The sequence below is a fragment of the Erpetoichthys calabaricus genome, chromosome 13, assembly GCF_900747795.2.
Source record: "Erpetoichthys calabaricus chromosome 13, fErpCal1.3, whole genome shotgun sequence".
In the NCBI taxonomy this organism is placed as follows: domain Eukaryota; kingdom Metazoa; phylum Chordata; class Cladistia; order Polypteriformes; family Polypteridae; genus Erpetoichthys; species Erpetoichthys calabaricus.
The window spans coordinates 144,780,992-144,914,196 of record NC_041406.2 but is presented as its reverse complement, the minus strand read 5'-3'; the positions used below and the strand labels follow the sequence as shown (position 1 = coordinate 144,914,196).

Below are 133,205 nucleotides of genomic sequence, written 5' to 3'. Positions count from 1 at the left end.
TCCCTCAGGTACCCCCTTTAAAAGTGACCGCAGTCATGTCAATTAACCATCAGAACTGAATCAACTATTCAAACTTTGTTGAATTCCATGCAGTCGCTAAACGGCCCAGCAGGCCACTGACGTCACATCCGTTTGTTGTCTCGTGTCTGATGCTACTGGGATTTGTGGGGGGGGTTGGTTTGTACAAAGCACTCTTGTTGTATTCCAGTGGCAGACTTATGCCATGTTAACAATTTCCCACTTTCAGGAGTCTGCCAGATGTGGGCACCTACTTTGTTACACCTCTAAATAAACTGGCGATGTTTGAGACGTATGCAGGTAAGGAAAGCTACCGACTAATAAAGTGCAGGATTCTTCTGAATTAATGGATGTGTAAACCTCTCATTCTGTTCACGTGTGCTTCTTAACTCTTTTTTTCCCTCTCAAATTCCTTGAATAAAATGAAAGCATTGCCATTTTTTTTACCTTTATCCAGTTTTATTTTCTGGCCTGGGTTACCGCAGCCCTAAATGGGACCATCTCATTCTCTATAATCTTGTCCTCCTAGTGGTCACCAGCATATCACCATCAGCCGGAAGCTCAGAAGGAGGCGCTATACTAACTATAAGCGGCCAGTACTTTGATCAGACGGACGCCCCCGCCAGAGTGTTAGTCGGAGGTGAGTGTCGGTGTTTCAATGGCGTCCGTTTATTGATTTCACTTGAAATGATATTTTGTACTGAAGGGCCGTTCTGGAATACACTGCTAGGGTGGACATTTGAAATTTTGGTTTGGGTCTATTGATTTTCTCAAGGAATGTTGACCTTGTGAAACTAATAAAATCAATCAAAGCCTAGGAGGTGACACGAAGTTATGAAGGATGTGACCAGTAGGGTGAGCGCCATAGCACCCCAAACTCAACCTCACAACCTTTTTATTAAGCAGAGAACCTTTCCAGACTTTGTCTTCATTCACACGGCACAGTACAGCACCAGAGGATTCTTCTTGAACCCCTGAGTCCTTCAAGGTGACGGTTGTCCAGTTCCTCTCCTGACTCCGACTCACCCGGATGAGGCAGAGCTGCTTCTTTTATCCAAGACCTGGAAGCACTTCTGGTGCCACAACACGGAAGCACTTCTGGGTCAGGCAGAAATCCCATGGAGTAGGGACCATTAATTCCTGCAGCCGATCCTGGCAGCACCCAACAGGGCTCCCTAGTGGGACTACAGTTCCCAACATGCCCTGCAGGTATCCATACATGTGCCAAAACCCAGGGAAGCTGCCCTCTTGAGTCGGGGAGTAAGTAAACCAGGTAGTTTGTCACCCCCCCATCCCTCCCGGCCAGTTAAGGATACTTGATGAAGTCCACTTCTGTGCGTGTCTCCTGGATGCCTGTTCACTGGGCTGACCTCCTGGGTAGGCGAGGATTCTTGAACCATCTCAACCGCAACGCCAGCCCATGCTTGCTGTCCATTGCAGGAAAAAAATACCCGAGATGAATGCTTCATTTTTAAATTTTGTATCTTATCAATGAGAATAAAACTCATGTCCAGTGACAAAAACAAAATCAGTTACAGAAAAAACAGAATTAGGTGAAAGGAAATTTGAACCATTTATAAAATCAGCCTCTTGAATCTTCCACACAATAATTCTTGGAATAATTTTCGAAACCAAACATTGTTAACGTGTCTCTGTTAAACTCTAATTCCAAATTACACAAGCATTCCCTTTGTAAATGCGGCCCTCCATTACTGTGGACTAGTGTTATCTGAAGTGTGCAATGGCCGCCACTTCCACAGGATTATTACATTTTATTAAATGGACGTGTTCTCCACAGGTCAGAATTGTCCCATCCTCAACGTATCTGACAGTCAGATCACCTGCCAAAGCCCCGCTCAGCCGGATGACAACAGGACCATCTTTGCAGGTGAGTCTCCTCGGAGTTGGAGCATTGACAGTCGCTCCCTGTCCACCATTGGCCTTTTATTGTCATTTTGAGTTGAATTTTTTCTTCATGTGTTGTTTTTGTCATTACACCTCATAAGCTCCTTGTGACCCTCATAATTAATGCGGCAGAACTCAACGTAAACGCTGCGTCCACCATCTTTATTTTCCTGTCCCTTTTGTTAATTATGTGTTTTTGCTAATCAAGCTTTGGACCCAGTGTTGTGAAATTTGAAAGTGTAGTCAGGGGACGTTAAGCTTGAACTGTTTAATGCGCTCGTGAGACCGCATCTGGAGTCCTGTGTGTGATTCTGATCACAGCGCTATGAGAAAGACACAGCAGCACATGAAGCTGTGCACAGAAGGGCAACCAGGAGCATCTTGGGACTTGAGGACACGTCCTACTGTGACAGACTCCGAGAATTAAAGTCTCTCACAGAGGAGACCACGTGGGGACCTCATCAGGGTCTTCAATGTTCTCCAAGGCATTGATAAAGGAGATCCAGCAGAATTCTTTCAACAAAATGGTGAATCGCATACTCGAGGACACCTAGTGGAGACTAAGGGAATATGCCTTTAGGAATGAAGCCAGGAAGCACTCCTTTACGCAAAGATTTGTGGGAATCAGGAACAAACTTCCGAGTCATGGAGTTGGAGTAGAAACCTGGACAACTTTTAAGAAGGATCTGGATGTGACATCGGGACAGATGAGCCATTAGCTAAATATATGAGCTTGATGGACTGAATGGTCTTTTCTCGTTTGTCTGCATTCTTATCTTCTTCTTTTGGAGTCCTCAAGTACAAAGGACCCCCATGTGAGATATTAAGAATGTGAATAAAATTAATGAGGAAAGACAGAGGAAAAGTGTGGCATGGGCAGAAGGAAACCCACTGATGAAAGCAAAATTCAAAGCAAGGAGCAACGGTCCTAAGACTGTGTCTTCTTGGAGTGTTGATCAGTGGTTCTTCTAATTTTATTTTTATGGGTTTCCCCGAATGAATACTGAGAAAGGACGGGTCTAATTGGGGGGTTTTGAAACCCAAAGATTTACTTTATCACAATCTGAAGACGTCTTTCTGTGAGGACGTGTGACGCCACCGTGGTGACCCTAAACATGAGCTGCCCTGTGCATTCCCAGATACAGTAACTAACTCCCTTTGCATTGTGAGATCACAAACTTTTCTTTATTGTCTACCTGCTTTAGAAAGTCGCTCTGATTGTTCATCTCCAAGTTTTGGTTGGTGATTCTGTTTTGACGCCTGATGAGCCTGATCCTCGGTTTTGACCTCAACTTGTTCCTGACTACATTTATAATAATGCTGATAATCCTTTTACATTTATATAAAAATGCTTTTCTCACTACTCAAAGTGCTTCAGTGAGTGGGGTGCCCACCCGGATGATGTGACGGCATCCTCTTTTGTGCCAGTACACTCACCATGCATTAGCTGATAGAGGGTGAAGTGATGAGCGAGACAGAGCCAATTAGAGACAGGGAATGATTAGGGGGCCAGAATGACCAGGCCGTACTGGGCAATTTAGCCAGGACACCGGGATACACCCCGCTCTTTACAAAGGATGCCCAGGGAGCTTTAATGGCCATAGAGAGTCAGGATCTCATCTAAATGTCGGTGCCATGTTACAGCACGGTCTCCTCGTCACTACACTGGGGTATTGGGATCCACATTCAGACCACTGGGTGACCACCCTCTGCTGACCTCACCAACACCTCTTTCAGCAGCAACCCAAGCCTTTCCCTTGATGGTCTCCCATCCAAGTTCTGGCCAGGCCTGAACCTGTTTGGCTTGAGGTGGGCAGCCTGTTCTGAAGTGCAGGTGGTATCTACGTTGATCTCCCAGTCCTGATCATCAAATCCATACTGTCGCTGTTAGAGTCAGTAAACATGGCAGCACCTTTCAAGCCAGAGGCCCTTACGTCATACATGACTGTTACCTTCAGGAGGCCGATCCTGGACTACAACTAGGACCAAAACTAGGATTCTAGAAGCTGTGTGCTGCCATCTTATATAGGAGCAGTGCGACTACCTTGATGTTTTAGGTATGACTTTCAACTAGGCTTGTGCTTTTACTAAGGTTACATCTATCTCTGATATATCTAAAAGTTTTTAATTGCATATTTCTTGGAATCATGAACCTTTTTCCTCCATCTCATTGCTTTTTGTTACAGGTGGAAGGGGCCTGAAATTAGAAGTCTGGAATAAAACCATTTCACAAAATCTGGAAGACATCATGGCATACAATGAGAGCACACCCGGCTATTACACCTTGTGGCTGGATTCGAGCTCTTACAGCTTTCCTTACAACTCGGACAATTTTGCTCTGCGCCTTAGTGGCTTCTACGTCCCCATGGTTACAGATGATTACAGGTTCTACCTGAACGGTGGTAATCTTGTGACCCTTTATCTCAGCCAAACTGGGCTTCCCAAAGATAAGGTAGGAATGATTTACATAAATGAAAGCAAATAAATGTAAATCTGTCACGTGTGGGTCACTATCAAACACATCTTGACCTTCTCCTTGAACATCTCTGATAGACCAATTTAATGCAAATGTTGTATTAAACATTAGAACATTAGACTTTTTAAATCAGCAAATCACTTGAGCTGTTTATGTGACAAAGATCAATGTAATAATAAGAAGAATTAGAGCAGCAACATCTGCTGAGCATCAAGTGAGGGATACAGAATACAAGAACGACAAAAACAGAGAATCAAACAGGTCATCAAAAAAGAGTTTGGAATTCATAATTAAGTGTAAGTTCGTACTTGTGGGAGTAAGAGTTACTTTAGTTGCGTTACTCACCCACCTTCCGAACTCAAATGGTTTTTACTTTCCCTACTAAAAATAACGTGCTTATAAAAAATGACATCCTATTTTTGAATTTATTCTATTTGTAACTTTTTAAAACATACATACAGGACTGCAAAGTGATCTGTGGTCATGCATTTACAGCAGAGTGACCCCCAAAAAAAAAAAACAAAGTCATAGCCACCATAATAGCTGAAAGACAGAGAAGAGCAGCAATGTCTGCTGAGCGTCAAGCAAATCACAGAAGGTGCATCAGCTGATGAAGAGCAAGAAACAATAATAAGAAGAAGAAGTTAAAGATAAAAAGGTCCCTATTCCTAATTCGGTTTTCATTGCTTCTTATTTTAGGACAGTGGGTCCGCGTGTCTCACTAGTCACTAATAGAGACTTATGGTGACTGGCACATTTGATGTGAACATACTCTGCTAAATTAAGTAGCAACAACACATAACATTGTTACACCTGCTTAATCCACTTCAGGTCCATGATGGGTCTGAAGTCTACCAGGAAGCATTGGGTGCAAGGCAGGAACCACACCTGGACTGGACAGTAGTCCACCATACTGCCCATTCATACAAGGGACATTTGGGAATCACCACAGACATGGGGACGTGTAAAACTCCATATGGACATCGTCTGGAACCAGGATGCTAGACCTGTGAGGCAGTGCCCTGCAGCTCTATAGTGCCACCCTCAAGTTTACAGGTTATGATTGAAATGAGTTAATGACGGCAGCTATAAAAGATGATAAAAGATGTAACAATAGCAACAGCAGGAAAAGCCCACTATAACTCCATCAGGGGCAGCATGCATTGGCAAGTGTCCCCCTGCCTGTGATCATTCTGAAAAAACAAAAATGAAAATTGCAACACTGTGCCAACAGCAAGCTAGAGTGGCATGTGCCACAGTCATCTGAGGCTTCAACCTAAATCAGGAAAAGCCACCAGCAGGAAAGAAATTGCTACCCATAAATCAGGCTGACGTCACTTTGCCTTTAGTACATTTTGTGCCTGTCCAGACTTGTTAACAGGGCCAACTGCTGTCATTTGACACAATTTCAACATGTCCTCAGGCACTAACAGGTGAAAGACATCTGACATTGAAAGGCCTGGCAGGCATAGAACAAGAGCGGGTGGCTTAAAAGAGGCTCTCATTTCAGTTTAACAAAAGGCAACCAAGTCAGACACCTTCGATGGGAGCACATGAGTCTTCCTGGGTGAGCCGAGGTCATTGCTAGACATCAAGGAAACAAACAAGCTGAAGGAAAACGCAAACATGATTTTTTAGAATTACGAATACGTCTTTGTTTGTAAGTAGTCGGCCACCTCATCCACCAGGCTCTCTACCTCTGGTCTCCTGGAGTCTTGATGTGTCCATCGTGAACACACGTCCTCTGAATGTCCATACATGGAGGTGAAACTCCGTAGGGAAAAACCAAGTTCTTTACAATTAGGACTCATCTGCCTATACATTATATAGTGCCTTTTCCATCACTCTGTCTGTTATATAGTAGCTTTCCAAGCTATCTATAGTGTCTTTTAAATCTATCTACAAGCCATAAAGTAGTTTTCAAATATATCCAGTTCTAATCTATCGTACCTTTCATTTCAATCTTTAATATAGTGCCTTTTGTATCATTCATATGGTGTCCTTCATATATATCTACAGTACTTATCATCTAGTGCTTTTCATATCAATCAATCTAACTATATACTGCCTTTCATGTCTACCTGCCTATTATATAGTGCCATTCATGTCAATTTCCTGCTAAGCACCTTTCACATCTATTCTATGGTGTGTTTCACATCTAATCTATCTATCTATCTATCTATCTATCTATCTATCTATCTATCTATCTATCTATCTATCTATCTATCTATCTATCTATCTATCTATCTATCTATCTATCTATCTATCTATCTATCTATCTATCTATCTATCTATCTATCTATCTGCCTGTCTGCTATAAAAGGCCTTTCATTTCTGTCTCTTATATAGCGCCTTTGATCTCTCTATTTTTATAGTGCCTGATCTTGCTTGTAGGTTGTTTCTGGTCAATGGTGGTCCTCGACCTTAAATGAGTCGCTCTGTGTGTCCTTTCCATGTTTTGTCTCGTGTGCCATCTTTGTGTTGTGGCAGACGGCTGGGGATGGCACCCAGCCGGGACGCCCAGGAAGACAGGAGGAGGGCTCATGCCTCCTCCAGAGCACGAGAGGGTGACCACCCTGGTTCCTTTAGGGACCACGGGTGCAGGGCTTGGAAGCCCAACCCTGTAGGGGCCCGCGGTCTCCGCCAGGGGGCGCCCCGATGCCTGAAGGACCCGGAACCCCAACACTTCCGCCACACCAGGAAGTGCTGCGGGAAAGAAGACTGGGAACACAGCCGGCACTTCCGCCACACAGGGGAGTGGCTAGGGAGTGTTGGGGATCACCTGGAGCCCATCCGGCACTTATAAAAGGGGCCGCCTCCCTGCAACGAAGGACTGGAGTCGGGTGAGGAGTGGACAAGGTTTTGGAGGCAGGAGAGGAGGTGGCCTGACGAGCAGGCAGAGACTGAGTGAGAGCCTGGACTTTGGGAGAGTTTGTTGCTGGAGGCACTGGGTTTGTGCACTTTATTGGACTTATTATTATGTACAATAAACGTGTGGTGGACTTAAACATGGTGTCCGTCTGTCTGTGTCCAGGCAGCTTATCACAGTGTGTTTTGTCTCCCTTTTTGTTTTTCCTAAGGGAGCCCCAAACAACCACCAGGCTCCATGAGCTGTCCAAGTCCAAAGTGACCAGCGAGGGTTTGTGTTCCAGTGTGCCTTACAATGTGCTGGCATAAAGTTTTTTATACCCAGCTCGTGATGAGTTGCTCTGCCCAGATCAGTGCCAGCGCCTTGGCACCCTGATTTAAAAAAAATGGAAAAGGGAGAACAAATGGGTGGAGGGCTAAATGATGAGGGTTACGGTTAGGGTTAGGATTAGGGAGTCCATAGCCAAGACAAGGGACAAACCATAAACCATTTAGAGACGTGTGTGTGCTCTGTGGATCAATAATCCTAAATATAATCTTCTGTGTCTCACATGCAGGTTCAGATTATCTCTTCTCCATACTGGTGGGTTTACACACAGACTTCAAGTGACATCCATCTTGAGGAAGACAAAGAGTGAGTATTGTCCTTCAGGAACCTCAGTGTGGTCTTAGTCTTGTCCTATGGTGGTCTGGGCCTTAAACAGAAGGCAGCTCCTGTCAGCTGTAATCACTTTCAACACCAGCCACCGTTTCAGCCCTGCATTCAGTTTTCTTTTATTTATCGTCATCTTACTTCCTCCAAGGCTGCCAGTTCATCATTTCTCAGGTTGTTCTGGTCTGTACGTTTTCATCAAGAGGTGATTGCTTAAATAAAATATTATAAAGTACCAGCCAAGAATAGTGGGGGGCCACACATTTGTTTCAGTCCAGAGCCACAGGCGACATGGGTGACCCTGCGTGATGGTGGACACTGCGGAACCAGCATTGTCTTACTGATCCATGGACCTGTTTGCGTCAGTGCCAGTTGTGCCTACCCTAACCGTGTCCATGTGGGTTTTCTGCAAGTTGCCCTATTTCATGTCACATCCAACAGGTGTGTGTGTGTGTGTGTGTTACCTTAACTGACATCTGTGAGTGGGCCGGGTGTGGGTGAGTGCGGGCGTGCCCTGGATGGACTGGCATCCAGTCTGGTCTTTGTTTCTGCCTTGCGCCTGAGGCTGCTGAGACCAAGTTTTCAGAAAAGTGTGCAAATGTATTAAAAATCAAACACTAAAATCTCTTCTTTGTAGAAGTTTGCAGATGCTTTGGTGTGCTCAGCTCCCTCCTTTTTGCTTGATTTGTCCTTGAGATGTTTCTAGAACTTGATGGTAGGCCACCTGTGGCAAACTGAATTGATTAGACGTGGACGTGGATTGATGTGGACCCCAGTGTATCAAAGACCCCTCAATTCACACCGCATGTCAGGACAAAAACCAAACCATGCAAGTCCAAGGAACTCTCTGTAGACCTCTGTGAGCAAATTGTGGTAGGCAAGTGGATCAAACCCTTTGTGAAGCTTTGAGTGGTCCCGTGAGCACAGTGGCCTCAAGAACTGTGAAAGGGAAGAAAGTTAAGAAACCCCAGGTCTCTTCCTAGAGTTGGCCATTTGGACAAACTGAATAACAGGACAAGAAAGGACCTTTTTGAGCAAGAATCCAACGGTCACGCTAACAGAGCTTTAAAAGGTCTCTGCTGATGTGGGAGAACCTGTTGGGAGGGCGACCCTCTCTGCAGCACTCCATCAATATGGCAGAAGCCACTCTTCAGTAAATGCTATTTAATGGACTCTGAGAGCGTGAGAAGAAAGATTTTCTGGTCCGGGGAGTCGGAAGTTGAACTCTTTGGGCAGAAGTCCAAACAGTGCTCATCAGCTGCCTAAGACCGGCCTAAGATGGCGGCAGCATTGTGCTGTGTGGACAGATCAGAGCTAAATACAGAGAGAGGTCCTTGAAGAAACCTGAGACTGTGGCTACAAAGCACACAAGCAAGATAAAGCTGGAGAATCCGAGTGTGGACTCTCCAAAGCCAGTCGAAAGTGACAAAGTCAGACGAGAACATGTCATTCGGCCTAACAAAGCTTGAAGTCCTATCCGCTTAACTGCTCTCAAATAACACCAAGTCGAGTTTCGAAGGTCCCTAAAGTCTTTAAAGCAAAACAACGTGGAGGGACCTGAAGGTGGCAGTTCACAGACGCTTCCCATCCCATCTAACGGAGCCTCAGAGAATCTGCGAGTAGTAAGAAGAAGATAAACGGTCCAAATCCAGGTGTGCAAAGCTTGCAGAGACTCGCCAAGAAGACTCAAAGCTACCAAAGGAGCTTCGGCAAGGCATCGAATGAAGAGTTGGAATACTTCTAGGAAAGAGAGATTTCAGTTTTTGACTTTTTAATAAATTTCTGCAAACATGTTGTCACTTTGTCATAATGGGGCATTGAGCACAGATAGATGGGCACTTAGAATGAAATCTACGACACAGCAAAACGTGCAGAAACTGAAGGGGTGTCAATACTTGTAAAGCCAGTGTATGTAGCATTCCTTGACTCTGTGTTTTCTACATTTCTATTTACTTGCTCAGCAGATGGTTTTATCCAAAGCCACTTGCTGTCTTCAAGTAAATGGCATTCAAACAACAAAAACAAAATGTCCCGTATTGCAGTGAACAATCTGATGTATTGTAGGAGCTGTTTACTTATTGGTCTTTTTATTTATTCATTTATTTTGACAGGTACTACTTTGAAATATTACTCCAAAGAATGTTTTACTACGGCTCAAACTCTTTGAAGTTACAAATCTATCAAACGAAAAGCTCCTTTACGCAACAGCAGACCAGAGAAGCCCAGAATGAAGTGCAAGTCATCGGCACCTCCTACAGTTTCTTCAGTGAAGTGCAGGTCAGTTTACAATCCACTCCACAGGAAGTCGAGGCCAAATTACACGAACACAGACTGCGAACATAAAGAGAGTCACAGGAAGGGAAAGTTTGAACTTCTGGACTTTGGCTGTTGTATTTGTAGAACTTAAAAAAAAAAAAAGTATGTGATTGTGAGTGGGAAAATTTTAGCATTAAACCAGCATACTGAGACCAAAACAGTCAGGATGGCAAAGCCAAAATATCGGAATCAAAGACCTGCACCTGGGTCATCGACACGACGGTAGATTGTGTTGCGTTATTCTCATTGTCTTTATTCCTGGATGCTTTGTCAAACATTAGCACTTACTCAGTGTGTGCTTTTTGGCTGAACGCTCTTCTTTTTGACTATTGATGTTTTGGTTCCCCCTTTGCTTTTGACGTCAGATCAAAACCAAAGAACCGGAGGTCCTCCTTGTGATGCGTGCTGATGAACGGGTGGGTGGGACGTGGGGTATCGGTGTGCTTACATGCAAGAATTCTATCAAAGATCATGGTGGTGTGGCAACAGCTCAGTAAATGAACAGCTTGTTTTTTAAAATATATATTTTTAAGAATATACTAAGTTGGGGGGGGGGAGGTCAGACCATCTTAATGGTTTTAGACAAAATTCCAAGGTCACAAATCCAAAAAAGAAAGCGCCAATTCCAGACAACGATCTTCCTCTTGTCTTTTATTATATAAGATATATATGCCTGCACGTCTGAGGTTCGCCTTCCAGGCTCCTTTGAGGTAAGCACTACCACTCCAGGACATGAGGGGGCGCTGTCATTGACGGTCTCGTCTTTTCTTTCTCCAACAGCCCTGAGAATTTGCCCAGTTCAGACAACTGACTCCGCCCCTTCCGGTCCCTCCACTATAAAGCTGTGACACTCCCGGCAGGGTGGTCTCATTCCGGAGAGTGCAGCCTGCTCGAGTATTGATGGCTCCACAGAGCCCTGATCCTCCCTGATTGTTTCTCTGATTTCTGTTGTTATTCCATCCAGTGCTTGTTTATTTTTTTTGGACTCTGCAGATATTTAAAGGGGAGACACAGTTGGTGCCCCCAGCATATCCTCTGTGACCCGTGTGTTCCCTCATCAACGACATTATATTAATATTTCTGTTTTATTCTGCCTTTCAGGATCTCTGCTTAAACAACTGGAACACACAAACCCCAATACAGGAAGTCCAGCAGATTGTTGTGGAGAGCCCCTGCGTCAGCTTGGGGGACTGTACGACCGTGCAGTTCAGCCTTCTCTATAACAACGAAGCAACAGGTACGGGGGCACCGAGGACGTTACAGTTTTTGAGCTCAGAACAAATGTCTCGGGTTTCTGCCATGACTAAGCCTGAGGATTTTGGCCAACGTTTTAAACCCCAAATTTCTTTTCAAATTTTTGTTCAGCAGACATTGTCGGATTGCAAATGTAAGACACTGAATGATTTCAACTAATAGATAAAGGATAACTTTATTGCTTTTTTGATTATATAAGTAGCTGAGTATACAGAGTTATCCGACACCAATCGGCACTGTGTGAAAAAGTAATTGCCCCCCAAGAATGTAATGTTCAGCTGCAACGACGGCAGCCAAACACTTCCTATAAATCAAGATCAGACCTTCACGTGGTGCTGAGGTTGCAATGGCTGAATGCCATTAGGGTCCAAGTATTCTTTCCTGTTTTAAAGTGATATTCATCTTCATTGTCATAGAAATAAATCTTTAGAGATTCATGTACTTAATGTAGAAAGCACAGTGTGCCAGTATGTTCAAATTGATGAAAGGATTTATAATGTGCTCTGTCTGTGAAAAACTGCAGAACCCATTGCTGTAGGCGCTTCGAGCGATGAGGTCGCGATGGCTTTAAACGCTCTGCCCTCCATCCAGAATGACACTGTTAGCGTGACGAAGACGGACAGCACCAATGGCTCCATTTACACAGTGACGTTTAATTCAGACCGAGGTAACAGAACGTCTCTCCTCATGTTTAGTTTCCATATTGTATCGTGTCTACTGATCACTACTCTCACTCTTCTTTCCCAGTTCCATTTTGTTCAAGTTTATTCCTCTCTTTCATTTTCTCTTTGCAGGAGAGTTTGATGTTCTACAGTATGACACAGCTGGAAATGACACTAACATCGAGATTTCTGAAATAACCAAAGGAAGACCCAAATTTGACACATTTACATTGATGTGGAATGGCGTCTCCTCCAGTCCGCTGTCAGTCAGTGTGACCCCTGATGAGGTTGTGTGCTCCATTTTGTCTTTTTATATACATGAGGTTGGCTAAGCGAGCAGAGTGGCTTATTTGTTTCAACTGTCAGGTAGCTTTTAGCTTTTGGTATCTTCTATTCCATGAGAGTTCTGTTAGGGCCATACCCGTACTTTCCTCTGTGTGTTGTGAAAAGATGAGAAAAAACAAGAAAAACGGTTTGGGTTTCCAGGGGATACCCCATTGAATGGTCAGGACAAAGAAAAATAAACAACACTGCTCCAGAATGTCCAGACAGCTTCTCAGGCTGTAGAAGTGTCAGGAAGGTCCTGTCTGCTCTGGGGTCTTATACCTGTGGAAGACTAAGGGATGGAGCTGGTGATGGCAGGAGTGGAAAGTAGGCTGCTAGTCTTCCAGGTTGTTCTACTCCATTTTAAAGGGAATGTAAGCCCCATTAGTGATGGTGTGTCACCTCCAACACATCCAACTTCCCAAACTTTCCTTATTTTTAGACGCGGACTCATCAGTATGACACTCACCTACGTTCGCGTGCGTGACAGTGTGCCAACTTGTTTCACTTTTATGTGAACTTATCTAGCTGATCGTGTCCTCCATGTCCTCTGGAGCAGGCACATTCAGGCAGCTTTCATGTCATACAAAAGTCAACCAAACAATGGGATGCTGCTGCTCAGTCGGTGTCGATTGGGAACAGATCATTGTGATGTCCTCTGTCATTGTCATAAACTGAAGAAACACAGCGTTAGAAGTTTAAACACTACGTAGTGTGAGAACTTTGCAAACTTCAGTGTCGCAGTAGATAATCTACCGGCTTTGAGCTGCCCAATTTGACTCTCAACTCTAGAGTTTCAAGGTTTTCAGATGAAAAAGGATTAGCCACCATAACAGAGACAGAACAGGCCGACGACACACACAGTGGAGCTAACTGCCACGTGGCAAGCCTCTGCATTTACTGAGAGACGATAATAATGTGTGCCGGTGCCAGGCAAAAGGGAAAAACCAGGTGTGACCACTTCATGCCCCCATCTCCATTTTGGGAGCGTTTGAACCTGACACCGTCGGTAATGTCACCGGATGAGCTGATCAGTGAAGATATCAACGAAGCAAGGGGATGGTACAAAAAAGTGCAAGAGTGCTTTTATTTAAAAACAGTTGTAGCAGTAGAGGTTCTGATCCACCTCTTGAACCCTCAGGTACCACTCCAAACACCAGGTAAAAGCACAAAGCACCCTCCACTCCACACTACTCATATCACTACAAAACCAATACTCAATCACAATCCTCCACTCCCAGACACTTCGCCACCCTACCTCCCAGGTCAGCTCAGTGTCTGGGCTTTCCCAGAGTCCTTTTATACACCCTGACCCGGAGATGTTCCTTCCCAACAGTCCACAAGTCCTTCTGGGTCAGGGTAAACAGTCCTTATCTTCACCCCGGAAGCACGTCGTCTCTTTCTGTCCCGGGATTATGACTCACTTCCGGGCATTATAGGGCATATATGAATCCACGGGCCTCCCGACAGCGACTCCCAGTGGTCCCCAAGGTATCCAGCAGGGCTGAGCATAAAAACTACATAGTCCATGAGGCCCTGCTGGAATTCAGGATCCGTCCATGCTGTCGGGCGAAGTCCTCCTGGCGGCCTGGGGGTGAGGGCTGGAATAGGAAGTCGGCCATCCATCACAGTCAAAACAAAGTGTTCAAATAAATAGTAGAGTGTTGCAGTCATTAAATAAATACTCCATTAAAACAGGTAAAAATCCAAGACGATTAGAACAAGGCTAACACGAGATTAAAATCCTACTGACAACATTGGGGTCCCACCAGCCAAGCTCTGCTCCTTCCCAGTCTCTCCAGCTCACCCATGGTATATTCAGCAGGAGAGACTTCAGCCACTGCGGTCTTCATTCTACCAACCCCCATCATAGCTCCCTCCGCTCGGGGTCGGTTGTCCTCCTGTCTTCCTTCTCGCACTCGGTCGTCCCTCAGATTCCTTTTCCCCGATCGTACCCACTCTATTAAAAGCCTCAGTTGGAGCGATCCTGTCCCATGAGAGCCCATCACTTGCTCAATCCGGGACCCCTGACCGCGCTGACCTCTCTCTTTCACAGAGGGCTGGCTTGTCCACTCTCTTTCCCCAATGCTGCTCTCTCAATCTCCACCTCTTCCTTTTCTTTACCGTTCCCCTTTCGCCTCGCACTTCTCCTATTTATTACGGGGACATGGCTCAGGTGTGGCGATTAGCAGCTCCCGGCTTCAATTACGGATGCGGACGACTTCTCACCTGTGTACATAACCGACGAAACGCCCGCTTCACGCAGCGTCTGGGAACCGCTCCGGCCACACAACCACAGGGGCCCCCTCTTTACGCTGCAAGTGCGGTGATTATTTATTTAAAAACTGGCCTTTGTTAATCTGAGCTGTGGACCCGCTATACCACACCGGGAGATGAAAAAATCCACCCACTCCACCAAACGAGTCACCGGGGCAAACACAAAACCAAAGACAAAGGCTAAGAAATGATCAAAAGCGAAACGCACCTTGCACGTGGACTACTTAGAATCAGAAAGACGTAATCGTAGGATAATCTCGACTCACTTCTGGGGTTAGATTTGTACCAGAACTTCCAATTACAATCATGGTCACATGATCCTTAATTCGCATCACATAAATTAAAATGGGACAAATAAAATGAATTCAAATCATCATTAAACGAATTCCAAGCAATAAAAACTTCAACAAGTAATTTGTACCAACAATGTGAATAAAAACGATTTTTTACAAATAATAACAATTTTCTTTCAAAGGAAAGCATCAGACTGATGATTTCTTTTCCATATTGTGGCAGGGGCACACGTAGGCTTCCCTGGTGGCATTTCCAAATTTACCACGAGTCTCATCAGTGGGGTGTGAAAATCAAGAGCCATCGTAATTTCTTATGAATAGCGTATTCCTGTTATTGATCTCCTTCTAATTTTTCTTTTTTAATGATTACTACGGCTACCATTAAGGCAGCAAATGGGTCTGAACTTCCATCCCTCTTCTGTTGAGTGTGCTTTGTGGCTTTAACTGGAAGCACAAACGTTGTGAAGAAGTACTCGAGGTTAACCATTTTTACATTGAATTACTGACTCAAGTGATGCTCTGGGTTAACATCAAGGAGGTTAAGGGATGTTACATTAAAATGTTCACACCCTGTTTATCAAATTCATTGTCTTAACGGTTGGAGATCCACCAGCTATAGGCTAAAGTTATAATACTATGGGAGGTCAAGCAAATAATTTGGGTCATTTGTGTCTTTTTAAAGGTGAGAAATGAAATTTATGACATGGCTGGCACCAAGTGTCCAAAAAGCATAAATGGGTACACAGAAGGAGGATCCGTAAAGTTCTTTCAAGATTTTGAAACAGATTATTATTGGGTAAGTGATCAAATCTGACTGATTTTTAATTTTAAGCATCACATTCATCCATCCATCCATTATCCAACTTGCTATATCCAAACTACAGGGTCACGGGGGTCTGCTGGAGCCAATCCCAGCCAACACAGGGCGCAAGGCAGGAAACAAACCCTGGGCAGGGTGCCAGCCCACCGCAGGGCATGACATTCATGAACTATAAAATTCATTTTTTTACATTGTGGTTCAATGTCATGCAATAGGTCTGATCCAAATGTGTAGGCCTCACCACTCCAAAGCAGCCTAGTCCCAAAATCAAGATGCAGGCTTATGGCCTGCACAGGCTCAAAAACATTCACAAAGGGGAGAGAGAAGGAACACTGTGTTGTTCTAGAAGGCCAGTAATGTTCCCAAAGTTTCTTTAATATGTTAATATTTATCAATAGTTCCAGAAAATACATAAAAGAGAGCAGAGGCAGGAGAAAAAGAAAAGAAAACAAAAAAAAATGTTTTTCACAAAAGGCAAACCCAATAGTGAAAAAAAATTCAATAGCCATCCCGTTAATCGAAAGCCAGAAGTCAATACACAATCACAAATGCAAACCTGAATGCCAAAGACGAGGAGATAAATGCAATGGCAAAGCTGCCACCTCAATGTCAGGTGGCCCTGTCCCCCCTGGTTCAACTTAAAGGCCTACTAAACATACCAATAGCAAAATATTATAATAATTAATAGGTAAGCAAAACAATATTCATGTGATTCATGGCAAAATGTATAAAAAATAAAATTCAAAAACATTCGACCCAGAAACAAAGCCCTTGTCCAAACCGTAACATTAACGTCAAAATTGTGGGGATGCCACATCTTTCTATATATACAATCCAGCATCTGTCTGTCCGCTTTTCACGAGAGAACTACTTTAACGGATTTAGATCGGGTTTTTTTCTCTGTAATTTGTGTGAACATTCCAGTTGATTTTGCGACTTCTCTCATTGCGCTAAGTATCAAAGTTTGCTTACAGGAGTGATACATTCGTTGTTAATCTGAGAGACACGCAGCGGGCCGAGGTTAGAGGGTAGAGTGACATCAGGAGTGGGGAGCCGGGCAGGGCCCTCCTCACTCACGTGTCAGTCTCAGGGCGTATCTTACATCCGCTTAGTCAGCGAATGAGAGAACTACTTAACGGATTTAGATCGGGTTTTTTTTCTAGAATTTACTTGAACATTCCGGTTGATTTTGCGACTTCTCTCATCGCACCAAGTATTAGAGTTCGCTTGCAGGAGCGATATATTCACGCTAATCCAAGACAGAGACTGCGGGTCGAGGGAAGAGGGTAGCGTGATTTTAGGAGTGGGGAGCCGGGCAGGGCCCTCCTTGCTGTCCTGTTTCACTACTATGCGGGCGGAGCCACGGAGGACAGCTACTTACTTAATAAAGTAGAATACTCCTGTCCTAAATGGTCAACCTTCACTCAGCCTGTGTGGTTTGTAGTGATTGGCAATTTTTTTTTTAATGCTTTCATGGGAAACCAAATTCCTGATACAATGAGCCTGAATGGAGACCCAACTTGAACAAGACATCCATGGATGAAAAAAATCTCAAGATTGCGTAATCCGCATGACAGACAGCCAGGCGTATGCTCACAATGTTCCAAATATGTATTCTTGATAAAACATTGCTTAATAAACTATTTCTGGAAAATCCTCTCAGACACAACAGAGATGTGCCCTCAAACTAGATTGAGCCTTTGAGATGACGACTTAAGAGAATTCATTAGAAAGGGCCAAGAGGGCCTGTATGCTTATCGTTTCTCCTTCGGTTTCGGTAACTTTGAGTTCTCCCATTTTTCTTCCCTTCTTCAATTCAATGTTGATTTATTAAAGCACCATTTTGTGTAACCCACTTTAGCCCTCACTGAATTTATTCTGCATTCTGGAACATCTTAAGAGTGGCCCCTGCAGCCTTCATAGTCTAATATTAACATCTTCCTTGGACAGGTGAAGATAAACCCGATGTGTTGGTTTATTCTGGGACTGCATCTGCACTCCCAATCCATCACCGTGTGTTTTTTTTAGAATTCATGTCACAGTAAATCCTGCCTGATAAGAAAGGCCACAAAGATGTAATCAACAATTGCATTTCACTTTAATCTCCTCTGAAGGCCACAATGCTCTCCAGAGCAAACCAAAAAGGCTCACCTGTTAATTAGCAGTAGCAATCCCAGGTTAGAGACGGCATGATCCAAAAGATTACACAAGAACATGGATATGTTACAATGACTGTAGTCGGTCATTCAGGTGAGGAATGACACAAATTAGCCATACAAAGTCCAAAAGAAGTTTTGTATATCGTGTTTGCTATTTACTTGTGTGACACTGTGTGACGTGACTGTGTCACGTGGGATTGTGTTATCAGTTATTGTTAGAAGACCATTATAATACATTACGTATCTTTTCAGCCTTGGTACTATTCTCGCGTTTCTGACAGAGAGGCCTTCTGCGGCCATTTCAGTGCTTTGAGCCCCGGCACCTTATTTGATCAGAATCAACCGACCAGCACTGGGCAACAATACGGGCAAATCTCGCTAAATACTCATAATATGGTAAGTCTTTGGATTACCTGAGAAGCATAATAATTACTAGGTTTACTGTTTAATAACTGTACCCTATAAGGGGGTTTGCCAGCTTGGACATTATTATTATTAATATGCATTACTGTTAATATCTATTATTAACAATCATATTAACAGTAATCTAGAACTGTAATTGTGTCTGACATTTTCTTTAACTTTCTCTGTTATAATTGACAACGGACCCCCCAAGGTTTAGTTTTGCCAGGAATGTAGCTGATTGACTTTTTAATGTTCCTAATTGTCAACAATAAATTAATGGATGAATGATTGCTAGGCTTGGTTTATGTCAATCAGTTTCAAACTACGTTGTTTTCTTGCCTTTAAACTTTCACATCTATCTATCTATCTATCTATCTATCTATCTATCTATCTATCTATCTATCTATCTATCTATCTATCTATCTATCTATCTATCTATCTATCTATTATATAGCACCTTTCACATCTATCTATCTATCTATCTATCTATCTATCTATCTATCTATCTATCTATCTATCTATCTATCTATCTATCTATCTATCTATCTATCTATTATATAGCACCTTTCACATCTATCTATCTATCTATCTATCTATCTATCTATCTATCTATCTATCTATCTATCTATCTATCTATCTATCTATCTATCTATCTATCTATCTATCTATTATATAGCGCCTTTCACATATCTATCTATCTATCTATCTATCTATCTATCTATCTATCTATCTATCTATCTATCTATCTATCTATCTATCTATCTATCTATCTATTATATAGTGCCTTTCACATCTATCTATCTATCTATCTATCTATCTATCTATCTATCTATCTATCTATCTATCTATCTATCTATCTATCTATCTATCTATCTATCTATCTATTATATAGCACCTTTCACATCTATCTATCTATCTATCTATCTATCTATCTATCTATCTATCTATCTATCTATCTATCTATCTATCTATCTATCTATCTATCTATCTATCTATCTATCTATCTATCTATTATATAGTGCCTTTCACATCTATCTATCTATCTATCTATCTATCTATCTATCTATCTATCTATCTATCTATCTATCTATCTATCTATCTATCTATCTATTATATAGCGCCTTTCACATATCTATCTATCTATCTATCTATCTATCTATCTATCTATCTATCTATCTATCTATCTATCTATCTATCTATTATATAGTGCCTTTCACATCTATCTATCTATCTATCTATCTATCTATCTATCTATCTATCTATCTATCTATCTATCTATCTATCTATCTATTATATAGCGCCTTTCACATATCTATCTATCTATCTATCTATCTATCTATCTATCTATCTATCTATCTATCTATCTATCTATCTGTCTGTCTGTCTGTCTGTCTGTCTGTCTGTCTGTCTGTCTGTCTGTCTGTCTGTCTGTCTGTGTTTTGCGCTCCCAGTTTTGACCTTTGTGTGTCGTGTTTTTTATTTTTTTTTGACTACTTCCATCTCCTGATCTTTTTTTTTTAATCTTTGTAGCAGGAAAGTGTTTTATTTGATGATTATTTACAATCTTTTTTTGGTTCCTCATTATGAGCCCGCCTGATGTGACAAGTTGTGGTCTCCTCGCTCCTCTGAATAATTCCTGTATAGACACTGTCTAACAGTTTTATTCCAAATGAATGATATGGATATACAGCTATTGAATCACCCATGTGCTGGTTTTCTTAACCCATCTATCTAAGGTCAAAGGGGAGTCAAATCCTGTCCATGTTACACTGGGTGAGAGGCAGGCATCTACTCTGGGTGGGACTCCACCACCTCCACAGGGCTTACTGGCTTACTGAACTCATTGATTGGAATTCACTTGTAAAAGTTAACGCAATATTAATGTTAATGTAATCATATGGTTGAGTTGTGGTCGTCCACTGAAGAATTGTGTTTAAATCGTTGATCCCATAGCGGCTCGGCCCTAATTGTCCTTTTCTGTGATGTTTTAGCTGTGCTTTGCATACAAAGGATTTCTAAGCAGCTCCATTGGCCTGAGCTTCTCAGTCGTTACGAATCAGCAGACAAACAGCTATCAGAACCAGTTTGACGTTGGAATCTTTCAAGCAGACGAGTAAGTATTTGATTCACTATTTACACGTGTTGCTTTAAATTGTTAGAGAAGACTAGAACGCTTTTGTTATTTCTTTAGCAGATTCCACATTTATTGAAATTATTAGATACTGTAGAGTGAAGGACGAGGACAAAACCTCTTAGTCCTGAACTGAACAGGCTGCTCAAGCTCTCAAAGGCACTGATAAACGTGATCCTGTACTTGGCATAATCACCTCATTCAGGGTGGCAGAACTGGGCGAAAGGCAGGAAGCATCCCTGGATTAGGAGCCAGCCCACACACACACACTAAGTTAGAGTCAGCAGTACAACTACATTTGGGAAAAGGGAGTGACTAGGTCCGGGCCTGGAGTGATGTCCAGGTTCTCATCTCTCTCTAGAGATATGAAGGCAATGGTGACCTTAGGACCCTTAAGGTCCACCCTGCAGTTCTAGATCTCTGGTCCTTGCACGTGGTGTTGGTTACCCGCTGCTGGCCATTGTCTCACAGACTGGTATTTAACATCTCTAACCCTGCTTAGCTAAAGTGACACGGCACCCAACACAGTTAATCTCATACTTGAGGGTACCTGGTGGATACTAATGGTATGTGCATTAAAGACAGAAGCCCTTTGTTACGCACATGTCACACACACATCAAGTCATGTGATTCAACTCAGGCCAGTTCAATTCAACCTATTATTCCTTGGGTGGCCATCTGAATCCATCATTTTTGGCTCAAAACCCATGCCTGGGTGTCCTCTAAAATTGCAGAATTCCTAAAATTCTATTCTGGCTTTGTCATTCTGGTGTATTCAGTGTTCCTTGATTAGGGAAAAATAATTTCAATGATGCTAACTGTGGCAGCAAGTCACAAGGTAACTGTGAGCCGATCAATGAAGAACTTTACCCCATGGCAGTCATGATAACAACTCTACTTGATTGATTGATTGATTGATTGATTGATTGATTGACTGATTGGACACCAAGCTTTTTAATAACCTGATGAATTTTTCTAAAAATCAAGAAAAAAAAACAGACTTCCCTTAATTAATCAGGGCGATCACGAGATGTTGCTTCAGTCATAGTCTGGTGAGAATGCAGACCCAGTTATTGGGACATTCTGGCACGGCACTGACCTAAATGGTGTTGCAATTGCTGAAATAAGAGTTTATTAAATTTATACGATCCCATAACACTTTGCTTTCCTTAATGTAACTTCATTTTTGACACAACTTTAGCTTTCCAATACCAGCTGTAAGGTTGTGTGACCTACAAGTCTTGCAGTTACCGAGAAGCATTGCTGTTCCTCCTCCACATAGCATAACAAGATGTGAAGAACATGAAGGGTCTGCAGGTGCTATTTCTACCACATAGATATCAATTTGCTCCTGTTTTGCTTTGTGCCCCCAAAAGCTATCATATCTTTGGTGGAGGGGAGAAAGTTTTAGTTTCGTCAAAAATTTCAATCTCCGGGTTTTGACGGATTTTAGAGTCCCCTGACACCCAAAACATCAATATCTCGATGATGGGTGTGTGTCTCTGTCTGTCTGGGTGTCACAGTTTCTCCAGGACAGTCTAAACCTAAAACAACTGGATGGGAAAATGCTAAACTCGAAACTTCAGCCCGTGATGAGATGACGATGTGCCAAATCATACAAGAAAAAGAGGCCCTCTAGAGGAAACCTCAAATATCGGAATTCTTCTCATCAATTGCCATCGTAATGACATCGTAATGACCTACAGTATTTTACGATCAGAAAGATCAGCATCCGAGTGATAAATAATTACTGAAATGTTAGAGAAGAGCTTGGGTAACTTGGATCCTAGGGGTGCAAAGCCTGTTGATATTCATGTCCAAATTTTTTTGGTCTCCTTTTACAGATGGCAGTACACTTGCATTGATATGCAGCAACTTTTAATGGCTTCTTACTCTGGGACTGATTATAACGTTGGGCAAATTAGGCTCAGTCGGCTGAGTCCAAATCAGGATTATTTAATTGACACCGTCTACATCGGCAGCGACTACACAGTAACTAATATGCAAGGTAATATTTTTTCTTACAATATACATGTAGTTGTACATCTAATTGAATAAAAACTCCTAATACTTGAAGTATAAACACGAGTTTCACTTTGAAAATGATTCTTCATGATAGTCATATGGGGATGATATCGAGGGACTCTATGAACTTCTGTGTCGACACTGTGGGACCCTCAAAGGCAGTACGTTGTTCTCTGTAGAACTAGCACTGGATTACTACAGAGCTAGAAGGTCTCCTAAATGATAAGAAGAGAAGGTGACAAAGACATCATGAAGGACACCCAGCAAGTGCTGAAGAAAAACATGAGTGAAGTAATGGAAGCTTACAAAGTGATAACAGAAAACGCACACATTCTGAATAACATGAAGGATGCCTGGAATAGACTGGGCTACATTATTGGACTCAGGGGATGTGAATCAATTCTTTAACAGATTTGCCCACTCACTGGTACCTTCTCCCCACACCATCCCTACTGCTTCAATAACATCTAATGGGCCATTGATGAGTCCACCTTTGAGCATCAGAGACAACTGAAGAAGCTTCACACAGGAAAAGCAGAACCAGATGGAGTCAGTCCTCAAGTTCTTAAGGCCTGCGCTGGCCAACTTTGTGGTGTCCTCTGTCACCTGTTCAGTCTGTCATTACGGCTGCAAAAAATTGCCACTATTGTTCCAGTTCCAAAGAAGGTGGGCGTGTCTTCACCTCATGACTACAGACCAGTGGCACGCACGTCTCGCATCATGAAAACCTTTGAGAGGCTGGTCCTGGACTATAAGACTGGACTTGAGGATGCAATTATTTATCCCCTCCTCAAGGCGTATTCCTGCCAGAAGAAAGCTGGTAAAACTGTAAAGATTATCATTCATTTATTCATTCATTTTCTACCGCTTATCCAAGATCAGATCACGAGGGCGGTCTTGGATTCCGTTGACCAACACTTTGTCCTGGTGGGGATATTTGAGTGTGCATTGGCATCTGGCCACTCCTGCCTTGAAGGTTTGTGCCCATGTCTCCTGTAGCATCATGTTGAAGGTATTACACAAGGTATCGGTTTACCAGTCCTCTGCTTCATACTAGTCAGTTCTTATATCGATGAAGTGTTGGCTGTGGAGGTGCATTTGCCATTGAGCTCATTCAAGATGGGCATTGCACTCATCCCATCTTCTTGATTTTCAAGATCAGGATATAAAGGTGCAGCTGAGGGAAACCCAAGAGGGGCACCTCTGCTTCGTGTGGCTTTCCTGTTGCCACCCCACCCTTAAATGGTGCACAGCTGAGGGTGATGGGGTTGTAACAAGGAATCAGATCCTTCAAATATGAGATCAGGATCTGCACCCAGAAAAATGGCCGACTCCCTGCAGGTAAGGTGTGAGCAGCCACGCCAAGTTCATGGGCATGAATAACAAGGACCATGACAGTGACCAACATACGAGGGGGTACCCAAAAATAACCAGAATCTGTACCTGGCGCGCAATCTCAACTTAGTTGCGAATTTCGTTGCTAGGCATGGCACACTTACAGTATTCTGTGGCAGTCTGCCATGTGGCATTGCTCTGTCTTGTTTGTACGCCATTCCGTGTCGGTTTTTCTTGGTGCTTATTAAACGTGTTCTGCGATTTTTGCGATGGGTGATCGTAGAGAACAGCAAGTCTGCATTCAATTTTGTTTTCTCTTAGGGAAAAACAGCTGCTGAACGTGTAGTGACGCTTGAAACTGCTTTTACAGAGGAAGCTTTAAGTAAAACACAGGGCTATGAGTGCGTTTCGCGTTTCAAACGAGGGAAAACACCACTTGAAGACCAACCGAGATCTGGCCGACCTTCCACAATTAGGAATGAGGAAAATCTTGAAAATGTTCACAATGCAATTTAATGGAGATCGTGGTTGGATTATTAAGATTTTGAATTGACTTGTGTGTCTTGAAGTTCTTGCCACCCTAACCCTACTCGCCTGATCTTTGCTCCGTGTGACTTTTTCTTATGAAAAAAGAACTCAAAGGAAAGCATTTTTGTACCTTGAAGGAAGTCAAAAAAAAATCCCTGCAGGCCTTTGTATAACTTTCCTCTTCAGCAATTCCAAATATGTTTCCATCAGTGGGAAAACCATTGAGACAAGTGCATTCATTCACATGGAGAGGACTTTGAAAGGGACTGAAGTTTCAGTAAGTAAAAATTATTAAAACTACCGTATTTACTCGTGTACCACGCGCCCTCGTGTAAGACATGCACCCTAATTTTTACAAAGAAAATCAAAAAAAAACTTTCCTCGTGTACGACGCGTGTTATGATTGTATAGGAAGAGTTTAGGGCACGTTTTCCACGAAATGCCCTTCTGTTTTTGTTGCATGACGAAAGAGCGAGAGAGGGAGAGAGCATGCATGAGCGAACGAGCAAGAGAGACAGAGAGCGCGCACAAGCGAGCGAGAGAGAGAGTGTGCGTGAGCGAGCGCAAAAGAGAGAGCGTGCGCGAGCGCGAAAGAGAGAGAGAGCACACGCAAGCAAGCGAGAGAGAGAGAGAGAGGGTGCGCGAGCAAGAGAGGGAGAGAGCACGCGTGAGCAAACGAGCAAGAGAGACAGAGAGCGTGCGCAAGTAAGCGAGAGAGAGAGAGAGAGAGAAAGCGTGCGCAAGAGAGTGTGCACAAGCGAGCGAGAGAGAGAGAGAGAGAGAGCGTGCGCGAGAGAGTGTGCACAAGCGAGCGAGAGAGAGAGAGAGCGTGCGTGAGCGAGCAAGAGAGAGAGAAAGCGTGCGCGAGAGAGTGTACACAAGCGAGCGAGAGAGAGAGAGAGAGCGTGCACGAGCGAGCGTGAAAGATAGAGCGTGCGCGAGCAAGCACGAAAGAGAGAGAGAGCGCACGCAAGTGAGCAAGAGAGAGAGAGAGAGTGCGCGAGTGGGAGAGGGAGAGAGCACGCGTGAGCAAACGAGCAAGAGAGACAGAGAGCGTGCGCAAGTAAGCGAGAGAGAGAGAGAGCGCACGCAAGCGAGTGAGAGAGAGAGAGAGAGAGCGTGCGCGAGAGAGTGTGCACAAGTGAGCGAGAGAGAGAGAGAGTTGTGCGTGAGAGAGCAAAAGAGAGAGAGAGAGAGAGCGAGAGAGAGAGCGAGCGAGAGAACCCAAGCAGAAGAAGTAAACATTACAGAAAAAAATTTTCTCGTGTATGACGCACACCTGATTTTCTAATGCTAATTTTCAGGAAAAAATGTGCGCATGGTACACGGGTAAATACGGTATTAATTTTTTTTTAATTTCGGTTATTTTTGGGTACCCCCCTACTATTGGCGTAATCGTTGTACAAGTCCTCAGATGATGGTTTCAGTTACATTCCCAATTGTCAATGGTCAGGAACTTCAGGTGATGATCAAAAGAACAAAATTGTGAGTGAGCGCAGACAAAATGGGGCCCATGGCCTTTTTTTCCATGATAAATTGGAGTGCTTAGCAATGCAGGATGAGCTCTGATGTGAACGGCTACTGTATCTCTGAGCCAGTTGAGGCACCTTTGGCATGAAGATTGGGTGCCTGCTGGACACCTATAATGGGAGGTAGACCAGATATAAAACACTGGGAGAAGACCCAGAAGATGGTAAAGGGAGAACCTGAGCATTTTTTGGGAGGAACCCCTGAGAAAATCTGGCCTACTCTGTCCCACTCACTATGGCCAATGCCACCCTCGCCAGTTTTAGTGAGAGTGCAAGCTAATTGTGAGGTGCAATAAGTCTCATTGCTCCTAACATGTGAGGACGTCCAAAGCGGGTATCGGGCTTCATTTAATGAATATGAAGAGGAATGCCAGCGAAGTGAGTCGCCCTCCATATTCCACAGGTGTACATTGCTGAATACGTGTTGACTGTATGGTTTTTATCGATTCTCTTTCAGACCTAAAGCTGAGGCGCTCAGCTCTCGCCGGAAGAGGAATCTTTTTGCAGGATCTTTCCGTAACTCAGAAGCAAGGCACACAGACTTCAGAGAGCTGTTACGAAGTCACACTAATTCCCATGAACTGTGGATACGACTTCCCTTTGCTTGGAATTGGATTTGCCCAGGTGAGTTAAGGAAATTAAATTGTAGAAAATTGTGAATTGAAGTGACTAACAGATAGTGGATTCTCAACAGCACGGCCTCATGCCAGGATAGAAGAAACACAATGTATTATTTCTTAAACTATAGAGATATTCCATGTCCACCCATTTCGGTCAGAATCGGCATGTGTTCGAGCAGAAAGTATAGCGCCTTCACTGAGTAAAGACTCAGAGCACTGTAACAAGTTGACAGATCTTACAAATCCCATGAAAATACACCTCAGTTTAGACACACAATAAAACACAGCAATTTAAACTGATTTACATACCGTACATGTAATTTTGTTGCAGCAGCACAGTTACCAATTTCTTTCGCTACTTCAACGACATTTAATTTAAAACCAGCTTCATATGTTCTTCTGATCAAACGCTCCATCGTAGATAATGCAGGTCATGTGCTTCATTCAGGACTCCATGAGCAACCGCTCATTCGATACAAAGTCAAACCAACGGTACCCAAGGATTTTCTGGAGAGACACAGTACCAAAGGAGTCCAGTCTTCATCTCAGGTCACTGGATAGCGTCCATGTCTTGCAACCATAGTAAGACAGGAAGCACCAGGACTCTAAAGACTTGGACCTTCGTCCTCTTGCATAGATATCGGGAGCGCCACACACCCCTTTATAGAGACCTCATGACCCCCCAATGCTCTCCCAATCTACTGACTTCATAGGAAGAGTCACCAGAGACATGAATGTCACTGCCAAGGTAAATTAAACCTCTTGACGAGGTTGACACTCTCTCTGCAGACAGACACACTGCTGATGGCCGTGCCCAAGAGGTCATTAAAGGTCTGGCTCTTTGGTGTTTATCACGGACCCCTCACTCAGTCTCTTGAGTGCCCCGATCAGAGTCTCCATTGACTCCGAGAAGATCACAGCATCGTCAGCAAAGTCAAGATCCATGAATCTTTCTTCACCAACAGATGCCCCACAGCCACTGGACCCCACAACCTTGCCCAACACCCAGTCCATACAAGCATTGAAAGAGAATAGGAGCAGAACACACCACTGACGAACCCCAGAATCAACTGGGAGAAACGCAGAGGTCCTGCCGCCACTCTGCACAGCACTCACAGTACCAGTGTACAGGCTGGTCATGATATCCAGCAACCTCGAGGGGATCCTGCTGACAGTGGAGGAGAAGAAAATAAAAACTCCAGTCAGCAAGGGGCAAAATAAACCCCAGAGTAGACCACGGTCAGTGGTCAGTTCTGGAGACCTTGGCCAATTGCCTGCCCATCTCCTCCTGCTCAAAAATAAATGCAAATGCTGAAAACAAACTCAGACAGGTTACATCTAAAACCCACCTCCATGTATCTCGTACACCTCACTTCATTTTTCATTTCCATTTAGACCATAGGTTCCCAACCTTTTCTGGGTCAGAGCCCACTTTTTCAAAGAGTGATTCGATAGCGCTCCCTCTTGGGTGAACTATACTATACTATATATTGAAAAACAAGGACAGATTTTTAAAATTATTTTATTAGAAGATATTAACAATATTGGTGCATTGCTCAAAGTATGATTAAAAAATATATATTATTAAAAAAAATCAATATAATATTATTAGTGAGAGGGCTGATCTTGGTGTGATGACATTAATTTTTCGATTTTTGGTGCCATTTTTGTCATCAGCAATCTTAATTAGTTGCGTTCCACTATTGACAATCTGTTTCTTTTCTTTGCTGACAATACTAAATCCTCTTTCAGCTAAATATGATGATGGGAATGCAATGAAAAACATCTTTGCTGCAGCCCATAAGGCTGGATATAAGATTGGAATTTGCCTTTGAAGCCCAAATTTTTGATATCCATTTTTTTAATTTCAGTTTCAACTCTTCATTTGTTGACAATATTCTATCAACTCCTCCTGCAGTGACAATTCTGCTATTTGTAGGTTTGAGGAAGGTTCTAGGACCCAATCTGGAATGATCAGGTTGAGTAAATCCTGAAACCTATTTGTAAAATCTTCTTTAAGTGGTTCCAAATGCTGGCTATAAACCAGAATGTTGTCATCATTCGTTTCCACTGAAGAAAGATTTGGAAATTGATAAAATTGTCTTCAAACTAAATTTCGTTTGTACAAGGCAAGTTTTGACATGACAACAGAAATAGTTTGCTTTGATCAAATTCAAATCATCTCCTTGCAGCTGTAGATTCATTTCATTAAATTTGTTGTACAAATCTGTCAAATAAGCTATATCATTCTTAAATTTCAATAAATTCTCTTTTAACGAATCATCTTTGTTTACAAAAAACTTTATAATTAATTCAAAGAGTTTGTAAAATCGTTTTAGACAGGAACCCTTTGACAGCCAATGAACTTCTGAGTGCAATAGTAAACGACTGAAGACTTCGTCATTTTCATTACAAAGCTTTCCAAATAATCTATCATTGAGAGCATTGCTTCTGAACTTAACTGATGTAATTCCATACTGTAGCAAGCGATGAAGGCGATCACACCAAATGTTGTCGGTGAATCACACAATGCACGGCGACTACATTAGGTATCACCTTTTTCAAATATGAACTCAACCCGCCGTAGAGTCCAACCATTTCTGGAGCACCATCGGTAGCAGTAGACACGATATTATTCAGAGGAATACGTTTTTCTTTAAAATAGTGTTCCAATACGTCAAATATAGATTTTCCTCTAGTGTCCATTTCTAATGTTCATGTGAATTAATAGTTCTTGACAAAAATGTTTTCATCTTTTATGAAGCAAATGTAGAAGTAAAGACTCATTGCTTGGTAAAGTAGATTCATCGAGCTGTAAAGAAAAAATCAGTTAAAGAACTCTCCACATCCTTGGATATTTTGTCTATTCGTCTCTGCACTGTACTATTGCTCAATGGGATTTTTTTTCATAATATCAGATGGTGGCTTGTGCAGCACAGTATGCAGAACCTCACGCACAGCTGCCAGTATCAATTCTTCACCAATAGTGTGCGGTTTTTCCCGATTTAGCAATAAGCAAGGAAATGTTGTAAGAGGCACGTAATCCATCATTGTCTTGTTTTGATGGAGTTAGATGTCTCGAATGTTGATCTTTGAGCATTTGAAAGTAAGATAAATTGTTATCTTTTCTGTCAGGATGTATTTTGGTCAAATGTTCTTCTAATCGCAAAGGTTTCATGGCTTCATTTTAAAAACTTTGTGGCAAATTAGGCAAATTAGGCACATTGGTAATGTCTTGTTTGTGGGCGACTGAATAAAACCATATTTCAAATATTCAACATTATATTGTCTACATTTTTTCTTTGAATCCGACATGGTTTTATCTGTAAAAATAAAACAATGGTAATAATAAAATAATATTAAAAAAATAATAATAAAGAAATAATAGTTAAAAATACGTACTTACGTATGTGGCAACAATTATTGCGCCAATAATATATCTGTCTATTATATAAAAAACACCTGTGACGAGACGTGACGAGGGAGGTACTTTCAAGTCCCGCAAGAAAAGTTGAGTTTCTTCCTAATGGTGAGGCGTATCCACGAGAATTAAAAAGTTTGTTGTTTGGTGAAAGTGAAATCCACATACTGTATGTGAGGGGGGCTGGCGAGCGAAGCTAGCTAGTAGTTTTTAATAAGTAGGTCCATGTAAGTTATCCTTTGAATGGGATCTGTAGGTACCGCACTGTAATTTTAGGTTTACACTTGCTCTGAAGGAATTCCGAAACAATCTGGTATTAATAAAAAAAACGTCTCACATATTTATAGTAATGTTCAATGAACCTGTCAAAACATGCACTGGATTCGGTCCTCTGGACGTGTGATAATCTTGTAAGGATCTGAGAATGCATGACTTGTGCAAACTTGTAACCAATACCAGCTATTAAATACAAGACAGATGGATATTTAGAATTATTAGTTGAAACATGTGTTTGATGATTTTTTAGTACTAATCAAACTTTTCAGCACATTCTTGCAAGTATTGCCCTCCATGCCCCCTTAATATGTCTTGGACCAGAAATGCCCCCTTAGATTTCTTCAGCACCCACTGGTGGGCGGTACTGCCCCTGTTGGGAACCTTAGATTTAGACCATATAAACATGTGTTTATTATCAGTGGCCTGAAGGGGGAACTCTTGAGCAAACCCTAAGCCCAAATGAAGCCAGGGCACCATCCCATTACAGGCCACACTGGGCAATGCAGAGTCACCAGCTGGCCTGACTGCAGAACGTTTGGACCAGAAAATCAAGGTGGGGTTGGTTACCCAACAGTCTGTTTTTACACTCACACTTTTTATAAATGTTGAAGAGTTTTCTTAATAGTCGTCTGAGAGTGTTATGAAGGAAAGAGTTTTTAAGGTAATGTATAGTACTTGTCATAAATATATAAAGCTTTCTCTCGTTCCTCTTCTCTTAAAGATTATTTCAAGTGATGGTGAGAATGAAGCTGTCTATCAAGGGTCCACCTGGGACAATTCGACTACATTCACTGTGACAAGAGTCCAGGCAGCATCACCACCAATCATGGGCTCCTTTGGTGTGAGCATCTATGGGCAAGAAATCAACAGTAAGTTGAAAAATTCTGGCTTTAACTGCTCCAGTGGCACAGACAGGCATTTGTGAGCGATGATGTTTTTTTCTTTGTTGTGAACATTACATCATCGACTATATAATACAACGCTAAGGTCTCCGTGTGTGTGGATGTCTTGTCCCTGCAAAGAATCTGGTTGGTCAGTTTGGCTTCAGTGTGATTGGTCAGTTTGGCTTTGGTGATGCAATTGAAAGAAGAAATGCGAGAAGGGGAATTGACAGAGGAGGCACGCTGAGAGTCTCCTTCAAAAATGGGAAGTATTAAAGCAGACAGGAGGCGAACAAGGCGTCTTTAAATAACAGAGTCTGATGATTAAGCTTTATGGGAACGCGCTCAAGAGAAGAAGAGACACACGAGGATACAGAGGAAAGGTGCTGAAGGTACACCTAGGGCAAGACATATCAAATGTTTTTTAAAATTATACTATTACCTATTAACCTATTAACTTGGCTAGTCAAATATACAACAAAATGGAAACTCCCCAATGTATATGAGTGATAGATAGATAGATAGATAGATAGATAGATAGATAGATAGATAGATAGATAGATAGATAGATAGATAGATAGATAGATAGATAGATAGATAGATAGATAGATAGATAGATAGATAGATAGATAGATAAGAAGTGAATTATATAAGAGGTAGGCAGATATGAAATCAAAGGCACTATATAACAATTACAGATGAGAAAGGCACTATATAACATTTTTTGTGTTTCTCGTCTATTTCTTCCATAGATCTCCCGGTGAACATTTCAGCTACCGATCTGAAGTACGCCCTGGGGGCCATCCAGGGTATGGGACAATTAGATGTCTCAGGATGGGGAGACTGTCGAGGTTATGGAAGGAGTGTGACTTGGCTGAGTGTTCCTGGCAAACAACCTGTCCTCCAGGTATTCATTTAATTTATTTACAATTAGCCGTCCCACACGGCTCCACCTGCGTAGTAGTGAAACAGGACAGTGATGAGGGCCCTGCCCAGCTCCCTAATCCTTTGGCCCGCAGCCTCTGTCTCAGATTAGCGCAAATATATCACTCCTGCAAGCAAACTATGATTCTAATTGTGATGAGAGAAGTCGCAAAATCAACCAGAATGTTCAAGCAAATTCTAGAAAAAACCCCGATCTAAATCCATTAAGTAGTTCTCTCGTTCGCTAGCTAAGTGGATGTAAGAAATGTGTAAGGAGGGCCCCACCTCCCTCCCCTAGGCCACTGCGTCTCTCTTTGATTCACGCAAATAAATCGGTCCCACAAGCGAACTATGATTCTTAGCGCGATGAGAGAAGTCACAGAATCAACCGGAATGTTCATGCAAATAATTGAAAAAAACCCGATCTAAATCCGTTAAGTAGTTCTCTCGTGAAAAGTTGAGAGACAGTTGTTGGATTTTATATAGAGAGAGATATTGCACTGTAATTTATTCCATGCATTTATTTCATAGTTAGCCAAGCAGTTCACTCTGTTATGTTTTTTGGTTTTGCTGTTTCTTCATAGAATTTCAGCATCTCAGTCAAACACTACCTTCCCAGTTTGAACCCAATGGCGACTAACTGCTAAAACATATGACACCTATTTTTGGGAGATGCTCCATCTCTTCCTTACTAATTAGTTTCCCAGTGATGCATGTTAAGCTCATGTGCCAATAGTTCATTGAATCTGCCTGGTCACCATTTTCTTCTCCTCCTCCTTCTGACCATCATTTTTGCATAATGGGATAACATCTACTAGCTTCCAGGTTCTAGAAATTTCCACAGTGTGCCGAGATTTCTGAAAAATACATATTAGGTGGTTCTCTCTGTACTCACATAACTACCTCCTTAAGTACTCCACAGGGTGAAGCACCAGCACCACCGGACTTGCCCCCCATTTTGTGCCTTTGCTCTGTGGCCTTTCTCCACGATCAACCCCCTTCCAGCTGGCCCACTTGTCACTGTTTACACGTGTGTGTGGACAGCAGTGCCCTGCCTTACCGACCACCTGAGCCACCATTAGATTAGTTAGATCATCATGAGTGACAAAGCTTCTGATGCATTTTTGTTTCTTTTCAGATAAACAGCTCCTCAGTCATTGGGAAGAACGCCTATATGTTTGCTTTTACTGTAACGGAAGGAGGTTTATTAAAACAGAACGTTTTGGGAGATTTCTTCCGTGTGCCATATCAACAGCCTCAGGTATAATGTTTCATGGTAAAACTAGCTATCAAATATATATAGCAGAATACTAAATACTGTAGAATACCATATATTGTTCTGTGATGTATACGGCGTTTCTTAAACAGATGAGCCAGCAATCTCTTAACCATTTCTCCCTTTGCTCAATGCTCTAACTTTGCATTGAATGAACCATATCTGAGAATTGATGGCATTGTCTTTCTGAGTCGTCTTCTTACGCACCATTTACCGCTTTGTGAGGAGCAAACTCCCATGATATGTCTCCTCCATTTTTGCGAATGCTCTAAATCCTCCTCCTCTTCCTCATTTCCTTGCCCATCATTTCATTGTTGGTCTTTCCTTCAGTCAACTCCAGAAATTCAGTCCCCTCCTCCTCATCCACGTCCTTACCATCCCATCCCAGCTGCCTTTGTTTTCCTCCCTGACCTGTTTTTTTATTTATCTGAATGAAACTCTGAAAATGTGGCTTGACATTGCTGGAATGTCAAAGTGGCACCCAACTTACTTGATTCCATTTCTTCTTGTCAGGTTCAAGTTTATATCAATGACATCATCTCTATGTGTTCGGGTGACTGTTCTTATCAATGGGATCCACTGGAGACTCCGGTTATATCTGGAATAAGCCCCACACAAGGTACTTGTTTGATGGGTTGGCAGGGGGGTTGATGGTGCAGGCACTTGGCACCGAAGGAGAGCCACTGGCTGTCCATGCTGGACCATCCAGAAAAAATAACGCCACCCCTCATTTAGGGTCTAAGGCTTTAATCTGGGTGACCACTCCATAGTAGCCCCCTTTCAAGACAGATGGTTGCCCTTACTTACTGCTAAAATTCTATATTACAAATGTGAAGATTTATCAGCACTCAGTGCACCCTGACCCCTTTGTCCAAACCATATGATGTTCTCACCAGCACATGTGTGCCTTGCCTGAGTCTTACTGTTAAATGTGATGTATAGTGCCTTTCATCTATCTATCTATCTATCTATCTATCTATCTATCTATCTATCTATCTATCTATCTATCTATCTATCTATCTATCTATCTATCTATCTATCTATCTATCTATCTATCTATCTATCTATCTATCTATCTATCTACGTGCCCATCATCTCATATATTATATTTGTATGTTTTTTTTCAGGATTTTCAGTATCAGATACCATTCTGACGGTGACAGGTTCCAAGTTTATGAGTCAATCGGCCAATAACATGACTTCTGTTTCTGTTGGTGGCCGTGCCTGTGTCATCGTCACCATAAATGGTATGTAGGTACTTAAACATCCCATAATTTACCTGATGTAGCACTCTGCTTGACTCTCTTTCTGAAATGGAAATGGATGGATGAGTGGATGAAGACCTTGCAGGTTGACTGATTTAGTGAGACTAATACAGGAACTGGGCCAACAGTCGAGGTTAAAATAGCAACCTTGTTATTGTTCGCCATCTCATTAATAAATTATACTTTGTTTTAAACAGAGGCAGTAAACGCACATAGCACAGCATGGCATTTCTGAGAAGATTACAAATTACTGCTATATGTACTGGGTAAACCTAAAAAGAAGTACCCCATTTCAAACGTTTATTCTAAAAAACGCTACAAGATAAAATCAATTTAATTATGACACAAGAACAACTATACAAAATAGATTTTTTCATTGTGTTTTAAAAATGATGTCTTCAAGGTGGTGGCCATCATTAGCAATACACTCTTTGAGATGATTACTGAACACTCGCATGACTTGTTCGGCCATTTTAAGGGGAATAGCTGTGATTTTGTGGCGAATGGCGTCCTTGAGCACTTCAAGGTTTTGAGGTCGGTGTGTTTCCCTTCGAATTGATTGCTCCGCAAGAAGAATCAGGCAAACGTAAATGCCACCCGACATTGCCGCACAGGGAGATCAGCTTCCCCAGAAAACATCATCAGAAAAACATGCATGGATCTCTGCACCGGCTGTATGAGCTGTAGCTCCAGGCATCCACCACATCCATTTCTTCCAGTTCTCTAGCATTTCAATGTAATGTTCTGAAGTGACAGTGACCGTTGCTCCCCCTTCCTCAACAAAGTAAGGGTCTACAATGCCAAATTTTGCAACGGCGCACCAAACTGTAACACGTGTGCTCACTGTGCAGGAGTCTCTGATGAAGTTCACCAAGGTTGGTTTCACCCCAATAGCAAAAGTTTTGCTTATTTACACAACCATTCAAATGGAAATGTGCCTCGTTGCTGACATCACATGATGATGGCATCTCGATGAACGGTTTTCAGAATGTTGGTGCACAACTCTCTACGGCCCTCCCAGTGAGTTCCTGCATTACCATCATTTTGTATGGATGGAAATTAAGGTCCTCAAAAATCCTCCTCAAAGACGTGTTGGAAATGTTGAAGGCAGAAGCAGGCTGAACATCTAGGATACTGCAAAATGGATGCCCTTACAGCTTGGATGTTTTCATGCATTTGTAGAGCTCGAGGACGGCCGGGAGATTTCTGTTCAATGTTCTACCCATCTGTCTAAATTTAGCCACCCAATGAAGAATTGTTTTCCGATTTGGGACGTCACCGTTAGGAGGAATGCTGAAGTGCATTCGAAAGATGCGTTACTTAATGACGATGGATTTGCTGTTTTTGAAGAACACTTTGACAGAGAAATCACGAGTTGATGGTGGTGTTGGTGTCTCTGCCACTAAAAGGCTAAGAAGGAGAAGTTCTAGCCATTAGAGGTTTCTTCTTAAATCCAGTAAGAAAGTGCAGAGTAGCATCTCACAGACACCCACACACACAATATAGTCAGTGTAGGGAGAGGGTCAGCCATTTCAGGGACCAACTGTGTGTGTACGGACACCTCGGTGCCGGCAATTGAAGCTCCGTAACGAGCTGAAGAACTTCTCCACCCTAACCACATGAACAGAAGACCAGAATTCATAAGTTATGTGATTTTTTTTCTACAGGAGAGAAAAGGCTCAATTAAGCTTTTGGAATTTAATGTTTTGTATGTTTTTATTTGTCTTTCATCTACAGTATTTACATATAAATCTATATATGTGCTTGCATATATCCATTATCCTTATGTTATAAGTAACTAATAAGATTTTGCTTATTGCAACAAGCGTGTTTAGGTAATTTATTGAAAGTAAGTCTATCATCACATCAGGACCAGGACAGAGAAATGACAGTGTTGCTGTAGCTCCTTGCTCATAAATTGTACAGACCTCCTCGTCTTTCTGCCTTCCCCCTTGGCAGTGAGACTGAGACGCCTTCCTCCTGCAGAACTGAACTGAAGTTCTTGTGCCCTGAAGTCCAATTCCTTTATCGTTAGCCACACAGTTGACCTTGCCTCTCTTTCCAATTTGTGTTTTCTTCTTTTCTCAGACACTCAGATCACCTGCAGAATTGGAAATACAACGTCTGGCTCGGCTCCGGTCACAGTCTACGTGCCGGGTGTTGGCTTTGCTCAAAATACATTCAACTTCACCATCCTACCTGGAGGATCATTCACATTTGCACCTCCATCCGGCAGCACAGCAGGTAGGCCGAGGCTTGAATAACTAGAGCTGTTATTAAGGGTGGTTGTTGGGTCTTTTTCTGTTTTTTTTTTTTTTACACATTTTAAATATTTTACTTTCTTCTTATAATTTTATTCAGTACCTCTGAGTTCTTCTTGTAATGAATGGAGGCTGACAGTGAGAAAGGAAAACTGTAATTGGAACGGGAAATGAATCAAAATCATGGCCAAAAAGAGAAAGATTAGAAGAAGCAAATGACTCGGTCAAAGCTCAAAAAGGACACAAAGAGATTCAAAATGCTAGGCAAATGAAAATCAAGTAAAAGTGTAATTGTTTTAATTATTTTTTTAAAGAATTGAATTCAATCACGAATACCACAAGCAGCGTCCCACTGGTATTAACAGTGTGACGTATATGACGTCAGCCATCATGCTGCACAGAGCCGAGGCCTTGAAGCACACAATGGCAACATTGTAAATAAATGTTATAATAAATATAAATATAATAATAATAATAATAATAAACTTTTATCAACAGCCAAATTAAACCATGATAGATACAGTACTTAATAAGGACAAATATAGTTCCTGGCAAAAAAAATAAATACTATTAACCCCAATTTTAGAAACTGATATTTCACAACACTTCTGGGGGGTATTTTTCGTACGTGGATTACTCGTTTAGCCGGATGTAATCGTTGACGATTTGGCCTGATCCTGGATCTGTCGGTTTTTCGAAACTCTTGCTGGAAGTGTTGTCATAGCAACACATCCTAATCCTCAGACCGCTCAGACCAGGTTTGTTCGATGTAAACAAGGATTAGCTCACACACGTAATCAGTGACGGTGCGTGGAATTCATCCAGTCATGACTTCGCCGTTCACGAATGAGCAACCAATTGATATCGGTACGCAAATTATAAGAAGAGAATTTCATATAGAGAGGGGTTTGCACGATCGGCAAGATCCTTTATTGCTCCCGTAGGAAATTCTTTTCGAAAGATACCGCATTAGCTGAGGGGGAATATTGTACCTCAAAGATTTATTAGCACCTTATATTCGAAGTCAAACTCGGCGAAGTCGGGCTCTCACAACCACACAGACAGTAGGCATTGCTTTGAGGTTTTTTGCAAGTGGCACTTTTTTATATACTGTAGGCGATGCGGAAAATCGATCTAAAAATGCAGTTTGCCAGGCAATTCGTAAAGTCTGTTTGGCTCTGAAATATTTCCTTTGGGTTTTCATAGTGTTTCCTGGACACCTGCATGTGCAGACAATAAAAGAGGTGTTTCATGCCATTGCAGGTAGGTAACATACAGGCAAAAACACCCACAGTTCCATGAAGAATCTCAATCAGCCTAACATTATCATTACCAGGATTTCCAAATGTGATTGGGGCACATGGGACTGATCAGAGAGGAGTTTGATCAAACATTATTTGGAAAAAGTACCTCTCCTCCTGATGAATAATCAGACACAGTGTCTTCATCAAATATTTGACCTTCATCAATATCTCGTAGGTCAGACACAAGTTCTAGGGATATGACATTCCCTGCAACTGACCCAACAAAAAAGAGGGCTATATGGAACATACCTATGGCACACATCGATGACAAATATATGCAATGACCATCCTTTACCTGAAATGAAGTGACCACTGCATCCTGCCACTGGTTCTGAGGAGGAGCTTCCCCCAGAATGCCCTCAGAAACAGGGCGATGGGCATTTTGCTGGAGAGCCAACTCTTCTGCACGGGTTAGGTCTGGACCGCGTGGACCTCCAGCTGTTTTTTTGCTTGTCTGCCTTCTTATTAGCTTTAAAATTAATGTTGACATAAAGAATCATATATAATGTAAAGAACGATTCTTTAAATAGTTATATACCAATATTTACCAGTTTGATATATTCTTGTACTTCACTTTAATCTGTTCCCATGTTCTCCTTGTGCTCACGTTTGATCTGGAATTATGACATATTAAATAATAATTAATCTGACGCATAGGAAATGAAACGCTGCATTCAGTAAGTACAATGCACACGCGTTTAATTTGTCGGCCACTTTTTGCCAGCCGTCTTTTCTTGTTTTTGCTGCTTTTGCAGTGTTATCCCTTATGCATATTAAATTTTGAAATTCTTTATATCCTTCGAATAAAAGGTCCTTCTCCGCTTGTGTGAAAAAAAAAATGCGCTCATTCGTTCGTCATTTTGTTACAGCCTATCAAAGACTTGCTGATCATGTTTTCTAGACTCAATATATATGGGCTTTTCAATCAGCGCGGGCGCAGGCATTCATCTCGTATGATTAGATCCAGCTACGCTAATCTAATACACAGCTGCGTTTGAAAAACTCACTTATCCCAGATGAGTTTCACTGGCATTAACTCATTCAAGATGAGGCATCTGATCTCAGATGATTTAAGCGACGTACGGAAAATACCCCCTTGAACTTCATTTTGTATTTGTATTGTGTTTTTAGTTAATTGTCATCAGAGGGGCTCCATTTATAAAGGTTAAGGGGCAAGCCATCTGGACCCCGAGGGGGAGAATCTGCTGATATGGTGTGGGTGCTGTTACCTTCTGGGAGTCGTTTATGAAAGTCAAAGTTCTCTTTTTCTCAACAAATGTGCTCCAAGAATAAGTGCACTTTTCCATTATGGTTGGTTTATTGTTTGCCGCCATTTATATCTTAGAGACTGCTGCCATTTTGTTCACCCATCACTAAGGGGTGGCAACTGTTGCTAAGGACACACCCCCTTACATCATGTCACATGACATCCCCGAAGAGGTCTCAATCTGCCCAGCTCGCAGAACCCAAAAGGAGGCTTCACCTCCAAAATCTCACCTCAGGATTCAAATAAAAGAAAAGAACAAACAAATAAGCTTTACCACCAAAACTCAAGCAGCAGGCTCTGTGGCCTGCACAACCCCATTTAGAAGAAATGTTACAAATCTTCAACAAAAATGACCAGCAGCTCCAATACTGTGAAATGCCAGGCCCATAACAACCAACACAATGCTCCTTCTTTGTTTCAAAGTTTATTAAGAGAAATGGAATATTCAAAACAAGAGATGATTACAAGCAATAACTTCAAAAAACAAAAAACAACATGAGTGTAAATATCAAAAGTAAAGGCAAAAAATCAGAAACAAAATGAGGGTCACAAAAAGAAAAACCCAACAAGGACCCTCAATCAAGGCCAAAGACGGTTTTAACACCGCTGAAGCAGACATTGTGGTGTTTGTAGGTTTATTAAGGTGTGGGGTCCCAGCTGCAGCATTAGGGGTTCCCGCCCCCTTAGGCCTTAACATAGGCATTTGAGTACATATTGAAGATAATAAAATAGTGCCAAAAAAATTAAGAAGTTTTAAAATAAGAATAGAAAAGAAACCAAAGAAATAACAAAATAAAATTCAAAAAACAAAGCAAAGCATCCATTAAAAGAAAACCAGGGAGGATACCCTCACTACACCACAACAGGCACAATGACGCTAAAGATCGTGAACACTTCCTCGAAGGTTTTCCATGTGTGATTTTCAATGTTTAATTTTTATGATTCTGCATGTTGGTTAATTACTGTATGTTTGTTTAAGCCTTTGATTCATTTCTGTTAAAGGTTTTTTGAGTTTATTTTTATTTTGGTAATTGTTTACAGTTACTAGATAATAGTTTTCATCATCATTTTCTCTTTCCTCTGTGCTGCCATTTTGGGTTGCCATTGTTGAGACACAATGTCGGTGGCTATGGTAGGCACTCCTGGAGGTTGTGTGGTCGGATACAGCATTATCTGCAAAGAGAAACGACCCTAATAATATGGCTATTGAGACTTCCCTTACAGAAATCTCAAAGGGATGATTTATAAGACACAGTCACGATACAAATGTGACTTTGCATGTCTGAATCTGATGCCAGAATGAACTTTTTTTGGTATAAATAAACATGAATATTCAATTTGCTATTTTTTCAGGTGGGACTGTGCTCATGATATCAGGCTATGGATTCAGTGAAAACTCCGTCGTCAGCATCAATAATAAGCTTTGCCCCGTCTTGAGTGTAAACCTGAACAGCCTCCAGTGCACGACTCCTGCGGTAAGTCAACTGCTTGACGTGACGCGCTCAGTCAGGTCCCTCAACTTGGATGTTTTCCTCATTGAGTTGCAGCACTTCAGTAGGACAAGCCGCAGCCAATCAGGTGAGGGTTTAATCAAAGGCTGGTTCATTTGCATTTTATATTAAAAGTGTGGCATATTTGTTATCAACTCCAAAAGAAACAGGTTAGGATTTGAAACCATGGTGGGACATTCAGGAGCATTTGGTGACTTACGGTGCACCCAGAAAGTATTCACAGCGCTTCATCACTTTTTCCACATTTTGTTATGTTACAGCCTTATTCCAAAATGGATTAAATTCATTTTTTTCTTCAGAATTCTACACACAACACCCCATAATGACAATGTGAAAAAAGTTTACTTAAGGTTTTTGCAAATTTATTAAAAATACAAAAATTGAGAAAGCACATGTACGTAAGTATTCACAGTCTTTGCCATGAAGCTCAAAATTGAGCTCAGGTGTCATCCTGTTTCCCCTGATCATCCTTGAGATGTTTCTGCAGCTTCATTGGAGTCCACCTGTGGTAAATTCAATTGACTGCACATGATTTGGAAAGGCACACACCTACCTATAGAAGGTCCTACAGTTGACAGTTCATGTCAGAGCACAAACCAAGCATGAAGTCAAAAGAATTGTCTAGACCTCAGAGACAGGATTGTCTCAAGGCACAAATCTGGAGAAGGTTACAGAAAAATTTCTGCTGCTTTGAAGGTCCCAATGAGCACAGTGGCCTCCATCATCCGTAAGTGGAAGAAGTTTGAAACCACCAGGACTCTTCCTAGAGCTGGCCGGCCATCTAAACTGAGCGATCGGTGGAGAAGGGCCTTAGTCAGGGAGGTGACCAAGAACCCGATGGTCACTCTGTCAGAGCTCCAGAGGTCCTCTGTGGAGAGAGGAGAACCTTCCAGAAGGACAACCATCTCTGCAGCAATCCACCAATCAGGCCTGTATGGTAGAGAGGCCAGACGGAAGCCACTCCTTAGTAAAAGGCACATGGGAGCCCGCCTGGAGTTTGCCAAAAGGCACCTGAAGGACTCTCAGACCATGAGAAAGAAAATTCTCTGGTCTGATGAGACAAAGATTGAACTCTTTGGTGTGAATGCCAGGAGTCACGTTTGGAGGAAACCTGGCACCATCCCTACAGTGAAGCATGGTGGTGGCAGCATCATGCTGTGGGGATGTTTTTCAGTGGCAGGGACTGGGAGACTAGTCAGGATAAAGAGAAAGATGACTGCAGCAATGTACAGAGACATCCTGGATGAAAACCTGCTCCAGAGTGCTCTTGACCTCAGACTGGGGCGACGGTTCATCTTTCAGCAGGACAACGACCCTAAGCACACAGCCAAGATATCAAAGGAGTGGCTTCAGGACAACTCTGTGAATGTCCTTGAGTGGCCCAGCCAGAGCCCAGACTTGAATCCGATTGAACATCTCTGGAGAGATCTTAAAATGGCTGTGCACCGACGCTTCCCATCCAACCTGATGGAGCTTGAGAGGTGCTGAAAAGAAGAATGGGCGAAACTGGCCAAGGACAGGTGTGCCAAGCTTGTGGCATCATATTCAACAAGACTTGAGGCTGGAATTGCTGCCAAAGGGGCATCGACAAAGTATTGAGCAAAGGCTGTGAATACTTATGGACATGGGATTTCTCAGCTTTTTTATTTTTAATAAATTTGCAAAAACCACAAGTAAACTTTTTTCACGTTGTCATTATGGGGTGTTGTGTGTAGAATTCTGAGGAAAAAAATGAATTTAATCCATTTTGGAATAAGGCTGTGACATAACAAAATGTGGAAAAAGTGATGAAGCGCTGGGAATACTTTCTGGATGCACTGTAAGACCTATTTGGACAGGATTCATTTTATAACAGGACGTGGGGTAGAATAATTATTACTGGAGGACCTCTGTTGGTCCAGTCCTGTCTGAATCATCACACGTCAGTAAGTTTTTAATTACTATAAGAATTTTGACAAACAAGAGGAGACCATTCAGTCCATTGTGAGGCAGGACAAGCAGGACACACAGCACATGGTTTATTAACGCTGTTGCCTTCACAGCACACAAGGCACAGAGCACAACACAGTCTTCCTCCCGACTCGGGCTCCCGAATGGACTGAGGAGGCTCCTCTTATTCAGGTCCCGGGAGTGTCTCAGGTGCCTCATCAGTATTCCCTGGAATCACTCCTAGCTGTGCTGGAAGTCCACTATAGGGCTCTGCTGCTCCCCCTGGTGGCTCCCACGGAACCCAACAGGGCTGCACCAAACTCCAGCTTCCAGCATGCCCTGCGGGAGTCCGTGGTGCCACAGCCGCCAAAGAGGGCTGTCATCTAGCATCCCAGGGAAGATATTGCCTCACCGATGCTCTCTCCACTGGTCCTTCAATTTCATTGGCATTATTATTAATTTTATTAGTAAGCAGCTAATAATAAGTCAATAAAAATAACCCCTGGATAACTAGTCCTGTACAAATGTACATGTCAGTAAAATTCAATCATTTCTGGTGAAAATGGCATCACCTGTGGGATTTTCAAGTCAAGTCACGTCACGTGGCTTTATTGTCATGCCATCTATACAGCGTATGGCAGCGTACAGTGGCACGAAATAACCAGAAACGCAGTGCAACATAAACACAGGACAAGCTCAAGACAGGTAAAGACCAGTACAGTACTATACAGTACAGAATGATTGAAGAGATAAATAACTAATAGGTATGTGAATAGATAGTAATGAAGAAATAATAAAAAGAACTAACAAAAACAAAACAAAACACCAGTAGTAACTCATGTAACAAATGTACTAACTGCCAGGAGCAGATCTGAGGCAGGGGGGCAGCACAGAGTTCAGAGTCCGAATCACCAAGGGGGTACGATCTGTTGTAGAACCTGGCAGGACGCATTCAGATGTTACAATACCCTCTTGCCAAATGGAAGTGGGACAAAGAGACCCCCTGGAAGCGGCCCCTCACAAGGCTAAGCTGCTTTACAAAGCTGTCTTTAATGGTGGGCAGAGCGATCCCAGTAATCTTTTCTGCTATGGGCACTACCCGTTGTAGGACTTTATGGCCAGAGCAGGTCAGTCAATTAGGCAACATAGGTGGCTGCCGAGGGTCACTGTCATCAGAGGGGCTCCATTTATAAAAGTTAAGGGGCAAGCCATTTGGACTCCGAGGAGGAGAATCTCCTGACACGGTGTGGGTGCTGTTACCTTCTGGGAGCCATTTGTGAAAGTCAAAGTGCTCTTTATCCCAACAAATGTGCTCAAAGAATAAATGCACCAGATGTCCATGAAGTGAGTCCACTGGGAGGTGAATTGTTTCATGCGGGCGGGCAGGTGGACGGACAGACAGACAACATGTGAGCAGAACTCAGAATGTTTAGGTCTGAAACTCTAAGAAAGTTCTTGATCTTCGCTGTTAACCAGGAATTCCTCTCCCGTAGGACACTGCTGGCTCCTATAATGTGACTGTGACAGTGGAGGGAGTGGACATCACCCTCGGTCCTTTCTTCACATACGATACGGCAGTGACACCCGCCATCACACAAATACGTCCAGCCAGCACTTTTGCGACAGGTAAGTGATTCTGGACATCTTTGACGCTGCATTTTTTTAGTTTTTAGCAACAGCTCTCCTTCGTGAGTAGAAAACACTGGAGAGTTTACGTCTTATGACGTGAAAAGCATGACCTAGTAGATAGAGAGATGAGCAGTAAGAGCCCCATATAATGGACAGATTTGATTTTAGATGTAGGGGTATCTGAGTAGCTGTACTTCTGATTAGTTGAAAGGCTTCCACTTGCACCCCCTGGTGCCCCCCTGCAGCTCTGTGGTTAACATCAGCCTTGTCCTGGAGATTCTCCAGGGGTTAATGAGGACATCATGTAAAGCAGGGGTTCCCTAGTTCAGTCTTTTGGGGGGCGGACCCCCGTGTGGCTGCACGATTGCCCAGCCATTTTCCCCTTCAAATTAAATCTCATTTTTAACTTGCTGCACTTTTTTTTCTTACTCTCTTATTCTGTATTTTGAAGGATATTTGTGATTTTTTGCCAGCACGCTTAACCGTCTTTTCACTCCTTTTCTGCTCCCTTTATTGCATTCTGATAACGACGATTAATGACAAGTGGAGCAGACACGGGGACAAGCACCACTGAACACTGAAAGGCTGCAGCTCCTTCTGTGTTATCCCCACCAACTCACTTGCTCTTTAACAAATAATCAGGACATCTGATGATGATGATGATGATGATGATGATGATGATGATGATGATGATGATGAATACCTTAAAAATGAAGACATTTATCTTCTTTTATTCTTTATGTAACATACCGCATATTCCAATAAGATTTTGAGAGTATCAACAGCTTTGTAGTATCCACATAAGCACCAAAACATGGAAGGCAGAAGTCCAGTTAAGAGCAGGAGTTGGTTGGCATGAACACCTACAGCTGCTGGATGGCTTCACTGATGTAGAAGGTGTAAGGCGTTTAGCTTGAGGTCCAGCAGCTTTGCACCCAGTGGCCAGGATAGAGGTGGGGGTGCCTGATTAGCCCCAGCATCCCACTAGCTAAAGAGCACCCTTGTGTCCAGAGTGTGGTAGAACATCAGCATTTGTGTGCTATCAGCACGACTTACAGTCTATGTGTGTGTGTGCGTCTGCTTGTCTGTTGTTGGGATTTTGACACCTGAGGAATCCGTTGCTGGTGTTATTTTCATGATTTGTTTTTGAAATGAAATATCGGCTTTTCTTTGTGACCACGATTGTCTCGCTAGTGACATCATCACATGTAATAGTATAAATATTGTGGTGATTACACTTTGCCTTTATTCCTTGTTGGATGTATAAACTCTTCTTAACAATTGAATGACATTTTTCTGAATTTGACTTTCAATGTCATTTTGCCCGTTTTGGTTCCTGGTTTCTCATTTGGCTCTCCCGATGTTCTGATCCTCGCTTGCTTTGAACTTCCGTTTCTCGCTTCTTCATCGTCTCCCCGTGACTTTGTGCTCACAGTAACCCTCAGTTACTCTGCTTGTGCCCAACAATGTTAATGTAATGTTAAAATGCTGTAGTTCCTTTGCTATCGTAATCTATTTCTCAGACTCTCATTCCTTTCTCTTTTTAGAAAGTGCCAATCTCACAATTTCAGGAAGCAATTTCCAGACCTGGGACCCCCAAAGCTCGGTGTCAATCGACAATGCAGGGTGCAGCATTATGAAATGGACAGATTCTGAAATTATTTGCGTACTACCAGTCCTCCCACCAGGGCTGCATAATATCCAAGTAAAAGTCAAAAACTGGGGATTTGCCAGCGCCAGGTAAGCATTCTGTAGGTATTGGCATCATTGGTGTGAGCAGAAGGCCCTGAGCAAGCCAAGTGTGTAAGTCTGAGAAACTGGAGAATGGCTGCCAGATTTTCACCAACAGCTGACAATATATTGACAGAGTTAAGGAGGGGACACATAGGGTCTTATTGGGTCTCATTCTATTCCTGTTGTGGGCTATGACTTCCAAAGCTTGTAAATTCCAAAACATTGCTAAAGCACTCCAAATAATGCCCACTAGAGGGAGATATATTTCCAAGTCCCAGCTAAATAAAAAGGCAAGCACAAAATTGTTATAAAAATAAAAACATTTTAGTTTTCACAAAATGCTGTGTCACACGGTGAAGATCTCTGGAGCCCAAGAAGCAAAGTTTCAAGGCATAATCCAATGGCCGAGGTCAAAAACAGAGTAAAGGTTCAAAAATGCAGAAAAGCACAAGAAAATGCCCAGCAAAACACAAGAAGTCACCCAGTCGAGAGCGCAGGAACTGTGGGAGACCCTCTGGATTTATAGGGAGGAGGGCGGTTCCCAGCCGTGATTGGCAGGTGACCCCGCCTCTTCAGGTACCACCCACAAAACTCATGGGACATAACACAGGCAGCGTAAGATCAACATCAAAAACATAGAACAATGCAAAATCAACATAAATAAATGGCACAAAAAAATAAAGGACCAAAAAGAAACAAGACTTTGACCCCAACCAGGTGAGTAACTCTGACCAAAGCAGGACAGTTCCTCTGCGCCAGACCTGGTAGTCATAAGGTTATTAAGGGGGGTACAGAATGCAGGAGCGCCATTTACTGTAAATGAGAGCTGAAACTTAGCAGGTCTGCCTGTAGGGTCGGTAAAAAACAAACTGCTACAACATCATCTGTGCAGCACATCTGAGAACTGAGCTGTGCTGACAAATGTACAGGATGAGGCCACTGAGAGGACCCGCAGTGCTGCCCTCACTGTATCTGTTAGCCAGGCGGCTCAAGAGACGTTCTTCACCACTGGACACCCATAAGAACGAGGGACATAAGAAATGTTACAAACGAGAGGAGACCATTCGGCCCATCAGGCCCATTTGTTTAGATCAGTGCTGCCCGACCTCTGGGGTGGGACCACACACTTTATCACACGACGTTCCACGGGGAGCTGTGGTCATTATGGCGAGTTTCGCATCAGCTGTTGCCGAGGTAACCTTGCATAGTTACACATGACGTCATGGGCATGACCGAAAATAAAGTCATATTATGCATTTTGTTTCTGTATCTGTGCTTGAATAATTCTAAATGGCTTCACTTCTCTGTATTTTCGTTTTCAGTTTTCTGGCTTGTCTCACGTTTCTCGGTTTGACTATTTGGTTTTGACCCATTGTGGTTCTCCTTTCATCTTCTAATCCTGAAATACGTAGAAGTGATTCTCCTTTGGCAGAACAACTCTGAATGAACTAAAATGTGTGTTTTTACAGTGCTGATGTCACAACTACCATTGAGTACGTCCTACAAGTCACCAGCGTACAGCCCCTTATGGGCTCCCTCTATGGCGGCACCAAGCTGACTCTCACTGGGTCAGGGTTTGGCACAAATCCTGATGACATCCAAGTTTTATTAGGTAAGATTTGCTAGAGTGATCATTTAACACAAAATGAACTGGGATTCGTACTGTGACTTGATAAAAACTGAAGTGGCTGCTCTGTACCTCGGCACCGTGTGCTTTGTGTGGCTCAGTCTGCATCTGTGATGTCTTCTTCACGTACTGGACCTGTTTTCTCTCAGGTTGAGCAGTCACTCTAAAGTTGTCCTTTTCTGGAGGTTCCGACTGCTGCCAAGGTACTTTTTCTTTAATTTTTTTTCTCCGTGTAACATCACACCAGAGAAACGAGCTGCAGGAAATAAATGGCTCAAGAGCGGCAGCAGAGCGAAACCCTGGGTTCATAGTAAGGACTGATTTGTAGGTGACTCTTTATTATCTTGTATTCATAACAATGGCTTCTGAATGCTTTGAAATCCCTTCAGGTTAGTTTTGTCTGGCATCAAATATTTGAAATATAACATGTGCTTCGATTGTAATATTTAAATATTCTCACCGGTAAGAGGAATGCAATATTTTTCACCATCTGACAGAGGTCCATTGACAGCTAGTAAAGAATTACAAATGAAAAATAATATCTGTGACCACCGGGTGGGTAGGGTAAGGGTTTAACTGCATCTCAAACCCTGAAACACAACTACAGGGGGCTTCTTCTAAAACACCACTGGACGTCTCTCTTTCTGATACTTCATTTTCTGCTGGTTGATTTACCTTAACTGATGTTCCCCAGACCATTAGACCAACGCTATTATGGGACCCTGAATTGCATACCCACTATAGATTAATGTCTTTAGATTCCAAGGTTTTTATTTTTTATGACCCACCCAAACCCATCCCTTACCTTAACAATAGGATAAACCTAAGGATAAAAAAGACTCTGGTGGGGGTAGACATTATGCCTTTAATGTGTTTAAAAATGGATGGAGATTTAAAAGGGGTGATCCAACAAACCCAACCCAACCCTAAACTTAAACAATTGTCTTTTTCTAATTTTCTGGGATTGGGAGGATGATTGGCTAGGGATTATGGATATAATTAGATCAGCAAGCCAAAACCAACCCTAATCTTAAAGAAATCTCTTTGTGGGAACCTAGAGTTAAAAATCAGGGGGTATACACTGTTGATTTATTTAAGGTAGGGGTCTCCAACTCCAGTCCTGTAGAGCTACTGTGGCTGCAAGTTTTCATTCTAACTCTTTTCTTAATTAGTGACCAGTTTTTGCTGCGCATATATCATATCAAATATCAAAAATATGATCACATTTGTGACCAGCAACTCCACATGCCGATATTACTGCTCCCCACCCGGTCAAAGATTTTCTGAAGAGGAGTAACTTTGACCCCTTGTATCCCATTAGAAGGGGAACTTCTGGGGTCAAGTTGATGTGACCTTCTGATCCTTTTTGCTGAAGACACCTTTTGGTTTACTCTATCAAAAAGGGGTCATTTCCTGCACACAATATGATCCACAATGGCCTAAACATTAATTTCTTTTTGGGGTCCAGAGGGCCAAAAATTTCGGGGGAAACCCCAAAAAGCTGACATCTTATATTGCTAAACACCAAGACAAGTCCAACGGTATGTCGTATGTCAAGGTTTTTTCGTCAGAAGGCACTGAACCAAAAACACAGAAGTGATTTCAAAGTGTTCACACAGCGTTGAACACACTAACATAATAATATGAAAACATAATAACTCAAGATTAAAAGAAGCAACAATTAAGGATAAATAACCGATAAATTCAAAGTGAGACATAACTGAGAGTGTTTCAGGTGTTTCTTGGTGACTTTAAAACACTTCCATACGTTTGGCTCAGGTACTCACGCACTGTTCATTGTTTTAAAGGACAACAGGGATGCAACGTCACCGATGTGGCCCAGGATCGACTGGAGTGTGTGGTGCAGGCACCCGGAAAAGTGTACACCGTGACCAACCTGGGCACAGATATAGGTATGGACCTGCTGCAAAGTCCACATGCATCTCAAATGGTGCCCCCCAAACAGTCACATTTTTCTAATCCTACTCCCATGGCTGACTTATTTTCACATACTGTAGAGTATTTTGTAATAGTCCAGTTCATAAACAATTCCTGTGTCTCTTTCTTTGATAGACAGTGCAGAAATGTGCTCTCCAAAGATCTCAAATGTACTTTGAAATTCCAGGCAGCAGTACCGTAGAGAGTACTCCATTCTTAACAACTCCTTCCAAAGCTTTTCTAAACTAATGGATTGGTATCTTTCAGTCAGAGGCGTCGGCTACGCTTGGGCTCCATCGTCTTTGGAAGTCTTTGTTGGAGACACGGTTCAATGGCAGTGGCAGGCTCAGTCCCTCACTGGTGGAATTGGCTACAGAGTTTTCAGCGTCTCCAATCCTGGTGACACCACCTTTAGCGGCCAAGGATTTAACAGTGGGCCGAGCAGGACTCCATCAGGTAGGTCACACAATGAAATGCCGCTGCATGAGAATACCATTGAATTTGGGGCAGCTCATATGTACACTGGAGTCAATGAGCAATGTTGAAATGTGGAGCCTCATTTATTTAAAATGCAATATTTGAGCATCATTTTAGGGTTTTAGCTGCATTTTCCTTGTGAAATGTTTTGAGGATTAATTTTTCTTTTATTTAACTTTACAGGATTTTTCTCGTATGAGTTTACTGTCCCTGGCGTATATTACTACAGCAGTGGCTATATAGATAACGCTCAAACAATAGCCATGCAAGGAGTGGTCACCGTTAATCCCCTACCAGATGACCAGGAAAATATTTTCATCTCAGTCCTTGAAATAGAAGCAAACTACCAACCAAGTGAGTAGAAGTTCCTGTTTACCATACGTCAAAATGGCTTTGGTCTTTAAAATGACTCTTCAGCTTCAAAAGAATGAGATGAAGCAAATTAGTGTAGCAGAGCAGGGAAAATTATTTGGTGAAATAAATATTTGGTAATAACAATTTAGTTATATGATAAGCAGTGAAATGTTTTTAGAAGATGAAAACCCCCTCGTAAGAGTTGTGCAGGATATGTACGAGAGAAGTGTGACAGGGGTGAGGTCTGCGGTAGGAGTGACGGTGGTGGGATTACATCAGGGATCGGCTCTGAGCTTTTTCTTATTTGCAATGGTGATGGACAGGTTGACAGACGAGATTAGACAGGAGTCCCCATGGACTACAATGTTGGCTGATGACATTATGATCTGTAGCGATAGTAGGGAGCAGGTTGAGGAGACCCTGGAGAGGTGGAGATATGCTCTAGAGAGGAGAGGAATGAAGGTCAGTAGGAACAAGACAGAATACATGTGTGTAAATGAGAGGGAGGTCAGTGGAATGGTGAGGATGAGGGGAGTAGAGTTGGTGAAGGTGGATGAGTTTAAATACTTGAGATCAACAGTACAGAGTAATGGGGATTGAGGAAGAGTCATGAAAAAGAGACTGCAGGCAGGGTGGAGCGGGTGGAGAAGAGTGTCAGTAGTGATTTGTGACAGACAGGCATCAGCAAGAGTGAAAGGGAAGGTCTACAGGACAATAGTGAGACCAGCTATGTTATATGGGCTGGAGACGGTGGCACTGACCAGAAAGCAGGAGACAGAGCTGGAGGTGGCAGAGTTAAAGATGCTAAGATTTGCATTGGGTGTGACAAGGATGGACAGGATTAGAAATGAGGACATCAGAGGGTCAGGTCAAGTTAGATGATTGGGAGACAAAGTCATAGAGGCAAGATGGCGTTGGTTTGGACATGTGCAGAGGGGGGATGCTGAGTATATTGGGATAAGGATGTTAAGGATAGAGCTCTAGAGGCCTAAGAGAAGTTTTATGAATATGGTGAGAGAGGACATGCAGGTGATGGGTGTGACAGAGCAAGATAACGAGGACAGGCAGATATGCAAAAAGATGATCTGCTCTGGCAACCCTAACGGGAGCAGCTGAAAGAAGAAAAAGAAGATTTAATTCCTGTAGACATGTCTAAGAGGCGTAATTCTGGGAGGAGTTGGGGCGGGACAGAAGGCGCGTGCACGTGCTTTACTTTTCACACTGATCGGGATTTATGTAGCTGAAGAACATGGAAGTTTGCATACGTACAGATTCCTGCATCTGGATTTTTCTGTGCGTACGCACATTCCCACTTTGTGCTTACGCCATGTCATAGTGCGAGTTCTACGCACGGCATTATACATGAGGCCCCTGGTCCTTCCCTTCTGCCCTGGTGACCTGTCGTGTATTTCCATCTCGGTGGCACCCCAGAAATTTCTTCAGTTCATTCCCTCATTTCACACCCATCAATTCTGTTTGGGTTTTGCTTTACTTTCCGTCTTGGGTTGTGTTGCTGTAAATCTGAACAATGACAAACATTCCTTAAGTTACTGTTTTCGAAGACGTGTACTGATGTCCTGCTTTGTTAAACTCAGCTGATTTTTATTTCATCACCAGGTTCCTCTCCTTTTCCAATGGATGTCAATAATTGTACTGCTGAGCCCCTGAACTGCAGTCTGCCTTCCTTTTCCAATTCAAGTGCGGACGCCTTCATATTCCAGTTTTCCAGCTGTGAGTCTCCGACAGTAACTGCCATCAGGCCCTCCAACGGAACGATCCACGATGTGTTAAATATTAAGGGAACGGGATTCAGCAGCTCCGCCTGTGCCAATGAAGTAAGGGAATGTCTCAAAGAGCAGCGTTTGTTCAGGACTGATAGATTGTAACGTGAATGTCAGAACATTTACAGTTCTGCTCTCCATGGAGTTATGTAGGCCTTATGCCGATTTTGTTGTTAAAGGAAAAAGGTGAAAGATATTCCATGCTAAAAATATTTAAAACAAGGGTACCTAGCCTTCCTGAAAATGCAAAAAAAAAAAACTTGTTAAATATATAGGAGAGAGCAAAGTCAGGGAGATGAAAGGAGTGAAAGACAGGAGATGGTGTGAAGAGCAGCCATTCAAGATAAAGAAGGAAGACATTAAAAGGTTAGTCTGTCGATTAGTCCTGGACAGAGGAGTGACCCAAGTCTAAAAGACATCTTAGTTTCCTCCATTAATTCATTCTTAGCTTTTACAACTGCTTCAAGTCTCAGAAACTCTGAATGAGGCAATGCCTCCAAAGGTTGGGCCTCAAGGCTGATGTACCACCTAGAAATACAAATGAGGCTGGTTCAAACTCTAGAAGCAGGCTTCATGGCCCACGCAGACCAAAATGAGACTAAAGTTGAAAAAAAAATCATCAAAGAGAGAGGGGAACCATGAAAAAACTCTTGGCAAGTAGAAATCTGTCCAACTGACAAGTCTTTGCAAATTGTTCAAGTGTCTAATTTATTGTAAGGAAATATTTGGTGATGTATTTTATTATGACAGTAGAGAACTAAGGAGATCATTCAATCTGCTGTCACTCGTTTCTTTAGCTAAGAGCTAAGCTGTCTCAGTATCTCATTCAGCTTCTTCGAAAAGGCTGTTAGGCTTCTGCTTCAACTCCGTGGCTTGGGAGCTTGTTTCAGATTCCTACAATTCTTTACGTAAAGACGTGATTTCTGGCTTCAGTCCTAAATGCACTCCTCTTTAATTTCCACTGGTGTCCCCGAGTATGTGATTCACAGATGATTTAAAAGATTTCTGCCGGATCTGTTTTATCGATGCCTTTGAGAATTCTGAAGACCTGGAGGAGGTCCCTGTGGAGTTCCCTCTGCTCAAATTAAACAGGTTTAGTTGTGACAGTCTGTCACCATAGGACGTGTCCTCAAGTCCTGAGATGCTCCTGGTTGGTCTCCTGCACACAGCTTTCGGTGCTGCTTTGTCTGTTTTGTACTGCGGTGAACTGAATTGCACACCGTACTCCAGATGTGGTCTTACTAGTGCATTAAATAGTCTTAGTATAATTTCCCTTGATTTACGTTCAACATTTTTAACAACAAAATGTATTTCTAGAGCACATTTCTATACAAATGATGTAGCTCCAAGTGCTTTACAAGATGACAAAAGAAAAATATAAAAATAAGATTAGACAATACTAAGTAACAAAGAATAACGTAAGGCCTGATGGCCAGGAGAACAGAAAAAACAAACAAAAAAAAAACACTCCAGAGGGCTGGAGAAAAAAAGAAACAAAATCTGCAGGGGTTCTGAGACCACGAGACCGCTGAGCCCCCACTGGACATTCTACCTAACATCAATGATCTCAATGAGTCCTCATGGCTTCATGTGGGAGAATTAGATGATGGTGGTCATGTGGACCTCTGCCCTTCAATCCGTCAATGTTGGGACATCACTGTGCTTTAATCAGGTGGTGGTGACGCAGATCACCACCACAGAAAAATGGAAAAAGAACAGTAGAGAAAGTGTTGGTGAGTACGGATTGTGGAGCCATGATAAAAATGATAATTTAATGCATATACAGAATAGCAGGGTTAGACTAAAATGAAGCTATGAGGAAATCATGTTAAAATAGCAGTTTGTGTAAAGTGCTCCAGTGTATTAGCCTGGTGAATTTCTATCGGTAAACTCGTATTCCAGATTTTAGGGGTATAACAGCAGAAGGCCGGCTCACCACTTCTTTTAAGTTTAGCTATTGGAATGATAAGCAGACACTCATTTGAAGATCTAAGGTTACGATTTGGAGTATAAGGTGACAGACCTTCTGAGATATAGGATGGAGAGAGATTATTTAAAGCTTTGTAAACTATCAGCAGTATTTTAAAGTCAATTCTAAATGGCATGGGTAACCAGTGTAGTGACATCAGAACTGGCGTGATGTGCTCAGAGTTTCTTTTCCTAGTTAAGATTCTAGCAGCTGCATTCTGCACTCGTAATCGATTGATGTCTTTTTTTGGGTGGTCCTGAGAGGAGTGCATTACAGTAATTTAGTCGACTGAAAACAAAAGTGTGAACTCATTTTTCAGCATCTTGCAAAGGTATAAGGGATCTAACATTTGCTATATTTCTTAAGTGAAAAAATGCTGTCCAAGTAATCTGATTAATATGTAATTTAAAATTTAGGTCAGAGTCGAAAATTACCCCTAAATTTTTCACCTCTGTCTTGACTTTTAATCCTAATGGATCAAGTTTATTTTTAATACCCTCAATATATCCATTTTTGTCAATCACTAAGATTTCTGTTTTCTCATTTAGTTTGAGAAAATTCCTACTCATCCACTCCGAAACAAAAGTAAGACATTGGGTCAGTGAACCAAGAGAGTCGGGGTCATCAGGCGCTATTGATAAATACTGTTGTGTGTTGTCAGCATAGCTGTGGTCGCTCACGTTATGCCTCAAGATAATCTGACCTCATGGAAGCATGTAAATCGAAAAGAGCAGCAGACCCAGGAGAGATCCTTGTAGGACACAGTATAGAATATCATGTGTCTATGAAGTATAATAACCACAACTAACAAAGAATTTTTCTACCTGTTAAGTAAGACGTAACGATATGACCTAACATTTTATTTGCGTGTTTATTCACTTCTGCTCACTGATTAAACAATGAAAATGTTGTGTGGATATAAACCCTTCGATCCTTATCAGTGGTTGCTTTCTGCAGCTCCATTATCTCCCATCTTGTATTTATAATTGATGTTCCTTTGGCCCATGTGCAGCACTTTGCACGTTTCTTCATTAAACTTTATTTTCTAGGTGGTCACCCAGTTCCAAAGCTTTTCCAGGTCTTTTTGAATTCCTTTTGCTGCCTCCTATGTGTCAGCCATTCTTCCATTTTTAAATGTCATGTACAAATTTCACAAGTATACTAACAATACTAGAATCAATGTTATTAAAATCAATCAGAAAAGTAACAAAGGGTCTGAGGACAGACCCCTGAGGGACTCCACTGATGGCTTCCCTCCGTTCTCCTGTTATCTGTACTCTTTGTCTCCTGCAGGTTAACTGACTTGACACATGAGACCAACTCGAGATTGATATATTGTTGAAGTAATAAGCAATATGCTTCTGCTCTGGGTTAGCAGTAAACTTTGCTTTAACTCTCCAGTATAACCAGTTGACTTTCTTTTTTTTTTTTACAGGTCACTGTTGGAGGTCACCCATGTGAGGTCATCAACAGCACATTCACAGAAATCAACTGTTATGTCAATCCAGAAGACATTCTTCCAGTGGGTTTTGCAGAACTTGTGTCCGTGACTGTGAATAACCGGGGCAATGCCATCAGCACAATCGTCAATGAGTTTGATCGTCGATTCGTTTTGTTACCAACTGTCGATTCAATCAGCCCCAGTGCGGGGTCTACCACAGGAAACACAAGGGTGACGATACTCGGGTCCGGGTTTTCAGGCTCTGTGATCGTCACTGTGGTTGGCATGCCCTGCTCCATTGTGTCATTCAGCTACACAAGTATCATCTGTGATACGGCGCCCTCTGCTGAAAGTGCAGGGAATGTTCAGCTATCAGTGAATGGCATCCCTGCTGCCTGTTATTCGGACTGCAAGTTCCATTACACAGATTCCTCCCTTCCTCAGGTAGACAGCGTCTCACCAGACACAGTAGACAGCAGCTCTGCAGTCCTTTCTATTAATGGAACAGGCTTTGGGAGCGACCCAGACGATGTGCTCATTTTAATTGGAGACTTCACTTTTCATCCAAGTCAGGTCACAGAAACAGAAATCACCTGCCCCATTGGGCCACTGCCAGCTGGAAGTTACATTTTAAACGTTGTGGTGATGAGCAAAGGCCTAGCCGCTGGAAACATCGCCATATTCAGCCTTGCGACTGCTACGCTGTCACCGAATTCTGGAAGTATCCTCGGTGGGACGACACTCCTCATTACTGGGAATGGGTTTTACCCTAACTACACCACAGTGACTGTAGGGGGCATCCTCTGTGCCATCACTAATATAACAACAAGTGAAGTGAAATGTACAACCGCAGCCAACAACCAAGGAAACGCAAATGTGAATATCCAAGTCCTGTCAACCGTCTACCCGCCGTTATACTTCATGTACTCTATGGACAGCACTCCGGTAATCAGCTCAGTGGACCCATCAACAGGTAGGCTGATGGTTTATCGTTTAAATAGCCAAAGTCTGCTGTTACATTCATTAATGAAATACAAGACTAACGAAAGAAATGGCAGCAAGGAAGGGCGGGCTTGAGTTCTCAGTAGTGAAACGTCTGCGTGTGACTGAATTAGGACTTTAGTGGGTACAATGAGAATGAAGGTCATGTGACGTGTCACTGAGGAAATAACTCAGAAACTGAAGGAAACTTGTTTTAGTTATGAATGAAATAAAGTCAAAAGAAATTAAATAGGAACTGAGGATACATTTTAAACAGAAAAGAAAATGTGACAAAACAAAAGACAAGAAACAATTAAACGAGAACTGCTGTTTCAGAAGAAATAATAACATGGAAAAATTAATAAATAATTGTAAAGGAACCAACATCTCAAATGCAGTTCAGAAGGCACAAATCAGACAGGTGGGCAAACTTCAATAAATCCTGAGAAGCAAGTCTCCTGTGTGACGCACTGATCTCATGTACGAGAGCCTGCCTGCTGTAATATGGCTCCTTTGTATGATTTGTGTTCTTTTATAAATTTTCTCAGGCTTCCCTGAAGCTAGAAACCTCAGTTTGATTACGTGTTAGGGGTTGCCACCCATGAAATGTAATTCTGTAAACAGAACTTAAATTAGAGCACTCATCTTGAAGTTCATTTGTTTTTATCATCTTCTCTGGCGCTATTTTGTTTTGTAGTTTGTGTCACCATTTCTATGGGATTCTACCCCATGATGCACTGGGTCATTGTGTTTATGACATCATGCCGGTTTAAAGGTCCCCCAAACTGTCATTCAATCTCTGAACCTCGATTAATTTAATATTATTCATCAACCAAATATTCATTTATTTTCCATCTGAACTTATGAATAGTGTTTGATTTGGTGGCCTGTTGCTTTTTTTAGAAGTTGGAGGAGCAAAAGTGTATGTGTGACAAACAAAGCTGATTGTTACAATAGAAAATGAAGGACTTCCTTAACCATGGCACCTTTGTATTTACGACATTCTTGTTTGCTGTTTTTATCAGGATCAAGTGGAACGAACATTTCCATTTCTGGCTCTGGGTTTGGCTCAGTGGCAGATGACATTGTAGTGACCATCGGTGGCACTCCATGTGCTCTTCTGGAAGTCAATGACACTGAAGTCCAATGCACTTTGGGCAGCCATTCGGGAGGCACCTTTGCAATCACACTTTTCCATGTGATAAAGGGATATGCCATGTCAAGCATTTCCTTCACCTATAAACTCGACCTGAAATCCGTCTCCCCAAGTCAAGGTAAGAAACACATACAGTACAGTAAATAGTGTGAAACAATACACAGCTGGATAATGTGATGAAGGGAAACTGGTGTACATATCGACTAATCACAAGTTTGGACGATAATGGTAAAAAGACAGCAGTAATCTTTATTTTCTAATGTTACCAAATCAATTTGAAGACGTGCGTTATAATCAAATACATAAAACACCTTTGTTGTCTACAGAGTATACTCCTGATGTATCCCCTAAACCCCCCAAAAATTGAAATGTATTTAATTATCACTGGTGTCTCAGCATGTTCAGAAGAAGAAATCTCCTTGGCAAAGCACGTAGTGTTATGTGCTACTTTGTCTCATTCTGGACCAGAACAGTTTATATAGTTTACATATATTTATTTGGCCAATTGCTTTTATCCAAGTCGACTTACAACGTTCAAGATTAATTGGTTAAATTCATTTTTGTTTTGTTTTTTTTCCCAATTTGAGCACAGGCAGAGAAGTGACTTGTTGATGGACACACAGTGTGAGTAGTGGGATTCATACCCACAACCTAAGGCTTTACCACCAAGCCACACTGTTCGTTGTGTTTTGCGTGGGAAACGTTTAGCCATATTGAAAAATGTGCTAAAGTCACATCTCTGCAATTTTCTTTTCTGGAAGCTGTCGGATCTTTCAATATTTTACATTTTTTTCAAATGACAACTGAAAATTTAAAAGGTGTTTGTCCAGTTATCAGCTGTTTATATCATTTGCTTAGCTAAACTATAATGTAAACAGGGCTCTACTAGTTGTTTTCTGAAAAGTACAACTTCTGCTGGAAGTTCAAAAATGGCAAAAATTGGTTTAGATGAGCGTTTCTCAAACTATGGGTCACAAGTCACTGTTACATTTAATGGCAATGGATCACAGGTGGTCCATGAAGTGGGTCACACTCAGGTTGACTAAGCAATCGACATTGCTCTGATGATTGTCATATAAATCCATCGCTTTGATGATCGGTGACCCACTCAGACAATCAACAAGAAATGTGTCTCAAAGACACTTAGAAGGGCAAGATAGGGACACAATAAAAAAAAATAAAAAATTAAGAAACGCTGGCTTATACCTCACAGGGCTGACGCACATTAAAATCGCTTCATTTTCATTTTATTAATAATTTTACATTTTGTTTAATTTAAAATAAGTAATGAAATGTCACAACATTTTTCTGTTTTCCTATTGAAGGACATTTTTCAGTGCAACTTGCAGAATTTGGTTTCAAAGGCCTACAGAAATGAAACTGATTTGTAGGCGGAGACCTGCCGGTACAAATGACAATAAATGACCGATCTCTATTGTCATCCTCCGGCCCTGTTTAATTTTGTGTGTCATGATAAAGATCCATGTCACGTCTAATGTTCACGTTCCTTAATCTTGTATTTGCATTAAAGTATTTTTATTTTACGTTTTATAATTTCCATACAGCTCTCTTTGTTAGGCCATGCCATCTTACTTCTCCATTTTCTCAAGGGAGGGTCAGCTAATTAGGCAGATGTGTTTGTTGCTATTTATTGAAAATATTTCAACAGTTTTCGAATGCCTTGGTTGCAGGAAGCTTTGGAGGCGGAGCCATTCTGCAGTTGTCAGGTGATGGATTTGACAAACAGCTGTCGGCCGTCTTTGTGTGTAATACTTCGTGCGTCGTGGATTCACTCAGGTCTTCGTCCACCACTCTGTACTGTGAGGTGCCACTTTCTAATGGTAAGTTCACTGGACGTTCTGTTTGCTCACACTGATTCCCAAAGAATTTGTTCTCATGAACTTCACAGCCTGAAACGGATCTGAGCCCACCATACAAAGCTCTCGCCGCCTGTGTGACATCCACATTGGTGTTGCTCTGTGCTCACACTTAAATTTTCATCACACACAGCTGGTGTTATAATGACCTGTTTCTCTTTCATTTATTTTTTGTTTTCCCTGTGAGATCTGAGCACATGTCATACATGCATTATGGGGTTTTGGACCTCAAGGAATATGATCGTTACTTCCATTTTTGCCTCATGCAGTATTTGAAAGTTGAACATCAATAACGTCTTATCGTGACACCATTTTGTTTATGAGTCAAGTGTCACTATTTTTAAGCGACTGCATCCGCCATTGCCGTAGTGATCGTTCCTAGAGTCACAAGGGGAGTTCAGCATGTGTTACGTTATCCCGAGTGCCTGATAAAGCTCGGCATATTCTGTTTTGGATCATCCGATTATTAGAATTCCAGGGAGGTGTGTGTTGCCTTATTCTGATGAGCTCTTCCTGGTTACAACCAAATATTTTTCAGGTTTTCAAGACTTCGATTTTTGGTTTACATTTAAAACTTGACATTTGGTGGTCTGTCTTTTCTGGTTACGACCCTTGCCTGTTTCCTCGCTCGCGTCTCATCTCCCATTCCCGCTCATTTCAAAAAATCCCAACTGTCGAGTCCTGACACAGCACATCCGGCCCTTTCGTTAGGCCCCTTTTCATGGTAATAACTCTCTGGTGCTCAGTGCTGTTAAGACCACCTTCCCTGCAAAAATTAATTGGATTAAGAGGATTAGAGAATTCTGTGGTGGGTTGGCACCCTGCCCGGGATTGATTCCTGCCTTGTGCCCTGTGTTGGCTGGGATTGGCTCCAGCGGACCCCTGTGACCCTGTGTTCAGATTCAGCGGGTTGGAAAATGGATGGATGGATGGATGGATTAGAGAATTTTACATTGTGCTGTGTAGAAATGAGTTTTTGTATTTGAATGCACCAAAACATACATTGCTTTGCTCTTTTAAATTTGATTCTTTACAGTTTTAGAGTTCTCCTTTGTTCCAAAGGCTCCTGTTAAGTCTCCAAATCGACATGAATGTGCTCTTTGAAGGGTGGGCATCTCCTTCAGGGTGTCATAATACAGTTTTGTTATTCATTTTGTTAGGAATTGCTGGTACTTTTTTCGGATTCCTTTATTGATGTCTTACTCGGGGTGTTGGATTCCAAATATTTAGTTCATTTTTAGGAAGCCCAGATTAAGACCCCCACAGGCCGCTGGGTGACATGGCCCCTTAACAGAGAGTTGATCGTACATCTAACAATGCATTGTGTGGACACCCGGTTGTTTATTGTGCAGCGGTCTGTATACAAGAGACTGTATTGTTTCGTCAAAGGGATTATTCATGAAAAGGCCCTTTCCTTTACCGTCACAGGCCTCTGGGTGCTTACCCAAAATGCCGTGCTGGTAAATCTGCCTGATTTTTACTACTAAAATTGACTTATTGCAGTTAATGATAATGCCGTTTATGTTTGTCTTTGACATGGCCATTTTGTCTTGATTGTCATTGCCTTACTGTAGACACATTGATGGTGACGTCACAGGCGCCATAGTAGAGAGGTCGATTGTTTCAGTTCCGCAGTATTCAAGTTTGACTCTCTGCAGTTATCTACAGTTGTTTTCTCAGTTACGAGCCTTCCATGTTTTTTGTTTCTTTTTCTTTTTTTTTTTGATGCACTCTTTCAAATTCCGTCTCACAAATTTTTCCAGGCAGCGCAGAGGGCATGAACTCACAAACAAACTGGCATTACCATCGTCTGCTACAACAGTAAAGCACCATTTATATTCAAATGACGACGTGAATTGTCATGCTTCTGCCTTTCCATTAGCCCTGTGCATTGGAATATCTGACGCGTTTTTGGAAGATTCTGAATTTAATAAGTGATCTGTTTGGACTGAAAAATAAATCATGAAACCATAAAATCTTAAATTTTGACAGGCACAGGATCGAGCCAGGGCTGTGACGTGACAGTTTACAATGGCAATAATTTGGTGATGTTGTCAAATGCCTTCACTTATGAGTCATCGCTGACCCCTGTGGTTACCGCCGTGACTCCAAGAAGAGGTGGCACTGGAGGTGGCACAAAGCTCACCATCACCGGCTCTGGATTTGGGTAAGCATCTCAACGAATGGCTGACAGTCTGAAAAAAGAGACATAAAAAATGGCCTTCAGGCATTGAAATGCAAGGCAGGTGGGATTCAGTCCTTTGCCTTTGTCAGTGTTTTTCCCGGCATCACTAGTAGGCTAAATGAATCACGTCTTTATGAAAAGACATACCTGGGGCAATTATGGGCATTGAAATACAAAGCTGAGCCCCAAACCCCAGACCCAACTTCACAAGGACAGTCGTGGGTTCAACCAAAGCCTATTTTTACTTTTCTCAGTTGTGAACAATCCAATCCAATCCAATGCACTTCTTTTTCTTTTCTTTTCTTTTCTTTTCGTTCCTCCTCAGCTCTTCACGACTCCCCAGGCAAACTGGATGGCTCTTCTTTAAATCTGACCTGGAAGTACTTTCAGTGCCCACACCATTGTCTGCAGGAAGCACTTCCTGGCCAGGCAGACCACCCTGCAACAGGGCATTCATCTCCTGATAGCTTCCCCTGGCATCCCCCACTAAACCCAACAAGGAAGCCCTATAATAATAATCATCATCAACATCATCATCACATTTACATAGTGTTTTTCTTGTTAATCAAAGTACTTCAGTGAGTGAGGAGCCACTTCAGACACCACTAATGTGTAGCATCCACCTGGATGATGTGATGGCAGCCATTTTTTGTGCCAGTATGCTCACCACACATTAGCTGTTAGATAGTGAAGGGGTGAGAGACAGTGAGCCAATTAGAGGCAGGGGATGATTAGGGGGCCAGAATGACCAGGCCATGGTGGGTCATTTAGTATGGACATCAGGATACACCCTTCTCTTTACGAAGGATGCTCGGGGATCTTTAAGGATCACAGAGAGTCAGAACTTTGGTTTTTATGTCTCATACAAAGGACGGTGCCATTTTAACAGCACAGTGTCTCCACCAGTGCACTGGGGCATTGGGATCCACATTCCACATTCAGAGCACAAGGCCCCGCCAATACCTCTTTCAGAAGCAACCCGAGCTTCTCCTAGATGGTCTCCTATCTATGTACTGGCTGGGCTTGACCATGCTTAGCTTCCTCCAAAATGCCTGTGGTATGGCTGCTGGCTGCTGCTCTGTGGGTGCCCGTATAGGGGCTCGCCACAGTGCCCAGTGTATGGGAGAATGACCTGCACATGGGAGGCAGTCTCCCACTGCCCCACATTTCTTCTGAGACTCCCAACCAGGAACGTGACTGCTGCCTATTCCCGGGCGGGATGCTTCTCCACCCAGATTGTTCATCCATTATGTTGGCCTCCCAGCCAGGTAAAGGTCTTCCATCTATTGCTGCTGTAGTGTCAGTCCCACTGCACCAGCTGCTGCCATACCCCTTAATGCCCACCACCTAGCTGGGAGGGGGAATGTCACATTTCTCTCCTTGACCATCCATTATATTAGGATCCTGGTCAGGTAAGGGAACGGAGCTCCATCCCACCTGGGATGCCAGACCGTTCATCACATTTTACACTTTTTAATTTTATTACACAGTACAGGCTGCTCCCTGAAGTACATTTCACTGTATGTTAATGTGTGTGTACCCGTGACAAACAAAACCTCAATCTAACTCTACCTCTTGTATTAAACCTCAATTCAAATGGAATTGTAGTGTCCAGCCAGGACAGGTCCATTTTTAAGAAGGTCCAACTAAAAACTTAGCGGTGACATTTGAAAAGGAAAGTGCAATGCGTTCAGAGTTCTCATGTGTGCCACTTCTCCTTGTTGTTTTTCAGTTCCGACATTGATAACGTCGTGGTCACTATCGCCAAAACACCATGTAATGTAACATTCATAAATGAAACTGAGATCATCTGCATCACCGATGGCCAACCACAGTCTCAGAGAACCAAAGTTAAGGTGAACGTTGGCGGCAATGGAATCGCAAAACTGGTAAGTGTGATGGAGGAGCGTAAAATGTCTCAACGAAGCCTCTCTGGGGTACCCACACACAAACTCCAAAGAAGAAATCCCACTGTGCCTTCGGGTTTAACTTTGGGTGACAAGTTCTGATGAGAGAAATGATTAGAGTGCAATCGAACCTGCAGCAAAATCTTCTAAGCAATTTTCTGCATAAATGGTGTTTCACAACCAGCGATGTTTCGTGCATCAGCACTTGTATTTTCATCTCATCTGCGACTGCGGGCAGCAGCGTTTCTTGCTTTGGGGAGTTTCCTGCTAGGCCTGAAGGGCTTCCTGGGTTTATGGTGTGTCAGGGAATTCGGAATCTGATGTGGAGGAACGGGAGGAAGGGCAAAGCTCGGCTGGAAGGCGCAGGGATGGTGGAAAGAGGAAGAAAGAGAAAGCAATTCTATTGTGCCATATTTGGAAGAAAAAGACCTTTTGGAAGGAATTTCCTGAATATAAAATGCTTGGGATTGTTGTGGTATAATTGTGTCTGGGGTTCTTAACGTATGGGCACAATGGGCAGGGACCCCAATAGCATAGGGACCCATGATGTAAATGATGCCTATGTATATTTCTGTTACGCTGTCAAAACAGGGGCCCCAATGCACTACTTTGCCCTGGGGTCTATGATGCTGTTAGGGTGGCTCTGATTGGCACCCCCTGCAGGCCATACTGTCCTTTAGTGGACGCAGAATCATTAATGTTTGGTCAATATAGAGCCTGTCATGGGGAGCAGGGAAGAAAACCCAAAGAGACTTGGAGAAAATGTGCAGACTCCACACACAGAAGATGACCGCGGCTCAGGGGCCTGCACCTGTGAAACAGCATGATGGCCAGGCGGTCTCTAGTGTGACATTCTGTGAGTGTGTTCTGTTCTAATTACCTTCTGATCTTACAATCTGAATCTGACAATCTACTGTAAACCCTTGGTGTGATGTTTGACGATGGCCTCAAATTTGATAAGCAAATGAACTCTGCTGTTAAAGTTAGTTTCAATCAGCTGAAGTCAAAGTCAGTCTGTTTCGTTCTGTAAATGATTCTGACAAACAAATTGATGCATTTGTCTCTTCTCGGGTTGACTACTGCAGCTCATTATACTCTGGAGCTAACCAGTCATCCTGTTGACACATCCAGAGCACTGCTGCCAGACTTCTAACGGGCACACGACAATGAAATGACTTCACACCAGTCTTAGCTTCTCTCCACTGGATTCCTGTTCGCTGCAGGGTCGAGCTTAACTTGTACTGTTTGTTTTGAAGTTCCTGAATAGTTTAGACCCCATTTATCTTAGTGACCTGATACATCCTTACTCACTGACCAGAAGTTATTGGACTTGAACTTATAGGGGGGGGGGGGGGGTGCTTTTGAAGTAGCTGCCTCTAAGCTTTAGAAACGTCTGCATTTTTAGATGAGGTCAGCATCAGCTTGGGTTACTTTTAGATAGAGTGAAAGGCACTATATAATAGATAGATAGATAGATAGATAGATAGATAGATAGATAGATAGATAGATAGATAGATAGATAGATAGATAGATAGATAGATAGATAGATAGATAGATAGATAGATAGATAGATAGATAGATAGATAGATAGATAGATAGATAGATACTTTATTAATCCCAAGGGGAAATTCACAAATTTAAATTTCACCTCAAAGCTTTTCTTTTTACCTTAGCTTTTTAAACTTTGTATTTTATTTATACTATTACTTATACTATTTATACTTTTCATTTAATCAGTTTTGGTGTACTTATTTTATCTATATATGTATTTGCTGTACAGCACTTTGGTCAAATTCTATTGTTTTTAATGTGCTTTGCAAATAAAATTGACTTGACTTCAGTAGAAAGCCTGTAACCACCGATCCTCTGGGTCTCTGCAGGACAACGCTGATTTCTTTTACATTGATGTCTGGTCCTCTCCATACACATGGGGTGGTGAATCCCCACCGGACGACGGATCTTTTGCTGTCATCACACCAGGGCAGACCATCTTACTGGACACCAGCACAGCCGTCCTAACAATGCTTCTCATTCAAGGTAAGCTTTCAAAAGCAGGAGTCGGAGCAGGGAGGGTAGACAGGAAAACATGGAGCAGGACAAGGGCACGGCATTAGAAGGCCCCAGCAGTAGATAAGAATCATATGTGCCGATGCCAGTGTGAGGAGCTGGGCACCTCCATAGAACAGCATGGCGTTTGAGTTCAGGATCATCCATGCAGGTCAAAAAGCAGAGACGCCACTTTATGAAGTAGCCTGGATTACAGGACATGGTTTTGTAGACAGTATCTCAGTTGTTTTGTATTCTTATTTCATAATGTAGTCATTTTTCCCTGGTTGTGAGTTTGGTCAGATGTTAGGTTTTAACTCGCCCCATTCTAATATAGCCTCACATCTCCTAACCAACGATGAAACAGCAGCACTGACTGCAAATTAATGCTTTTGGTCTAAATGACCAATTTTATCTTTATGATATAAAATAGTACAACGTGCATCTTCAAACGAATGTTGAACCTCCGCTACACATGACATCTTCACAATCTGGACTGCCAGTGAGGAAGACCTCCACCATTTTTATAATGAACTTAATTCTTTCCACCCCAACATAAAGCTGAAGCTGAATTTCTCAAAAACAGAACCACCGTTCAACCCCAGGATAACCCCCTTGTAACTTCTGTTTTTCACAAACTGACGGACAGACTGACCTACCTGAGAAGTGACAGCTTCCACCCCAAACATATAAGGCGCTCCATTATTTTCAGCCAGGCAATACGTTACAACTGTATCTGCTCAGACCCGACATACCGGGATAAACAACTGTAGGAGCTCAGATGAGATTCCATCAGACAAGGTTATGCCCACAAAACAACAGACACAAAAATGCAGAGCGACTGCCATATCCCAGAGACCACCTTCTGGAATTTAAGAACAAAGACAGCAAGAACCGCATCCCCCTTGTTGTCACCTACAATCAACATCTTGAAGCACTTCAAAAAATTATAGAAGAACTTCAGCCAATGCTACACAATGATGAAACACTGAAAAATGGATTCCCAGAACCTCCCCTCCTGGCATACAGACATCCGCCACACCTACAGTGACTAATTGCCCAAAACTCCCTAATTGAACCAACAGAAAATGACACATCTCCCTGCCTACAGAACAGACAAGTCCTTACATTTATGATACTGATTGTGTAGTTATACCACACTGTCGACTAGAACATCGCATAAAGAGATCGTTTCCTGCAGATCATCTAATGTTGTCTACCTAACTCTCTGTATGAAATGTCCCGACACTGCACTCTATGTGGGAGAAACTAGACAAACACTCCATCAAAGCATGAACTTCCACAGGTTCGATATTAAACATGGCAACAGAGATGTTCCTGAAGCAGACATAGACACTGTGAGAGGGTCTTTAAAGTCACAGGGCTTATGGGCAACTTCAGAACACAGCAAGAGAGAAAAGAATGGGAAGTGGAACTCAGGCTAAAACTGAACACATTACAACATGGTGTACATAGAGACAAGAGTTTTATGGCCAGAGATGAGGATTGTTGGCACCTCCCGGACAGACAACCTGACTGTAGACCCACATTGAATTGAAAAACTCATCAGAAACTTCCAAAGACTTTGTTGGAGAGTCATCTTATCCAAAGATCTTGACCAGACATTGCTCTCCTCTCTTGCTTAATGAATCTTAGCCTGGAGAGGTCTGTTAATTTTGTACATCTAAGATGTCTCACTTCAAGGTTTTCCAATGCAGTGTCCATATAAGCACAGAGAACTCCAGTTTCTGTATTCCATGTTGCCTGAAGAAGGGGCCTGAGATGCCTTGAAAGCCTGCATATTGGAATCTTTCTAGTTAGCCAATTAAAGGGGTCATTTTGCTTGACTTCTCACTACATTTTAACATCTCACTACATGATATAAAACAGGTATAAGTTACTGCAGTAATTGAGTTAGTAATTGACTTGTTATCGTGTGCACTGCTCAGGTTTATATACCCGTAGAAAGCAGTAAGAAATGGTCACTTGTCATCTGTAACCCCAGAGGTTAATGTTTTAAAACTTGTGTGTGTTTTTTATAATAAAACCTCAGGGGTTAGGCAACCATCTTAGTGTGTGTTACATGAATAATAATTTCATATGCAGCCTCAGAGGCTAAGCGCCACTCTTCAGCTTGTGCTTCAGAATGAAACCTCAGAGGCTCGTTAACTTAACGTGTGTGGCATGCAACTCAAAGCTTAACTTTAAAGGAATACTCAACAAACTGGAATATTCAGATGCTAATAAAATACTGTTGCATGAAAATGTTTTTTGTTTTATATTCGAGGTGGAACTCTGGTGTTTGATGAGGTAGACCTCGAGCTGAATGCAGAAAATATCCTAATTGTGGATGGAGGCACACTGCAGGTATGTAACACCCATCCATTTTGTAACACATTTTCTCCACTACTGCAATGCTTCACAAACTGTGGGCCCATGGACTCCACCAGGGGAGTCTCGGAGTTAGTTGTTTTATTTGAGAATTCTAGGAGCTGAAGGGGAGCGTCTTGAGGGATTTGAGGATCTCGAGTTCCTAGAAGGTTAGATTAAAGTCTCCTTTAATTTTCTTTCCCAGCAGTGCCCCCCTTTTCCTCCCTGTGGTCCCCTCACTTTTTCATTGAGGAAAGTGCTGTTTAGTTTTTTCAGTTCACTAAAAGCAGAACTTTGTCTCATTCTAAAAGTGAATCAACATGTTTAAAGCCCTATTTAAATGAGATTAGTTTTACACCAGGAGGTAACCAGAGCTGACTGGCACTCATCAAGAATTTTTATTTTAATTGTGTTTTCCTCTAAATTTAATATACTGAGCTTCCATGAGGATCTTTGTTTTGGCCTGAAGGGCTTTGAGAGAAGGTAGTTTGAGAAGTGCGACACTACATGGTTGAACGTAACTGGTGTTGGATAAATGGATGAGCAAAGCAGCGTGTGTGAGGACTTACATGGCCATCCAGTCGGTTCAGCGAGCCTTCAGTCTACAAGGCCAGAAGTTTATGGAGTCTCAGTAAACAATGCCAAATAAAGAAGACTCTTTTGGGTAATGTTGATGCACCTTATTGAAGAACGGCAACTGGTCCCACAGAATTGTGGTCAGTTTCAATTGAATGTCAAACTGATATTTTGCCATGCAGGAGAGAAACATGACAGCATAGTGGTGTTTACTGGCGCTTCTTCCAATAAATCAATCCAGTCAAGTGAAAAAGTAAGAGATATGTGGACAAATTAAGATTTAATCTTCATTTAAATAGTAATGTAAATGAATGTGGTGTAATTGGGGAAAACAAAACAATCAATGAAAATTTGACTTTTAACAACTTATTCACTTGGAAAATGAACGGATATGTCAGGTCCATCACTCCGTCCAAGAGTTGGTATTGTCCCCTCACATCAGCATTTGCCAAGAGGAGATTCACACTAGCAAATCACACCAAAGCGATTACAAAAGATTATCTTTTAGTTATCTTTGTGAATATCCACCACTTACGACAAAAAAAGGAATGTGAGAATCCGCTTTAAATATCATTGCACACATTGAGATCAGACGTTGTGACATTCAGGAATGTAATGGCGAGTCACGTCAGAACAGGCATTATTGAAATTTTTAAACACTTTGTAAGCCAAGATGGCATTGCAGGATTTTCAAAACACAACAATAAGCCTTGAACACAAGTATAAACCGTATCTAGAAAATGAAAGTAAAACTGAATTCCCCACAAGTCCACATCTTAATAAAAATGTACAACAGGCAGAAAAGATGAATAAATGTACATTAAGCTGACATGTTTTGTATTTGTTGATGCAGGTTGGAACTGAACAAGCGCCGTTTCAGCACAAGGCGATCATCACCCTGTATGGCCATCCCCTCTCTCCCGAACTCCCACTCTACGGGGCCAAGACGCTGGCTGTCAGAGAAGGGACGCTGGACCTCCATGGTAAATCATTCATACTCTCAATGTTTCCAACATTAATTGTCGCCTTATGTTAAGAAAACATATTACTATTACAATTGGATTAGTGTATTTGTGTTGATTTTGATATGTTATTCATCTTTTGTCTCAATTTGTTATTATGCTTATCATTATCATACTTAAATCATTGGGTGGCCATTTTCTTCTGTATTTGTTTTTTTATGGGCACCTCCATTTTAAAGCTAATGGTTCTTATTGGGCCTCCGCAGGATTGTCAAAATCATCATTTGGATGATTATATCATTGTCTTATGAATTCCACGTCCACAATTCTCAAAGGAGGATTCAACCCTTAAAGTAGGCCTTTCCCCCATAACTGAGATTCAGGCTTGTAGCCTGCACCCACAAAAAGGCCAGGCATATTAAGCCCTAAGAGGGAGAGTGGGGCAATAAAAACCCTGGCCATAAAGAAGTCAAGATAATATCTTTTAATTACTTACTACTTATGTCGGGAGCAAATTTACCTAATAAATGTCCTCGAGGCCATCTCCTTTGACCTTGGTGACTCTGGGAGGAGTTGGAGTGGGGCAGCAGGCGCGTGTACGTGCGTTAATTTTCACGCTGACTGGGATTTATGTAGCGGAAGAACGTGGAAGCTGGCGTTCGCACAGATTTATGCATCTGGATTTTTTTGTACGTAAGCACATTTCTGCTTTTTTGCTTACGTCATGTTATAGTGCAAATTCTACGCATGGCTTTATGCATGAGGCACCAGGTGTCCGGTTTAGGATGAGGTTTTTCCTTTCAAATATTGTCTTTGGGAAAATTAGAATGTATAACCTGAGGCAGTGAGCGCTTTGAAGTTAATGTTGATACTTCAAACTGAGAGAAAATAGTCTGGCATTCTTTTTCACTGTATCTTGATACACAGAAGCCCCAGAGTTTGATCAAAGTGGTCTTCCTCTTTTCAGGTACACCCGTTCCATTCACTTGGACCCGACTGGCTGAAACCGCTGAGGCCGGCTCGACCACCGTGCAGCTCCAGAATCCTGTAACATGGAAAGCTGGTGATGAAATTGTCATTGCATCCACCGGCGACAGGTAAACAGGAGTACTAGATACCTTCAACTCAAAGTACGAGGATAAATTCAAAAGTCATGGTAATTTGAAAATTACGCAGTATCCAGAACAGATAGAAGCTGACATGATACAACACGTTCTCAGTGGATTATGAGTAGTTGGAATATGCACGGTGCAGCGCCCTGCCTTTAGTCTAGGTAAAGCCAAAGTCAAATGAATTTGGACGCTGCACTGTGGGATTGCACCATTGTTGAAGAACGTGCCATAATGAGGTTTCTTTGAGTGAAGCCTGCTGAAGTTCGCCAAAGGACGTTGGCTCAATACAGAAGTGAAAACATCACAACTCAAGATAAAGTCTATGCATGGGTAGAAAGGGTTAAAACAGGAAGAACAAGTCTAACCGATGACCATCAACATGGTGTGCACAAGTCCACATTGAATGCCTTCATCAGAAAACACTGTTGCTGCACATTTGGGTATTAGCTATGGATCTGCACGTACCATAGCACATGAGGACTTGGGCTACTGCAAAGTTTGCCCAAGATGGGTACACAAACAGCTTACTGATCTGCACAAGCAACAGCGCATGGAGGTTGTGACTCAATTCCTCAAACAATATGAAGAAGATGCAAGTGTTTTGGAGCGGATTTTCACCAGAGTTGAGACATGCGTTCAACACTGTGAGCTGGAAAACAAGAGACAAAGCATGCAGTGAAAATACCCATTTTCTCCAGTAAAGAAGATATTCAAACCTGGAAAATCATGATGACCTTGTTTTGAGACATTTTCAAGGAAGATGAACAATCAGTGACCAGTGCAGAATACAGTGCTATGCTTAGAGAAAAACTGAAACCTGCAATTTGCGGAAAAAGAACAGGAATGCTGTCAAAAAGAGTCTCGCTGTTGACAATGGAAGAGATTAAAATTGTAAAAGAGAAAGGCAAAAACAAAGTCAGGGTCCTAAAGACCTCAACCAACTGGTTGTCTACCTGTTTCTGGGTTTTTGTATAGTGGAGTCTGTGCTGGCTGTCCAATCTGATGAGAAAATCCTCCTTTATCTGAGATCTTTCCATATGTAAGAGTTCAGCCTGGTAGTAGAGCAGTGGCACAAAATGCCACATCCAGATACCAAGAAGAGAAACAGAAGAGAGGAGGGTTAGTAATAGTTTAAAAATATTGTGATATTTCTCTACAAATGTCTAACAAACAAAGATGAAGTGTGCACAGCTATTCAGCAGCTCTAGGCAGGGTATGCCAGACTAAAGCTGTGAGTCTTCAGCCGGATTTAAAAGCTGAGACTGAAGGGGCTTCTCTTAAAGTAACCGGCAGATCAGTCCACAGCTTTGGAGCCCTGTAACTAAAAGCTTGACCTCCCACTGTTATTTTATTAATCCTTGGAATCTTAAGCTGACTGTCACCTTGAGATCTCAATGTGTGCTCAGGTTTGTAAGTAATGTTGTGTTTAGATAAGTAATGAGGAGCTCAGATAATTAAGCAGAGAGTCTTGGCCATGTAAGGCTTTATAAGTTAAAAGGAGGATGTTGAAACCCTAAGCTTATGAAAATATCAATTTTTTTTTCAGGCTGAGCCAGAATGAAAACGAGCTGATGGTAATTGAGTCCATATCCTCAGATGGAACAACGGTGAATCTGACCAACCCCCTCATGTATACACATTTAGGAGTTTCTGTCAGAACACAAGACGGACAACAATTTGAAGCGAGAGCAGAAGTTGGACTTTTAACTCGTAACATTGTCATCCAAGGCTCAGAAAATGTCGAGTGGGAAGACACCATACCACCTTGTCCTGATGGATTTGATCCTGGTATGTATTTTACTGTGTACTTTATATTCTGCTACTAAGATTATCAACTATTTGTCTTTGATTTTTAATAGTAACATAATATTGTAGTCCAACATGTTCAGACTATGACTAATAAAGTTATGGAAAGAGTCTCTGGTCTCAGTGCTGATGTACCACAAGTTAGCGTCAACCATCACTCCATTCATCTGCTAACCAATGTGGTAGCAGTTGTTGTAGTCATACTACAGTCACATGTACAGACACCTGTAAAATCATAAGTTACATGTTCGACCAACATACAACACATCACCAGTCACGTGCACCGTGATAAACAAGATTGAGCCATCCCTTAATACAGTCAACAAATTACTCACACAAAATTGAAACTAATTTCTAACAATTATTTGTTTTTCAAATTTACTCCAACACACACTTTTTTATGGCTCATTGAATGCACTGACTTGATTCTTTCAAGTTCAAACAGAATCATTACCTGAGGGCGAGTTTCATGATTCACATTCATTTGGTTTGTAAATCGAATCCTAACCTAAGAATGGGTTTTACGATTCTGGTTCATTTGATCAGCGAACTGATATCATTACCTGAGAACGAGTCTCCTGATTCTCAATCATTTGATTAGTGAACTGAATCATTACCTGAGAATGAGTTTCACAGTTCTCATTCATTTGGTTTGTGAATTGAATCATTACCAAAGAATGAGTGTTATGATTCTGGGTTATTCGATTTACAAACTGAATTATTACCCGAGGACAAGTTGCATGATTCTGGTTCATTTGATTTGCAAACGGAATCATTACCTGAGAACTAGTTGTACAGTTCTCATTCACTGAAAAGTCTCTTTCGTGTTGTCTTATGTTAATCATGCATTTTAACTGTGTTGTCCTACTTTGTGTACTGAAAGAGGACAATGTCATTTAAATTATCAGCATGGTAAATATATAATTTAATATATATAATAATAATGTATGCGTTATTAAATTATACATTTGAAATTTGATCAGAGTGGAATTCAGCCCCTAACCAGACCTTCCACACAAACTCTCCTTGAGTCCTATTGCTAAATCAAATAAATCAAATCAAATGATTTGAACGAATCGATTCATTTAAAAGGGGCGTTTAAAAGATTCAAATCAGTAAAGTGAATCGAAATGCCTGTCACTAGTACTGGGTGTACTGGGTTCAATGCACCAAGCAACCCAGAACAGAAGAGCAGTCTGTCATTGAGCACACAAGTGCACAGTTTAGCACTGCCTTTTAACCTGCATTGTATGCCTTTGATTTGTGGTAGAAATCATAAGAAATTGTGTGTGACATGGGCAGAACCTGCAAACCTGAGCAGCAGCACTAACTGCCTCCCTGCCACATCACTGATCTTTGGTAAATTCTGGCTCAGTGTTTAAACCGTAATGTCTAACTGGAACCCACTTTGTACTTCACAGGAGAATTTGCTGTGCAGACCTGTTTTCAGGGAAAATATGGTGAACAAATTGGCAGTGACCAGTTTGGTGGGTGCATCATGTTCAGCACACCTCAGCCTAATCAGAACTCTGCCATTGGCCGAATTGAATATGTGGAAGTAAGTCAGCTGCTCTGCCACTTTAGGGGCTATTTGCAATGATGCAGTGATAGGCTGCTGGGGGTTTGGTTTCTGGAATTTGATGATGTCACTCACGGGACCCTCTATAAGCTGCTTCCGCTTTCATTGTGTACTCTGAGATTGTGGGTGGCAGCTCTAAAACACTCTCCATTCTTAATGGCTTGGCTTTCTAGGATTTCTGACGTCATCTTAATTTTTTGACCCTGGTTTTGTCTAGTGCCCTGGTTGACTTCCCAGTTTAGACTTTTTCCTGATGTTTCCTTGCTAATGCTTCTGTCCTGGTCAACTTTTCAAGGTGACCTACAGTTTTTCCAGTTTCGACAGAACATTCAGAAGCAATAACTGGCTTCTAATTAAGGAATTCGATTGAAACACTAACTTCTACATCCACTGCGGCCCTCCAGGACTGAATGTGAGGACCCATGAATTTCAAGATTTTTAGATCTTGTAAGGCCCTGAGTTTGTCCAGTAGGATCCCAATGGCCAGCATCTCTACTACTACTATTGATATCTCATTGTCTGAACTGCTCTTCCTGGTGAAGGTGGCGGTGGCAGAGTCAGCAGGTCAGCCCAGACTTCCCAGTCCTCATGTACAGATTCTAGGTCTACGTGGGGGAAGTCCGAGGAGTTCAACACCCAGCTGAGAGACATAAAACCCCCAAGTAAGTCCAGGGACTGCTGCAGGGTCTACACCCAGCGGAACAGGTCCAGATCATCTCCACGAGATGCCACCCTGATGGAATCCCTATGACATGCCCAAACCACCTCAGCGACAACATTAATATCACAACAAAAATGGTCGTTCTAATAAAGAATTGCTCAGTAGGTGTTCCATTCTAATAATTTCACATTTAAAACAAAATGTTCTTCCCCATCCTTGCAGGTATATCACGCTGGACAAGCCTACAGACTTGGGCGTTACCCTATAAACTGGCACCTCATGGGAGACCTTAAATTCACCTCTTATGTCAGAGGCTGCAGCATTCACCAGACGTACAACAGAGCAGTCGCTATGTACCAGACCTCTAATCTCTTAGTTGAGAGAAACGTCATCTACGACATCATGGGAGGCGCGCTTATCTTTGAAGAAGGCAGCGAGACAGGAAATGTCCTTCAGTACAACCTGGCAGTGTTTGTGATGCAGAGTACCAGTCTCTTGAACGACGATATCACACCAGCTGCCTTCTGGATAAGCAATCCCAACAACACAATTCGGCACAACGCAGTAGCTGGAGGAAGTCATATTGGCTTCTGGTATCGACTTCAAGACAGCGTCAGTGGAGAACTGCATGACGCTAACATTTGTGAGAAAAATGAGATACTAGGACAGTTTTATAACAACTCTGTTCACTCTCAAGGCTGGTATGGATTGTGGATTTTTGAACAATATTACCCAATGCAACAAGGGTACTGCTACTGGAATAATCCCCAGCCGGCTGTTTTTGACTCTCTGACGACTTGGAATTGTCTGAAAGGAGCCGAGTGGCTCAACGCCGGAGCACTGCAGTTCAAGAATTTCCTGATGGTGAATAACGAACTTGCTGGAATTGAAACGAAACGACTTCAAACTAGCTATGTTACTGGCTGGGGTGAAGCGGGTGGTGCCATGATCATGAATTCCACTGTGATTGGTCACTTGGATGAACTCGGCCTTCTGCCCGGCAACTGCACTCAGAGGGGAATTGTACTTCCATTAGATGACGGACTGACTGTCGCAGGAATTAAATTTATCAACTTTGACCGCCCAAGCTGTGCTGCCATTGGCATATCAGCGATTGATTCAAGTTGTGGGTACAACAGTTGTGGAGGCTGGAGAGTTAAATTTAGTGGAGTTCAGTATTTTAATGCCACCAACAAGGCCGGCTTCACAAAGGAGCATGAAGCAGCTCTGATTGACACTGACGGGTCTCTTACAGGTAAGCATTTGGAGTGGTGTGTCTTCTTAGAACCCTCACCATTGGGTGTATCTCATTATCTGTGTGGGGATGACAGGGCATACAAAGCATCAGATCAGTGAGAAACATTTCACAGATACAGCAGCGTGTCTGAATATACAGACGGAGACCCCTAAACATGTGACCCATTAACATGCTTAGTTAAACCCTTAGTGTAGCCCACTCATGGTCACATAAACACTCAACCTTCAAGGTGAGCAGCCTCTCTGACACGTTAGAACCACCAACGTAAGTGAAGTCACGGCAAGCCAGAGCTGGATGGCCTCTCACTGGCTTCAATGATCGCCTCAGCTGTGACTGCAGAATTCTACTGTCCACGGATACTGTGCTGCAGTCTGTACAGACATACTACAATATTTTAGTTTTGATGTTTCACATTGAAGACAAGTGTTGTAGACAGCTCTAAAAGGCTGGTCCAAATCTATTGTTGTGAACTCACACCACGAACCATTTCAGTTGGCAGGTTTGCACTGTGGAGAACTGCCGGTGGCCAGTCATGACCCTGAAGCTCCACAGAGAAGTCACTTATTATAATTGTCGAAGTCCCAGCCTCGGCCGAGCAGATACTGCTTCTGAACACTGAAATCGGAAGTGATGCCTGGCGATGTCAGCCTCCAGCATATGTGAGTTCACAACTGTCCACTGGACGTTCACCACAGTGCAAATCTGTGAGCTGAGATGGCTCATGGTGCGAGTCCACAGCAATGCACAAGTATTGGATGAGTGGATGGTTGCTGTGAGAGAGGGGGAGCTCAGCTGATGTCACCAGAAAGCGCTCCACTTGCAGTTATTTAGATGCTGTGTCTGTGTGGACTTGACAAGGAGTTCCTCTGTTAGCTCCTGCTGTATGGAGTCTACTTCTGAGTCAGATGTCATGGGTCTGAGACGGACTCCCGGCAGCTCATGATCTGTAAACTTCTGTGCATCATGGGACGAGTCCAAAGTGATACTCCAGAACATAAAGAGTTAAACCGGAGCGTTGTCAGGGCCGTCAGAAAGGCCAGCAAGACAGACAAAGTCCCAACAATAAAGTTCAAAAGGAGAAGGAACAATCGTGGGGAAAAAACAAAATGCAAAAGCAGAAGGTCCTAAATAAGAGCTGTCAAGTAAGCCAGAAATTAGGGTTGAAAACTGATACTAAAAAACATAGTTTCAAAAAAAAGAAAAATGCAGCGGACTAAAGATGGGATGTGTGGGATTTGACTTGAGACTTTGCAGCGCACGACTCCAGTTTAGTGAAGCAGACAGGAGCAGCTGGTCAGGGAGTAACAGCCGGGATTCAACGAAACTTCACAGCTGAAGATAAAGTGGACTGTTTGGATTGCTGTCTTGTCTTGGGTTGGTTCCTCCCACCCCAGGCTACTGAGGTGGGCTCCAGTTTCGAGGACCCTATATTGGAATTGACAAATACATGAATTTGCAGCTCTGGTTCAGAGTTTGGCCTCATTTGTGTTAGCTGAAGAGATGAGGTGAGACACTTCTGAAGACATTTCTACTACTTTAAACCAGTAAAACTTTATCTTTTGTCATTTGCAGGACATGCTAATAACACGGTGATACCTTACAGCGCCCTGCTAGACCCTTCTCACTGTCGACTTCGAGTGCCGGAGTGGAGCACGGGCTACACTGGCTCAATCTGTGACTCCACTGTCTCTTTCCATCACTTGACCATTTCGCCATATTGGTATTTATCAATGCCTGTGCTCCTGTCCGACTCCTTTGGTACAGTAATATTTTTATTATCTCTTTAATGAACAAAGATATGTCAAAATGTCTCTATAATTTGTTTTCTTAAGTATGTTGGTTCAGAACATTGTCACAAAAATGACCACAAGACGTTGCAAAGGTTTGGGGAAGTCACCCATATAATTGTTCCTGGCTGAAAAATCGATTTATCAAGGTTAACATGTTCACATTACAGAGTCCAAAATAGAACTGATTCTCTTGAGACAAGATGGCAGCTTTAAAGGCCAATGGAGGAAGTGATGTCATCAATACCGGAACCGGAAGTGACGTCATTGGCTGCCCTAGAGCCGGGCGGGATTTCCCTAGAATGGTCTGCAAAAAGATAGAGAGGGAAAATTAGTGCACTTTGCCACCTCCTGGTCTGGCATGGAATCACATGTATTCAAGCCCTTCACTTGTCTCCTAAACACACGTGTGTGACAACATCCATACTGATGTTTGAAATGTTTACATCAGGGATTTTAAAAATATTTTCTCATGAGGACCAGAATATTAAATATTATACCCAGGTTAAACCAAATAAATTAACAAGGAAAACAACATGAAATATATTACCAAGTATCAAACTGTTCTGATTTTTTAAAATTTTACAGTGAAGTTCATGAGAAGTCAAGTAAAATGGCACCTTTTATTGGCTAACTAAAAAGATTAATTTACTTAGCCAATAAAAAGTGTCATTTTGCTTGACTTCTCACTACATTCATAATGGCTTACACGGTACTACACCCTAATACTACAGTGAAGTTCAGAACTGTGAAATAACAATACATATAAACTTTAAGAATTAAAATATTCAAAAAGGAAAACGTCAAACCTAAATGGTTTAAAGACTGCTAAACTTACAACACAGAAAGGAGCAAAAATGGAGCAGAAGACCATAATTGTTATGACTGGGAGTCCCACAGTATAAATGCATTTCCAAAAACACCCACTAGAAGGGGAAATCCTATCAAAAACCCCGGCTAGTGACAAAAAGAGCCCTGTAGAATTTCTATAAAATAAAAGATTTATTCTTCACAAAAAAAAATATTAAAGTAGCTCCATAGAGCACAAAGATACAAAATAGAATTGCCTAAAACAATAAGGTAATCTAAAATAAATAAAGTCCCAAGACAAGAATCCAAACAGTGGCCAAAAGACAGAGCACACAGGTCGAAAATCCAACAATTTACAATAAGCACAGGAGAAACTCAAAAACTCAGCAAAAGTCCAAAGTCATTCGAAATGAACCACCTTTGGATTTATATGGTGGAGGACAGTTCTTGGCAATGATCGGCAGGTGGTCCCGTCTCTTGGAGAACCACCCACAAGTCACATTGAACATAACAATGGCAGCTTATACACATTGACAAAACCAGACAATACAATACAATACAATACAATACAGTTTATTTTTGTATAGCCCAAAATCACACAGGAAGTGCCGCAATGGGCTTTAACAGGCCCCCTGCCTCTTGACAGCCCCCCAGCCTTGACTCTCTAAGAAGACAAGGAAAAACTCCCAAAAAAACCTAGTAGGGAAAAATGGAAGAAACCTTGGGAAAGGCAGTTCAAAGAGAGACCCCTTTCCATGTAGGTTGGGCGTGCAGTGATTCACATGAACAGCATAAATTAAACAAAAGAGACCCAAAACATGAATTTGAACCCCACGCAGCTGATGTATAACAACAGTAAAGACACTAATACCACTGAAAAGAAGTAGTGGCCCGGTAATTCAAACAGCCTTCGGGTTCAGCAGCCAACCGTTTTCAGCATCTGAGGACTGTGACCCGTAAGTGAGCTGATTGCACCGCTACCCGCGCCTCAGTTTACATTCAGTGACATGTCTGAAGAAAAACACAAAAGGACTGAAAACAGTGACAAAAGTACGTGCTGTACCGTATGTGGTTGTGATGGCTGATTTCTAAGTAAAAAATCAAGTCAGTAGATAAAAGTTACAAAAGCTTTTATGAGATTGTTCGCATATGCAGAATCGCCATTAGGTCGAGACCACTGTAACCTGAGACTCATCTGTGTATATATTTGTGAATTCACTAAAAATGAAATGGGCAATTTTTCGAATAATTGGGGCCTTCTATCGACTATGAATAAGTTCAATGCCCAGAATAGTAGCTCCGTGTTACTTTAGGCAGGAGTTTGGGTGAATGCTCAGTGCTGTTAATGTGGACTATTCAAAGTTACACACCAAATGCTCCCTCAAGGGAGTCACAATCAGCAGGCCCATTCTAAGGTCTTCATTGAATGTACTCAGTTTTTATTCCAACAATGAGCACATACAACGATACCATAATCTAATAAAGGAAACAAAACAAAGAAAACCATATAAAATAAAAAAGACTTATAGAGAGACAAAGTGCTAATCCCATTGAAGCATTCTGACTGTAGCACAGAGGGAACAGGTTTATAGACATCCTCACTGGATCTCCTACAGTTGGTCCAGAATGCTGTTTCAAGGGTCTTGACTATGGTAGATCATTTCACAGATTTCTCACGTCACTCCCATCCCGCTTTCTTTGCAATGGCTTCCCATGAAATTCAGAGTTCATTTTAAAAACCTGCATCTCACTTTTACTGCCCAACATGGTCAAACTCCTACCAGCATACATGACTGAGCTACTGAAGCCTCACAGATACCACAGGCAGGTCTCTGAGGTCTTCTGGTCAGGGTTTGTCAGTAGAGTCCAATGGCGGTGTGGTTGACACCAGTGGTTCATAGCCTGTATCCCCTCGGGACTGACCCAGTTTTTCCTTTGTAAGTTCACTGACAACCCAAAGACAGCAACTGAAGAGCAAGGGGGAATCCCCCTTCGGTTTGTAAATGAGAAAACTTATCACAATTTACTGTTGATCCCTTCGGTGGAGAATGGGGGAATGGGGGTGCGGGGTTGCTTTACGTGTGCTTGCGACCCAACAAGAGGCATTTGTGACCCTCCGATGGCAATCCGCGCTCCACCCAGTGGTCAAGAAAGGCCGATTTACACCACTCCAGCCGACACTAGCCATTGTGCATTGTGATCTTAGGTGTTGTGTGCACCTGCTCAGCCATGTAATGCCATATCACACACAAAGGTCCCAATGGACGTTTCATGAGCTGACGTTGCTTCCATAGGCAGGTTGGAACTCTATTGTGAGGGATACCACAGAGAAGTGGCCATTTTTATGACCTTCAGCACTCAGCGGCCCCACTCTGGCACTCTGCGTGTTCTACCACTTTGTGTCTGAGCTGTTGTTGCTGCTCCCAGGCTCTCCCACTTAGAGTTGACCGGGGCAGATCTAGAAGAGCAGAAATTTCATGTACTGACTGATGGCAAAGGTGGCATCCTATGACAATGCCATGTTTAAAACCTCCAAGCTCTTTAGTAGGAACCAATGCTTGTTTGCTTGGCTATGTGTTTGACCTAATGCACATGTTAACTATGAAACACCTGAACTCAATCATATGGTGGGGTGTCCACATACTTTTATCCATAAAGTGTATTTAAAAGGAAAAATGCCCACTTTCTGGTGTCCAGGAGATGGACCTGCTTTAGTTCTGCCCAAAACTGCACACATCACACAGATAAAGCACCTGATTAAAATTCAGATGATGCTTGGATGTCTGGGAAACACGCAGCCAGATCCCGAGTGGGCACATCTAATGTCCACACTATGGAAGTGGACCTGCACTGCTTGGGGCTTGGGTCAGCTTTATGTGCTGTTGATAAAAACAAAAATCAATCAATAAATAAATAAATCTAACAACTGAGGGTGTGTCTTCAGCCCAGTTCAGTCTATGAGTAATAATGGTGCCGAGAAGTGTGCATGAACATACAGGATGAAAAAACATCTTTGGTTGCTTTTATGCGGAGCAACAGCCGCACTTGTGCTCTCTCTTCTTGTTATAACGCTGGCTCTTCATTTTTATTCAAGGTACCAGTATTGTTTCTGGCTTGGCGCTCATTCCTGATGGGCAGACCTTTAACTGGACATTTCAGAATTTCCCAATTTTAGGACCCACCAACATCTGGTTGTATTGGGCGAACTTCTACGGATTTAAGGTAAGTTGATGATAGCCAAAGAAAGCTTACATTAAAAACTGTTGATTGGCAGGTGTTGTGTGGCTCCTCTTAGCATAAGCATAAGCATAAGTGAGCCGTACGGGAGATGCTCCATTTAGTGGACAAAAACGTTCCAACTGCAAATATTCCACGAGAAAAGGCCAAGTCAGCATTCCAGCTGTTTTCATAGCCTAAAAAGACATTTCAGAGGAAAGACACAGAGAATGCAGGTCAAAGCTCACGTCCCATGGGAAGACGTGCCTGATGATGGGTATACCCTATGAATTGAACACTGCAATAATAATATCTTATTCATACTTCTCCATTACAATAACACATCCTGTACATTGTAACATTGTTATGAATATTTGTTTTTAAAAACACATTTAATTTAATGGACTTTCAGCTTTAATGGATACCCCCTCTGCCCAGTTAGTCTACTGAATGGAGGGTCCTAATGATAGTTCAGATCATGGTTTTAAGTAATGGATCCTAATAAAAGTGACTGTGGACCTGGAGAAGCAGGGGGCCTCAAGAGGAGCTGTGGTATTGTATGAGGAAGTCGGGAGTGGCAGAGAAGTACGTAAGAGTGGTACAGGATATGTACGAGGGAAGTGTGACAGAGTGATGGAGGTGGGATTGTAGTGAGTTCCTTATAAAGTAGGATGAGGAGCCCGGCACTGTTTCCTCTAGGGGTCGCTAGCTCCCTAGTTGGAATAAGTTATTTTTTATTGCGCCGTTTTAAGTAACCCAAAACTATATATATATATATATATATATATATATATATATATATATATATATATAATGTAAAAAAAGGCTATATCCCTCCCATAGTGATACGACAGTAAAAAATCACATAAGAGAAAATAACTAGCTTTCTTTAATGACGATTTATGCGGCATAACAAACAAAAGGAAGCCATGACAACACTTTGTGTAGTGTTTGTCATTTTTCGTCCCTGCGCTGAAAGGATTTTCAGGACAAATGATGTAATCTTCCTTCCATCCATCGGCTTCAAGGTATTTGGCTACTATCCAAGTCTTTTATACTGGTTTCTCCATGCACAGGCCCTTACTGAGGTTCCAAACAAGGGAAGTGGAGGATTCAATTTCATCTCTAACATACAGAAATAGTACAATGCCCATTTTTGTAGTTGTACCTTTCTCTCTTCAAATGCTTGCCTAGCAGTTCTAAATGCTGAGAGCCCCTGTCTGCTAACTTTGGCCTGTACATGTGAGTGGATTTATAAAATAATTTTTCTACAGAGCACAGTGACATTAAACTTATATTCTTATTACGGGCACACACGAAAATCTCCTACTCTTAGGAAAAACTATCAGGAACTGAACCAGACGGAACCTTAGCCCCAATTTGATCCCCTCAGCTGGAGATATTCTTTATGGATTTATAAAAGGAAATAACTACCCAAACAATTAAGTTAATTAAACACACAAGAATATATATTGTAATCAACCAAACAAAACTATAAACACTCTTCAAGCAATCCTTCCCAAATCCGGAACAACTAAACAAATACTAATTAATATGACAACCCCCTTGAACCCTTCTATAATGCACTCCCCAGAAAACGGTGGAACAGAAAAGAAGGAAAGAGAAAAACAAAAAGGAAATATGACCTATATACAGACAGCACAAATATATTCACAGCACATACATATATATATACAAATATAAATTAGACATACACACTCCGCACACGTTCCCCAGTCCCTTTTATATCAGCTTTGTTTTAGCTTTGTAATTCAACCGGTCTGGGAAGTCCACCGATAAATCCAGCGTACTAGCCATATATATTCCTCTGACTCGTTATATACTGTATATATAAAAGAAGTGATCTCACCAGCTTGGCGACGACACTTTCATAGAATGTTGAAGTCCAACTCACCTGGGTGTATTGGTGTTAACGTCCATCCATGGCAGATGGCAGCATCAAAAATACAAAGTAAAGCCGTGCGCTCCGAAGATCATTCCTGTTTAGCCAGCACTCTCTTTTCTGTGCACCCGAACTGTTCTTGTTATGGAGTTTTATTTGCTTTATCGATTGCTTCCTTTTTAATTCAAGGTGGATGAGTTTAAATATTTCGGATCAACCATACAGAGTGACAGACGGGTATCAGCAAGAGTGAAAGGGAAGGTCTACAGGACGGTAGTGAGACCAGCTATGTTATATGGGCTGGAGATGGTGGCACAGGAGATAGAGCTGGAGGTGGCAGAGTTAAAGATGTGAAGATCTGCATTGGGTATGACGAGGATGGACAGGATTAGAAATGAGGACATTAGAGGGTCAGCTCAAGTTGGACGGTTGGGAGACAAAGTCAGAGAGGCGAGATTGGGTTGGTTTGATGTGCAGAGGAGAGATGAGGGGATATTGGGAGAAGGATGCTAAGGATAAAGCTGACAGGTAAGAGGAGAAGAGGACGGCTTAAGAGAAGGCTTATGGATGTGTTCAGTGAGGACAGGCAAGTGATGGGTGACAGAGCAAGATGTAGAGGACAGGAAGATATGGAACAAGATGATCTGCTGTGGCAACAACTAATGGGATCAGCCGAAAAAGAAGAACCTAATAAAAGTGACTGCATTTGAGTATTTCAATTCTCCGTTGTGAATGGCAAGGTGGCACAGTGGTTAGGGCTACGGCCTCACAGGCTGCACTTCTGCTGTTGAATCCTGGCCTGGTCATTGTTAGGTCAGTCTGCATGTTCTCCCTGTTCCTCATGACTTCTTTTTAGTGTTTTGTCTTCTGTCCCCATCCTAAAGACATGAGCACTGGGCTAATTGGTAAGTGATGTTTGGCCTGACTTGAGGAAGTATGGATGTGTGTATGCAAGTCCAGTGTGGACTCTTCTTCAGCCTGCGACAGAATAATCGGAATTCAAAGAGTGAATGAATTGTGTCATAATTCAAGAAAAAGTCAACCAGAAATTTCATGGAGACCTGAACTTGCTACTTGGCTGAATTGTTTCTGTGAATTTGCAACTGGCATTCCACATTTTTGTTTTAATTTTCATTGCAGGCAGCATGGAGGTGAATTGCTGAGCCCTGCCTCTTAGCTGTCAGAGTTATGGGGTTGAATCACAGACTTGGCATCAAATTAATTGATTTCTCCTCCCACATCCCATAAACATGCTTGTGAAACTAACTGACAACTTTAAATTGGTGTGAGTGTGTGTGTCTGTGTGTGTCCTGTGCTGGACTGACACATCCCAGCCAAGGTTGACTCCTGCCCTGTGCCCAGTGCTGTTAAGTAAGGCTTCAGTTCCCCACAAGTCCATACAAACCTGGGTGGGCTCTTTTGATGAAATGACTACACCTTGAAGCAATGTCTGCTCTTTATGTACTTTACAGAATTCCAGTTTTGTCATCATCAGACACCAATGTGCCCAGAATTATGAAGGCTATAACATCGTCGATACCAGGAAGGGACTGACACAGCCTTTGAACCAGAGCAGTATGAATGGAGACTGGTACTTTGACACCAATACATCCACCGTGGACTACATAAGTATGACTTTTTATAACATATCGTGGCGTGGGAAGCATTTAGTCATTTTAAAGACACTAAGTTCTGTTTTAAAAGTTCTAATCCCAGAAGATAATAACTTAATGTCTCGTGTTGGGCACAACGTCTAAGCACTTTTGTCACTGGCCAGAGTGAGAGCACCGCTGAATAGTTCTATCACTGGCCAAACCCTGACAAATCCATGTACCCTCAGGTCTGCAATGACCTGGCTGAGCTGCATGTGGGTGCACAGCAATGGCAAGGGAAAGGCCAACAAGGATCTTCGCTCGAACACAACTCTTGTAAGAGTGCAGCCACAAAAGTCACAGTCACAGGCACTAAAGTGAAACTGCATCTAAATATGACAAGAAAAAAAAGCTGAGAAAACCTTTAAACTCTCGTATGAAGCAGAAAGGCCAACAAAGAGGAGCAGAAGAACACAGTTAAGACACGAATGCCACTGCCAAGGAGTAGTGGCCAGGTGATTTCAATAGCCTTCAGGTTCTGTAGCCAAATCGGAGGGCTGTGACCCGTGATAAAGCTCATTAAACTGCTGCCCACACCTCCATTTACATTTAGTGCAAAGTCTGAAGAAAGGAATAAAATGACCCAAAACAGTGACAATGTACGTGCTGTACTGTACTGTACTGTACCATACCATACTGTGCCTCAGCGCTTGTGATGGCTGCTGTGTATTCATCTTCAGTTCCCATCACATAACACTTAGTGACGGGAGCTGAAGTGAAGCTGCATCTAAATTTGATCAAAAAACCCAAACGTTAAACATACAAAACAAAAAAGAAGCACAAACAGCAACAGAAAAACACAGTTAAGAAACTAATGGCACTGCAAAGAAGTAGAGACCAGCTGATTTCAGTAGCCTTCAAGTTCTGCATTCAACAATTTGCAGCATCAGAGGGCTGTGACCCATAAGCGAGTTTATTAAACTGCTGCCCTCACTTGCTTTTACATTTAGTGCTTTAGTATCTGAAGAAAGGAACAAAATGACCGACAACAGTCACAAAGTAGATGCTGTACTTTACTGGGCAGTACTATCCTATGCTGAGTTTTCATCTTCAGCTCCCATCACATAACAGAGACTGGAGATGAAGTGAATCTGTGACTAAATTTGACCACCACATAACTTTTTCATTCATTATATCTTGCTAATTTTTATGAGGTAATGTCTGCCAGCAGCTCTTACACTCTACAATGAGTACCCCTTCTGCCAGGGTGCTATAATATATCGATCTTGGACTCTGTTAATGACTACTGAGTTGTTACCTGAACAACTGTCTATCTTTTTTATTATATAGTGCCTTGGAGAGCTCTGTCTCTTGTTATCTGGTGTAACTCAAGATTAGATTATGTCTTGTTGTTCATTACAGTTTCAGGAAATACAAACCCAGGGAACTGGTATAGCTCAAGTCTGGATCCTTCAGAAGAGAACATAAATGTACTCTTCAGGATTAATCAATGCTACTTCATAAGTTGTAATGGAGGAGGAGGAGGAGGAGGAGGAGGAGGAGGAGTGATTCCTGTAACAGCCCCACCACCAAGAACGAGTGGAATTACGTAAGTCAAAAGTATACAGATTTGATCAATTAAAAAATGGGGGCACTGCGGTACAATGGTTAGCAATGGCTGTCTCACCATTCCAGTTTGGGCACATGCAAAGGAGAGATGAGGGGGACATCGGGAAAAGAATGTTGAGCATGGAACAGCCAGGCAAAAAGGAAAAGAGGAAGGCCAGAGAAGAGGTTTATGGATGTGGTGAGGGATGACATGAAGGCAGTCGGTGTGGAAGAAAAGGATTTAAAAGATAAGAATAGATGGAGATGGATGATGTGCTGTGGCGACATCCAAATGGGAACAACCGAAAGAAGAAGAAGCAGAAGATGAAGAAGTAGAAGCAGAAGATGAAGACGTAGAAGAAGAAGATGAAGAAGTAGAAGGAGCAGCAGAAGAAGAAGAAGCAGAAGATGAAGAAGTAGAAGCAGAAGATGAAGAAGTATAAGAAGCAGAAGATGAAGTAGAAGAAGAAGAAGCAGAAGAAGAAGAAGCAGAAGATGAAGAAGTAGAAGCAGAAGATGAAGAAGTAGAAGAAGTAGAAGCAGAAGATGAAGAAGTAGAAGAAGAAGAAGCAGAAGAAGAAGAAGCAGAAGATGAAGAAGTAGAAGAAAAAGCAGAAGAAGGCGTAGAAGAAGAAGCAGAAGATGAAGAAGTAGAAGAAGAAGATGAAGAAGAAGAAGATGAAGAAGAAGTAGAAGAAGAAGATGAAGAAGTAGAAGGAGCAGCAGCAGAAGAAGAAGAAGCAGAAGATGAAGAAGTAGAAGCAGAAGATGAAGAAGTAGAAGAAGAAGAAGCAGAAGATGAAGAAGTAGAAGAAGAAGAAGAAGCAGAAGATGAAGAAGTAGAAGCAGAAGATGAAGAAGTAGAAGAAGAAGAAGCAGAAGATGAAGAAGTAGAAGAAAAAGCATAAGAAGAAGCAGAAGATGGACTGGTTTGGTATCCGTGGTTAGGTACTGCAGTAGGACAGGGCAGATTTCAAATCGGACTGCTCTTAGACAGAGAACATTGAACCTTGTGCAGTTTTTGTAGGTTTTTTTTTTTTTTAAACTATTTTGTTGCAATATGTTTTCTCTGCCCTTGAGATTCTGTATGCACAACAGGGATTTCTTCTTTTCTTCTTTATTGTAGCCTTTGGTCCAACACTACTTTCTGGTTGAATTCAGCAGAAAACAATTACGCCGTCCCAGTAACTGGTTCCAGTGTGGTGATTCCAAGAGGTACGTAAAAGGAAAGAGATGGTAGGACCATAAAAATGAACCATTGAATGTAATTTTTGTGTGCGGTTTCCAAACCCAAAATTAAATAATGGTGTTTAATGAGAAGCAGAGTCCTCATTAAATCATGCGTGACCCTGAATTTAATTCAATTCCTTTTTTCACAGTACACTTCTCACTGGAGTTGTGCACATTTAGAAACACCAGACTCATGAAGTTGTTAGAAATTTGTGCTTGTGAATATTATTATTATTACAACTTTGAACCGTTTACTGCACTCGACAGTCCGTTCAGCCTAATGTGTTTATCTGTTTGTTATTTTTGTTGCCTTTCCTTGATGCAGTTTTCTGGACGGTTACCATTATGGTGACTGGAACTCACTTCAGGTGACATCAGCAGTCAGGACGCTATCTAAGATGGCGTTCTGTCGTTTTGTGTGTCCAAAGTTCTGCATTCACACTCAATCAAATATGTGTCTTAGCTAGACTTTAAGGTATTAGAACTTTGAGTTTGCGTTGTACAGCTAAGATTTTCAGGTTTGCTTTTGCCAATCGGTTTCTTTCTTCTCCTGGTCTACATTCAGTTTTTCAAACTGATGCCAATGTCTATCCTGGAAGGACTGAGATAAACTGAGACAGAGCGGTCACAGCACACAGCAGGGGTGAAGCTTTTGAGGGGGGAAGACCTGCCCATTCAGAAGCCAGACTCCCCAAATGTTTTGATATTGACTGGCAATAAACTAAGCGACTCTAAACTTCAAGGTGGAAACCAAACTGTAGATCGATCATCAATGAACATCCCATTGGAATGGCTTATTGCTTGCCCATGCCAGTTGTTCCCAGGCCTACTGACAACTTCTGGCTTTGGCACTGGCTACCACTCATACTGGACTGGTGTTTAGGGATAGGAGATGAAGCTGAGGAGATTTTTAAGTGTGTGTTCACTTTGTCCGTAGTATCCCAGAAGTGACCGGTGTAGAGTGCACGTACGGTTCAACTGAATGTGGGTATCACACCTTGCTTACTTGCAGCCATAATCTGCATAAAAACCACTATATAGATCAGGTCACATGGGAAAAGGGGAAAAGAAAAAAAATAAAATAAAATAAAATAACATTTTGGCTGCAGCCAAGGGATGCTGGCATCAGGTTGATACGGCCCTGGAAGGAAACACAAGTGGCTAGGAGTCAGAGAGCTGCAGTATGGAGGCCTTTGGTTCATCTGTCAGAGGACTGTGGGCTTTCAATGGAGGACTGTACACTGTGGGTGGTGTCTCAGAATGTCCCAAATGTGCCCTGTCAAAGACATTTGGCCAGGGCCTGCTGTCAACATCACCTTGGACGTTTCTGAGAGATAACAGCTTTGTGTGTGGTGATGTAGGACTTACATATTAGAAAGGAGAACCATGAACACCACGAAGATTAGATGAGCTTCACTGCTTCATTTACTGTTTTCTCAAACAAATCAAGAGAGGCCTATTTGGAAGAGCCAGAAAGGCAAAATAGAATTAAAGTCAAGAAATATTAATGTGTAGCTGCCAAAAATACAGGAATGAAGAAAAGGCCAAGTAATATTCGGGTCAAAACACAATTATGAACAGATTATAAAGAACAAATAACCAAAAATAATGAAGTAAATGGCAAAAAATATAAAGGACCAAAAATACAAACTAAGTGTCATTGGAGAGGAAGGGTTGATGCCCCCATTGATTGTCTGTCCAAGTCATCTGCCTTTTAGGCAAAAATGAAATGCAATCCATTTGGCATTCAATGAATATGTACATGCTGCATTTAATTTTATCTTATCATAATTTAAAACATTTCAACCAAATGCTCGATTGCTTTTCACTACGGTGTACAATTTTCTCGTCGGTTTGGGCTGACCCTACACATGATCATTTGTTCTGGTGCACAGGTGGCATGGCTGCTGGTATACAAACAGTATAATGTGGCTAAATGCACGTTCACCCCTATGTGCTCACTTGCAGGATGGTTGGTGGTAATCGACATTGACATCCCCACGCTAAGCAAACTGAGTGTCTATGGCACACTGGAAGTGCCAACCAACATATCGAAATACGCATTGTGGGCTACAAATGAAACGCTGCCAACAGATAACAACAGGACTGTCATCATCAGGACCACCTACCTGTATATTCAGGTAAATGACCTACTGGGTATTCTTAAAAGTAAATGATAAGGAAATTAAATGTGGAAGAATATGTGGGTGTAAAAATGGCTGGAATATTAAAAGAAAACCTCACCCAAAAACGATCCTCTTTCTTTTTTTTTTTTTGTTTTTGAATGTTACTTATGTTGTGTGTTTTGCAATTATGAATGAAAAAAAATGTAAATTCATGCTTAACGGAGAATGGAGATAAAAAATGTTTATGATATACAGTATGTATCTCTATATATAAAAGCCAAATACCACTGACTCACTCATCATGAAATCTTGGGACTTGAAATTTGGAATGTTGGTTACCCTTAATAATAATAATTCTTTGCATTTATATAGCGCTTTTCTCACTACTCAAAGCGCTCAGCAATTGCAGGTTAGGGGCCTTCCTTGCTCAAGGGCCCAACAGAGCAGAGTCCCTTTTGGCATTAACGGGATTCGAACCGGCAACCTTCCGATTGCCAGTGCCTTGGCCCATAGGTGCTCGCTAAGAAATGTTTTTTAAATTTTCGTGGTCTTATAGTTTTTTAGACCCGTTTGTACGTCTGCCCACTTTTCACAAGACTACTACTTAAGATTGAGATCGGGATTTTTTCTAGAATTTGCTTGAACATTCAATTGATTTTGCGACTTTCTCATCGCACTAAGAATCATAGTTTGCCTGCGGTACCGATTTATTAGTACGAATACGAGAGAGACTCATCGGGCTGCCGGGCCCTCCTCACTCACGTGTCTGCCTCGGGGCGTAACCTTAACTCTGCTTAGTTAGCGAACGAGAGAACTACTTAACGGATTTAGATCGTGTTTTTTTCTAGAATTTGCTTGAACATTCCAGTTGATCTTGCAACTTCTCTTATTGCGCTAAAAATCATAGTTCACTTGCAGGAGTGATATATTTGTGCTAATCCGAGACAGAGGCTGTGGGCCGAGGGAAGGGGGAAGCATGACATCAGGAGTGGGGAGCCGGGCAAGGCCCTCCTCACTGTCCTGTTTCATTAATACGCGGGCGATTCCGCTGGGGATGGCTAGCAAATATATATATATATATATATATACATACTGTGTATATCTTAAACATGGGCGGCACGGTGGCGCAGTGGGTAGCGCTGCTGCCTCGCAGTTAGGACACCTGGGGACCTGGGTTCACTTCCCGGGTCCTGCCTGCGTGGAGTTTGCATGTTCTCCCCGTGTCTGCGTGGGTTTCCTCCGGGCGCTCCGGTTTCCTCCCACAGTCCAAAGACATGCTGGTTAGGTGGATTGGCGATTCTAAATTGGCCCTAGTGTGTGCTTGGTGTGTGGGTGTGTTTGTGTGTGTCCTGCGGTGGGTTGGCACCTTGCCCAGGATTGGTTCCTGCCTTGTGCCCTGTGTTGGCTGGGATTGGCTCCAGCATACCCCCGTGACCCTTTGTTCGGATTCAGCGGGTTGGAAAATGGATGGATGGATGGATATCTTAAACATTTTTTATCTCCATTCTCCATTAAGTCACAAGTTGAATATGGGCGTGTTCAATGTCATAGCCTTAAACTAGGCAGCACTGTGTAATGGCAGGTAGCATTTCGCTCTGCGTGATGATTCCATGTTACAAGGGCCAGTTTTGCCCTTTTGGTCATTAATTATCTCTGCTTGTTTCAGTGATGTCATGGCTTCACCATTTTGAGTATTTGATTGTCAGCTCCACTATTTATTTATGGTTCCTGGACACCGTTGCCATTTGCCTGATTTCATTGTTTAGGTCTTGGCACTTTTAGGACTGTTTAGGACTTGGCACAGAGAGAGAGAGAGAGAAACAATTGTTTGGTAAAGCTATTGTCATCCAAGGAGTCTTGTCTGGCTGGGGATTTCATTGTACTCTTGTTGAATCGATCCCCTTTATTTTTCCATACAGGGTGGTACGTTGCTTGTGGGTCAACCAGATGAACCCTTTCCAGGTAAACTTCAGATCATTTTTACCGGGAACAAGCTGACACCAGACTGGCATTTGCCAGAAGGCTTTTACCTTGGAGCAAAGGTTCTGGGTAAGTGAAAATCTGCATAGCAATGTCTTCACAGAAAATATAACAAATGCCTGCCGAGATATTTCTAAATGTTTATGGGATTATTTTTACTGTATGCCAAAGGATATACAGTTATGCACTCCCTAAGAACAGAAGGTGATTATATGTATTAGATTGCATGTTAGGTTAACTGAAAATTCAACATTGTGCTAAAATGGACTGGCACGCTTCTTGGGCAGTCTTCCTGCCTTGTGTCTGGTCTTGCTAAGGTGGGCTTCTTCTCCCTTCGAACCTGAATTGAATTAAGCTGTTTTGAGAATGTTATGTTATATCATGTAACATCACGTCATACATTGTTATGTTTTGCTTAAATATTTCTAGGGGTTTTCGGAACCCTAGATCTCCATGGCAAGCCTCACTCCATATACCGGACAAAACTTGCAATGACAGCGAATGCTGGATCCACATCGATTTCTCTCGCAGACGCTGTCGACTGGCAGGTACAGATATTGTCAGATTAATTAATAACTCTACAATTATTAAAGTGCATTTAATTTATGGTAAGTGTGCCTAGTTCTGCACATTTAGTGGTTTGAGAATGTCATGTCTGATTTAATATCATTTAGAAATACAATTTCCTTCTTAATTTGTATCATTTTTAAAAACAACACAAACGATTTTCCTCTTCTGATTCTACATCAGTGGCATTTCTCATTTTTGCTAAACATCATGAAGACATAATCAATAAAATTCTGGTCCTTCACATTTAATTTAGGTTGGAGATGACATTCTGATTACCACAACCAGCTATGACCCCTGGCAGGCTGAAACAAGGCAGATCGTCGCCATTTCCATGGATATGAAGACCCTGATCCTTAACAATTCGCTCTCCTATGCACACATTGGTAGATCGATCTCTGATTTCCTATTGTGGCTTAAATATTTTCAGATTTTAAAATCAATTAAGCAGAATAATATTTCTGATACTTGTCTCTAGTTGTATGCTTGGGGGTAAACAGCGGGTCCTGTGAAAGACGTGAATTATAAAAATGTGAACAGTTTCAATCAAAATTTGCCATCCGTGATTAGTAGATTAGTTAGAAAGAGATTTTTTGCTAAAGCAATGTAGATAACTGAATGCAAAATTGTATGGAATTTCCCCTGAAAATAGTAAATGCAGTTTTGTTCATTAGATTTTGTGTTTTATTCACTGTAAATTAAAGACTAATATATTTTGAAATTCATGTGAAGCATGCGGTAAAGGAGCACACTATTAAATAGTACTTTTTCCAACCATACACTGTGGTAATTTTCCAATCTGTATTTTTTCTTCCAGCTGAAACCTACTATATCAATGAAACAAATCAGCAGTATACTCTGGCAGCAGATGTGGGACTTCTCAGTCGAAACATCAAGATCATTAGTGAAGATTACACAGGCTGGTACCAGGAGTCGTATGGGGCCAGAGTGCTTGTGAACTTAGGTGAAAATTCTAATATTATATAACTGAAAATTTAGGGAAAGTTCAGGAATAAAGTGAATTTTTAGGCCCTACCTCTCTCTGGTCAGGTGATGCTAGTTAAGCCCGAGTCACGTTAAATGACTTTTCCAGAGATTTTCAATTGTAGTTTTCATTGACACAATCTTTGCCAGTCGGTGGAATGCTCCGATGAATCCAATCATTAAATGTGACACGCCTGATGACTGAGTCCAACTAGTCTGCGATGGGCTAGGTGTTGGTTTTTCCTTTGGTCAGAGGGGCCAATGAATGCTCATCTAGAAGTATAACGCATTGAATGTGGTGAAAGAGGCATAAGGAACGTGAGTGTTTTGGACGTCATGAAACAGAAGAAAAGCTCACCTCTTTGATATCTCGTATTTTACATACCATCACAGACAGTGTTGTGCAAGTTCACACCTCGCTTAAAGTTCAGTTCACACCGATTAAAATGAATAAATTCATGTTCGTAGTTCACCATTTCAATTTTTAACTCGTTCATGTTCAGTTAATTTTGTATTTTTTAAGGACTGAGAATAAATGACCCATAAGTTGACTTTTTTCAATTTTGCATGCCTTATATTAGGCTATTACAGTGTTCTTGAATAAAATACAATTATTATGAAGACTTTTATTTACAGTGCATCCAGAAAGTATTCACAGCACATCACTTTGTCCACATTTTGTTATGTTACAGCCTTATTCCAAAATGGATTAAATTCATTTTTTTCCTCAGAATTCTACACACAACACCCCATAATGACAACGTGAAAAATTCTGAGGAAAAAAATGAATTTAATCCATTTTGGAATAAGGCTGTAACATAACAAAATGTGGAAAAAGTGATGAAGCGCTGTGAATACTTTCCAGATGCAATGTAAATACACTTTATTGAGTTATACACAGCAACAAACACGTATCACCATATTAGCTAATATCCTCCCGGTCAAAAAGAAAATTTAATAGATGCAAGTATACATAGAAATGACCGCTCTATTTCCAACCGTGTGACACAAATGGTGACTGTGCAACCCACGTGTAGGTGAACTAACGTGTTATGCTTTCTGTCAAAATTCACGTCACATATTGCATGACCAACGGGGAAAAATATGAAGTGGCCTCACGAAGTCCATCGTTTTCCTAAAAGCGAAAGTGGAGCTTCACTGTGCGCTCGTGTCAGTGGGGTGCAGCTTAAGCACAAGAAGGCAGGCACAGACAGGACCGATTTGAATTGACGTTATTTTTTTCTGAATACAAATAAATGGCAAACAATTCGTATGAAATAAATACTTGTAAAAATCCACTATTTGTGATTATCCAAATACGATATTCAGATTCGCTCCACCCCTACATTACAGGGTAAGGCAAAACGTTTAATCTGGACCTAAAGCAGATCCAGAATGTCACCTAACACTGAATGAGCTCACGTTCAAGTCCTTCACTTGCAAATCCATTACGTTAAGTTCACTGTTCTTAGAAAAATGAGCTTGTTCAATGAAGGCGCTCTTTTGAACTTGTTCATGCACAACACTGATCACAGAATACAAAGAAAAGAATTCAATGGAAGAGATTGATGCTGAACTTGCTACAGATATTAACCCCTCCATAAAGCGGATCTCCACCAGGCAACACACTATTGGCTGTCACAGAAAGGGCTGAGCACAACTGTGTTGGAAGATCAGTGCACGACAAGGGCAGCGATTTTTAGTCAAGTAATTTGACATGGTGCTGTGACAAGATCTGACATGCTCCACAGCATAATGTGACATTGGCTAAAGGATCTGAAACCAAGGAAGATCTTTTATCAGGAAGCAGTTTGCCAGTTTGTGAGTCAATGATTTAACTTGAACCTAATAAACAAGGCCCTTTATTTAATAAATCCTTCTTCCATAACAAACACTATCCCAAGGTACTGGACTATGGTGGTTTCACTCATCTGGAGTAGTGTTTCTCAACCTTTCTAGTGTGGTAACCCACTTTTATCCACTTAAGTGCCTGAGTTGCGGGAATTTGAAACAAATTATCAAGCAATGGAGTTGAAGCAGGAACCTGGACAACCTTTAAGAATGACTGGATGAGATTGGATGACAGCTTAGCTATGAGCTCAACAAATGAGCTTGAGGGTCTGAATGTCCTCCTCTCATTTGCCAAATTTCTTATGTTTTATGTATAATTATTCCCATGATGTGTGCTCTGGCAGGTGACATGCTGAGGGTCACTTAGGGGGTCAGTAGTGGAAGTGCAATCACCGGTCTTGTGGTGCGTCAGCGGTAGACCACAGTGTTTGACACTAAGACTCATGTAACCTAAAATCTTCTTCCATACCACAGGAGCCGCAAGACTCAGCAATGTTGAGTTCTATCACACGGGACAGAATGGCTACGTATCCAGCAGTGACCCCCGATTTTCAGTGGTCTTCATGAACATGGGGGAGGTAAGCTTAGGTTTTGTTTTTTTCTTGTCTTATTAGGCTGGGGGGCTGACAAAAATCAGGGCCTGTTAAAGCCCATTGATGTATTCCTTGTGTGAATGGGGGCTTTACAAGGAATGAATTGTTGTTGTTGTTGTTATCTGATAGCTTTTGTCTACACATGTGACATTAACACCTCGACTGCGCTATTTGATTGGCTGATCCTTTGTCAATTAAGCATTGTCTGAATACATCATGTGTCAGTATTAGGGAACAAATGTGATCACTGAGTTTGAACCCATGAATATCCTGAACAGTAGAAGGCGCTCTTGAGCTGAGCCCAAAACCAAACAACACCAAGTAGGCCACAGAAGTACACAAAAAGTAATTTATTATAAAACAAACCACATACAGGATTGATAATGTAAGAATGAAATGAACAAGGAAAACACTCAACGCAGGGGCTGCCAATCCAGGGATTTCTACTGTCATTATGATCATAAAGTTTTCATTCTAAGGCTCTGAATCCTACGGGATTGCTCATTTTCTTTAATCCTCTTTATTTCCTTTTTAAATATATATTCAGATTTCTGAAAATGATACGTCTTACATCCAAGGCTGCTCTTTCCACCAAGGTTTTTCACCAGCTATTGGCATCTTTGGAACCAACAAACTGAGTGTAGATGACAACGTCATTTATTTCACTGTCGGCCAAGGTAATGAAGTATCAGTGTGTGTAGACACATCGATGTAGTTTGCTTTCCTAAAGGGTTCTTTTGAAACGTGTTTGATTTTAAAAGTTAATATGCACATGGATCCAGTGCATCTATAAGGTTCTTCTCCAATCACATAACCACCACTAGAATATCAACTGGACTTGAACTCTGTTACTTGGTTCCACACTAAGTCCTCTTCGATCCTCTTTGCACAAATCACTTGTGTGAACTTTAGTACTGAAATGGCATTACTCCATGTTTTTGGGACCAACCTCCCTACAAGCACAGAAACACGCCGAGGTAGACACCATTCAGGTGCTCAGCTGACATCAGGGACACTGGAAACACAACACGACATAACAGGGCACAGAATCCAGACGATCCAGGCAGCCTCTGGCACAAGGCAGGAACAAAGCCTGGACAAGGCTAAAGGCCATCACTGGGCCCCATCACACACACACACACACACACACACACACACACACACACATAAATGTACACCGACACTGATGGGGAGCCCCATCAGAACCAGCAACAAGCCTGCAAACTCCACATGGGCCCATAGGTGCAGCCGGCAGAGGTAACCACAGGTTCACAAATGCTCATCAGTCAAACCTTATAATATCTGAGGACGACCATCAAAGTTTCCTGCAAAACAGAACTATAACTGCACATTTGTGTAATATTCACTTTTGCTGGTGGCCCCACCAAACACAGCTGAACTTCACCTTCAGATTCCATCTCTCTGTCATTTATGTTCATGGCACATGGTGTAGTAAGTACACGCTACAGTGTCTCTTAAAAACATATGGCAATAATACAATACCAACAAGAAAACTCACACACGCCAGAAAACACAATATCTATAGCATGCAACTTTATATACAGTATATACACTATATATATATATATATATATATATATACTGCGGTGGGTTGGCACCCTGCCCAGGATTGTTTCCTGCCTTGTGCCCTGTGTTGGCTGGGATTGGCTCCAGCAGACCCCCGTGACCCTGTGTTCGGATTCAGCGGGTTGGAAAATGGATGGATGGATGGATATATATATATATATATATATATATATATATATATATATATATATATATATAGTATATATATATATATATATATATATATATAGTATATATGTATACAATTACATATATTTAGAAGCATTTGTTTATATATTCTCCATTTATACACTCATGTGCTCATTTATAGCTGGCTGAGCTACATTCATACTTATGGCTAAGGGCCCATAGGAAAACATTGGGGTAATAATATTCTAGAAATTGTCACACCAACCCACAGTAATACATTTTTCATCCTCATCATCATCATCATCATTATTATTATTATTATTATTATTATTATTATTTCATAGGGTCTCATTTATTTTCTAACTATTGGAGGATCCTTTAAGGTTTGTATTGATTTGTGCTGCTCTACGTAGCTAATTCTGGCCCACACCACCTTCCTTACACCAGTGTATCTCAACCTTTATGGTCCCATGACTGAGTTATGCCTTTTTAAATTTACAGATGACCCACTAGCAGCAGTTACAATCCAGACCATTTTGAGACAAGCTCACTTAGAAATGATAGAAACATATTGCATAACACTATTGATCATTTAGGTTAACCACAACAACCCACTCGCAAACCAACGATGGCAACCTGAATGAATGAGAAACACTGTGTTACACGGACCCGGCGTGCCGACCCTAAGATCTGAAGATTGATTTGTGCTGTTCAACAGTTAAAGTATGCATACTGATGTCCCACACCAGACCTGCAGAAAAGCATCAGCTGCAATAACCTGCAGACTTTGTGACCAACACATAGCAAAACAGCTGCTCAGCAAATGGATCCGTTAGTTAGTCAGCGCATGACTGGGTGTATATTTGGTGTTCTGGTATACTGTATCAATCACTGAGGAGAAACTGCCTTTTTTGCATTACTTTGGAGGTCACAGTGTAGGGTCAGCCATATATACATATATATATATATATATATATATATATATATATATATATATATATATATATATAATATAGATAGATAGATAGATAGATAGATAGATAGATAGATAGATAGATAGATAGATAGATAGATAGATAGATAGATAGATAGATAGATAGATAGATAGATAGATAGATAGATAGATAGATAGATAGATATTCATGGCATTCGTAGTCTGAATCACACTCTGATTGTATGGGTGGTTACCTACCAGGTAAAGCTTGTGGTTGGTCTGCAAGTTGGCAAACATCCACCATACAATCACAATCGGATTGTATGGGTGGTCAGGTAATACAATCAGATTGTGATTCAGACTATGAATGCCATGAATGTAATTACCCCGATCTACATGCTGTCAAATAAACAAACCACATGCCGTAATGCAATGTAAAGAGGCTTCGCCCCTGACACTGACGTCCGAGGTTCGATCCCCGAGAGGGGGTGCTGTGAGTGTGTATGCCTGATGAGCCCAGAATTAGGGCGAAATACGTGTTGCGCACTCTTTGCATTATTTAGCAGTAAAACTATTAATATATATATATTTACACACCTTTCACCTTTGCAGGTATTCTTGATCTGAGTATTGGTAGCACAATTCGGAGAAACCTTGTGGCTTTGACTGTGTGGCCGGGATCATACCAGGGAAAACAGCCAACATCTTACACCCTGTGGCATGCAGCCATTGAGGTGAGCAGTGATGTTTTATTTACTCCTATATTTATTTACACAAAGTCATAAACAGATAGATAGGAAGGCACTTTAACATAGGTGGATATGAAAGATGCTATAATGTAGAGAGATAGATATGAAAGGCACTATATCATACAGAAATGGATAGACGTGAAAACCACTACATCATACAGAGATAGATAGGTAGATGTGAAAGGCACTATATAATAGATAGATAGATAGATAGATAGATAGATAGATAGATAGATAGATAGATAGATAGATAGATAGATAGATAGATAGATAGATAGATAGATAGATAGATAGATAGATAGATAGATAGATAGATAGATCTTTATATGTCCCAATGGGGAAATTTTGCAGAGCTTCTGTAAAAGGCTACTGCCTACACAGCACACTGGAAAAATTTACGTAAATGAAAATAAATAATTTAAAATAGAGAACGAACACTGCCCTAAGTGTTTAGGACAGGACTGTTCACTAATGTCTGGGTGTAGTTTCTGGGACTGCTATATTTAGGATTGTTTTCATTTCGTGTTTTCAATTACAACTTTAAATTTCCAGTCTCTGCCTCCACATAAAACCACTGACATCAAACCCTCATTTGATTGTTAGTGCTTGTTAGTGCAACTCAAGTACATTTTGTGTGCAGTTATTCAGTTAATTTGTGTTTTCTTGGAGTTCAGTGAATTCTTGCCCTAACTGCATCCCCTTTCCGTGTGCCCAGATTAACCAGGGAGCCGACACTGTGCTGCAGGACAACATTGTGAGCGGTTTTGAGAGAATCGGATATCGCATTAATGGAGAGCCGTGTCCAGGTGAAGGATTACACTTTCATTAACATTAATTACAAGCCTAATAAGATTAACACATTCTTGTTTTCATGGGTTTATCTTGTTAATTTGAATATTCAAATGAACACAGGCAGTGACATGTAAATGAATATTTTAAAAGTGGAAATGTTTTCTGTAAAATCAACAAATGTCAGGGCTGCATGAGCACCTCAGTCCTGTCTTCAGTTCCTTTTCATGTTTTTTTTGTTTGCTCCCCCAGTGCGGGGCTCCTTTCTTTATTCATTGATTTCAATTTCCAGTGCAGCTTTACAGAGGATCAGAGACTCATGCAGCTGCAGTTACCTGAGGGCTCTACAAGACCTCTGCTTGCTGTTGCATTAGCTGGCCTCTGCTTCTTCTGTCTTTTGCTTTGTATGTTTGTGTCTTCATCCTCGATTACCCCATCACTGATGATGCATCTCAGCACGTCAATTGATTAATTTGTCAGATTTATCATTTGTTATCATCTAACAGTTATTTTGACTTTTCCCCTGAAATTTTGGATTTTCTTAATCAGGAAATCATATCAATAGTAAAATATTTAATCACCAATGTAGGCTTCCTTTGGCCCTCTGCAGGAGGATAATTAGAGAGACACATTTTTTGTCAGAATATTAATTTTCTTTTTGGTTACTGAATAATATTTTGGAGTATTAAGAACTCATACTGTAGAGACAGCACAATTTTAAAGTGCAGCAGTCGTCTAATTTTATCCCACTGCACTCTTTCCAGGCACGTTCAATCCAGCTGAGACCTGGAGTAACAATGAGGCCCACGGAGGCCTGTATGGGGTCTACTTGAATGGAGACGGCCTGCCAGATTGCACCTTCATCCAGGGATTTACTGTCTGGAAATGCTGGGATTATGGAATTTATTTCCAGGTAATTTATGACTGAATCAGGAACAAGATGGTTAAATATTGTAAAATACACCGTGGGTTCTGGATTAATTTGATCTGGTTATGGATGTTCTGAGTCATGGGATAAAAGACCAAAATCCCTGGTGCAGGCTTATTGCTGATGACACTGCATTGTGTAACATCAGAAAAGAGAAAGTAGAGAGAATAGTGGAAGAGAGGAAATGAATGGAGAAGGGTTTGGGAAGATAGAGGATCGAAAATAAATAAGAACGAGACAGAATATCTGAGGTTTAATGATGATCTGGATTCAGATGTTGGCCTGCAGGGAAAACTATTGAAAAGAATGGAGAAGTTTAAATAACTGGGATCAGTCACGGTCCAAGATGGACAATGAGATGCAGAGATAACTCACAGAGTGCAAGGTGGGCAGAGCAACTGGAATAAGTTATCAGGAGTATTGTGTGAGCAAAGAATGAAGATGAAGCTTAAAGGCTTTTAAGACCGGCAATGAAGTATGGAGCTGAGCCGTGGGCCGTGAAGGGAGCACAGCAGGAGAAGAAGTTGGAGGTGACAACAGTGAGAATGTTGAGATGGTTGTGTGGAGTTACAAAGAAGGACAGAACACGAAATGAGATATTCAGAGGAACAAAAGTAGGACAGATATCTAAGAAGTACAGGAAAGTAGGCTGAAGTGATATGGAGAAGTGAAGAGGTGAGACAAAGAATATGTGGACCAACGAATGATGGGAATGGAAGTCCAGGGGATGAGAAAGTGAGGGAGGCCAAAGAGCAGGTGGATGGATAGAGTCAAAGAAGATGTGAAAAAAAAAGAGTCTGACTGGGGAGAAGGTGCAGGACCGAGTTGTGTGGAGAAGGTGATGAAGCACATGGACCCCGCATAGAAGTGGGAAAAGGTGAAGCGTAAGAAGAAGAAGAAGAAGAGGTTTTGCATTCCGCATCCCAAAGGCAAAGACGTTTGGTTCCTTCGTGACTGTGGGTGAGTGTTTGTGTGTGTGTGTGTGTGTGTGTGTGTGTGCACGAGTGGGCTCAGTGAGGATCAACTGGATTAATCAGGTTTGAGAATTTCATCTATTTTTAGTCTGCACACTATGGAAGAAAAACAGCTGTGGTTAAAAGCACCAAACATGTGGGATCTCCATTACTGAAGGATCCTGGTCCTCATTTCAGTGCTCTGGTGAACTCAGCCACAGCTTGAACTCAGTTTTTAAGAGTCTGTGGTAAAACAAATTACCATACAGAGATATCTGGGGGTGCGTTTAAGGACATCTTGGAATATTTATACATTTATCTACAGTAAATGCCAATTGGGTTTTGCATACAGTCCGAGTCCTAAAGAAGTGGGGATTTCCTTTCACAGTACATTTTGGGAGGGTGGACTGACTAAGCAGTAAGAACACACAGAGAGGAGCCAAAAGAAAACTGAACCAGCAGAATTTATTCTGGAGTGAACACCCCATGCATTTTCATCCCAAAATACTGCCAGGAATTTACTTTAATTCATTGAAATTAGATTAGATTAAACTTTATTAATCCAAAAGGGAAATTTAAATGCAAACAGCACCAGGAACAAAAAAAAGATACAGACTTACAGGATAAATAATGCAATCAATAATAGATAAATAAACAAACAAACAAACAAATAAATAAATACACATCGTACAAGAAGAGAACTGACCCAGAAAAATTTTAGGGGAACGGTCATGACCCTGTATAATGTAAAGCAAATGAATGAATTGATCTTTTTACAAAGATGATAGACACGTCTTTTCAGGTGCAATTCCAACAGAGAACTGAAAAATATGGCATAACGTCCAGTCATAAGGGTCCCTGGCAGGAAGGGGCGGGGCCAGGAGGGCGGACACCGGATGTGATGTCAACGGTGAAATGGCTGTCAGTCTTATGTTTGCAGAGGAAGAAAGAGAGAGGTCATTAGAGCACAGCGCCATCGCCTATAGAGATGGGTAACTACTATCTCCATGGCCCTTGAGGTGCCTCTCAAGCCCACATGTGACAATACATACATGCATAAATACATAAATGTGTACTGTGCATAAATATCAAAGTAAACTAAAAGAGCATACATATTTAGCCTGGGACATCAGGAGGAAGCATTGGCTAGCTTAATAGTAGTGGGCAGAGGAGACCCCCAGAGGGACTTATTAGCACACCATGGAAGTTACAGTATATATTCTTTTGTTAGTCCCACCCACGAGTTTTGTTTTTTGTATATTTTTCTACTGTCTTTCTGTTGTGTCTTCTGAGTTGATTTGTTTTAAATTTTCTTAATCGGTCTATTGTCATTAACTTTGTTTTTCAGTTTGTTTCTTCTGTAAGCTTTAGTGAGTTCCTGTTGTCTTTTCCTCTTCATTGCTTTTGATGATGAAGGACTGGGGCCCCTGGTTAGATTACAAGCCCCAGGAGTAATAATTCACTGCTGCCGGCTGGGCTCTGTGGAGAAAGCACCCACCTCTGTGAAGCTTTCTAGCATCATAAAACTTGCACATCATTTCCACAGCATGTTTGGTGACTGAGAGTGTGATGGAGTTGCCCACTGGGCACCGTGTCACATGGCTACACATTTTTCTTGCCAAGTCCACAAGTAATGGCAGCTCTTTCTGCTGTTTGTTTTCTTGCAGACATCCATGAGTGTGCAGATTTCCAACGTAACGTTAGCGGACAATGGAATGGGCATCATGCCTATGAGTTACACTCCACCTTCCGTGTCTCACCAATATTCTAATAAGACCATACAGATCGAGGTAAGCTTTTACTTTTACTGTCCTTTGTCATTAATGAACTTCTTATAGAAGACTGAAACTTTAGAGTTCTTCAGAAGCAACTTTAACTTGAGTGAAAATGATCCCTTTCCCTTAACATTTCTGTCTTCTTCCGCTTTGATTCATGATCAGTCATTTTGCAGATGTTTATATAAAAACAAATTATGAATAACCAAATACAGCTTATGACAAGACTGGGTTTTGTTTTCTTTTTTTAAAATGTATTACCATTGGCCCTAAATTTGACTTTATATATAACGACATAAAACATACGCAATACATAATAGTCAACAACACTTTGGCATACTGTGCAGTAACTTAACATCGTGTCATGCGCAGTACCCAATGGGCACAATCACATCACATCTGGTCAAAATTACAGGCAAAGCTTTAGAATTACAGAAGGCTACTGAGATTACAAGCAGACCTTGAAACAACTGAGAGAGGAAGTCATCCTGTCTTTGATTACATTGGATGGCCATTTCCTACAATTAAACAGCACTAATGTCAGTCAACCATCAGCTGCATCAAAATTTAAAAAAAAAAGATTTTAGGAGACACAATAGTTGCAGCGGAGCCACTTTGACAAAAAAAAGGTCAAAAAGTAGAGGAAATCTGGTACAAACATTTCTAAAAGTCCCTAAAAGAGAATTAGCAAATACAAAGGTATTACTGTGGGGCTTTCTTCAGTGCCCTTATCCTACAGCACTCAGTCAGAGAGCCTGCCTAGTCCAACTAGCGCCTACTGAGCGCAAAAACCCAACACTGTAGATCAGACTCAAAGGAATCAATTGGAGTGGCTTTGCTTATTTCATCGTCAACTTTGCATTTCATATTTGCCTCTGTGCATCAGTTTACTTGTTTAACCTGTGGGAATTTTGACTCCTGCTTATTTCCTAGTTTATAAAAAAAATAATCTCCTGATCAAAGTATTCTTATTAAACCATTGCCTTCTGTAATACAAGCCGTATGTGGAGGTGCCTAAAGGATTCATTTCTTTTACTTTTCAGAACTCCCTATTTGTGGGGAGCAGCCCAGACTTTAATTGTTCAGATGTTCTTACTGCCAATAATATTAATATTCAGTACACACCGGGACAGAGGAGCCCAAGGCCACTTCAAGGTAATAAAAATCCTTGGACTATTAAGATGCACCAGTAAAAATAAAAAAAAATCTCCTTAGAAGGTCCATGGTCCAACTTCATATTTACTGCTTCAATGTTTACAGGTGGCAGAAGTGCAGTTGGTTGGCCGACTTTTGCCTCACAGCAAAATGGGGCGCCTGCTATGCCTCACGCTGGCTTGACAAGCTACACTGCTATTAGTGGACTCGTGACAATTAAAGGTAAAAGAAAAAAAAATCTTACACATTCAGTGCATTAGGGGTTAAAAATCTGCATCTTTCACTAGGCTGTCCTGCATATGTCACACACATGACACTCCAGTTAGCCTTAGTGATAAAATCAGTGCAAATACACTAACGTGTTGCCACTCTCCAGCACCATGATAAACCAGTGTTTTCAAGTATATAACGCCATTTAATTTAATAGAAGGCACACATTACTTAACCTTCTATCTATCTATCTATCTATCTATCTATCTATCTATCTATCTATCTATCTATCTATCTATCTATCTATCTATCTATCTATCTATCTATCTATCATATAGTGCCTTTTACATCTATCTATCTATCTTGCCTACTACACTAAATTAAAATCTATCTATCTATCTATCTATCTATCTATCTATCTATCTATCTATCTATCTACAGTAAAAGTTTGTCAGCCTACCACCTTGGTTGTGTCTGTAATGGCAGGCCCTGCTCTCTTTTACCATTTGCTTACCTGTTAGCCAGTCAAGACAATGGATGGAACAATCCAACATTGTATATTTCTGTAATAAACATTTAAAAAACAACTTTCTCTCTTTTAAGCATAAAAAGGTAACTTTCTAGACTTCTAAAAATAGATAAGATATAAAATAAAAAAATACTGACTAACAGCAAAAAATGGGTAGCAAATACTTGATTTTGGCTCTTTCCCACCTTAATTAATGTTAAAAATGAGGAAGACTGTGAATTTTCGGCTTAAAGTATACTTTACATAATATTTTGTGCATGAAAAATATTAATGCCATTAAACAAACGTAATGTCATTTTTAAAAATTCAGCATTTTTTTCCTAAACAACATTTTTCACTGAATTCATCATCACACGGAAAAAGCTTATGATAGAGGAATTTAAATTTCAGAAACGCTTTCCCCACATCCAAATCAATTGAGTTGACAGATCTTGTTGTGCGGGAGGTTTTTGATGCTAACCAGTGTAATGCATAAAGTCAGCCTACATGAAGTTCAGTCAACACACTGGCAGATAAACTTTCTTAGTACGACTGGAAGATGCCTGTAGGAAAGCAAAAAGAATAGCAAAGCTGAAAGGAGAGATACAATTCGAGGTCGAGAGAACAAGTAAGAGGCCAAAAGTGAAAGTAACACAAAAGACATTTTGCATAAGGCTTTTCTTTAGAGTTTTGGTATCCGCAGGTCAGATAGGGAGATGACTTCCCAGCCATTCTTTTATCCCGTCACGTTGATTAAGCTCAGGTCATGAACTCAGAGCCCACAAGCATTAAACTGCAGGGAAGCAGACCTAACAACAGGATTACAAAATGGCAGTGACTGAGGACCTAAAATGGCTGTCCAAGATGTTGCAAAACAAAACACAACATCTGAACCATTACAAAATTCAAGCAAATTAAAAACTAACAGAATCCTCAACCTCAATAATCACCCAATGTAAGCACCAAAGCCCACTAAATAATTAGAATAAAACCCAATCACGACACACAATAATCTTAACATTCATGAAAGAACCAACTCTTAGAGCAAAGCCACAGGAAGGAGCTTTTATAGTTTCCATCAAGTAACTGCAGACCTGGTTGCAGCAGAACCCGACTTAATAAGAATGCCACCCTGTTTTGGCTGCATATTAATTTGCAAATATTAACAATTAAAAAGGAAAGAAATGGGACTGTCAGTGGTGATGGTGCATCCTGGGGTGCAATAGAGGGGCTGAAATCCTCACCCTTGCAAGTTCTCTGTGGCTACATTAAACATTTGTATTAAACAGACTACCATTTGTCATGGCAGCTGTCTGATATGATATGTACTTTGTTTTATTTTTAAGACTCTACATTTGCTGGTTTTAGAAGTGTCTGCTCTGGGCAGATAAACATCATGTTCATTACCAATCCTAACAACGAGGACATGCAGCATCCAATACAAGTAATGGGGATTCAAGTCGTCAACAGCACTGAAAACGCCGTCGCCTTCGTACACCGACCTGACCTCAGGTGAGCACTTTCCTTAATTCGTACCATCCATCCATCCATCCATTTTCCAACCTGCTGAATCCGAACACAGGGTCACTGGGGTCTGCTGGAGCCAATCCCAGCCAACACAGGGCACAAGGCAGGAACCAATCCCGGGCAGGGTGCCAACCCACCACAGGACACACACAAACACATCCACACACCAAGCACACACTAGGGCCAGTTTAGAATCGCCAATCCACCTAAGCAGCATGTCTTTAGACTGTGGGAGGAAACCCACGCAGACACGGGGAGAACATGCAAACTCCACGCAAGGAGGACCCGGGAAGTGAACCCAGGTCTCCCAACTGTGAGGCAGCAGCGCTACCCACCGTGCCACCGTGCCGCCCTTAATTCGTACCTTGCACCTGAATTCCACTGTATTAGGAAAATGAAAGGATTGTAACTAGGTATAGTACCTTTATAAAAATCCAATGTTTCATGTCTATTAGATGGATAAAAGTTACTGAAACAGGAACATGAGAAATGTGTAATGAGACGGGAGACATGATTAGTTATTCTTACGTTTCCATTATGGTGCGGCCTAATCTGGCTCAACTCATGAAGTGTTCCTGTTAGTAAGCAGCTCAGAATGGCACTTTTATTAGGATTAAAAACTAGCTATGCTTACCTGTCGAAAAAAGGTAATAGAATATTTGGGAAATACTTGCTGCCTCCCGTTCTCTTGTGTACCTTCAGCACCTTTCCTCGGTATTCACGTGTGTCTGAGCGTTTCTTCACCAGCGGTCCCCTTCTCAACTATGTTCCCATGAAGCCACCTCCTCCAACTCTGTTGTTCTTTTCGAGGCCCCTTTAATCTCCTCTTGTTAGGTTTTATACTTGCCGTCTTTGAGGGCGACTCTCTTAGTGTGCGCCTCGTGTGTCTGACAATCACACTTCCTCTTTTGTCACGTCACCGACGCCAAACTGACCTATCAGATTGCTACGAGGGACCGGACTAACACACAGACCTTAGCGTTGTATTATTTAGTAGTAGACGTCACAAATAAGTAAAACCTCCAATGCAGTCACCTGAGAGGTCATAGCTCTTATGATTTGCTTACAGATTTCATTTTTTGTCACTTTCCTCTTGTTTTTTTGATAAACCATTTGATCCTCTCATTAGGTTTCACAACATGAGGATTTCAAGTCTTCCATTGTTTTTCATTTTAAATAAAATTTATTTCACATAGTTGAATTATTTTTTGCCGCATTTCCAGATCCATTTTGTTTACAGAGGGTACTGGAATTTGGTTATTACCACGTTGTTAGGTAATTGGCACAGAAGTGTCAATGTGAACTTTGTATTTGTCAGAGTTTACGGAGAAATAACAAATTAATGAGCGTGTGTTTAATTTATGTTAGTCTTCCCGGTAAAAGGATTTCTGATCTTTGAATTTTTGACAAGTTTGAATTCTCAGGATACGAATCTTTGCTTTTGGCTCACGTCTCTCCATCTGCTTCCTTATTTAATAATTTTCTGCTCACCCATCGGTGACAGAACAATAACTTACAGTTAGTGGCCCATCTTCTCATTAAACTCTTTTCCACAGCATTCCCGGGTTGCACAGAGGCATCGCCTATTCCAGCGGCATCAGGAATGGGACAGCAGCAGCAGGGACCAACGTGTCCACACACTCAGTTAGGATTGCCAGTTATTTAAATGTGCACATCTTTGACATGAAACTGAAGTACCACAAAAAAAATCCACAAGCACACATCAAGAAAATGGGAAATCTGCACAGATAATGTCTAAGCTGGACATGGAACTCAAGGGCCCAGGAGCGGTCAGGCGGCACTAACCAAATTAGAAAACTGTCAAAGAGTACAAATTCGGGAATTGCACATGAAACAAAAGTGCGTAGCTGAGTCTAAGGATCGAGATGATTCATGCCCTGCTCTTCTTGTCTCTCCTCATCTTCCAGTCTGGTGAACCCCTCTAAGTGCGTTGATATGACTTGTGATGCGAAAAGGAAAACCCTGCTAAAAGACCTGGACGGATCCTTACTGGGCCAGAGTGGGACAGTCGTTCCCCAGTCTGACTACCAGTGGGGCGGCGACACCCGCTATGGTCTTGGGGACTACAGAATTCCAATAGTCATGCTGACCTACCTGAATGGCAGTCGGATTCCTATTAATGAAATTGCACCAAATAAAGGTTTGTGGGTTTTTAACAATCTCAGCATTATTAAAGTACAAAGTAAAAGATTTATGGATTGAAGCTGAACAATGTCCAAAGTGACAATTTAGGAGAGTCAAACACTTGCGTCCTAAATTCATCCTTACCGTGTTTAACCTTATAAATCGTTAACATAAATTACAGAAATGACAATTCCACAGTGTAAATGTTGGGGCGCCAACTCGGTCCTCCCCGTTTACTTCAAAGTCCTCAATTAATAAATACAAACTAAAAAGGTGCCGCTCAATAGCAGGGTCTATGAACGTAAAGGTAAAGGCAGCCTCTCTATCAGTCATTTTCTATCCCGTCTAGTCCTGAGCAGCATCGCGGGGGTCTGCTGGAGCCTATCCCAGCTAGCATAGGGTATAAAGCAGGAACAAACCCTGGACAGGGTGCTAGTCCATCGCAGTGGTGTTTTTAAAAGGCTTTAGGCTATCAAATTTAGAAACTTCCATTTCTGGTTAGCATGCTTGGTTAGATATTTTTACTTTGTTTTGATCTCCTGACTTTTGACCACAGATTGTTACGCAACTTGGTTTTTGGCTCATCTCCTGGCCATGACTGCTATCTGCTCAGTCCTGCCTCTTACCCTTAAATGGCAGAGCGGACTCTTGCTGTCGCACAATACTCTCGTCAGCTAGAAGACTTGGCTGAGTGAGATTTCTCTGATTTTCTGCTACTTGATCCCGAGGTCCTGAGTTGCTGACTTTCCTCTGCTGCCTCAGGGGGGACCATCAGCTGTGAGAGGCAGTGTCACCAATGCAAGTGACAATTGCAATTTGCTTTTTTACTTCTCACCCAGAAGAATTAAACAGGGCTAAGCATTCCAGTCTAATGGCAGCACTTGGAAAAATAAAAAAATGTACTTGGAATTACTGACATAACATACAGTAACATTGCCAAATTCAATGGCAACAAGGGGTCCAATGGTACAAAGGGAACCTGTGCCAGTCACCCTAATACATACTGTACAGCCGTTTGGTGATTCACAAATCATATTCAGTGAGAAAAGGTCTCGTACGTTTTGTTAAGCACCTTGTGTTGGGCTGCCTTGGACAGCTCAAGTGATTGACATTGCTCTGCCCTGACTGCTGACCGGCGATTCTCCAAGGCAGAATGCTATGACCTGGGTTTCGGAGATGCTAAGAAAGGCAAAATTGGTTTGTGAGAAAAAATAAATAAATAAATTAACCACTTCCCAAATATTATGATTTCAAATTAGCAGTAATAAAGTAACAGTTTTGCAAGCCAATATTATATAATTGTAAAACTGGACTACGGTTTGAAGGACACATTCAATTCACAAGTAGTGTGTGACATGTTCCTCTTGTTGCAGGTGTAATCAGAGACCCCAGCTGCACTTACATGCCAAGCTGGCAAAGCTACAAGTGCTTCACTCTCGACTATGAGATATTGGTGATCGAAAGTCTTGACAGCGACACGGAGACCCGACGACTCTCTCCGCTGGCAGTGCTTGCAGACGGCTATGTGGACCTGCTCAATGGTAATAAACTTTTTGAAAATTATGAAAATCACCATACAGAAACAGAAATGAAAGTAAATACAGGGTGAGTCAGAATTATGTTAACACTAATGGATTATTTGTATCTCGACCAGACCTTGCCAGGTTGATGGATAGGTTGTGGTGGACCATTGCCATGGCCTCCACACTCCCCTCATTTGACACCCTGTGATTTCTGGTTATGGGGTATGGTGTATAGCAGGAAAGTTCATGATATCAATGACCTGAAGGACAGAATATGGACTATGGTATCATCTATTCCCTGCGAAATGTGTGTCCGGGCTTTAAATGGTACTGTTGCTCGTTGGTTTCTGTGTGTTGAACCTGATGGCAAACAGGTTGAGACACTCCTGTGTATCATCTGGCACATATGAAGTATGTTTTGTGAATAAATTGTTTCCACCATTCAAATGTTAACATAATTTTGACTCACCCTGTAATGTGGAGTTAATGATTACAGAAGGGCTACAGAACAGAGCTCAGTGCTTCAGGCATGGGGGAATAACAATGACAATGTCCATGTAAGCGAGATCAGTTGCTTATTAACTTGTATCAATCATTTGAAAGCGATGAAGATATGCCGGTTAGGCCTGACCACTCATCTAACAGCTGTTGACGCTAGAGGCTCTGTTTCCCCGTTAAACTGACCAGACAGATGTCCAGGACACACGTTTAAAAGCACTAAGAAGAATTCTTTAATTATTTTCTTCAAATAAAGTACACAAAGCACCACACTCGCCACAATTCTCCAATAATCAATACAATAATCAATCCTCCACTCCCAGCAGCTTAGTCACCCAACCTCCCAACTCCGGCTCCCATTGCTGGGTCTTCATCAGTCCTTTAAATACTCCATAACCCTGAAGTGTTTCTCTCGGGTTCAACACCACATCATCTTTTCTTAAGTATCCCAGAAGTACTGCGGGCTTTCGTCCTCGTGACTCCAAAGTACTTCCGGGTTGTTGTAATAGTAGGAGTCCCCAGGTTCTTTGTGAGCTCCCCCTGGCGGCACCCACGGCACCCAATAGGGCTGAGGAAACAGACTCCACGTCCCAGGATGCTTTGTGGGAATCCGGGGAACCGTTTCCGTCCAGGGGTGCTGCCACCTAGCGTCCCGGGGGATGCAGTACCCTGAAAAGGCTGCCTTCCTACATTCTTTTCTCTCAGGGATGTCCCGGCCGGACTGAACCGCCGGCCGTCCATCACACAGCATTTTGGGAAGCACTTGTGCGTAGGGCAGCAGCACAGTCCTGATGTCTGGTAGCCCCCTGTCTTGAAGCTCAAGCCCACATATTTGTTCAGGCTCTCCATGTACCCCTGTGACTGCTCGATACTTGTGGTTTCGCCAAACGTCCCATGAAATGTAGCTCAGTTAAATGGTGACAATGAATTGCAGCAAGTCTGCCATTTTAATGTTAGTTTCCAGCTTTGCACATCTGGCCGAGGTCCCGGGCAGTATAAGATGAGATGTGGTGGGCACAGAAATCATCATGGTCATTCAAGAATGGAAATCTCCAGGGTATTGTGCTTGCACAAAGCGGAGGATACCTTACTGAGGACCAGAAGGTGAAACAATCATCTACAGGTAAATGGATTTGTTACCAAGTGGTTAGAAAAGAACATTCATCAAGTACGAAAAAAATCAACGACAACAGCAACATTTGTTTCTATAGCGCATTCTCATACACAGACTGTAACTCAAAGTGCTTTACAAGATGACAAACAGAAAGTTACGTGAAAAGTGAAACAAATACGAATAGGGCAATGATATCAAAGAATAAGTAACAAAAAACAGTAAGGTCAGAGGCAACAGAAAACAAACAAATAAACCAAAAAAAACTCCAGTTAGACTGCAGAATAAAATCAAAATTTGCAGGGATTCCAAGGCCACAAAAAGACCACCCTGCCAGCCCCCACTGGGCTTTCTACCTAACATAAATGTTCTTAAGTCAGCTGTCTTTGATGATGTTGGACTCATGGACGGCCGAGGCACCCGTCTTCATTCCTTCATCTTAGGGGGTTGCATGGTGCCTTACTACAGATGGTGGTGTCGGAAGTGACTTCAGTTTTCTTCAAGGCTCTGGTCTTCATTTCTGAGGACAAAAGAGGGAAAGGTGTGAATGACAGACTCCATCCTGTGGCTCGGGGTGGAATTGCAACTATTTTAGAAGCATCTGAAAAGGCCCCTGATTCACGCGCATGTGACACCGTGAAGTAGTAAATCAGACGCACACACTAAACCTCACAATCACGGTCCAATCTGAGATGACTAGGCAGTGCATGACGCTGACCTTTCAACCCATTGTGATGGTGGCGTCGCACGGGCACACATCTGGTTTGATTTTAACAGCAGCTTACTGTAGATGCACAGCTGCGACACACAATATTGAAATCCATAATAAACAAAATTGCATCGGGTAAAAGACAAGGAAATATTTTAACTATAAGAAAGCAAAACCTAAACAAAATCTCAGAAAGAAAAGTCAGAAAGAATTTCAGCAGCATTTCTCTGTCATGCTTCAGACTACTGTAGAAAAGGCAAACAGGATGGGAAATGTTAAACCGCCAGAAAGTCACAACCAGGAATCCAACTTATTCTTCATTTTATTAAAAGTTGTAAGCTATGAATCATATTAAGAAAAAGAAGCCAAAAATCAGGAACCGGGAAATATAAGTAGTGTTACTGTACACGTCACAAAGTCACAAAAGGGGCTATGTTTAGTTTATCCGCACACTCAGACACGTCTAAAGCCCCTGTCTTCATTGCGGCACTTGAATGATGTCAGTTATGCAACCTCCAAGACCAAACTCCTCAGCAACCATCATTATGTTGTAGCGACAGTAGCACAGGAAAAACAAAATGGCGATGGAAGTGATGCAAAATAAACTGGAGTCTGAGATTAAACCCGGAGTCCAGTTTACAAACTGATGGTAGATCAGAAATCTGTGCCAAAAAAATCCATAATGGAACTTTGAACTTGAGAAGGGAGCAAAAGGCAATGCTTTGTAACACCTCAGATCATCCCACGCTATTGAAATCTTCCCGAAACACCATTTAGAAATAAAAGGTAAAGTACCATTTCTGGTTAAAAGCTGATAGAAATCTATGTTTTGTACCTAATACTTGTATGCAAAATTTGGTTGACCTAAGTGAAAGCGAACTCAAGTTATCGTGTTTACACATACGCACACAGAGACATCAGTCCAAAAATGGTATTTTCGGACTCAGGGAGGTATAAAACATCAAGACTCATCAACATCTCGATATTGAATCTTTGGACGTATATGAGAAAGTAAAAAACATAAGGATTGGTCAAGAGTCCTGTCTTCATTTCAAAGGGATTTCATGTTGGTGGGCCACTTTCATTTTACGGAGTTACTCAGTTACTTTAAAAAAAACGCCTGCATTTTGCACGTAGTGAACATACAACTGCATGACTTGATGTACTAATTACGTGACACTTTTTTTTTAATGGACATTTTTAATATTGTTTGCCGTTGCCCTGTACTGATCACGATTGGATCCTGTTCAATCAGAAACTTTACTATTTCTGTTCTCCACAAAAACATGAGATTTAGATGTTTTTCTATGCCACCAGTACAAACTCCTTGGAATAAGTAACACATAAAATAATACAATTTGTGGGTGGTGTATTGCTTTAAATAATTTAAAGTTACAGTGCTGAAATATGAAATGCATTTTATATTACAAGAAGGTCAAATTTCAGTGGTAGCTCCTTATTCATTTGATTGGGAAACCTCCAGGGGTTGTTTCTTTCTCATTTAAGAAGTATTTATTGTTGGCGCCACATTTCCAAAAATTCAAACCTGCTGTATCTCGCTGTGCTCTTTTGTTTTCAGGTCCCGAAGATCACAGCTGGTGTACGGGCTACAGCTGCTACCGAAGGCTTTCAACGTTCCACACCATTGTGGCCACCAACAAATCCTTTTCGGTTTACTTCACAAGCACCTCTCCTCAGTCTCTTCGACTGATGCTGCTAAATGCTGACAACTCCAAGGTAGGCCGCTCACCAGTTTTGAAAAATTAAGTTTGGTATTGTCCAAGTCAAAGATTTCTTTTCCTCGCAAACATGGCATATCATCTTGAATTTCAATAAAGTGTCTATCTATCTATCTATCTATCTATCTATCTATCTATCTATCTATCTATCTATCTATCTATCTATCTATCTATCTATCTATCTATCTATCTATCTATCTATCTATCTATCTATCTATCTATCTATCTATCTATCTATCAGGGTGTAGCCACAGCAATATGGTGAAAAAGCATAAAAGATGCAGGCAGCAGTCACGAGTCTCAGACCAGACTTCTCTGTTCTACTTTATTCTCATTTACCCAGAAATATATAAATGCTTCAGTCTCTGCATAGATAACATGACGATCAGTTAAACAATGGTGCATGACAATTTCCTCTGCAGAACAACAGTGTAAAAACATTTACTTTGGTTCAACAACAGTGTTGTTGTCAGCTATCAAGAAGTACCTGATTAGAAACCAATGTCCTCAGAACTCGCTAATTTTCAAAGGAAGCAGGCAGTTCTGTATCACCACATTGTGTGTGGATGAGATACTAAATCAAAGCGGTCTGATTATTCAAAGCAGGTGACTCTTTTGCAAGACAGGTAAATATTTATATCCTGGAGATAGCCATCAACAATAACCTGTAGCAGAAATTTCCAGGAATTTTGTCTTTTCTTTAAAACACTGAATTCAAGCCCATTACACTAACAACCTTTCCTTTTCCGCCCTGCGGATGGAGGAAGAGAGTCGCGAGGTACCATGACATCACTTCCGCCCCAATGCTGACAGTTCTACTCCTTTCACTTGTGGTCAAGTGAGGAACAACAAGTCATAAAGAATTAACAGTGGGGCTCCAACCTGGCCTTCCCTGTGATGTTCCCTGAACGTAAGCAGCTGAAGACACCAGAAAAACTTGAGAGGGGGGAGAGAGAAGCCCCTGGAGAAAAAAATGTAAACTATTGGACCCAGCAAGTGGCAGCAAAGGCTTTATTGGGGAAAGGTGGGACTCTAATGGGATAACTGGGCCCAGAAGCTACCAAAGATGCCTGGTCCTTTGACAGAGAGAAGGCTTCTAATGGTGGTGATGCATGGGTGGTCCTGCAATTACAATACATAAAAATATATGACTTGATTAATATTCCTTCTTAGAAGTTGAAACAGACTAATGTCACCCCACCAGACATGCTGAGTTTTTCAGCTGAAGCATCATAAAGCTGCCTAGACCACTCGTCGAGATAGGGGACTCCTGTATTATAATTGCAGGACCACCCATGCATCACCTCCATTAGAAGCCCCCTCTCTGTGAATGGACCAGGTTTCTTTGGTAGTTTCTGGGCTCAGGTATCCCATTAGAGTCCCACCTTTCCCCAGTAAAGCCTTAGCTGTCACTTTCTGGGTCTAATAGTTTTGCTTTTTTCTCCAGGGCCTGCTCTCTCCACCTGTCACGTTTTTCTGCTGTCTTCAGCTGCTTACTTTCAGTGACCCACATGCACTATTATGGTGGACCACCCCTAGGTGACTGATGGCCACCTACACTGGCATGTAAAGTTTTTTTTATTCTGTTACTCTCAATTGTAGTGGAGAGTGATCACTCTGGTGTCCTTCTCCTGGCATTGTCGTGCCAATGAAATGACACCCCTTGGTAGCCGATGGAAAGCATGAATATTGTATTCTTTATTATTATAATGCAGTATAACTATATTTTGGAAATTGTTTCTTTTTTTATGTCCAGGCTGTGCGTGTGGCCATATTTTACTCAAATCCTCAGCGCTTAGACGTTTACGCCAATAATCAACTGGTTGCTCCGACTAATGCGGTATGGAACAGCAATCACACCGATTACACTCTCAGCGCCCCGACTTATACTGGTAGGTGTCAAAGTGCCCTCTCATTTAATGTTGTTAGTGTGACTGACTGTCATTTTTTCAGTATACATACCCATGTTGCCACCACACAAGGCATAAGTTGGGGAGATGCAGTATGAAAAGGGAAATGGTGGGCTTCACCATTGGCTACCATATCTATCCGACTAACCTTTATAATCCCATAAGCCTGACTTCATATTACCAGGCACAAGAGCTCTCCCTTTCCGTGAGCGTACAGAAGGTTCCCCAGTTGTGGAAATCAGCTTGTGTGGCCTCCGTGCCAAAGAAAGTGCATTCCAGTGATGCCAAGGGCTTCAGACCAGTTGTTCATACTTTATATATCGTGAAGACCTGTGAGTGGCTGGTCCTAAAATGGCTACAATCCCTGGTTTAGAACACCTTTATCCTCTACAGTTTGCCTATCAGACGCAGACAGGTGTGGAGGATGCTCTGATCTTCATGCTTCACTGAGTCTACTCCTTCTTGGACGAAGCCGGCATTACAGTCAGCCTCATGTTCTTTAAGGTTTCCAGTGCAGCTGGGGAAAAAGCTCAAGGCTTTGCGTCTTGATGACCCCACAGTCTCCTGGATCATGGACAACTTGACCAATAGAAAGTAGTTTGTGAGGCTCAGGGACCTGTCTGTCAGGAATGGTGGTGTGTAACACTGGGGCACCTCAGGGAACTGTCCTGTCTCCTTTACCATTCACCCTCTATGCAACAAACTTCCAGTACAATACCAGCGCTTGAAACTTGACTGAACAAACTTCTCAGGAACGGCTACTCCATCACAAGGGCTAACCCTGGACAAACTGCAAGCTGTGGAGAAGAGGATGGTGGCAACATTGGATGCCATCAGGAAAAATCCCTTCCAGGTGGTGCCCTCTTGGAGCATTTTGAACCATGGGCTCAGTCCTCCACAGTGTACTAAGAGGAGCCTCCGGAGGTCTTCACTGCCCACTGCTATCGGGCAAATCAGTGCTTCTTCACAACATCCCAGAGTAAATACTTATTTGATTTGCAATTTCTGCAAAATACACATTTATTATTTAATTAAGGTTTAGCTATATTTCTATTGATTGAATGTATTATTTTGCCTGTGAGTCCGAATCAAATTTCCCCTTAGGATTCATAAAGTTGATGTAATTCAAGAGAAGAGCCATCCCTGAATGGGAGGCCAGTCCATCTCATGGCACACATGAAAGAACACCGGGACAATTCGGACTCACCACTTGAGCTAAGCTTCACAGGCTAAACTTTAGAAGAACCTGGAATACTCCGAGAAAGCTACGTATGTGAGTGTGCCCCCTGATGCATTACCATCCCATTTAAATATGACCAGGCCCTGCCATGACAGAGTTCTTCATCGCTGGTGTCTGTGGACGCGGTAATGTCTCAGGGCTGTGTCCCACATGTGGAGGACATTTAGGGCGCAGAATCCTAGGTGTGTCAGCACATCACAAAACCATTCAACAGGATTTTGTAACTTTTATAAAATGTTTGGGGTGACAAATCAGTGACAACAGATGTGTTTTTATGCTCTCGTAAACTCCTTGCAGCCTTATAACCTCCATTACAGTTTAATGTGTGTTTTCACCTGTAACTCTCCATGACCGTCACTCATAATTCAGTGACACTAACTGTGACTTTCCTTATTTTTTTTTAGATCAGTTTGTTCCTCAAATGAATTCCACGATTTCTGGATCGAATTACTTTGACAGCGACTACAAAATGCTAAATATTTTAGTCCGAGGCTCGACTCCCATTATGGTCCGCACATCACCACTTCTCTTTATTTCATTCAATATGCCCTTCATGACTGTTGATCAGTTTTTTGGTCCACACATTATCCAAAACTTAGCTGCTTTCCTGAAGATCCCTGCAAGCAAGATACGCATCACCAAAATAGTTCGAGCGAGTAGCCGGCGAAAGCGTGATACTGGGATGACTGTGAACCTGGTGATAGCAGAGCCGCCGAGTCAACAGGCCACTCAGACGCCAACTGCAGGTATGTGGAGGGGTTTGCCTTTCATAGCAGAAAGATCTCCTCGATCCGGCATATACTGCCCTGAAAGGAGCGGGAGAAACGCAGAGTCAAAATAGTCGAGGTCTAAAAATAAAAGTCAGTCCATTCTTTCAAACAATCTTGGAACATGATCAGAAAAATCAGATACTAGAAATGAGAGTAAAAGATCCAAAACTGGAAAGGCAAAACAACAACAGGTCAAGAGTCTGGGTGTCATCCTCGACAGGACTCTATCTTTCCAATCTCAAATTAATAACATCATGCGATCTGCTTACTTCCACCGTCCGACATAATATTAATCACATCCGCCCCTTCCTCACTATCCATACCACTGCCATTCTTGTTCACAGTATTGTTACTTCTTGTCTGGACTATTGCAATTCTCTCCTCTTTGGTCTTTCTAATAAATCTCTCAAAAGTTTCAGATGGTCCACAATTCTGCTGCTCGCATCATTACTCGAACCCGTCTATTCACCATATTACTCCGGTCTGGAAAGCAGCGTCATTGTCTCCTGATTACGTTTTGAATTGATTTTAAAATTCTGCTGTTAACATTTAAGGCCATTCATAACCAAATCTGTCCAAGCTTCTTCATGTTGCCATTCCCTCCTGTAACCTTAGATCCTCTTTCTCCATCCACCTGACCGTCCCTCTCGCTCGTCTAACCACCATGGGGAGCGGAGCATTCAGCCGTTTTGGAACTCACTACCTACTGAGCTTAGAAATATCGAATCATTTTCAACTTTCAAATGTAAACTTAAAACTCATCTGTTTAAAATGTTTTTTTTCTTTATGATTACAGTGGCTTTGTTTGGTTTTCACTTTTATACAATACAACACAGTTTATTTTTGTATAGCCCAAAATCACACAGGAAGTGCTGCAATGGGCTTTAACAGACCCTGCCTCTTGACAGCCCCCCAGCCTTGACTCTCTAAGAAGACAAGGAAAAACTCCCAAAAAAAAAACCTAGTAGGGAAAAATGGAAGAAACCTCCGGAAAGGCAAAGAGAGACCCCTTTCCAGGTAGGTTGGGCGTGCAGTGGGTGACAAAAGAAGGGGGTCAATACAATACAATACACAGAACAGAACAAATCCTCAATACAGTATAAAATAAAAAGTTTTTTGTTTTTTTTTAGAAGTAAAAAAAATAAAAATGTTAGAAGTACGGAGCAGAATTTAACAGTAGATGATATCACATAATAAGATTTGGATATTTTTAGAGTCCTGGAGACCTCATCCATCAAGCTGCCTCCCCCATTTGGCCATTCCTTGGCTGAAACAGTGCTGGGACATCCAATCCGATGAAAGGACCCCTCTTTCCCACAATTCCTGCGATCCTCCATCAGGGATGACTTTTCCTTAGGCAGGCAAAACAACTTGGCAGGTGGGCTGTGGCACCAAGTGCCACATTTGAGTACCGAGAAGAGAAACAGAATAGGTGAGGGTTAGTATCCAATTATAACTCTCATGTTACTTCTGTTTTAGTGCTAATGACTAACAACAGAGATGCAGTCTGTACAGTTAATCAGCAGCTCTAGTCAGGGTGTGCTAAACTGAAGTCGTGAGTCTTCAGCCGGGATTTAAAAGCTGAGACCGAAGGGGCATCTCTTATAGTAGCAGGCGGACCACTCCACAGTTTAGGGGCCCTGTAACAAAAGCTTGACCTCCCACTGTTATTTTATTAATCCTTGGAACCATAAGCAGAACGGCATCTTGAGATCTTAGTGTGCGCTCTGGTTTGTAAGTCATGATAAGTTCAGACAAGTAAGCCAGACCTCGGCCATTTAATGCTTTATATGTTAAAAGGAGGATTTTGAAATCTGCCCTAAACTTAACCGGGAGCCAGTGTAAGGATTTAAGAACTGGAGTTATGTGTTCGTATTTTCTTGTTCTTGTAATAATTCTCGCAGCTGCATTTTGGATTAACTGGAGGCTGTATAAAGAACAGTTTGAACATCCAGTGAACACCGCATTGCAGTAGTCAATCCTACTAGAGATAAATGCATGAATTAATTTCTCAGAATCCTGTTTATTTAAAAAGCGCCTTAATTTCCTAACATTTTTAAGATGGAAGAAACATGTTTTGGACAACTTTGTAATATGCGCTTTAAATGACATACTAGAGTCAAAGATAACTCCTAGATTGCGGGCTGATTTAGTAAAATTAATTGGGATTCCAACTGAGTTAAATGATGACAAAATATTGTTATGATCAGCGTCATTCCCTCCAACAATTAACATCTCTGTTTTATCTGTATTTAAAGACAAGTAGTTCTCATTCATCCACTCCTTTAATTCACTAACACAACTAATTAAAGACAACATCGGAGAAACTTCATTTGATCTAAATGAAAGGTATAACTGGGTGTCATCTGCGTATGAGTGAACGTTAACATGATGTTTCCTAATGAGAGATCCCAGTGGAAGCATGTAAAGTGAAAACAGTGACAGTCCGAGTACTGAGCCCTGCGGGACACCATATTGAACTTCTGTGTATAATGATGGAGTCCTGTCAGCACATTTCTGTACATATTGGAATTGATTTGATAAATAAGAACTAAACCAAGCGAGCACGGTGCCTGTAAGCCTAACATCATTTTCTAGCCTGTGCAGTAAAATAGAATGGTCGATGGTGTCAAATGCTGCACTTAAGTCCAACAACATTTTATACTTTCTGTATTTTTTTATGTTTTCAGTTTTGTTTATAATGTGCTTTTTTATTGTTTGTTCGGTGTCCTTGAGTGCTTAGAAAGGCGCCTTGTATAAATAAAATGTATTATTATTATTAATATTTATTAATATAGCACGTTTTCATACAAATGATGTAGCTCAAAGTGCTTCTTTCCTCAAAAACCAAAAGTCGATCAAAAATTTGACAAGAGCAAGGATTTGTTAAAAGAGAGAAACAGAAAACAACAGTCTTTCAAGGCTTATCCATAAAACTCACATAAAGGGCGACTCAAGAATTTTAGGATTTAGGAGTCATAGTGGACTCCAAGCTATCGACTTCCAGACAATGTTGAGAAGCCATTAAGAATGTCAGGTTATAAAGCGCCTTGACGTGTGGAGTACAAGTCACAGGAGGTTCTGCTCAAGCTTTATAATACACTGGTGAGGCCTCATCTGGAGTCATGTGTGCAGTTTTGGTCTCCAGGCTAAAAAAGGACATAGCAGCACAAGAGAAGGTCCAGAGAAGAGCGACTCGGCTGATTCCAGGGCTACAGGGGATGAGTTATGAGGAAAAATTAAAAGATCTGAGCCTTTACAGTTTTAATTGAAAGAAGATTAAGAGGTGACCTGATTGAAGTGTTTAAAATTTTGAAGGGAATTAGTCCAGTGGATCGAGACGGTTATTTTAAAATGAGTTCATGAAGAACACGGGGACACAGAAACTTGTGAAGAGTGAATTTCACACAAACATTAGGAAGTTTTTCTTTACATAAAGAACGATAGACACTTGGAATAAGTGACCAAGTCGTGTGGTGGACAGTAAGACGTTGGGGACTTTCAAAACTCGACTTGATGTTTTTTTGGAAGAAATAAGTGGATAGGACTGGCAAGCTTTGTTGGGCTGAATGGCCTGCTCTCAACTTGATTATTCTAATGTTCTAAAAAGCCATCCTTTAAATCCTTAACCTAACGAGGTTAGGCTCACAACCTCTGTGAACACCTGTTGGATGCATCATGGCATTGAATTCCCCAAAAATGGTGTTATGGCAAAATGTAAATACATTTAAAAGTTTGTTAAGGTGCAAAACCACAAAAACAAACCTCAGATTTGGAATTTCTGTTTGTCAAAATGCTATAATCAATATATAATTAGCCCAAAGCTCTCCTAGAATTTGCACAGTCATTTTTTGAAAATCAGAGATCATAATAGAGGGAAAGAGAACTATTGAGAACAGCTGGAAAGGTCTTGGTGTTCAGAAATATTTCTTGAGTGTGTAGAAAACTGAGTGGTGGATTGCATTCATAAGGTCGGGTAAGGTCAGGTTGGGGATCATGCACTGGTACAGCGTGTTGCCGCAACCACCACACAACAAAACAGCTCGGGATCCTGGTTGGCAACCACCCAGGCAAACATGCGGTCCAGTCCCACCCTCTGGAAATGACCCTTTATCTGCCGCAGACAGGGGTTACGTAGGTGTCCCCTTGGCCTGGTCCAGCCACTTGGGTGCTCAACAATGATCTGGATCACCCTCGGGTAATTGTGTCACATGGCTATAGTGCCATAACTGACGCTCCCACAAAATGCAGGCCATGTGCCTCATTTGGGACTCCATGATCAACACAAAGTCACACCAGTGGCACCCAAGGATTCCCCAGAGAGACATAGTACCAAAAGAGTCCAGTCTTCGTCTCAGGTTACTGGATAGCGTCCGTGTCTCACAAACAGGGAGCACCAGGACTCTAAAGACTTGGACCTTCTTCCTTTTGCAGAGATATCGGGAGGGCCACACACCCCTTTCAAGCAACCTCATGAACCCCCATGCTCTCCCAATCCATCTACTGACTTCATAGGAAGAGTCTCCAGAGATCATCACCATTCATAAGGAGGCAGCAAATTTGTAGTCAGGGAACAGACAAGAAGTTTAACACCAGAAGAGGCAAAACTAAATCAACAAAAAAACAGAACTGGAACACAAAAAATAAACATGAAGTTATAAACAAAAAAGAATTCAATGTAGAAGTCGCCATTGCTCTCTTGGGTTTCTTACCCTTAATTATGACTTCTGCAAAGTCTTTTTTAAGAAAGGATCCAATACTGGGGTATTAGAAGTTTTGCTGGATATGATAACACATCATGTGACCTTGTGTCATGTGACCAAAAAGGTCCACAACATCCACGTTAATAACAGGATAAGCATCTGTGTGTCAGTCTGGTTGCTATGTCTGTGTTATTCCAAAAGATGGAAACATTTTTAGTAATAAAACACATTACCTTTCCAACAGATGACACATCACAAACACTTTTAATAATAAAACGCATTGCCTTTCCAACAGATGAAGCACCACAAACATTACAAATCCCATACAACAGAGACATATGCATTACATGGAACACTGCAAATATTAATGCTGACGTCTACCTTGATTATAATATAGATTACAACCCACCTTAGATGGCTAGCACAGCTAGTAGATAATTATTCAGCAGTAACAACAGTAAGGATAATAACCCTTAAATTGGCATAGCTTAGGAGAAATTGGCAATAAAATGAAATTAAATGGTTAACGCAAGACTGCAGCTCTTGGCCTTGAGCACATTAGTAAAATCTGATTTAATTAAAAGTATAAGCATGTCTCAAATGAGCTTATATTAACTCTTCCAGAGCGGATGTCGACTTCAGTCAAAATTCCGGGGTACAGGACGGTAAGCAGCAGTAAACGGAGACAAAACTCCCTGTTACGTTTTAGTTCGACTGTCTTTGCTTGAAGGAAAGTTACCTCCATTGATTTGATTCTCTGTGCGTGCACGAGTAGCGACGAGCAAACAACCAAAGCAAAATAGTCCGCGGATAGCGTCTTGTGTATTATCACTGAATCAGACTCTGATTTGTTGGACTCTGATTTTGATGCAAGTGATCTGGAGATGAAAATGAAACTGACGTACTGGCATCAGCTGATCGGGGTGCTGATGTCAGTCAGTCAGGCATTGTCCAACCCGCTATATCCTAACACAGGATCACAGGGGTATGCTGGAGCCAATCCCAGCCAGCACAGGGCACAAGGCAGGAACAGACCGCGGGCAGGGAACCAGCCCACTGCAGGGCACACACACACACACACACCAAGCACACACTAGGGACAATTTAGGATTGCCAATGCACCTAACCTGCATCTCTTTGGACTGTGGGAGGAAACCCACGCAGACATGGGGAGAACATGAAAACTCCACGCAGGGAGGAACTGGGAAGCGAACCCAGGTCTCCTTACTGCGAGGCAGCAACGCTACCACTACGCCACCGTGCCGCCCGGGTTCTGATGTGCCTACAGCAATATTCACCTGGGAGGACAGCCACTTACGACAATAAGAGGTACACTCTGATAGCCAGGCAGCCGGACTGCCGCACACTCCTGTGCCACTAGAAACAGAGAACACGTGCCGACAGCAGCTACAGCCCACACCAAGAGACGTTTTCTGTTGATTTATGTGCAAAACTATTGCTTTGTGTGCCTCTCAGAAAACTGAGTGTCTGAGGAAAAAATATTCAGCCCTCAAAGAGTTAAAACTTATGTTTAAACCTCAAAAAGTATCATCCTGTTCTTCACCACCGCCTATGACTGGAGTGATTGCCCTCTTCATATTCACTCCTGGCACCCAAAAAAGGTTCTACATAGTTACCCTTTGGGGAGAAAAACTCCATAAAGTCGTGCATTGATTGGATGGTGATATTGTGTTCTTTGCATATGTTGGCAAAGATACAGCAAACAGGAATCAATTGAGTAAATGCTTAAAGATAATAATTATACTTCAATTTCATACACTTTTGTGATTAAATTAGTTAAATTCGGATAGTAATTGTGTAGTCACCAACACCGTTAGCTACCTTTTAGGCTGGCAGAGAGAGAGGGAGCTAAACAGAGAGCTACCTGTTTGAAGATTTCTGTACACTGCTGCTCAGTGGTAATATTTTTTTCACTCACGTGACACAGATTCAATATTTTTAGAGAAAAAGGAGATGCAAAAAAATAAATAAATAAATAAAACTACCTGAAAAGAGCTTTTCTCTGGCCGGACACCCTGTTTAATGTCCCAAAGTGCAAACCAAATAAATAAATAGCATAACGATTATTGTTATCATACCTGATCCTGTAAAAATGATTCTTCAGAGTCGAAGCTCCATCCTCTTTAAAAGCAGATCCCAGCGAGAATGCTGACTCCTAGATGAGCAGTGATTTATATACAGTATCTGGGTGGCCGGAAGAGGCGGGGCTTGTGGTAATTACACCAGCGGCCTGCTCATTGGTCTTCCGGTGGGTCCTCCTCCTCCACTCCAGAGGAGATGGAAAGCAGGCCAGTGGCACTGTTCTACCCACCGTGACAACCCAAACCAGTACCTGTGAGAGACACCCCCCCCCCCCCCCCCCAAAGCTTTCATGAGTGACAGATGGCGCGTGTCCTGGGGCTTCATTATCATTTAAATCCTGGTGCAATGCTCCCCTTACTATCCATGATTTGGATGTCAAAAAGAGAAAATGTTTTCTTGTGCGTGTCTTTTTGATATTCTTTTTGACTACGATCTTTGGTATACGTTGTGGTTTTGGCATCGTGGTCATATTGACTCTCATTTTTGACTCCTTTTTCAGTTCTATGGTGATTTGTACATTTTCTATTTTTCTCACTGTTCAGTTTGCTGACAATACAGCTTGCGAAGTGCCTGTTTTTATCTCTTCCTCACATCGTTTTGCTGACTGCAATTCTTCGAGACCACACACATGTATTTTCACCATTTCATCCTTTGTTTCTGTCTTGTAGGGCAGCTACAAGTTCAGGATCTGGTAAAGATTGCGGATACCGTTGGACAGCTACTCATTGCTGGAAACCTCAGTGCAGCCGTTGGGTATAATGTCACATCTGCTAGCATCACGAGGCCACCACCGACTCCAGGTACTCCTGCATGGGCTGAGGTATGTGATGATCATAATAAACCCCCCTTTATAACCTTTTTCTTTAATACGTGTTGTAAGAAAGCCAAAGGCGATGTGAGAAGGGTCGAGGCACCACAGGGTGAACGCCACTTAATGCTAATAAAAACAACAAAGTGAATAGTGCCCGTGCACTGTCTGGATGAAACGTGCTGTGCAGACGCGAGTCTGCTATGACTGCCCGCTTCTGGTTGGCTTGTGGATTTAATTAGGTCCAAAACAGAAGTGATGGGACTGACAGATCAGGGAACACAAGAGGGAAAGATGTGAGTGACAGCACCAACCTGTGGTCTGATGTGGAATTACCGGTAGCACAGAAGCCTTGAAGATGCCCCCCTCGTATGCACACGTGTGTGACACTGCATAGACTCTAAAGTGGGTGAGACGTGCACAGGAAGTTAGCTCAACTTTTGTCTGAGTGTACCTTGATAAAGAGGTAAAGAATTAAAAGATAGAAATTCTACATTTTAGAGAAAAGAGAAAGAGTAAGATGATTAGTAAAATGTGCACAGGCCAAAAATGTAAACCCGCGGCTTTGTGGTGTTCCAGTCCTTGTTCATATCTGCTAAGCCAGGGGTCTTAAAGGGCTTGCTCTGTGACCTTCTATTGCTGCTAGTGAAATGTCCTTCTTTTGCCCCCATTTTAATAAAGTTACTTATCAAATTCAGAGTCCTTCATTGTTTCTTTGCCAATGTCTAAACAGTACAGACAGGCAAAGTGGGACAACAGATGACCGGCTGATTCAGGGGTCTCAACACCATTTTCACTCCAACTATTCCTTACTGAGAAGCCAAATCTTTCTGTTAATGAAAGCTGCTATTTCATTCTGTGTCTTATTTATGTGCACATTCAGTTTTGCCGCAAGCTTCCATTCAAATACTTTGTTGTACAGAGCTGACCACTTCTTCCCAGACCTTCACTTTCTATGATGGAAAGTCAAGTCAATCAAAATGAAGGCAAAAGAAGGACGTTTCACTAGCAGCAATAGGACGTCACACATGGGGGTGAATGGGGTCAGCTAAGCAGGACATCAGTCACCTCGCTTTGCACCTCATTAGTGTTTAGCTGCTGGTTAAAGGGAAAAATTAGAAGATCTCAATCTTAGAAGGTCAGACAATTCAAATCAAAGCAACAGAAGGAACTGGTCACCCTTTAAGAAAGCCTACAGCCAACCTCGGCCCCCCGTGATCTGAGTTTGGCACCCTGCACATGCTTGACCAGACTGCACACCGGGCACCAGACACAGAAAGGGCCCGAAATATGCCACGCAATGCTTTGTGGCAATAAACGGCACCTGGCCAGAGGACATTAATGTTTCATTATTAATCATCGATGGTGTCTGCTTTGAATCAGAACAACACAAAGCAGTGTGTTAAGTTTGTCGTGCATTTCTGAAACTCTACATCACTTCATGTTAATGATTGGTCTACAGACAAACATAAATATGGCTGGTGGCTTTCACTTCGAAGGCAAGTATGTCTCCCTGACTTCACTTTTTCATTCTTTTTCTAGATGGCATCTGCACCAGTGACAATGAGAGGCAATTCGACTTCAAGTTTTTTGTCGACTGTGACCAGTCTGGTGATTGTCCTGCAGCCAACCGTGGGACAGCAAGGAGGTTTACTACTTCAGCAGCCGTCCATTATGGCCGTGGACCAGAATGTAAGACAAATAACGCCTGAGAGTCAGGATGAAAACAAGCAAGGCTGATTTGAATTGGCAAGAACAATAAAAATGAAAGTAGGATCATGAGTGGCATGATAGATAGATAGATAGATAGATAGATAGATAGATAGATAGATAGATAGATAGATAGATAGATAGATAGATAGATAGATAGATAGATAGATAGATAGATAGATAGATAGATAGATAGATAGATAGAAAGGCACTATATAATAGATAGATAGATAGATAGATAGATAGATAGATAGATAGATAGATAGATAGATAGATAGATAGATAGATAGATAGATAGATAGATAGATAGAAAGGCACTATATAATAGATAGATAGATAGATAGATAGATAGATAGATAGATAGATAGATAGATAGATAGATAGATAGATAGATAGATAGATAGATAGATAGATAGATAGATAGATAGATAGATAGATGTGAAAGGCACTATACTATATGCATACAGACTGATTAAAAATGAATGGCACTATATAATAGATAGACAGATAGACATGAAAGACACCTTGACTCCAATTCCAATTCTATCCTGACAGTACTGCAAGGCGGGAATCAAACTTGGATGAAGCACCAGTCCATCACTGGGTCACACCCACACAGGACCAATTTAGATATTGTAGTAAATAAAAAACCTGGAATATCCCATTGACTCAAGTATTCAGACCCTTAACTCAGTACTTACTCAAAGCCATTCCAGCCTGTAGTCTTCTTAGGTTTGATGCGACACGTTTCACACACCTGGATTTAGGGACTTTCTGCCATTCTTCTCTGCAAATCCCCTCAATGTCTGTCAGTCTGAATGGAGACCCTCAGTGGACAGCTATTTTCAGGTCAGTTCTGCAATGTTTGATTAGGTTCAGGTTTGGAATCTGGCTTGGCCACTCAAGAACATTCACAAAGTTGTCCATAAGCCATTCCTGTGTTGTCCTTGCTTTGTCCTCTTAAAAGGTGAACCTTCAGCCCAGTCTATTGTCCAGAGTGCGCTGCAGCAGGTTTTCATTACCAACATCTCAGTACTTTGCTCCTTTCAGCTTTTCCTCAAACTCATCTAGTTCCCCAGTCTCTGATATGACCTCCACCATGCTTCATCAATTGGAATAGTATTATGCAAGCGATGAGCAGTGCCCGGTTTCCTCTAGACTTGATGCCTAGAATTGAGGCCAAACAGGTCAATCCTGGTTTCATCAGACCAGAGAGTCTTGTTTCTCACAGTCCTTTAGGTGCCTTCTTGAAAACTCCAATTGGGTTTTCATGTGTCGTCATAAAGCCCAGATTGGTGGAGTGTTGCAGCTGTGATTGTCCTTCTGGATGTTTTTCCCGTCACACCACAGGTTCGGTGAAGCTCAGCCAGAGTGACCTTCGGGTTTCTGGTCACTACTCTTACCAAGGCTCTTCTCCCATGATTGTTGCGTTTGGCTGGGTGGCCAGCTGTAGGATGAACTGTGGTTCTTCTATTTAAGAATTAAGGAGGCTTTTGCCCTCTTGGAAGCCTCGAATGCTGCAAAACCTTTCTTCTGCCACCTTCCTGAGATCCGAGCCTCGACACAGTCCTGTCTCTAAGCTCTGCAGGCAGTTGTTTCAACCACATGACTTGGTTTTTGTTCAACTAACCGTTCACCAAGAACACAGGGACACAGTTGGACACTTATTAAGGGTAAATTTCACACAAACTTTAGGAAGGTTTTCTTCACACAGAGAAAGTGGAATGAGTGACCAAGTAGTGTGGTGGACAGCAGAACTTTAGGGACCTTCAGAACTCGACTGTTTGAGAAGAATTAAGGGGACAGGACTGGCAAGCTTTGTGGGGCCAAATGACCTGCTCTCGTCTTGATTGTTCTAATGTTCTAACTGTAGGTCCTTCTATAGACAGCTGTGGGTCTTTCCTGGTCAGTCCAGTCATTAGAATTGGCCACAGGTGGACTCCAAACATCTCAATGTAGATCACTCGAATGGGATAGACCTGAGCCAAAGCAAAGGGTTTGATTACTGGTGTCAATGGGATATTTCAGTCTTTATTTTTAATAGATTTGCTTAGATTCCTAAAATCCTGTTTTTGATTTGTCATTCCGTGGTATTGAGTGTTCCTTGATGAGAGAAAAAATGAATTGAAATGATCGTAGCACAAGGCTGCAACATAATAAAATGTGTGAGGAGACTGAAGACTTTGTGAAGACGCTATATTTTATAGTGAGACCTTTATAACGCTGTGTATCTCAATGTTTGTTTAGACTCTGTTTATTGTATTGCATACATTTTGAAACTTTATTAAAAAAAAAAAAAAGATGATGGAAGCCTGATTGCTCCCTCTTTGTTTTCCAGGGTGCCTGTGTGTCTGTCGGAGTGACGTCCTTTGTCCTGACAGCAACTTTGAAAGACCTAAGTGGCCAGTACATTACTGGTCTTGAAGGGAACACCACAATCCCGTTTTCTGATTGCTGGGCAAATTACACGGACCTTTACCTCACAGTCAAAGGCAGGTGTCTCTTGTAATACCACAGCCACTAAGCTGTCATGTTGATGGGTACACACTTTACAGAGAAGATGCCATAGGAAAAGAACTAGGAACATCCTTTAAGATCGCATGAAGCGAGGTCAGCATCACACAACTCGACTTTTAGTCACAGAGCATGTCACTTAATGAGTACCGTGAGGATGTCACATTTCACAAATAGTAGTTGCAGGGGATAACGGATTACACGGCGTAACCTGTGACTCGTTATCCCCAGTAGATCAAAGGGTAGGGCTTTGATCTTACCAGACATTACCTCAGTGGTCCTCCAGGGTTTCCTCCTCCTTCTCCACCATAAGGAAACATGAGAAAAAAAAAAAAGTTAGCTGCAGTGTGACACTTAACACCTTTCCCATATTTGTCCAGTGCAAATCAATCGAAAGCTCCTCATAGCCACAAACATACATATTAGTAATAATAATGAGGCAATAATTATTTTTAATGCAATAATTCTTTTTCAGATTTCAAAGATTGGTGCATCAATTGTTAGTTTATATCTGGTTTTCAAAACGTATTTTAAAAATTCTTCTTGCAGGAAAGAGTGTGATAATGGTCTTCACGATGAACAACATCGAGTCGATGTCCAGATCCCTCTCAACTGATGCTGCGACCCCTTTGGCGACCAGCAGCACCACAACGAGCACCACGACCAGCACAGCGCCGAGCGGCTCCAGCTCGCCATTGAGCAGCTCCAGCTCGCCATTGAGCGGCTCTAGCTCGCCGTTGAGACCCTGGCCCGCGTTCATCGCTGCTCTTCTGGGTCTGCTCACCTTCCTGTTGTTCAAAGGATAAATGGCCCGGCAGACTTAAGAAAGGCGTATCGTTATCGTTTCATCTGTGCAGGCGTTATTGAATGATTTCTTAAATATATCCGTTATTTTACAGAGTTTTGCTTCCAGCCTAGTTATGATTTAGTTATAAATATTATATTTGTGTGAATGCTTACTGCACATGGGTACACTAATCATTTGTGTAATGTACTTGATTCTTCTTCCTGATCTGAAGATGATTTGTGCTTTGTGAATCTGAATGCACTTTAATAAATCTGTTTATGCTGATGTTTACGCATTATAATCTCGTCTAATTCATTTACGACGAGTCCATTCGAGTCCAACGCCCGCTGGCTCATCGTTTCCCGAGAATGCCATGCAAAACCAAAACAAGCAGACTATTAAAAATTAAAAAAAAAAAAGGAATTGCAAGACGTAAAACACAAGATATCCTTCCAGAAAACATTTCAATTTGAATTTGAAGTAACACAGCTGTTCTATGTCAGGGTAAGCTCTGAGACAGTTGGATGTATAGAAGAGTCTGTGCCACCCAACAGCTTCTGTCTCAACCAGCCCACCCCATGGGGTTGTCACACCAGCGTATTCTTCGTCTTCCACGCTCTTGGTAGTTATAAGTATAGATGGCTTATGCACAAAAAGTCCAGTATTGCCCGTTCCAGAAAAGATTTGGGGTTTGTTCAGGCCCCTCATTTAATATAAATAAATAGAATAGAATCGAATGTGAAGTCCAAGGAGAATACTCGGACGTCTCTCACACTGTGACGCCTGGGCTTTGTTGGCTCTTCCAGTCTTTAGATTTTTTCTTGAATGTCTCCTCCTTGGACTTCATCTTTATCAGAAGTGGGGACGTCTGTGAATGTCAGCTCGCAGCATAATCAGTCCTTAAATGGGTCCTATGGTAGGGGAGGTGAGACCTCCCAGTGAAGACAGGCGGTGATGTTAAAAATTGTTGTGGGACTCGTCCTCGGGTCTATTGGATGAAAAAGAAGGGGACATTAGTCCTCAAGCACTTGTAACGGAGGTGTTACCTTACCTGAGACTGCAAGATGTCCGTTGTGCACACGAGTGCAGCTCTGCTTTTTTTATAA

General features: G+C 41.8%; 2 protein-coding genes and 1 long non-coding RNA gene across 3 annotated transcripts; all 3 read left to right on the top strand.

Annotated features, from left to right (window-relative positions):
- Nucleotides 1–245: 245 nt before the first annotated feature.
- Nucleotides 246–1,881, top strand: LOC127530097 (uncharacterized). Its single transcript, XR_007936628.1, has 3 exons — nucleotides 246–318; nucleotides 548–658; nucleotides 1,817–1,881. It is a non-coding gene; the product is annotated as an uncharacterized LOC127530097 (long non-coding RNA).
- A 2,284-nt stretch (nucleotides 1,882–4,165) lies between these two features.
- LOC114641882 (fibrocystin-L-like) lies at nucleotides 4,166–28,671 on the top strand. Its single transcript, XM_051935587.1, has 12 exons — nucleotides 4,166–4,375; nucleotides 7,825–7,901; nucleotides 10,031–10,196; nucleotides 11,337–11,472; nucleotides 12,013–12,156; nucleotides 12,284–12,438; nucleotides 15,728–15,841; nucleotides 18,277–18,420; nucleotides 20,421–20,542; nucleotides 22,405–22,568; nucleotides 26,435–26,601; nucleotides 28,618–28,671. Exons 1-12 carry the CDS (start codon nucleotides 4,172–4,174, stop codon nucleotides 28,669–28,671), a joined length of 1,647 nt encoding a protein of 548 aa, XP_051791547.1. The 5' UTR covers nucleotides 4,166–4,171.
- Nucleotides 28,672–33,894: 5,223 nt separating this feature from the next.
- Nucleotides 33,895–132,384, top strand: LOC114641883 (fibrocystin-L-like). The gene is made up of 50 exons (XM_028790906.2): nucleotides 33,895–33,994; nucleotides 34,503–34,622; nucleotides 36,729–36,884; nucleotides 40,826–40,947; nucleotides 44,406–44,538; nucleotides 46,089–46,281; nucleotides 47,745–47,887; nucleotides 49,711–49,815; nucleotides 50,108–50,296; nucleotides 50,501–50,671; nucleotides 52,289–52,506; nucleotides 55,857–56,835; nucleotides 57,869–58,117; nucleotides 59,691–59,840; nucleotides 61,869–62,043; nucleotides 63,794–63,950; nucleotides 65,849–66,005; nucleotides 68,302–68,381; nucleotides 69,814–69,943; nucleotides 70,890–71,019; nucleotides 72,581–72,822; nucleotides 74,262–74,398; nucleotides 75,303–76,335; nucleotides 77,911–78,096; nucleotides 82,030–82,157; nucleotides 85,527–85,683; nucleotides 87,069–87,255; nucleotides 88,381–88,469; nucleotides 90,453–90,625; nucleotides 92,530–92,659; nucleotides 93,020–93,138; nucleotides 93,414–93,543; nucleotides 93,975–94,121; nucleotides 96,467–96,570; nucleotides 97,133–97,278; nucleotides 99,864–99,969; nucleotides 100,700–100,790; nucleotides 101,538–101,686; nucleotides 104,322–104,444; nucleotides 105,473–105,584; nucleotides 105,690–105,806; nucleotides 107,649–107,814; nucleotides 109,758–109,990; nucleotides 111,348–111,515; nucleotides 115,395–115,552; nucleotides 117,311–117,446; nucleotides 119,109–119,450; nucleotides 126,949–127,100; nucleotides 128,631–128,780; nucleotides 131,137–132,384. The coding sequence occupies exons 1-50, from the start codon at nucleotides 33,919–33,921 to the stop codon at nucleotides 131,305–131,307; spliced, it is 9,315 nt and encodes a 3,104-aa protein (XP_028646739.2). The 5' UTR covers nucleotides 33,895–33,918; the 3' UTR covers nucleotides 131,308–132,384.
- Nucleotides 132,385–133,205: the final 821 nt, after the last annotated feature.

Excerpts from the sequence above, each read along its gene's own strand:
- LOC114641882 (XM_051935587.1), top strand. The coding sequence starts at position 4,172 with ATGGCATACAATGAGAGCACACCCGGCTATTACACCTTGTGGCTGGAT. Across the intron at positions 12,439-15,727 it reads TCAGTGTGACCCCTGATGAG|GTGAGAAATGAAATTTATGA; the intron begins GTTGTGTGCTCC and ends GTCTTTTTAAAG. Across the intron at positions 15,842-18,276 it reads TTGAAACAGATTATTATTGG|CCTTGGTACTATTCTCGCGT; the intron begins GTAAGTGATCAA and ends GTATCTTTTCAG.
- LOC114641883 (XM_028790906.2), top strand. The coding sequence starts at position 33,919 with ATGTGTTCGGGTGACTGTTCTTATCAATGGGATCCACTGGAGACTCCG. Across the intron at positions 34,623-36,728 it reads TGTCATCGTCACCATAAATG|ACACTCAGATCACCTGCAGA; the intron begins GTATGTAGGTAC and ends TTCTTTTCTCAG. Across the intron at positions 85,684-87,068 it reads ATCCACCGTGGACTACATAA|TTTCAGGAAATACAAACCCA; the intron begins GTATGACTTTTT and ends TGTTCATTACAG.